The 121,717-nt window shown below is 38.6% G+C and overlaps 5 protein-coding genes and 3 long non-coding RNA genes across 9 annotated transcripts; 6 read left to right on the top strand and 2 right to left on the bottom strand.

Moving 5' to 3' along the window:
* Positions 1 to 36,683: 36,683 nt before the first annotated feature.
* Positions 36,684 to 38,919, bottom strand: LOC121749023. The gene is made up of 2 exons (XR_006039615.1): positions 38,784 to 38,919; positions 36,684 to 36,919 (listed from the first exon to the last, which is right to left on the bottom strand). It is a non-coding gene; the product is annotated as an uncharacterized LOC121749023 (long non-coding RNA).
* A 297-nt stretch (positions 38,920 to 39,216) lies between these two features.
* LOC121749022 lies at positions 39,217 to 39,718 on the top strand. The gene is made up of 2 exons (XR_006039614.1): positions 39,217 to 39,356; positions 39,429 to 39,718. It is a non-coding gene; the product is annotated as an uncharacterized LOC121749022 (long non-coding RNA).
* Positions 39,719 to 43,781: 4,063 nt separating this feature from the next.
* LOC121747037 (TGACG-sequence-specific DNA-binding protein TGA-2.1-like) lies at positions 43,782 to 56,628 on the top strand. 2 transcript variants are annotated; one of them, XM_042141018.1, is made up of 9 exons: positions 43,782 to 43,845; positions 54,258 to 54,712; positions 54,779 to 54,964; positions 55,062 to 55,127; positions 55,204 to 55,263; positions 55,387 to 55,516; positions 55,597 to 55,868; positions 55,943 to 56,191; positions 56,325 to 56,628. In XM_042141018.1, the coding sequence occupies exons 3-9, from the start codon at positions 54,818 to 54,820 to the stop codon at positions 56,469 to 56,471; spliced, it is 1,071 nt and encodes a 356-aa protein (XP_041996952.1). In that variant the 5' UTR covers positions 43,782 to 43,845; positions 54,258 to 54,712; positions 54,779 to 54,817; the 3' UTR covers positions 56,472 to 56,628. The 2 variants fall into 2 exon arrangements, with proteins under 2 accessions (XP_041996952.1, XP_041996953.1); XM_042141019.1 differs by lacking the exon at positions 43,782 to 43,845 and having other exon boundaries at positions 54,147 to 54,337; positions 54,663 to 54,712.
* Positions 56,629 to 65,248: 8,620 nt separating this feature from the next.
* LOC121749436 (serine/threonine-protein phosphatase 7 long form homolog) lies at positions 65,249 to 66,446 on the bottom strand. The gene is made up of 3 exons (XM_042144006.1): positions 65,617 to 66,446; positions 65,457 to 65,544; positions 65,249 to 65,395 (listed from the first exon to the last, which is right to left on the bottom strand). Exons 1-3 carry the CDS (start codon positions 66,444 to 66,446, stop codon positions 65,249 to 65,251), a joined length of 1,065 nt encoding a protein of 354 aa, XP_041999940.1.
* A 692-nt stretch (positions 66,447 to 67,138) lies between these two features.
* Positions 67,139 to 69,748, top strand: LOC121748214. The gene is made up of 2 exons (XR_006039410.1): positions 67,139 to 69,321; positions 69,410 to 69,748. It is a non-coding gene; the product is annotated as an uncharacterized LOC121748214 (long non-coding RNA).
* A 2,479-nt stretch (positions 69,749 to 72,227) lies between these two features.
* Positions 72,228 to 74,054, top strand: LOC121746757 (ATPase WRNIP1). The gene has a single exon (XM_042140686.1). It carries the CDS (start codon positions 72,282 to 72,284, stop codon positions 73,917 to 73,919), a length of 1,638 nt encoding a protein of 545 aa, XP_041996620.1. The 5' UTR covers positions 72,228 to 72,281; the 3' UTR covers positions 73,920 to 74,054.
* A 27,628-nt stretch (positions 74,055 to 101,682) lies between these two features.
* LOC121749435 lies at positions 101,683 to 102,147 on the top strand. The gene has a single exon (XM_042144005.1). It carries the CDS (start codon positions 101,683 to 101,685, stop codon positions 102,145 to 102,147), a length of 465 nt encoding a protein of 154 aa, XP_041999939.1.
* An 11,254-nt stretch (positions 102,148 to 113,401) lies between these two features.
* On the top strand, positions 113,402 to 120,874 carry LOC121749434 (transcription initiation factor TFIID subunit 11-like). The gene is made up of 2 exons (XM_042144004.1): positions 113,402 to 114,060; positions 120,748 to 120,874. The coding sequence occupies exons 1-2, from the start codon at positions 113,402 to 113,404 to the stop codon at positions 120,872 to 120,874; spliced, it is 786 nt and encodes a 261-aa protein (XP_041999938.1).
* The last annotated feature ends 843 nt before the right edge of the window (positions 120,875 to 121,717 follow it).

Raw genomic sequence — 121,717 nt, 5'->3', positions numbered from 1 at the left:
CAAGGAATCAAGGATTATCGTAAAAGGCTAACCACAGCCCTAGCACTTAGTAATTAGTAAAACAATAGCAGTTTCGAGGAGTGATCATTTTAATTATTATATGCAAAATTGGAACACCTTATTAGCCTTCTTTAGATTAACTTGATTTTATCTGGTGGCTCATATTATTTAGGTCATATGTGGCTACTGAGTGTCCAAGATATGAAGAATCCTTTGGATATGATAGCCTATAAGCTCGTAAAAGCTTATATATGTTCTTCTTCATTGAGGAAGGCTGCTTTAGGGATATGTATATATTTTTGGTCTACACAGAACCCTAAATCAAAATTCATTTGATCATAAGATGTTTGGGTCCAATTCCTTCCTACTCTTCATGAAAGAAGACACTAAAAATCATTGGTGACTTCTTAATGATTCACTAAATTCTCTAACATGTAAAATGAGTCTGCTCTGGTATAAACTCTATAGGTCAGGTTGCTTTTGTTCTTTTTCCTTCTTTTTCCTATCTTCGCGAACAGCAAGTTAATGAATTACTATTAACTTTGTTTTTATCATATGCATATGTAGATATGTTGTCTTCAATACAAAAAGATGGATTTTGAAGAATTTTGTGCATCAGAAATAAGCGTATATTAGTTGGAAGTAACCATGAGCTGGGAACAACATGCACACCTCGCTTATGATTTTTTTTTGAGAAGGATGGAAACATGGCCATTATGATAGAAGAAGTCGCATCAGTTTGCTTTCACCCTCCTTATCTCTCTCTGAGAAATGAAATTCCTGACATCCGTCTTTCTTCCTAACAGGAACTCGGGCTTAGTCCATCCACTCCTGTCCATGTAGTATTGAAGGATTGGATCAGGCACTGGGATGGGAAGCTCAGCTTCTTGGGGTTTCTTTGTCTTCTTTATGGAATGTCTTCACGATCATTTCCGAAGGCATGAATGACTGTGGAGCTGCACGCTTGCATCTGGCCGCGTCTAACAGATTTGGATGCTCTTCACAAGAATGTTTGGAGTGGACATAAAAGTTTTGTGTAGTAATATGTTTGGTGAGGTGGGAATGAGATGATAGTAGAGGTACTGTACAGATATGAGAGAGGAAGAGGTTTTGAGTTTGGTGGTAATGTAAGTGCAATGCTCAGAGATTCTCTTAGACCATCCATAGTACTGGACTATAAATTTCAGATGCCACGACAGCTTTTCAAAAGAAAATGAAAACTACTCTCTATCTCAACTCGTCGATGAAAATTCTTCATTTTCAGCTATGCCCAATTCGTCTCATCCACACCCAAATATTGATCTGATTGATTGTGGAGGTGGCATTAAATGCCCATGCGGTATGCGGCAATTCATTAGCACACTATCCTTCTTTCCATAGTAAAGGTTGGGTTCTTTAACAAATCTCTCTCTTTTCTTAAAAAGACTTGGAGAGTATACCTCCACAAAAGTAGAGTTTTCTTTTTATTTGGATTTGGGCTTTGAGTCTTTTTCTTCCCGAGGATAACGGCGGTCTATAATGAGGCTTCCGCCTTTTCGGGCGTATCGACCAAAGCGATTGTAAGCTTTGACACCCCAAACGATTTTAATCTACTCCTAAACGATTTTACTCTACTCCAAAGGTATAAGTCTAAACGATTTTACTCTACCCCATAGTATAATATACTCCCTCCACTTTTTAAAAATACCAACTATTTACATTTTGGGTCGTTCCTTAAAAATAAAAACTTTAGAATCATTCTATTTTGGGACATGGACCCACAATCCACTAACTATACTTTCACTACTTTTTCTCTTCCTCTCTCTTACTTTACCTTTTTTCCTCTATCTTACTTTACCAATTGTGTATTAAAACACATGTCATTTCAAATGTTTCTATTTTTGAATACGGAGGGAGTATTATTGTTGTTGCGATCAATATCCTCATTAATGATGCGTTATATGTGAAGAACATGATTTGATCGCGGTTGTTAACTGATTTCGATGAGAGATAATATTTCATCTCTTGCTATGTGAGCAATTGGAGATAACAACAAAAATTAAAAATAATTAAACAACTGAAATTGTACATAGAAATTAGAGCCAATCTAGATTTGGTTAATTCACATGTGATTTCAAAATATAAATTTGAATGGTTTTGGATTTTTCGATTTTGGTTAATAAGCTTCCTCTTGTGTGTTGGGTAATTGTTTTATGAAATGTTAAAACATTATTAGGATATTCTACCCATTAAAGATTTCAATATTTAAATAATATATAACATGTTTATCACCAAAGTGGTCTTGTCATATTGCATTTATTTATTGAAAATGATGAATGTTAATTGATTGATCATGATTATAGAGAGGCTATAAAAGACATAAGAGTTTGATTGATCAATTATTTTATCATCTATATACTGGGAGATCACCCAAAGGTGGATCATTGAATATAGTTAATAAATACGAAGAGGATTAATCATTTATTCATGTGTTATTTAGTATGTATACCCAAACGAAACATGCTTATCTGATGTGTTTATTTTGATTAATTGTTAAAGTATATATTTAGCATCGCTGAAAGTACATGTGCTTAAGTATTACCCAAAGGTTACTTAAATGCACGTTATTTAAAGTATTATTACTGTTTATGAATATGTGTTAAAGAACTCAAGCACGTATAGATAAGCATGTATAAATGTTGCAGCTTTATAAAATTTGTATGCATATGATAACTCTGTCGTTAAATTAATGGGCAAAATTATGGAAAATGGTCCGAACAGATCCGACTTATGCTGGGTGTAAAGATCTTGGACCATGTCATGCTAACGGAAGAGGAATCCTCAGCCACTATAGATGTCACTCTGTAACTAAAAATCTCAATGTGAGACTTGTGAGTGATCAAAAAGGTTGAGCCTTATAAGAATGACGATGACAGAAAATTTGAGGTCATCTTTGCCCATGAAAAAAAATGCAAGAGAATTCATTAAGAAAATATAAGAGTGTTCACTATTGGGTTTGGCTGATAAGTCAATTGTAGAAGCATAATGAATGGACTTACTACAAAGAAATTTGACCAGACTCAGCCGATTCATGATCATGTGACAAACATGTCTAACTTGACAGTAAAGTTAACGACTTTGAGAATGGAGGTTCATGAGCAATTGTCGGCCAAATTTATCATAAACTCCCTACATGTTGAATTTAGCCAGTTGCAGGTGACTTATAACACCATTAAAGATACATGGGACATTTAAAGAATTAAAGGCTATGTTAGTTTAAAAGGATGGGAGATTAAAGAAGATAAATAGTCAAATTGCGAATCTCATAGTTCTTGGAAATGTTGGCACCAGTAAAGAAAACCAAGTAACAAAGAGAAAAAGAAGGATTAATCTTTTCTGAAAGGTATGGAAAAGCAAATCCATATGGGAAAGAAGTGTTTCTTTCATAAGAAAATAGAACACTTCAGGAATGATTGTCCTAAAAGAAGGCTTGGTTCGATAAGAAAGTTAAACATTGCAGTTTTGTTTACTTTAAATTGAACTTTATAGAAGAGCCAAATAATACTTGGTGGTTAGTTTTTGGTGCAGCAATTCATATGTCTCATGTTAAACATGGATTCAGTTCTATCAAATCAAAAAAGGAGTTGAACAATATCTGTTCATGAAAAACATGATGAAAGCATTGAACAAAGGTATTAGGACTTATAGATTGATCTTAGACATCGGATGTCATGTAGTAGATCTTAAAGATTATCTATATATGCCTGAATGCGCTAGAGCTCTTGTTTCCGTAAGTAGATTGGATAACTTAAGTTTTAATAGCAAGATTGGACACTGTGGATCTACATTGTACTGAAATGATTACTATTATGGTATTGGTACATTATTTGATTCACCTAATTGATCAATCTTGATGTAAAGTTTCTGAATCCTTATTTAATATTGAGAGTCATGGCGTTAAACGTTTTTCATCAAGTAAAAGTTTGGCGTTCTTGTGGTATTAAAGATTAGGTCCTGTCTCCAAAGAAAGGATTATGAGGTTGGTAAAGTATGAAAGTCTTCCTCAAAATTAGAAATTAGTGTCCTAAATATGTGTATAGATTGCAATAAAGGAAATCAAACTAAACACATTATAAACAAATCAGCCACGAGAAGCCCTCAGCTTATTAAGTTAATATATACTGATATATGCGGTCAATCTGATACTCCTTCTTGGGTTGATAAGAATTATTTTATCATCTTTATTGACGATTACTCACATTATGGAATAAGTATCTATTGCATAAAAGATCCAAGCCAGCGAATTTCCTAAAGGTATTCACTGACGAGGTGGATGGCAGTTAGATAGAAAAGTTAAAGTTGTGAGATAGGATAGAGTTGTTGAGTTTTTATAATAGATATTATCCATGATCATTTGTAAAGTTTCTCGAAGTAGAGGCATTTGTGAACGGTATACGATGCTTAATACTCCGCTACATGATGCTGTAATGGAAAGGTGGAATCGTACTTCGCTACTGGATGATGTAGTGGAAAGGTAGAATCGTACATTAATGGAAATGGTTAGAAGTATGTTAAGTTGTTATACTTTACCCTTTTCATTGTGGATTTATGCTTTAAAGACTACAACGTATATGCCTAATTAGGTTCCCAGTAAGACAGTTCCTAAAACTCTTTTTAAACTGTGGACAGAAAGGAAACCTAGCTTAAGGCATATTCGTATTAGGGTTGGTCGAGCATAAATAATGTTATATATAACCCACATGAACATATTCTTGATTCAAGGATTGTCAGTGAATTGTTTTTATTGGCTATCCAGAAAAATCGAAGGGGTATACATTTTATTATGCTAACCATAGTACGAGAATAGTTTAAACGGGAAATGTGAGGTTCATAGAAAATGGTGAAAACTAGTGAGAGTGATAAAAGGTAGATGTTCATGAAGTCCACGATAAGGTTCATTCACATGTTGTTGCACCTAAGGCTGTTGTTCCTATTGTACCACAATCAAAAGACACAATAAAACAACATGATGATGTGTAAAACCCACTAACCGAAAATGAAGTACATGAACCTGTCGCAATTCTAGAAGAGAATAGTAAACCACAATAAATATTGAGGTGATCAGTAAGCCGTGAAAAGTATTTACTTATTCCAACGAGCCATGAAAAGTGACTATTCTTTAAGAATTATTTTGGCTTTGGTGGCTCATTATGATCACGAGCTTCACCAAATGGATGTAAAAACCACCTTTCTGAATGGAGAAATTGTAGAGAAAGTGTATATGGACCAACCTGAAGGATTCCTGACCACATAACAAGAAAAATTAGTATGTAAGTTGAGTAAGTCAATAAATGGACTAAAACAAGCTTCCTGGGAATGGTATTTAAAATTTTAATGATACCATTGTGTCATATGATTTTGTAGAGATCAATATTGATCGATGTATCTATGTAAAAATCAATGGGAGCAAGTTTATAAAGTGAGTCTTATATGTTGATGATATTTTGCTTGTTGCAAATGAAATAGGTATTTTACATGATCTTAACAAATAGTATCTCTCTATAAGGATTGCTCCAATTTAGAAGAGAGACAAGTTCGGTAAAATGAAATGTCATAAAAGTGAATCGGAGCATAAGGATTTTTTTGAAATGGAAATATGAGTGAGACATCTTATGTGATCAAAATAGAAATATTTTGAGTTAGATCAAAAGGATCGTTGAATTTGTCTCATAAATTTGAGAGATATAGAATGGAAAATTGCTCTATAAGGTTTGCTCCAATTCAGAAGGGAGACAATGTCCTAAAAGTGAATTGGAGCGTAAGGAAATGAAAAGAATTACATATGCATCGTTTGTTGAGAGTTTGAACTATGTTCAAACATGTAGGCAACCAAATATTACCTTTATTATTAGTATGTTAGGTCGATATCAAAGTAATCCCAGAATGGATCACTGGAAAGCTGCAAAGAAAGTCCTCAGAGCACATGTTTACATAAAGGGGATCCGATGACTTAGAAGTCATTGGATATTCAGATTCAGACTATGTCGAATGTGTCAATGGTAGAAAATTGATGTTTAGCTGTTTGTTCCTTTAAGTCGTGGGTGTTAGAATTTGTATACTAGAAATCACCTTTCGAGTGATTGAATACTGTAAAACTCTATATGATATTTTTCAAGGGAATGAAACAGATTATTTTTGTCATAATGTTGTTATGTTTTACATTTAATAGATATTTATTGCATATTTAAATGTATAAGCAACATAACAAAGTCTAAGTCTTTGTTTTAGTAGACCGGTTGTGGGCGTCGTCCACTTTAAGGTAACACGGTCAGTTCTGAATAAAGAAAAATAAGAATTTCACAACCTAGATAGGCCTAGGCTACCTATCGTGAATGGTTGCAATGTTAGTCCGCATATTTCTAAGTCTTACTGAAATAAGATGACATTGGTGTGGTATAGCACTGAATTGGATCTAACAGCAAGACGAGTCTTTATGCTATCTACTGAAAGACGAGGTCTTGATAATTAATTTCTTAATCAATGTACGTTAGCATTGAGCATACGGTATTGATTATGCACTACTTTGACTTACCAAATGGTGCGGGTTTATCGAAACCCAAGAATCCTGGTATATTGGGTAGTGGTGATTGATATCTAGCGGTGCTAGGATTGCTATTATATTGAATCATGCGCGAGGTGAGTCTCGTTTGATAACGTCCACAAGAGGAGCTCGAAACAAGGTTTTATTATTCGGAACCTAGCTAGTTGGAGTTTAATTACTCTATGAATAATAAATAAGCATTTTCTTGCTAAGTCCACTCTTGGAGTTAATAATATGTTAATTAATTAAGTCCATAGCAGACATTAATTAATTAATGGATGTTTCTATCTTAAGCACGGGAAATAGATGACTAACAAATGGAAACCCAGAATACTTGTAATTTCGGATTTGAATGGGCAGTGTAATATTACTTATGTAGTGGCTGCTCGTAATATTCCAATATAAGCTTATATTAAATTGTGGGTTCAATTTAATTAGTAAGAAGCTAATTGGGGGAGGTCATATCCAAATTCTTCCATAGATCTCTGACTGGGCTCAATATGTGACTTATTATAAATAGGAGAATAAAAGAGACAGAAAAAAAAAACATTATTTTCCACAAAATTTTCGTCCAGCTCCTATCCATCATAGGGGACGATTTTTGCTCTCTCCGTGAGCAGTTTCCGTCTTCTTTATATGAGTCCTAAGTATTCTGGTGAGATCAGCCCATACTGATATCAGATTACAGTCCGGAAACCAGTCAGAAGATCTGTGGTTTAGTACTCAAGATCTTTACGTGGAGAAGACGTGAGCCATCTTCGATTCTTCAGTGAATCAACGAGGTAAATTGGCTAACTCCGCAGCAAGCATGTTTTAGGGATTATTTGTGCTAAAGCATGTTTAAATTCAAGTTATGAGCATGATACATGTGAAAATTACGCGAATAGAATTTATCTAAATAATCTTCTAAATAGATCAGAATTTTATGTGATCCGATAGAACGCACGCTTCCGCTGCCAACCCCAATAGTGGGAGCAATATTATTGAAAAGTGGAAAATAGTTTGTCATTGCTATTTCCATTATGAAAGTTGAATTTTGGCATGCCTTGAGGCCAAAGCTCATGAAAAGTGATTGCGAAATTTAATATCGGGACTTGGAATTGTTAACATTATAGATAAGCCGCTAAGGTTTTATTGTGATAATTTCACAGAAATCTTCTTCCAAAGAAAAGATAATTACTTAAAAGGTGTTAAACACATAAAGTTAAATACTTGTCGGTAAATGAAGAAGTACAGAAACATAAAGTGTCCATTGAGCATATAAGGACAAATATAATTAGAGTGGATCCGTTAAATGAAGGATTATCACCCAAAATGTTTACTGGGCATGAAAAGCATTTGGGTATTAAGGAGGAAACCTTGCTATATGAATTATATTGTGCTCATAAGGTGTAAGACACTTGGAATTCAATTAAAGTTGTGTTTTCGTTTATTAAATATGTTATCGTTATACTCCCTCCGTCCCAAGATATTTGACTCACTTCTTTTTCGCACTCGTTTTGGAAAAATAATATAAAATAGTTGAAGTGGAGAAAAAGTAAAATAAGAGAAAGAACTATGTAGAGAAGACTCTCATCTACATAATTCTCTCTCTTACTCTACTCTCTCTCCACTCTAACTATTTTACATTATTTTTTCAAAACGAGTGCGAAAAATAAGCGAGTCAAATATCTTCGGACGGAGGGAGTAGTATGTATACATTATGGTTTTGGATAACATATGATATATTGAGAATAAAGGATCATCTCAATGAAAAGACAATATATAAAATTAGAATTGGTTTGTGATACATGGAAGAGATCATGTCGCTTAATGATATGTGACCGCCATGATTCGATCAGTTCTAATTTTATTATGGTATTTAAAGGATTTATGAACTTGATGCACATTATGGTAATTAAACCATCAAGGCGACACAAAGGTCAAGTGAGAGAATGTAAGAGAATATTTATATTCTTATGTGACTTATGTGTCTATCGGTGTAATTATAAAGATTAAGTTCATATTAAAAGTTAAGAATTCTAATATAAAAGATGATACCGCAATGGATCGGTTTCAATTAAAGAATTAGAATTCGGGTGTATTGATGACCTTCTTCTCTTACCTCTAATTATGAACGTGTAAATATATAAATGTGTATACGAAAGTATTCATGTATACATATGTATGGATTATACACGTAAATATATATATGCGTATATATGTGCGACCGTGCATATGAAATGCATTAGCATTTCATGTGCATATATATATGTGTGTGGATGTATTCATTTCCTTTTTGTATCTTTTGTTCTATTGTTCTTTTTAATCTCAGCGCCACGATTTTATCATCCAACGGTTAGATTGATGCCACATGTCATTTAATAATGCAGATTTTCAGTTGAATAATGCACACCGACTAATAATGCACCATTATAGTGTAATAATACAGATTTCAGTTGAATAATGCACACCGCCTAATAATGCATCATTATAATGTAATAATGCAGATCATCACAACCATCCAATTCAAGGATCCAAGGGCTGTGATCTGATTGAAGCTTGGACTGAAAAGCTGCGAAGGACCTTAACACACCCCTGTGTGTGTGACAGTGCATATGAAATGCATTAGCACTTAATGTGCATATATGTGACTTATGGAATTGATATACTGTTAAGAGCACAATTTTCTTAACGAAGAAATCCTGTCGATTACACTCGCAACACACACCAATCCGGCGCCCTGAGGCTTGGGGTCGGCGGCTCAAACTCGCGACTGGCGCGGAGAGATTCCTCCATCGGCAGTGTTTAGGTTTTTAGGAGTATTGCACAAGTAATGTGGGCAAAATAATTCTTCATTAATTGCGTACGGAATTAACGAGAAGCCCTTTTTATAATAATAAAACCCTAGGGTTGGTTCGACCTAATCCTAAACATCGGGAAAGAACCAACAAAGAAAACCCGACGGAGCTTATAAATGCTCGACACAATAATTGTTCGAAATAAAGAAAGTAAAAAACAATAAAATAAATAACTAAAATCAAAAGACTAAAATCCAGAACTCTTTCAGGCATTCTGTCGTGCAGCTGGTCCGCTATTTGGAGACGAACTCTTGGTAGCGTTCCGGCTGTTTGATTTCCTTTCTTGGTCTCAACTTCCTCCCCGTGACCTCCTTGGTGACTTCCTCTGCCCGTTTCTCCAACTCTCCAATTAGTGACGACTCTTCCTCACTTTGTGTTGACGACGAAGACGAAGTCGGAGATGATTCAGCCATGTCTCCATTTGTAGTCTCCTCCGTTACCCGTGATTCTGTTGAGGTCGTAACAACTCCCCCGTCCTTAGAAACTTCCTTGTCCTCAAGGGATAGGGTAGGATACCGTTTCAACATTTCCGCCAACAGCTCCCAAGACGGACAGTCTGATCTATCTGACCACTGCACTAGGACATGCTCCACTGCTGCTCCCTGATGCCATAATATTTTCGAATCCAGTATAGCAACTGGGTGGACTACGGGTCTATTGCCAACGAACGTCTCTGGGAGGGGGACGACCGGGTCGTCCTTCACGAAGGCGTGCAGGAGACTAACGTGGAATACATCGTGAATGCGACTCCCCTCTGGAAACTGTAGTTTGTACGCAACAGAACCTATTCTCTTCACCACCTCGAAAGGACCGTAAAAACGCTTAGCGAGCTTAGCGAAGATGGGCTTCGCGACGGAATGTTGGCGATACGGCTGCAATTTCAACCACACGAAATCACAAACCTCAAATTCAACGTGACGCTGATGCCTATTAGCTGACGCAGTCATCCGCTGCTGTGCGCGTGACAGATTCTCTCGCAATTCGACCAGCAGCTCTCCCCGCTGCTTGATCAATTCTGTGACGCTAGGTGGCGTTTTGCCGACGGCACAGACTCCACCAACAACGGTGGCTCCCGTCCATATAATGCCCTAAAAGGGGAGGTGCCGAGGGCTCCGTGGTGGTAGCAATTGAGAGCCAGTTCGGCCCATGGGAGGAAATTCGACCAAGTAGATGGCTGGTCTCAAGTTAATGCTCGTAGATATTGCTCCAAGCCATTGTTACGAATCTCGGTTTGGCCGTCCGATTGAGGATGATAAGCCGTAGTAAAGTTCAGTTTAGTCCCGCTTAGACGTAGTATCTCTTCCCAAATCGCGTTAAGAAACACCGAGTCCCAGTCTGAAACTAATGTCTTTGGAAAGCAGTGGTGGCGAACAACAGTGTTAACAAATAGATGAGCCACCCGTAAGGCGTCAGATCGGATGGGAATGGGAGCGAAGTGAGCATACTTGGAGAGTCTATAGATCACCACCATAATAGTGGTGTACCCGCGTGACTGTGGGAGGCCCGTGATAAAGTCCATTGAGACATCGTCCCATACTTGCGAAGGTACAGGCAAAGGCTGCAGAAGGCCTGCAGGCTTTTGCGTCGAGTATTTGGTAGACTGCCACACAACACATGCATCAACAAAGTCCCGGACTTCCTTCCTCATCTTAGGCCAATAGAATCCCGTCGCCAATAGACGGAAGGTCCGGTCATGACCCGGGTGACCCGCCATGGGCGTGCTATGATGTTCCTCCAGCAACAACCGCTTCAATTTGGACGTGTGGCTGACCAAGATTCTCATGTAAAAATATATTAGCCCGTCCGCGAAGGAGAAATGAGCAGGCGCCTCCCCGGAGTCAATTTGCGCTGTGAGATCCACTAATTCTGGCTGAATTGCCGTTTCCTGCCGCAAAGCATCCAATTACGTAGGGATCGGATGGGCGACAGCGGTTAAACACGCTGCGTTAGCCACCCGTGCAGCCTGTTCCGCTGCCAGATCATCTGCTGGGTCCTGAACCTGTTGCGGCGAGTCAGTCTCTTCCCGTCGAGACAGCGCATCCGCTGCTCAATTTAACGCCCCCTTTTTGTATTCGATGTGGAAACTGTATCCCATCAGCTTCCGGACATATAATTGTTGGTGCGTTGTTTGGACAACCTGTTGCAGCAGCTCCTTTAAACTCTTCTGGTCGCTTCGAATTACAAATTCCCAGCCCAATAGATACTGCCTCCATTTCTGCACAGCCTCAATGATCGCGTAGAGCTCCTTATGGCAAGTCGAGGCGATTCTGCGACGCGGGCCCAACTTGCGTCTGAAGTAGGAAATTGGGTGACCCTCTTGAATCAATACCACCCCAATCCCCATGTCCGAGGCATCCGTTTCGACATAGAAAGTCTTGGTGAAATCCGGGAGACGTAACACTGGGGTCGACGTCATTGCCGATTTTAAAGCTTGGAATGCGTCGGTCGCTGCCTGTGTCCACACAAAAGCATCTTTCTTAAGTAGTTCCGTTAGCGGCACCGCAATCATGGCATAGTTTACGACAAATCGTTTGTAGTACCCTGTTAGGCCCAAGAATCCCCGGAGTTGTTTCACATTCCGTGGGTGTGGCCAAGCTGTCATTGCCTCTATTTTACGGGGGTCCGCCTTCAACGTGCCGTCTGCAATCAAGTGTCCCAGATACTCAACAGTAGTGCAGCAAAACGAACACTTAGACAATTTGGCATAAAATTGATTAGCGCTAAGGAGCGATAGTACCTCTGACAAATGTTCGCAGTGGGAACTCAGCGTGGGGCTGTATACCAAGATGTCATCGAAAAAAACAATGACACAACGTCGCAGGAGAGGCCTCGACTTACCATAAGGAGCTCTACGCGATCGTTGAGGCTGTGCAGAAATGGAGGCAGTATCTATTGGGTCGGGAATTTGAAATTCGAAGCGACCAGAAGAGTTTAAAGGAGCTGCTGCAACAGGTTGTCCAAACAATGGACCAACAATTATATGTCAGGAAGCTGATGGGATACAGTTTCCGCATCGAATCACTTTGTGTTAACGATGAAGACGGAGTCGGAGACGATTCAGCCATGTCTCCATTTGTAGTCTCCTCCATTACCCGTGATTTTGTTGAGGTCGTAACATATACACATATGGTAGTGTGCATGTATGTGACGGTGGAATTGTGAGATTGCTAATTAGTTTGTAAACTAATTACAATTCGCAACCGACTGTTAGTTGAAATCGGTTGCCGTGCATGTGAGTGGTGGTTATTCATGGATAATGTAAAATGATTATTTATTAATCTAAGTTATTCCATTAAATACCAATCGTCATATTAGAAACGGTTGTGGCATGGCACGTTGTATGCGAAGCGACACAATCTTTCATAAAGGGACGTTCAATACCTATATATCTGTGTTCTGTCATGTATGAAAACACACCAACAATAATAGCTACATGCACATATAAGAGTCTCGGTATATATACACATATATAGTATATAAAGTATTTTGATTCTTTATTCATCAAAAGAATTATCAAAGGCTTGAGGTCAAAGAGGAGATAAAATCAATTAGAGAATCCGGTCAAAGAAAGGACTAACATCAATTGGTAGATTTCAACCTTTACATCAAAATGAAGAAAGCATGGATGAAGGCTGGTGATTTTATCTCCACTTATAGTACAAATGTTATGGTTGAATTAATTCAAATCTAGACATAGATTTCATTATCGAAACCATTAAAGCATTGAGATATGTCTTACATTGAATACTTGAACCTGTAGAAATTGGTATAAAGGTTCATTCTTCATTGATCGATTATTCACAGAGGCTATACAACTCATATATAAGCTACAACTATGCAAAAGAAGGTAAACCTAATTTTACATTAATGCATTCTATATTAGGTAATTATTCTCCCATATCAATTACATATAATGTGCCTGATTTCTTTCCTACACTCCCCCTCAAGTTAAGTAACGGGATTCTCGATACTCAACTTGCTCAATACGTCCCTAAACGATTTTGAGTTCACAGCTTTCGTCAGAATATCCGCCAATTGGTCTTCAGACTTGACATATGGCAGATCCACCACTTTAGCTTCAATGTTCTCCTTGATGAAGTGTCTGTCTACTTCCACATGTTTGGTTCGATCAAGCTGGACCGGATTTTCAGATATACTAATTGCTACCTTGTTATCACAGAATAGTCTGCATGGATGTCTCGGGCGTAGGTCTAACTCTGTCATAAGCTTCCTTAGCCACAATATCTCTGTCAGCCCACTTTTGATTCCTCGGAATTCTGCCTCTGCACTAGATAGTGCTACCACTTTCTGTTTCTTACTTCTCCACGTCACAAGATTTCCTCCAACGAAGGTAAAATAACCTGCAGTTGATCGTCTATCGTTTGGGTTGCCAGCCCAATCAGCATCAGTGAAACCATGAACTTCCATGTGACCATGTTTCTTAAACATAATTCCATGTTCGGTCGTTCCCTTCAAGTATCGAACTATTCGCAGCACGGCCTCCCAATGTTCTTCCTGAGGTGCATGCATGAATTGGCTTACTACTCCCACTGCATAGGCTATGTCCGGCCTCGTGTGGGATAGATAGATCAGTTTTCCGACTAATCTCTGATATCTCCCCCTATCGGTCTGTCTTGCTCCTTCCTTTAATTGTAGCCCATGATTCTGAATTATGGGGGTTTATGCTGGCTTACAGTCTATCATCCCAATTTCTGCCAATAGGTCTAGTATGTACTTCCTTTGGTTTATGAAGATTCCCTGTCTCGACCGTAGTACCTCTATTCCCAGAAAGTACTTGAGTAACCCCAAATCCTTTATCTCAAATTCTTTGAACAAGTTCCTTCTCAACTCGCCAATTTCCTCTTCATCATCCCCTGTGATGATCATGTCGTCTACGTATATGATCAGACACGTGATCTTCCCATTCTTCTTCTTGAGAAACAGAGTGTGATCTGAATTGCTCTGCTTGTACCCATATTTCTTCATTACTTCTGTGAACCTTCCAAACCATGCCCGTGGGGATTGTTTCAATCCGTAAAGTGTCTTCTTCAATTGACAGACTTCACCATTCTGAAAATCTTGAGTGAACCCAGGAGGGAGTTCCATAAAGACAGGCTTCGGTAATTCCCCATGGAGAAATGCATTAGTTACATCGAACTGATGAAGTGGCCAGTCTCTGTTGGCGGCAATGGAGAACAACACTCGTACAGTGTTGATTTTGGCTACTGGGGAGAATGTTTCAGCATAATCCACACCATACGTCTGAGTATATCCCTTCGCCACAAGTCGAGCTTTGTATCTGTCTATCGTGTCGTCCGGCCTTCTCTTGATTGTGAATACCCATCTACACCCAACAGTTTTAATCCCTTCAGGTAGTTTGCTCTTTACCCACGTGTTATTCTTCATCAAAGCCCTCATCTCGGTAAGCATGGCTTCCCTCCATTTTTTATGTTTCATTGCTTCTTCGGCCGTTTGTGGGATCTCTTCCTCTTCATACAATGCAGCCGCAAAAGCCTTTGCCATTTTAGACAGATTTCCTTGTATGAAGTTCGCTACTCCATATCGGTTTTTCTTTCCTATCTTCTCAGGGGAGTATCTCTTTGGCGGTATCCCCCTTGTACTTCGTTGTGGGAGTATATACCGTCCAGTATCTCCATCGATGCCATTTTCCTCTACTTGAGGCTCTGTTTCAACTGGGTTAGCCAAAAACGGTTTTGAAGACTGTTCTGAGTCAGGTATTACCTCGGATATCGTCGGAGGAGGGTCTTGAGGCAGTGGTTGAGTCGGCTCTTGTGGTGAGACTTGCCCGGCGGTAATGACAACTGGTTCTGTTGGATCCTCAATCGAAGAGCTTGACAATGGCACAACCCAACTTAGATAGTCACTAGTACTACCTGGATCACTCTCCCCCTGGCTACTAAGGTGGGTTCGGTAGAAGAATTCGGTTTCCAATAAGTTACAGTTCATAGTAGTGATGATCTTTTTGGCGTGGGGATCAAAACATCGGTACCCTTTCTGATTCAACCCATATCCTACGAAGACACATTTGGTTGCACACGAGGACAGTTTAGTTCGCTCATGTTTCGGGATGTGAACATAGACAGTACAACCAAAGATCTTTGGTGAAAGGTTTAAATGGTCGGGAATTTTGGCAAGTTTGGACAAGGTATCAAGAGGTGTTTTCATTCGAAGAATTTTCGTGGGGAGTCTGTTCATGATATAGATAGAAGTAGCAACTGCTTCAGGCCAGAAGGAAGTTGGGACTTTGGAGTCAATCATCAAGGCTCGGGTCATTTCTAGGATTGTTCGGTTCTTTCTCTCGGCTACCCCATTCGGTTCGGGTGTATATGGACAAGTGGTCTGGTGGATAACACCTTTTTCTGTGCAAAATTGGGCCATGGTAGTGTTCACAAATTCCCTCCCGTTATCGGACCGAAGGGTTTTAATCGTAGTGTGGAACTGTGTTTGGATAAGCTTAAAAAAGGAGGCAAACCTACTAAATACTTCAGACTTATGTTTTAGAAAATAGACCCATGTCATTCTAGTGCAATCGTCAATAAATATCACAAAATACTTAAAACCGTTTCCACCCACAATCGGGGCTGGGCCCCACACATCAGAATGCACTAAGGAAAACAAAGAATTCATTCGAGTATTCGTAGGTTTAAAAGATTGTCTATGGCTCTTGGCCAAAACACATGTTGCACAAGAAAAATCAACAGGAATTGAAAGTTTCGGAAAAAGTAGTTTAAAATAACCCGGGGAGGGGTGGCCTAGTCTTCGGTGCCAAAGCCAAGTTTCTTGTTTCGTGGATCCGTGAGCCAGCATCGCACTACCATGTTGAGCTATCTCGTCCACGTAGTAGAGTCCTTGCTTCTCAGTGCCACGCCCAAGAATCCTCCTCGTCTGAATATCCTACAAGATACAAAAATCAGGGTGCATCAGGAGCGTGCAGTTCAATTCCTTTGTGACATGACTAATAGACATGAGTCTCTGAGATAAAGTGGGAACATAAAGACAGTTCTTAAGACGAAGAGTGGGAGATATTTCAATAGTTCCAGACCCTACAGCTGTGATCAATTCCCCATTAGCAGTTCTAATATAAGATTTATCAACTTCACAACTTAGATCAATAAAATCATCTTTCTCTGGAGTCATAGTATCGGTTGCTCCACAGTCAAAAATCCACCCCTTCGTATGTGTATCAGTCATATTACCAACATGAAATGCAGCGGAAATGTTTTCAAGTGGTGAGAACGGATTTTTTGAAAAATAGTCACACAAAATTGGGGCTGATTTCTGATTTCCAAAGCTATAGGGGCCAATATGATATTTTGGATTGCAGTTGGGGTCAAATCTGGATTTATAGGGATCAGGGGGTTCAATTTCAAAATTTTGGGGCTTATTCTGTAAATACCGAGACTTATGTGGGGGACAATATAATTTAGGCAAAAGCTAGGGTTTGGTTTTAAACCCCTTTACCTCCATTCCATCCGTCGTTCTTCCCATCTGACCCATCCATCGTCTCCGTGCGTCCGGCAAAATTGCCGGCCCCCCGCACGTTGCCGCCGCCGGGTTGAGCTCCTGAGTTCACGGTCGGTCCTTGTCCACCATTTCCCCCATGATTGTTGGTCCCGATTTGCTCGGTGCTCCTTCCTCGTTTACGTCGACGGCCAATTTAGCCTGAGATTGGGGTGTTCTTGCTCTCTGTCGTTCTTCCCACCATACTGGGTACCCCAACCTCTTAAAGCACGTCTCGTACGTGTGTTTTTGCTTGCCACAATGCGAGCACCAGAGTTTGGATGTGTCTTGCCGATTCCCCGGTCGGCCGATAGCTGCGGGGCGCGGTGGTCCGTGTCGCGGAGATGAGCGTTGGCTCTGGGCGCCAAATCCCCTTCCGATACCCCCAGATGATGTATCTCCGGCATAATTGCCGATGGCGTCGGTGGGAGAAGGCGATGCCGGTGGCATGATGTTCCGTCGAGCCGCCTTCGTCTTCACCCATCCGTATGCTGCCTCGACTGATGGGTAAGGGTTCTCTTTGAGTATTTCTCGCCCGGTCAGAAACTTGAACAGCCTCTTCTCATTTGCGTGTGTTCTGTATTGGCTCATGCCCTTGTCGCAACATGTAACGGGTTGCTTTTGGCAGCGGTCTATGTTAATCCACAGACCATTGATTCTTCGGTAATACGTCTCCAAATCTAGATCCCCTTGTCTAATTGCGATTGCTTTCTCCTCTAGATCATAGATGAGATACTTATCTGCTTTGTTTTCAAATGTGATGGCGAGGCTGTCCTAAAGCGCTTTGGCCGTTAGGTGGTGGGCGAAGTCAACAATTATTTCATTCTCGATGTTGTCAACGATCCACAAGAATACCACCAAGTCGTCTTCCTCCCAATCGTCATAACCCTTGCTCCCGGGTTCTGGGGGTTCGTTCCTGATATGTGAATAGGCTCCTCGGCCTCCGATCTTGACTTTCATAAGTCTTGACCATAATGGATAGTTCGTTCCATTAAGTTTGAATGCCACGATGACATTCTTGTTATTCTTCAGTTTCGTCGCTGGTTCTGGATCTGGTTTGTTGTCTTCTGTACCTGACATTTTTCTGTGTTGTAGGTTGGGTATTTTTTGGATCGTTTAGGCTTGAAAAAAGGTCGGGATTAGTATATTCGGGCTATGATGAGAATTTTCTGAGCCTAAGAGCTTCTTCCTGCTCTGGTACCATTTAGAAATTGGTATAAAGGTTCATTCTTCATTGATCGATTATTCACAGAGGCTATACAACTCATATATAGGCTACAACCATGCAAAAGAAGGTAAACCTAATTTTACATTAATGCATTCTATCTTATGTAATTATTCTCCCATATCAATTACATATAATGTGCCTGATTTCTTTCCTACAGAACCATCATTGATATTAAGACAATGGAGGTTACAAGAGGTGGTGAGCCAAAAGGCTCCCCGTGATCTCACGCCTAAATACCAACGGTCCCCAACATTAGTTAAAATCCTATAAGCTCCATGAATACAAGAAACATATGCATGCATGCAGGGGCGGACGCATAATTTTTTGTTTGTAGGGGCTTTGCTATGTATATAGCATTGTCAACGAAAAATAGTCTTGTTTGTGAACGAGATCAAGTTTAAATGTATATCGGTAAGTTACACAGAATACGAGAAATAGTCAGTAAGTATAAGAAAAAAGGAGAAAAATTGGTGAACAAGTTTCCATAAATATACAAATGACACTAATTTTAATGGACATACCAAAATAAAAAATTAGACAAATTTTCGTAAACAGATAGAACATTTTTTGTGACAAAAATGTATATTAATAAAAATATAGAAAAAAAATATTTTTACATAATTAAATTGAAAAGAAAAAAGAGAAAAATTAACTTATAGTTTAAAGTCACTATAAAAATGAATTTTGAGTTTTACTTGAATTATTTGCAAAGGAAAAGGAAAAGGAAAAAGTTAAAGCGGAGAAGAAAATTTAGAATTTATTGAATTCATTAATGGGAAACTAAGTTATTAGATTAAAGTATAGTTAAAACTCCTTAATAAAAACAAATGTTTGACCGTAACACTCCTTAGCACTGCAATTTACTTAATCTGTAGCCAATAAATTAACTGACATTTTTAAAGAAGCACATCATTTGGACACATTAATAATATTAATTGTTTTTGTATTACTAACTTTTTTTTAGAAGTCATCTTCTTCCTCAATCCATCTCGGTACAACCATTCATAATTTCATCCTTCTGCACCTTTTTATTTCTTGATTGTTCAACCTCTTTTACCATACAACGTATAATGATTTAGTCTTAAACAACAGTTTGATAAGGGCTAAACCCATAAGCTAAGAATTTTTGAAAATTTTAGCAATAGAAAAACCCTAAAAGAAAAAATTGGGTGAAGGCTTAAGCCTTCCCCTCCTTGAACGTGTGTCTGCCTCTGCATGCATGCACTCTTTGCACAGTTCTTAAGATTAATTGAAGATTTAACTTAGGTTTTTAAACCATTCATAGTCAATTTCATTAGACATACCGACGGGCTAATGAACTCAATGCCTTAAACTATTCCTACTTTATATATACTGTTGGTGGATATGATACTGGAATTACAAGAGATAAACAATATCGGGCGTAATACAACTCAAGAAGGAAGAACTAAAACTTAAAATTACAATGAAATCGAAACTGTAAACTGGAAATAAAACTTAGCCGAGTCGAGGAGGCCTCTTTCCGCAAGACGAGATACGCCCCGGTAGTGCTCTCGGTTTGGCGTGTCGTCCCCAAAGATAAAACGGCTACGTCTTTGGTGAAGCAGCACCGCAATCAACAGAGCTCCGGCGAACTGGAAAAGGAGAGGGCAGAGCTTCGGGAAGAAAGACAATGCAGAGAGAGTATGATGCTTGTGAGTATGTTCGTATGATGTTCTGTTCTACTAATGCAAGGAATGACTAGCCTATTTATAGGCTTGGTCCACTGCGGGGGTCAACTCAGCCTTGATGGCTGTCATCATGGCTGATCATGGTGGGCCTGTAACCGCCGGCCGCTACGAGTTTGAAAGCTGGAGTGGTCGACGTTGAATCTAGACGCTGTAGATGCCCTAGTTCAACCGTCACATATGGACTTCGTGACTTGATCAAGACACGGATCAAGCCATCGCTCAAGGCGCAGCAGGCCGAGTTGATCAGGCTGCTGATCAAGGCGCAACATGTCGAGTTGATCAGGCTGCTGCCCAAAACTGAGGTGGTCCAAAACGTTAAGTCTGGGTCCAGGGACAAGCCCAAGAACCAAGCCCAAAGACCACCCAAAGACCAAGATCCAAGTCCAAGTCCAAGTCCAAGTCCAAATCCAAGACCAAGACCAAGGGCAAGGGCACGGGCACGGCTCGGCGCGCGTGTGCGCGCCTGTGGGCTCTTTCACCCATCTTAGTCCACGATAATTACTAAGTGTAGTAAGTCACTTAATAAATACACATTTAAAGATGTGTCTCATCTCCTATGTGGGATAATTAACACTAGTTAATTACTCCCTACACTTTCAACTCATAGCTTTATCAAAAGCTACAATATGACCAACTTTTATCCACTATTTCTCACTCACCGGGAATCCGATTTGAGAAAGTGAATATACTACGGTCATCTACGCGGAACGTAGATCAACGCTATATCATTTAATTTCCAAAAATTAAATTTCTCGTCACATTTATTATTGGTCAAACTTCGTTGACCGGACATCTTAAATTCAAGATTCCAATAATCCCCCACATGAGTGGAAATAGCCAAATGCATATGCATACAGACACAAGCTCAACCCTCACGAGGTATATAAGCATAAGGATAGGTAGTTTTTGGCTTTGAACCCTTCATAGTCGACACCATCGGATACACAGACGGCTTAGTAGCGCGATGATTTGAACTAATCGCCCACGGCGTACACCGAGACAATGGTGTTAACGCTTAAACACCTCAACCTCATCCGTTCTCACGTTTTGTTTGCTTTGCGGCCTTGGACACCACTTTGGATTCATAAGTGTGTTATTCGAAGCGACCTCACTTCACACTTATATAGGTGATTCCTAATCGAGTATCTTGCCCTACTCGGTCTCCTTGAGAACTCAATCTACTCGAGATCCTTAAGAGTCATTAAAAGTCATAGACTTAGCCTCACCACTAGGCAAGTTTACCTACACTCTATTGCTCTCTATGGAATAGATATAGTTGAGTGTTTCTCATGAACTCTCATAGCTTAGTTGTCCCTTTGAACCAAGTTCTTGGGATCTCCAGTCATCATGGTTGGGTTACCACTATGACAATTCTTTAGTTTGTGGATTTCAAACTCATTCCCTCTAGCAACTTATTCATTTGATCACGGTTTAACCCTTTGGTTAGCGGATCCGCTAGATTATCTATTGACTTCACATAGTCAATTGTAATCACCCCTGTTGTGATCAAATGTCTCACGGTGTTATGTCGTCGACGTATATGTCAAGACTTACCTTTATAGAAGCCATTGTTTGCCCTTCCAATAGTCGCTTGGCTATCGCAGTGGACCAGCACTGGTGTCACTTGAAGGGGTTGGCAGCGAAAGCGTGCATGTTCTAATGGATCACATAATTTGATCTATTTAGCATATTATCTAGACAAAATCTATTCGCGTAATTATCACATGTATCATGCTCATAACTTGAATTAAAACATGCTTTAGCATATAAAATCCCTAAAACATGCTTACTACGGAATTAGCCAATTTACCTCGTTGATTCAATCAAGAATTGATGATGGCTTGCTTCGTCTCCTCGTGAAGATCTTCAGTACTCGACCTCGGATCTTCTGACTGGTGTCCCGGATTGTATACTGATATTTGTGTGGGCAAATCTCACCAGAATACTAGGACTCGAATAATGAAGACAGAACTCAGCTCACGGAAGAAGTAATTTTTGAACTCTCTCTCTTTAGAGAGGGGGGACGAAAATTGGGAGCAATAATAATTGTTATTTCTGTCTCCTTTATTCTCCTATTTATATTAAGTCACATATTGGGCCCAGTCAGGGATCTAAGGAAGAATTTGGACATGGCCTCACCCAATTAGCTTTTTACTAATTAAATTGAACCCACAATTTAATATAAGCTTATATTGGAATATTACAAGCAGCCACTACAGAAGTAATATTGCACTGCCTTTCCAAATCCGAAATTACAAGTATTCCGCGTTTCCTTTTATTTGTTTAATTCATTTCCCGCGCTTAAGATAGAAACATCCATTAATTAATTAATGTCTGCTATGGACTTGATTAATTAACATATTTTATTCTCCAAGAGTGAACTTAGCAAGAAACTCTTATTTATTATTCATAGAGTAATTAAACTCCAACTAGCTAGGTTCCAAATAATAAAACCTTGTTTCGAGCTCCTCTTGTGGATGTTATCAAACGAGACTCTTCTCGCGCACGATTCAACATAATAGCAATCCTAGCACCGCTAGATAATGATCACCACTACCCAATATACCTGGATCGTTGGGTGACGAAAAACCCGCACGTTTGGTAAGTCAAAGTAGTAGATACTCAATATCGTATGCTCAATGCTAACGTACATTGATTAAGAAATTAATTATCAAGACCTCGTCTTTCAGTAGATAGCATAAAGACTCGTCTTGCTGTTAGATCCATTCAGTGCTATACCACACCAACGTCATCATATTTCAATAAGGCTTAGAAATAATCGGACTGACATTGCAACCTTTCACGATAGGTAGTCTAGGTCTATCTGGGTTGTGAAATTCTTATTTTTCTTTGTTCAGAACTGATTGCGTACCTTAAATTGAGCGCAGCCCACAACCGGTCTACTAGAACAAAGACTTAGACTTATGTTATGTTCGCTTACACATTTAAATATGCAATAAACATCCATTAAATGTAAAACATAACAACATTATGACAAAAATAATCTGTTGCATTCATTGGAAAATAATTACTAGAGTTTTACAGTATTCAATCACTCGAAAGGTGATTTCTAGTATACCAACCCTAACAGCACTGGCTTAGACCAACATGGAATATCTTCAAGGAAGTTCTTAAGCCACTCGGCTTCCTCACCAGGCTCATTTAAGGCAATGAACTCCGATTACATTGTTGATCGGGCTATACATGTCTGTTTTGTGGATTTCCACGATACAACACCACCCATAATAATAAAGACGTATCCACTTGTTGAAAGTGAGTCTCTATTGTCGGATATCCAATTTGCATCACAGTACCCTTCTGTCACGACCGCCCTTACTAAGGACAGTGAAGACGGGGAAAACGTGACGTGGGGAGGGACTAAGGAGCGGGGAAGAAAAGGGGAAAACAATGAAAGGCAACATCTTAAACAAAGCTTCAAAAGAAAAGTTTTAATCTATTAAACAATTAAGCAACATGTTAATATCTCATGGTAATTAATGTCATAAAGTAGTGTAGAGCAAAACGAAAGACATTATTAAGAACGATTCGAAACAAGGCAGCGAAATAAAGGTGTCTAGAGAGTCATAGGGAGACGCCTATGTATGAAGACACGACGCATCCGAAATTTCTTAAGGCTCGACTCAACATCCGCTGCAACATCCCGCTCAACCTGCACATAGGGAATACACATGCAGGGCTGAGTACTTAATATACTCAGTGGACACACACCAAAATATTTGATAAAAGTTATGTCACCCATACCATAGTGAACTCGAGTTTTTACATTTAGAAAAGAATATCATCGAGTATCACAAAACATTTTCGTAGACTGACCAGTCAAAACAATCTCCCCACTTTCGCCACAATCAATCAATCACATCCTCTTACCATAGTGCGACGAAAGTGTGGCCACACTATTCGCCCACGAGACCGGCCGACTAGCAAGGACGGCTCACGATCCCCTCTGTGTACACAGCTGAGACCCGAATTCATTTCACACATAGCCCTATAGCCTAACGGAGTAAACTCAGACGAACTAGGCATCAAGCAACAATCTCAACATAGCCCTATAGCCTAACGGAGCAAGCTCAAACGAACTAGGCATCAGGCAACAATCTCAACATCAAAACATTCATGGCATGACATAACACTTTAAACCACCCTTATAACACCGCACATACACATACTTTCTCATGCAAACATCCTTCCCAACCGATTAATTTTTAGATCTACGATTTCTACACTCACTATATGCATGAGGGGATCAAGAAACATGGATTCAATGGTAATAAGGAGAAAGATGAATCAAAGTATACCTTTCTCATGAAAAACAATCAGTAGGAATGACGAATGATGAGATTCTTCGATGAATCTTGAATTTCCAACTCCACAATGATGCAAGAACAAGGAATTGGTGAAGGATTGGTGGAGAAGGAGAGGAAGAGAGAGACGTGTGGTATGGAGAGAAGAGGGAGGCGAAAATATGAGGGCTAGGGTTAGGGTTCTTTTAATTTATAGTCTATGATAAATCCCACAATAAAGCAATTAAAATTGTGGAAGAATAAAATAGAGGTCAATGAATAAATCCCACCATTAAAAGGTAAATATGCGTGTAGTATGTGGGGGAGTAATTTTTTAAAATTGCTATTTAATTAGCATAGATATTTAGTTGGTATTTACTTGGAGAAAAAGATACTCACAAAATAGGTAAAAAGATATTGAGTATCTCATAAATAAGGTAACAAAATAATTCAAGCATCTCCAAGTGGGGAAATAAAAAGAGGTGTGTATAGTGGGAAAAATCAAGGAAAAATACTTAGATCCTCAAATCAAATAGGAATAGGATTTAAATTTGGTAATTTCTTGTAGGAAAAGACTCCACAAAAAAGGTAAAAATAAATTAATCCCATAAGTAATTGAAAGGCATATGGGCGAAAATTATGGGGTTTTAGGGAAAGAAAGAATCAAATCCTAATTAAAATAGGATATGAAGAGATTTAGCAAGATATGGTAAGATTTAATTGGATTTTAATTCAAGGAAAGAGATAAACAAGATACCAATTAAATCTACAAAATAATTATTTCTCCTAATTAATAGGAGATTTCAAAAATTTCAAGGGATGGCCAAGGGGTCGAAAATCATGTAGAATAGCATAGGGATAATTTGGTTTGGATTTAATTTGGATAAATATCCCAAAGTAATTATATAAATCCAAGAAAGAAAGTATTATTTTCAATAAATAGGAGGGCCGAAAATTTCAAATAAAATGGCTAGAATGATTATGCATTATCCCATTTAAGTTGATTCACACATTGGAAGCTTAATCACATTAACTCACATAACTCACAACAACTAATTTCACATAATTAACTCAAACAGATATAGACTCAATTTCCACAAAAGAAACTCTCATTCAACATCCATATTAATTAAAATAAAATAAGCCATCAAATAAAAATAATAATTAAAAAAAGTCACAATTTTTCGGGGTGCTGCATTCTTTCCCTCTTATCAGAAATTTCGTCCCGAAATTTGGTCGTCTCACAAAAACAACTCGGGGTACTTTTCTTTCATCCTATCTTCTAACTCCCACGTGGCTTCCTATGTTCGCATGCTTATGTCGTAGTACTTTCACACTTTCTCACACATAGCACACATTTACAACATCATGTCACTCATGCTCATGTTCCAACATAATCGTATCATCACATTAGCATATTCACACATAACTTCCATACACATGCATACTCTTGCCAATACACCCTTATCATATCATCATCAATTCCATATTCTTTCAATAACTTAAAACATACCTCACTTTCTTGTGGTTGAGCGTGATGCCTCAGATGTTGAGCCTTCATGACATTTTTAGTCTAAGGGTACTAATCTAGACTTAATCTGAAAGAAGACTCTCGGACCAGAGCGAAAGAACGAAGCTCTGATACCACTTTGTCACGACCGCCCTTACTAAGGATAGTGAAGACGGGGAAAACGTGACGAGGGGAGGGTCTAAGGAGCGGGGAAGAAAAGGGGAAAACAATGAAAGACAACATCTTAAACAAAGCTTCAAAAGAAAAGTTTTAATCGATTAAACAATTAAGCAACGGGTTAATATCTCAAGGTAATTAATGTCATAAAGTAGTGTAGAGCAAAACGAAAGACATTATCAAGAACGATTCGAAACAAGGCAGCGGAATAAAGGTGTCTAGAGAGTCATAGGGAGACGCCTATGTATGAAGACACGACGCATCCGGAATTTCTTAAGGCTCGACTCAACATCCGCCGCAACATCCCGCTCAACCTGCACATAGGGAAAACACATGCAGGGCTGAGTACTTGATATACTCAGTGGACACACGCCAAAATATTTGATAAAAGTTATGTCACTCATACCATAGTGAACTCAAGTTTTTACATTTAGAAAAGAATATCATCGAGTATCACAAAACATTTTCGTAGACTGGCCAGTCAAAACAATCTCCCCACTTTCGCCACAATCAATCAATCACATCCTCTTACCATAGTGCGACGAAAGTGTGGTCACACTATTCGCCCACGAGACCGGCCGACTAGCAAGGACGGCTCACGATCCCCTCTGTGTACACAGCTGAGATCCGAATTCGTTTCACACATAGCCCTATAGCCTAACGGAGTAAACTCAGACGAACTAGGCATCAGGCAACAATCTCAACATAGCCCTATAGCCTAACGGAGCAAGCTCAAACGAACTAGGCATCAGGCAACAATCTCAACATCAAAACAATCATGGCATGACATAACACTTTAAACCACCCTTGTAACACCGTATCATACTTTTGAAAGCGTAAAAGTGTTTAGTAAAAGAAAGCTCACCTCGATTGCTTACAAACACGGTTCACAACTTTATTGAAATCATTGCTCTCCGTACCCACGTACGCACAACAACCCTTATCAACATCATAACCACATAATATAACACAATCAGTTGTTTATCAACACATTACTCATGCATGCCCTATCGTTCCTTTCATCGTTTTCTCATATTGCCCATCCCAACGTTCACCATCATAAACGATGCGAACCCTTTGGCATACATCAACGTGCAACGCATAATCACATCATAGGATAAGTTCTTACTCACACATGTATCATGTATTTCATTCAAAACTTGCCAACAAGACTATTTCAATCAAGACATGAATCTGGCAGAACAACGCAGTCGTTTTGTAAAAATCATTAAAAAATCCATCCGATATCATTTGAAGCTAAAATTTGGTCACCACACAGTAGACACATCAAGGTTCATCCAGTTAAAAATCCACACCAAAATCACATCTTTAGATCGGTCAATACAAAAACGAAACTCACTAGAAAAGAATACAAATTCTGACAGGACTGCGTAGTTCAATTGAAAAATTCGTTAAAAATTCTTCTTTCGTCAAAAGAGGCTGAAATTTTGACACAACACAGAAAACACGTAAAAATTTTACTCAGTTAAAATTTCGTGCCAAAATAAGATCGTTTGGTCGGCCAAACACTCGTCGGAACCTACTGTCCGAACACCACAGTTTTCATGCTCAACATTTACAAACTAGGGTTTGTCTATCATTCATCCACACATACATATTCATGCTTTCAACACATATTCCCGCTTCAAAAACGACATCATGTTCTCCTATTTACACATAGCATTCACCAATGAATCATCCACAAACTCACACACACACATACATACACGCACATACACATACTTTCTCATGCAAACATCCTTCCCAACCGATTAATTTTTAGATCTATAATTTCTACACTCACTATATGCATGAGGGGATCAAGAAACATGGATTCAATGGTAAGAAGGAGAAAGATGAATCAAAGTATACCTTTCTCTTGAAAAACAATCGGTAGGAATGACGAATGATGAGATTCTTCGATGAATCTTGAATTTCCTACTCCCAATGATGCAAGAACAAGGAGTTGGTGAAGGATTGGTGGAGAAGGAGAGGAAGAGAGAGACGTGTGGTATGGAGAGAAGAGGGAGGCGAAAATATGAGGGCTAGGGTTAGGGTTCTTTTAATTTATAGTCTAGGATAAATCTCACAATAAAGCAATTAAAATTGTGGAAGAATAAAATAGAGGTCAATGAATAAATCACACCATTAAAAGGAAAATAGGCGTGTAGTATGTGGGGGAGTAATTTTTGAAAATTGCTATTTAATGAGCATAGATATTTATTTGGTATTTACTTGGAGAGAAAGATACTCACAAAATAGGTAAAAAGATATTGAGTATCTCTTAAATAAGGTAACAAAATAATTCAAGCATCTCCAAGTGGGGAAATAAAAAGGGGCGTGTATAATGGGAAAAATCAAGGAAAAATACTTAAATCTTCAAATCAAATAGGAATAGGATTTAAATTTGGTAATTTCTTGTAGGAAAAGACTCCCACAAAAAAGGTAAAAATAAATTAATCCCACAAGTAATTGAAAGGCAAATGGGTGAAAATTATGAGGTTTTAGGGAAAGAAAGAATCAAATCCTAATTAAAATAGGATATGGAGAGATTTTGCAAGATATGGTAAGATTTAATTGGATTTTAATTCAATGAAAGAGATAAAAAAGATACCAGTTAAATCTACAAAAATAATTACTTCTCCTAATTAATAGGAGATTTCAAAAATATCAAGGGATGGCGAAGGGGTCGAAAATCATGTAGAATAGCATAGGGATAATTTGGTTTGGATTTAATTTTGATAAATATCCCAAAGCAATTAATTAAATCCAAGAAAGAAAGTATTATTTCCAATAAATAGGAGGGCCGAAAATTTCAAATAAACTGGCTAGAATGATTATGCATTATCCCATTTAAGTTAATTCACACATTGGAAGCTTAATCACATTAACTCACATAACTTACAACAACTAATTTCACATAATTAACTCAAACACATAGAGACTCAATTTCCACAAAAGAAATTCTCATTCAATATCCATATTAATTAAAATAAATTAAGCCATCAAATAAAAATAATAATAAAAAAGTGTCACAATTTTCTGGGGTGCTACACCTTCAAGTACCGGGGGTATCTCGAGAAGTGTAGCCCATGATTTTGAGTATGTTTTAAATATCTCAAAACCTTCACAAGAGCTCTCCAATGCTCTTTGCTTGGGTTGCTCGTGTAACGACTCAACTTGTTCACGGCACAAGCAATGTCAGGTCGAGTGCAATTAGTCAACTACATAATGCAGCCGATGAGCCGTGCATATTCTTCTTGTGCAACGGGCTCGCCTTTGTTCTTGCTCAAGTGAACGTCGAGTTCAATTGGAGTCTTAACCGGCGTGCCATCATAGGCTTTGAATTTATTCAATATCTTCTCAACATAATATGATTGTGTTAAGATGATTCCATCAGACATTCTTAGAATCTTCATTCCAAGAATTACATCGGCTAGACCCATGTCTTTCATGTCAAATTTTCTCTTTAACATGGCCTTTGTATCGTTAATTACTTGAGTGTTGCTACCCAAAATTAACATATCATCAACGTATGGACACACTATAACGTGGCTGTTATTAGTGGTCTTGATGTAGACACATTTGTCTCACTCGTTGATATTAAACTCATTTGATAACATCACATTATCAAACTTCAAGTGCCATTGCAATGGCGCTTGTTTCAATCCATATAGAGACTTTACGAGCTTGCATACCTTTTTCTCTTGTCCAGGTACTACAAACCCTTCGGGTTGCTCCATATACATTTCATCTTCTAGTTCACCATTTAGAAACGCGGTCTTTACATCCATTTGATGAATCTCAAGATTGTGCAATGCAGCAATAGATGTAATCCTTGTTACAGGTGAATAGGTATCGAAGAAGTCATGTCCTTCCTTTTGTTTAAAACAGTTTACTACTAGTCGGGCTTTATACTTATCCACTGTTCCATCGGCCTTAAATTTCCTTTTACATACCCATTTGCAACCTAGAGGTTTCGCACCTTCAGGTAGATCTACCAGCACCCAAGTGTGGTTTAGCAAAATTGAATCAATTTTGTTTTGAACAGCTTCTCTCCAATGTAGCCCGTCTGGGCTATCGAAGGCTACTTTTATAGATGTCGGTTCTTCATCTAACATAAAAGCAATGTAGTCAGGACCAAATGTTTTTTGGTGTTCTGACCCTACTACCACGTCTTAGTACTGTATCCTTTGGATTGGGCATTGCACGCTTGCGCGATTCAGGTTACTCTTCCGCTGATTTAGAACTAGTGGTTTCATCCTCAATTCTTATTTCAGAATTGGATGCTACGTTTTCCTTCCTTTTACAAGGAAATGTATTTTCAAGAAATACCGCGTTTCTTGACTCAATTGTTGTTCCCCAGGTCACAGTTGGTATTTCAGACTTGTGGACAACAAATCAATATGCACTACTGTTAAGTGCATATCCAATAAAGATATAATCAACTGTTTTAGGTCCAATTGTAACTTCTTTGGGCGGAGGAACCATCACTTTGTCAAACACCCTTACACTTTGAGGTATTTGTAGGATGACTTCCTTCCCTTCCACAACTCATAAAGAGTAACATCCTTGCCTTTGAGAGGGATTTTATTCAAGATATAGTTGGCTGTCAAAACAGCTTCCCCCCACATGTTATGTGGTAATCCTGAAGTCAGAAGCAGTGCATTCATCATCTCTTTTAGAGTTCGATTCTTGCGTTCTGCAACACCATTAGATTGTGGTGAATATGGTGCAGTCGTTTGATAGATTATACCACTTGCGTTGCATAATTCCTCAAACGGGGCTACATATTCGCCTCTTTTATCGCTTCGAATCGTTTTGATTTTACAACCAAGTTGATTTTCAACTTCGTTCTTATAATTTTTGAACGCTTCTATTGCTTCATCTTTACTTCTTAGAAGATAAATGTAGCAATACCTTGTGCAATCATTTATGAAAGTGATAGAGTACTTTTTACCATCTCTAGTTTGCACCATCTTTAAATCACATACGTCCGTGTGAATTAATTCAAGGGGTTTTGTGCTTCGTTCAACCGAGTGAAACGGCAACTTAGTCATTTTTGCTTCAAGACAAATTTCACATTTATCTTGGGTATCCACTTCATTAGCCTTTAGAAAATCTAAATTCACTAATCTTTTAATGGCTTTTGAATTTATATGTCCCAATCTACAATGCCACAAGTTTGAATACTCAATCAAGCAAGAGGAAGTAGACGCATTGTTATTGATAGCCAAAGGCTTGGGACCATGGCGCGTAGCCACACTAAGCTTGAAAAGCCCATCGGTTACATAACCTTTTCCGAGGGATTTTCCAAACTTATACAAAACAAACCTATTGGATTCAAATACAAGTTTAAAACCCTTATTAACTAGTATAGATCTAGACACTAGGTTCTTGCGGATGTCCGGCACATGCATCACATCCTTCAAGGTGATCGAGATGCCAGACGTCATCTTGAGGATCACATCTCATGTTCCTTTCACTTCGGATGATGCTTGATTCCCCATGTTGATCTTCCTCCCATCAACAGGACTGTAAGTTGAAAACATACTCCTATCGGCACAAACATGAGCAGTTGCTCCAGTGTCGATGTACCAGCCTCCCTTGTTTTCAATCAAGTTGGCCTCTTCAGTGACCACAGCAATGAGGTCGTTTTCATCCCAGTCTTTGAACTTCTTTTCAACGACGTGGGATGTCGGCTTCTTCTTCTTGCTACGGCAGTCTTTGGTAAAGTGGCCAGTTTTTCCACACTTGAAGCATTCGCCTTCAAATTTCTTTGCAGGCTGCTTTCCTTTCCCTTTATCTTTTTTACTTGGACGAGGGCGTTTGTTGGAGGGACCGCCCCGCTCCAGCAGATTGGCTTTGGCTTCAAGTGGGTTAAAGCCCTTAGCATTTTGGTCGCTTTTGCGCACATCAGCCTCAATGCGCAATTTCACGATCAAGTCTTCAAGGGCCATATGCTTTCTCTTGTATTTGAGATAGCTCTTGAAGTCCTTCCAACTAGGAGGAAGCTTGTCAATGATCGAGCACCTTAAGAATTTGTCGGGCAAGGTCATCCCTTCAGCCACTAGTGCGTGGATGATCATTTGGAGCTCTTGAACTTGCTCCATGATGGGTCGAGAGTCGACCATCTTGTAGTCCATAAATTTGGATGCTACACCTTGTTCAGTACCTGCAGCATTATATATGTTGTACTTCCTTTCTAGGCTTTCCCACATCTCTTTTGATGTGGTTACAACGAAGTATACATTGTACAAACTATCATCTAAAGCACTTAGAATGGAATTTTTACAAAGATAATCTCCTTTTCTCCAAGCTTCATAGTCCGCCATAACTTCGAGCCTAGTCTCTTGATCGCTTGGCGCGGGCGGCTCGTTTTCCGTGAGGAAGTTGGCGACGCCTAATGTTGTCAAGTAGAACAACATCTTTTGGTACCACCTTTTGAAGTCAGATCCTCCAAACTTTGGTGGCTTCTCGTCAGGTGGCATCATTCTTGGTGCCAAAGGTGCCGTACTTGGTCCATGGAAGGAACCAATTCCGTTGCCCCCTAAGGAGCCAACAACGTGGTTGGGCATAGAGCCCCCACCATTCATGTTGGGCATAGAGCCCGCCATGGTCGTACCAGCCCCAAAGAAACTAGCACCCGCATGAGACCCGAAGGCCCCAGCATTCGTGTGAGACCCGAAGGCCCCAGCAATCGATCCATTAAAGGATCCGAATGAACCACTAAAAGTGGAACCAACCGATTCACTCGAGGTGGATCCACCAGTGGGCCCAAGGGGGTTAACAAACTCCCAAGGGGTTGTTGATGAAGATGGATAGCGCCCAGGAGTGGGCATCATCGTTTGAATCGACGATGTGTTGACCGGTGCAGTGGTCGACATGGTGGATGGAGATGCGGCGGCGGTGAAGGCAGCGACGGTGTTGAATTCAGTCGACATCTCCAGCAAAGGTATTAAGTTTCGATAGTGATTAATTTCAGTTAAGGTCTGAATCCTTCAACGGCAAGTATAACTCGTCTTGCGATTGTAGGTGAAATGATACTGGAATTACAAGAGATAAACAATACCAGGCGACTACAACCCAAGAAGGAAGAACTAAAACTGAAAATTACAATGAAATCGAAACTGTAAACTGGAAATAAAACTTAGCCGAGTCGAGGAGGCCTCTTTCTGCAAGACGAGATACGCCCCGGTAGTGCTCTCGGTTTGGCGTGTCGTCCCCAAAGATAAAACGGCTACGTCTTTGGTGAAGCGGCACCGCAATCAACAGAGCTCCGGCGAACTGGAAGAGGAGAGGGCAGAGCTTCGGGAAGAAAGACAATGCAGAGAGAGTATGATGCTTGTGAGTATGTCCGTATGATGTTCTGTTCTACTAATGCAAGGAATGACTCGCCTATTTATAGGCTTGGTCCACTACGGGGTCAACTCAGCCTTGATGGCTGTCATCATGGCTCATCATGGCGGGCCTGTAACCGCCGACCGTTACAAGTTTGAAAGCTGAAGTGGTCGACGTTGAATCTAGACGTTGTACATGCCCTAGTTCAACCGTCACATATGGACTTCGTGACTTGATCAAGACACTGATCAAGCCATCGCTCAAGGCGCAGCAAGCCGAGTTGATCAGGCTGCTGCCCAAAACTGAGGTGGTCCAAAACATTAAGTCTGGGTCCAGGGACAAGACCAAGACCAAGACCAAGACCAAGACCAAGGGCTAGGGCAAGGGCACGGCTCGGCTCGGCTCGGCGCGCGTGTTGGCTCTTTCACCCATCTTAGTCAACGATAATTACTAAGTGTAGTAAGTCACTTAATAAATACACATTTAAAGATGTGTCTCATCTCCTATGTGGGATAATTAACTCTAGTTAATTTACTCCCTACATTTTCAACTAATAGCTTTATCAAAAGCTACAATGTGACCAACTTTTATCCACTATTTCTCACTCACCGGGAATCGGATTTGAGAAAGTGAATATACTACGGTCATCTACGCGGAACGTAGATCGACGCTATATCATTTAATTTCCAAAAATTAAATGTCTCGTCACATTTATTATTGGTCAAACTTTGTTGACCAGACATCTTAAATTCAAGATTCCAACATATACGTAATCAATAGCATCAAAATGCCCGCAGGGGCGTAGCGCAGTTAGCAACGGAGGGACAGATCTTGGTGCAATCAATAGCATCAAAATAATATTTTCTCAACTCTATCCGCTCTTACAACCATTTAATTTCACAATTTTCTTTATTTCGTCACTTAATATAAAAATACTTCTTTGAATTCTTCTACTATATTGCATTCACGTAGGCGTGGCAGATCCCATGTCAATTTTGATGTCTTCAATAATAAATGTGACAATAATGAGCCTTTAATGGAATGTAATAATAACCTTTGACTTCTTTAATTCTCTTGTTTCTCTGCTTTGACATAGATTGGTCAATTACACCTCCGCCCTTTTCATTAAACAAAAACGAAGAAATTTGAATAAGTAATTCACTTTCGGAATATTTTCAAATCATTAAATAAAACATGAATAATATACTAGTATATGTGGCACCTTAAATATAAATATATGTAAAAATAGTGTTTGATTGCAATGATACAATACAATATGATGTACACTTGATAAATCCAACATGACCAAAGTATTTTTGATTTAATATGTTAAATGCTTTGACACAATTTTCTTTGCACATGTATGATTATATGAAGTCCTTTTGTCCATAGGTCCGCAGTTTAATTTATTACAAATTTATATAATTTGTCAAATTAGTTAGATGTTAGACAAGCAAATCATGCAAAACTCTTGAAAATTTAATATTTTAAAGTAGATAAAGTGCTCTTTAAATATAAATGATTATGGATTATAATTAAACTACTGCATTTTTAAAACAAAGGACAAGATGGTCATCTTCTATATGAAAAAAAATGAGAAATAATTATTGTGTGTCAACGTTCTTGATAGGCGGCGGGGAAAGGGCAAATCGATCTTAATTATTGTTCCATTAAAAGCCAAATATCTAAAATTGGCAACAAGCCCCAACTACATCTTTAAATTTCAATACTACCCACAAAGTCTCTTTTCTTATATTTACTTACGAAAAAATTGTTTTTTTTTGTGTATTTCTCATACTATGATGAATAAATAATTGGAACTAGGACAGACTTTGTTAAGGATGTGATTGGCAACCTGGAATCGAGAGCTTCAAAAGTTCAGATATTCTATAGTTTCCTTTTCTCCTACAAACTATACGCGACACACATAAAACGTACTTACACTACACTCACACACAAATGCACTCTTCTAAATTTATTTTTTATCTCCTCTTTCATTGTTTTTTCTCCTTTTTTCTTTTCCCTTTTCAAATTTATGTTTAAATGTACATTTTTGTAATCTTTCATTTTCTTTAAATTAATACTATGATTGTTTTAATTTAATTTTTTAATTTTAAATCTTTATTAATTGCTTAATTTTATTAAATAAAAAAGAACTGAATTAGAACATTATAAATTTTAAATTTAATCGTAATAAAATTATAATTACAATATCATTATAAATTTATTATACCAAACAAACTTTTAATAAAAGTTGGGAATCCGAATAATTGAATTCAAAGACATTACTCCATCTGTCCCTGAGAAGTATGAACATTCGGTTTGATACGAGTTTTAATGCATAATTGATAAAGTAAGAGAGAAAAATAGATAGAAAAAGTTTTTAAAGTATTGTTAGTGGAGGATGAGTCTTATCTCATTAGAGAAAAAAGAATTTACAAAACAAGAATGTTCATACTTTTCAGGGACGAATTAGAAAGGAAAAAGCTCATACTTTTCAGCGACGGATGGAGTGTTATTTTACAATAGTATTTGGCAGTGTCGTCACATTAATCAAAAAATGACGCAAAAAAACAAAATCAAAAGTCATAATTCCAAAAGGAGTCAAATATTAAATTTTATCGGTTAGTTAAAATTTTATTAGGCTTTTGGTTCAAAATAAAATTTGTACACGGAGCATTTCTAATGTGAAAATACAGTGTTAAATTTTGATATGAAATTAATTTTTGAAGAATATATCACTATGTTATAGGCTTTTTTTTACAAGATAGAGCGGAGCTAGGAAGAATTACTACAGTCTATCCAGGTTGAACATATTCAATTCTCAAATAATTGCTTAATAACAAGTTTCGTATCCCAACCAGCGGCTCATCATGCAAATACAAACCTATATCCCGACTCGATGACTGGTTTTCAACTGAATTAACCTAATGATATACGTAATTCCTATCACACATACTCCAAATATTTCGAACGAGACTTAAACAACTTCCATCTTTTCTATTCGAGTTGATCATAAAGACCACAACTTGATTGTTACTTTTGACTTTAATACTTTATATGTCGTTGTCCCAAGCAAGATGGAACACTAATAAATTCTATAGCTAGCGTAGGTGGTTTACTTGTGTCTCATGTGGTAGTGTCTACTGTTAATTTCTTCCTAAGACCATTATTTTGTCTTTTTTTTTTATCATCTTAAGCCTCATTTGGTTGTCTTTTTCCTATATTATTTTTTGCTTTCTTCTATTTTATTATATAAAATATTCTATTGTTTCGTTACTTATTTTAACACTAGATTGGGCCTCGCACTGTCAAATTTTTGGCTTCGTCACCCTATTTGGCCCATAACTTGGCCACAATTACCGATCCATGACCTAAACTTGATATATTCCATTTACTGCCCCTGTCACGACCACAACTCCCTAGTCAAAGAAAGTGTAGCTATTTCGCGACTAAACTTACTAAATAGTCTCAACTCATCATAAATGGATAACCAATTCAAGAGAAACATTGTCTAAATGTGGAAAGGGTACAACCATACTGAATCGGAGTGATTTCTGGGACATAGTCCTTACTAAGACAAAATTCTAGTTTCTTTTCAGCGGAAGAGTACCAAGACGATGTGATATGTATGAAGACATACTACATCAGCTACCTCACTTCTTAATTTATTTTCTTTCCCAACACCTCCTCCGCTTCGACAACGATCAACCTGCGCATTAAGAAAAAACAATATGCATGGCTGAGTACTTGGTATACTCAGTGGGCTTATGCCGAAAACATTTCTCTTTTAGTTGTCAGCCAAACTTGAGTGAACACGGGGTTTTTCTGAAAACAAGTCTCGGTCACTAAAACTGTTATTTCTTTCTGAAATAGACTACAGTCATAAAACTTTTCATGAAATACCATATCTGATCTGTGTGAACCGGGAATGTGGCTACATTCCACGACGGTCACTGGACCAGCCAACGCTGGAGCTAGCTCACGGTCCCTATGTGTACACTAGTCTGAGTAGGGTTTGCGGCCCTACTGGAACCCGAATTCGATTTAACTGGTTGGGCATAGCCAACATATAGGTAATCATAAATCAAAACTGGGCATGACAACTCATTCAAAATATTCATGTTTTCACATAAAACACATTTCTGAAAGAAAAGAAGCCCGCCTCATTTGTTCAAACTCTTTCAAACGGGTGCTTCTTGACATGAGATTACTCGTCGTGCGACGATGTTCCTTTATAACAAATAATATACTAAAATTAGGCTTTAATTAATTATTTATCTTGCATGTATGCATGCCTAAGCTTGTGCTTATTATTTCTTTCGTGCCTTCTAATTTAGAAGTCTTAAATCTTTAATTAAATCAACGATTTAATTTATTCGAAGTCTTGCCGAATTTCTCGGGTATAATAAATTCCCGGATTAGTTTCTTAAGTATTTTGAAATACTTTCTGTGACTAATGGAATTTCTCATCTATTTATTTACTGGGTACTAGTTCTACACGGCTTAATAGCTTTCTTTTCTTCCGTGGCTTAGGGATTAAATTTCACAGTCTCAAATTTATTTAGGGCAGTGGCCCAAAAGAAATTTATCTGTAGTGGCCCGCTTCCATTTTAAAAGGAGGCCTACTTCAATTTTTAAAAGAATGGCCCAAATCAGTTTTAAAACACCAATGGCCCAACTGAATTTAAGGAGAGATCCCTCTCATCGGCTCCTTCCCTCTTTTTCCCAAATTCCATCTCTCAAATCCCTAATCTCCCCCAGCTACACAGTCGACAACCCTTCCTCTCCCGACCGGCGGTTCATCATCCGTGGTGGGTTTCTCTTTCCTCTTCTCAGCCTTTCTCCACTCCCTTTGTCGTTTGAGACCAATTCCTAACTTGAAATGGATCACGATCAGTGAAAAGGAAGCGGCATCCGCCTATTGGCACTCTCTTCCCACCGCGTCCCGGTTCGCGGCGTTGCCGCTGGCCGTTTTCTTCGGTCACTCCACGGTGACTCGGGGTCGTCGACCCTGCCTCTCTCGTCGTCTTAGCTCGAAGTTAGCGAGCTGCTGTTGCCTCTCTCTCGCGGTGGCGAAATCGCCTCAGGCGCTGTTCGCGCCGTTCCGCTTCTGGCTGGGCAAAGACACCGCTCTTCGTTGCTGCTCACGCCCCTGTCGAGCCCCTTCACCTGACGAAGTCGCCTCCAGGGGATAGTCGTCAAATGTAACAGGCAAACCTCACGGTCTAAGCTAAGTTCTTCTTTTATTACTTAGCTTAATCGGTTTGAAATTCCGGCAGTAAAGCGTGATTTGAGTATTGACTATGATTGATGATCAAGCTTTGATCTTGTGAAATTCTGCCTACTGGAACAAGTTTAAGTTGCTTGTTTCTGATTTTGAACTAAGAGCAGCTTATGATTTTTTTGGATTCCTAACTTGATGTGCCTCTTTTGAGTATTTATTTGTGAGGTGTAATGATGCTCTCTTGGTCTAACATACTGTGATTTCCTATCATGCTGTGTTTCTACATGTTAACGTGATTCATGATTAAGTTGGAGATAAGGAGAAAGGGAGGGGGGGGGGTGGAGATTACCTTCATGCGTTGCTCTGTTTTCTTGTCTCTAATTCAGCCCCTCTCTCACTCCTTAGCTCACCGATTTGAATGGTTTGTGGTGATGAATGAGGGTAAAATCGAGGGTGCTCTGTATTTATAGAGGTGTATTAGTGAAAGATACAATGGTTGTTAGTCACTGCCAGAGAAAAGGGGTCCTAGGCTGCCCTTTCATTGGCTGACTCTCCCTGCGAAATGCAGGCTCGTACTCGTGCATCATGCTCTGATAGATAACTGAAATTGGTGCTTTATTCTGGTGTCCTATTGCTGTACATTTTAACCGCAATTGGCTCTATGTGGGCTGGTTCTTTGAGGGCAGCACCGAGGTGTACTCGTGGATTAAATGTTGTTGCTCCCTCAATTGTACCCCACTGCAGAGATCCCTCCCCTCTTCTTTATTTTGCAGCACCTTTAACTGATTTACAGGCGTATAATACTGCCTGATGAGCTGCCAAAAGTAGTCTTGCATGTGCAGTTGCTGGGGGGGGGGGGGGTCCAGAGCCGGCTGATCTTGTTTCTTCAGTTCAGGAAATTTTCCCATTTTTTTTTTTAAAGGTATGCTTTCCTCTTTCCCTTTTGTAGGGTGCTAATCCGTCTTTTATCCCATGAATTGCGTGTACTTGGCAGGGCACAAGGGAGGCTCATTTTCCTCTGGCTGCCGTCTCTACTTCGGCCCATCGGTCGTCGACAATCGTGCCGTGAAACGAGGCTAAGGAGAAGGGGTCGAGCTTAGATATTCTAATCTGTAATAGAGTAGTATTTTCCTCTTTTCTTTCTCGATATGTATGTAATGTCTCTTATAGCTAATGTATTTCTTTTCTTTTATTTTCATTGTGAAGCATTTGTAAACTTAGACTTAGCTTGAAACTTGTGTACTCCGTTTACTTAAGAAATCAACGAATAATCTTTCTTTCTCATTCTTTAAAGTTCTAGTGTTTATTTCATAAATCTCGAGAATTTAGATCTCGGCTATTACAGCCCCATCATTTGAGTTTCCAGCTACCTGGTGCTAGAGGGGACCAACTAACCAACTTGCTCTGAAACTTTGGTCTTGGCTTTGCGTGTAGCAGAATTGTGCATGGATCGTGCCCAAGCCCTACTCTAGATTATCGTGCTATCCACCGACCATGTCTCACCCCCAAACACTTTAGCATTTATGTTTATTTCAACCATTTATGTTTCTTTGAGGCATCATGTTGATTTTGCTAATTAGTTCGAATGACAAAATTAAAATAGTTGAGATTGTAAATAGTGAATAAATGTATAGTAGGAGTATTGAATATGTGAGTTGTATATGAGTAATTTTTTATAAGAGTGAACTATTCCTGAATGTAGCTAGGGATCAGACCACCTTGGTGCACTAATTACCAGTACCTCTTTGTATTGTATTACACCGCGATTACAGAGATGGTCAATATCTGAGATTATTGACCGAATACAAAAGGAGAAAGCAAAAGATACAAGGTACTAGAAACATGCTACAAGTAAGAGCAAGCACTAGTCTAGAATCACCACCGACCCAGACTCCAAGCCGCTCATAAGTTGACACCACCTGCACACTTAATACACTAATCAGTAACATTGGAATAAATCCCGAAGGATCTAAACTAAAGAAGTAAAGGAAAAGAGAAATCAGAGATTTGGAATATGGCTTAGGTCACATCAGTGACTGCATCGGGCCAAGGACCTCCCCAAATCTCAACCGGTTGTCACAAGAAGAGCACCGTTGGACATCAGAGCCCAGAAACCCTAGATCCCACCGACTACTGCCAACTCCGTCTTCTCAACACACGGAAACCGCCACAAAATCTCTCACGAAGAACACTAGAACACAAAACACTCACGGATCTCTCAAACCACTGACAAGATCTCCTCCGGCTTAGCAAATCCAACCGTTCAGTCAGATCCAACACTGGACTTTGCAAAGCAACCGAAGGAGTTGCTTCTGCTAAAGTTCCCACCGGTCAAAACTCATAGAGAACCAAAGAAAGGCCGAAGAAGGTGATTAGAACAAGAGAGAGATTGATTGAGTGAGACAGAATGAGGCATTGTGTGGGTGGATGAGCTTAGAGCATCTCCAGTGGGCGGATGTCCCACTCGGACATCCACTAGGACATCCCGAAAACACCTCCTGCCACGTCACTAGGACTTCCCATCCCACTGCCACGTCACTAGGACATCCCCTGCACAATCCGCCCTTCCCATCGCCCTTCCCGCAATAAAAAAATCACAAATTCACAAATAAAACAATTTACGTTTACGGAAATAAAATTTCAACACGAATACGAACGGGAAAAATTATCAACTTCATTAAAAAAACATACATGATTTGAAAAAAAAAATTACATAGTAATAAAAAAAAAGTAATAACATCAACGTCAACCCCTCCGCGTCCAAACCTCTTCGATAATATCGTTCTGAAGTCGAACATGGGCATCTGCTTGCCGCATGTCGGCAATGCACGCATCCGCTCGACATCTCCATGAGTTACCCCCATATTCACATTCGCGGTGGCCACGCCGTGACTTGGACCTGCACCCGTATCATCTTCATTGGTCCACTGAGTCAGTTCCGCACCTTCATTTTCAACAATCATGTTGTGCATTATGATACATGCGTACATGACATCGCCGATGTTGGGAATATACCACTGCCGTGCAGGACCCTTGACTACCGCCCATCGACTCTGGAGCACACCAAATGTCCGCTCCACATCCTTGCGCGCTGCTTCCTGACGGCTCACAAAGTATGACTTCTTTTGCCCGAGCGGATGCTTGATTGTCTTCACAAAGACGGGCCAGTTTGGGTATATCCCATCCGCCAAATAGTATCCCATATTGTGCTGGTTGCCGTTGGCGACGAAACTGATGGCGGGACCAATGCCATTGCACTGAACATTGAACAGGGGCGATGACTGGAGAACGTTGATGTCGTTGTTCGACCCGGCGACTCCGAAATAAGCATGCCATATCCACAGCAGGTAGTCAGCTACAACTTCAAGGATCATCGTGGGATGCTTGGCTTTGAAGCCGGTAGTGTATATCCCCTTCCAGGCGACGGAGCAGTTCTTCCACTCCCAATGCATACAATCTATGCTGCCCAACATCCCAGGGAACCTGTGCACCGACCCATGCATATCTATCAGACTCTGGCAGTCTTCGGGGCTCGGACTCTGAAGATACCGCTCACCGAATATCGCTCTCACGCCCGCGCAAAAATTCTACAGACACTCGACGGCTGTCGACTCGCCAATGTGGAGGTACTCGTCGAACATGTCGGCCGCGCCTCCGTACGCCAGTTGTCTGATTGCGACAGTGCACTTCTGCAAGGGCGTGAGTCCGGGTTTGCCAGCTGCATCCTCCCTGATCCTAAAATACATGTATCTTCTATCTAAAGCACCCACGATGTGCAGAAACAGCGGACGATGCATCCTAAAGCGTCGCCGGAATAAGGCTTCCCCAAAACGCGGTTGAGGAGCGAAGTAGTCTGCATACAACCGAATATGTGCAGCAATGTGGTCACGGGGTACTGTAGTTCGACGATGGATCGGCCGAGGTACCGCAGCCTGCTGCCGCCGCTGCGCCCTCTGCTGTAGCAGCCTATCTATCGCACCTTCCACAGCGACCTCCAATTCATTCTCACTATCACTGTCACTAGACATTCTAGATAGACTTGAAATTAGAGATGTAGAGAGAGAAACTTGTTAACACAAGTGGTGCGAATGAAATGAAGTTCAACGAGCCGTATATATAGAGTTTAAAAAAAATATTTACCGGACGTCCGACCCACTCCACAATGGCGGACGTCCGCCCGCCCGTCGCCCGCACGTCCGAGGACACCCGACGTCCTCACGGGACGTCCGTATCCGACCTTCGACGCTCGACCTGGTCGCCCGTCGCGGACGTCCGACCGGACGTCCGCCATTGGAGATGCTCTTATCCCCTCACACAACTAGCACAAATAAAATCCGGCTCTCAATCATGATCCGAGTGGACTGACACATGGCACCCATCCGTGAGCTCTAGTAAGTGAATGGGTGAGTGGGCTCGCATAAATGACATTGGTCTACTCACTGACATTGGGCTCAGATAAAATAATCGGGCCGAATGACTTGGTCCACATTATCCAACACTGAATAAAAGAAGTCCATGAACATCGCATTTTATACATGTCAGATGCTTTTCTAATTTATTTTTTTTTTCTATTTTTTGGATTAAAATTCTCACATTCTAAAGCACATTTTGATACTTTTCCATATTCCAAATAAACAACATACTCCTTTCTTGGACGGTATGAGAATTTATGCAGCTTTCTTTTGTATGTTAAGTAGAAGGAATAAAGTAATAGAAATGGAATAAAGTAATAGAGATGGAATAAAGTAGAGATAAAATGTTTCTATTTTTAGTAATAAGTCATTTTAGTTAGAACAAACTAAAAAGGAAAGTGATTCATCTTCGATGGGACGGGGGATGGAGGGAGTAATTAAATATATAAAAATATATGTAGTAAAAATCATCATAAGTGTTTGTAATACAAAATCAAAATTGTGTATCTTATTAGTAATAAAATCAAGATTATGTACACGTTATTATGTCTCCCACTCCAATAAAATACTAGTAACATCAATTAGTACTAGTAATAATTGATTGAACAAAACTCAAAATTTAAACAGCATGGAAAAGGTTTATTGATCATTTATATAATTCACTCTTTTCATAAGAGTGCAGCGTTGCAATATTATTAATGAAGTTACTGAATTAAGTTGAAGACGATAAACTTGATAATAATAAGCGTATGTGTACTCGATTATAAATACAGAAAACTTGAGGACCATAAAGAGTATGAATTTAGAAAGTATGAAAAGGCATTAAAAATAAGTGGAAGGCTTTGAAAAGTGGAAAATATGCTTCCGATGAAAATGACGCCTAGCTTGGAATGATCTGAATGTCACGTCTCTCATTAAACAACCACAACTGTGCCCTGGATTTTTGTGCTCCTACAGAAATTTCTAGAAACTAATCCATTTACTTAAAACTGAACAATTGTAAGTTTCAGCATCAAGATTCTGGTTTTCGCGAGCTTTGACTAAATATACGCATGAAAAGGGTTTATGTGGTATTGTGATTTATTGAAAAAGAATTGGTTTTTCCTGCTGGGGTTTGAGGTCAGTTTTGATAGGAATTAAACTGGCGCTTTCATTTGTGGTCTAAAACTAGATTTGGGTGTGTTTTTTTTCTTACCTCTCTTGTTACTAGTATGAGTTTTTAAGGTGGTGATGGTGATTTATGGGTAGCACAACCATCAAATTTAGTGCAGAGGATAACAGAGCAGGGATGCCCAGCTTCATTTCTCAGACTCCTGCTGCCAATCCCATGTATTCCCCCTCTCTCTATCCCTCTGTTTTTTTATTATATTGTGGCTTGATGGGGTGCGTACTAAACAAGCCCGACAGCAATGACGGCCCATCAGCCCAAAGCCCAAGGAAGAGTATGAGTTCGGCATTACCAAAGAGTTCGGCCTCAGCCTACAGCTCGGTAAAAGCCGACCAATCAAGCTCTGCGAGTTCGGCATTACCAAAGAGTTCGGCCTCAGCCTACAGCTCGGTAAAAGCCAACCAAGCTCTACTCTCAGATCGGCAACCAAAGCAGTTCGGTCTCAGTTTTCGACCGAACAAGGAGTTAGTGGACCCATGCAGGATTTCCACAACTTCCAACACACCCACTACCACGTGGCGTCAACTCAGGCCACGATCTTAGGCCATGACCTACACGACCTCCACGACCTAGAGTGATGATGTAAGCCACGATCTTAGTTCAATGTATAAATAGAACTTAGATCTGATAGAAAGGGGTTAGAAGCTCTCTAGAGAAAAATACCATATAGCAAGTCTGTGTTGTAAGCTGTAATTCCAGATCAAGCAATACAAACCTGCCCCCATTTCTCCCCGTGGACGTAGATTTACCTCAGTAAATCGAACCACGTAAAATTCTCTGTGTCGTGATCTGTATTTTCCTGCATTTACTAACATCAGAAATTCGCGGACTCATCACTGGCGCCGTCTGTGGGAAACAGAGAACCAAATTTGTGATAAAGCGAATTTTTGACCATTTTTTCAACCCAAAAAATGCATACCAGATCGCAGAGTACCCGTATTCCTGCCCGTGAGAACCAGGAGGAAGCCAATCCACCCCATAGGTCTGGAAAACAGCCTAGGGATAAATCCACCACCAGTTCTCATGGCGGAGGAACAAGCCGCTCCAAAAGCCGTCACACCGAGTCTTCCCAGCAGCCCGATTTGAACGAGGCTGTCAAGCTGTTTTTGGCTGAAAAGCAGGAGGAATTCTTAACCTTCCTGCAGAGAAGCCAAAAACAGCCGGAGGCGAAAACGGCGGATTCTCCCTCTCCCTCCATACGAGACAGTCACTACCGCAGTAGTGTCATGTCTTCCAGAAGAAAGAATCCTCGGTACCGGAATCACAGGAGAACTCCATCTCCTCCATACCGAAGAAATGTCGGGTTCGCCATGTACGGAGCATTGAGGACTCCGTTCTCGGACGATATTACCCGAACTTCCCTACCACAGAACTACCGAACTCCGTCGATAACCTATGACGGACTCGTGGATCCTCATGATTTCTTGGGACGCTATCAATATAACATGGCGAACCAGGGTCTCAACGAGGTCCACATGTGCAAGCTGTTTCCCGAACTGCTTATCGGGAACGCAAGAAGGTGGTTCGATAGCCTCCCCCAAGGCAGCATTAGATCCTACCGAGATCTAATGGATGCTTTCCACAGGAGGTTCTTTCAGAAAGCGGAAGCCCGGATTACTTCGGCTCAGCTGCTTTCTATACGTCAAGGTCGCGACGAAAAGATCAGCGACTTCCTGACGAGATTCCATAAGGAATGCCTACAAGTAGATAATCTCAATGATCTACTTGTCATTTCGGCATTCCAAAATGGAATCCTGCCCGGAGCTCTCTACAGAAAGCTCGTGGAATGCAGTCCGCAAACAGCTCAAGAGATGTGGGACATTGCGGACAAGTTTTCTCGTGCCGATGAGGCAGACCGTCGAAAACGGTCTTTAGACAGCTCATCTAGAGAAGACAAAAAGAAGCCCGATCATAGCGATCAGAGGCTTCCTCGCCGAACACCTTCCCCACCAAAGGAGAGATAGCGGTCATCCGAGGTGATCGAAAAAAGAGCAAGTGTGTTCGCAGATTGCGCTTAAAAGTGCCGAGCAATCAGTTCGGCACCATCAAGCATAGCAATCACAGCAGCCGGAGTCAGAGGCAGGCGGAATGACCGAAGTCACACCGGAGCCGAACTCGATGGTGTACGGCACTGAAGCCGTGATTCCGGTTTAGATTGGCATACCCAGTCCCCGAACTCAATTTCTCCTCAGAAATGAATGGTGACGGACTGAGAGCCGAACTAGATCTTGCCGAAGAAAGAAGAGAATTGGCCTGCATAAAAGCAGCCAAGTACAAGGAGCAAGTAGCCCGGTATTACAGCCAAAGGGTGAAGAAGCTGCAATTTCAAGTGGGAGATCTCGTCTTGAGAAACAACGAAGTAAGCCGAGCAGAAAAGCTGGGCGAACTCGAACCCACATGGGAAGGTCCATATCGGGTGTCAGAAGTCCTCGGCAAAGGGTCTTACAAATTGACTCACGTGTCAAGAGCACAAGTACCCCGAACATGGTACGTTTCCAACCTCAAAAAGCTCCATTTGTAAGAGACAGTCCGGTCAATGTGCTTTCTTTGGTTTGCTTGGTCTTTATTTGTCTATATGCGTTTTGTCTGTCTATGTGCGTGTCGTCTCTTACAAATGTTACTGAGGTATCTTGTTCTTCGAAGGCTGATCCCCTTCTTAGAACATAAACAAGCCAAAGATTGTGTGTCAAAGCTTCTAAAGAGGATACAAGACCACAATTCAGCTTAAACAAGCAGTTCGTCCGAAACGAGCTGCAACAAGCCAACGATTGTGCGTCAAAGCTTCTAAAGAGGATACAAGACCACAATTCAGCTTAAACAAGCAGTTCGTCCGAAACGAGCTGCAACAAGCCAACGATTGTGCGTCAAAGCTTCTAAAGAGGATACAAGACCACAATTCAGCTTAAACAAGCAGTTCGTCCGAAACGAGCTGCAACAAGCCAAAGATTGTGTGTCAAAGCTTCTAAAGAGGATACAAGACCACAATTCTGCTTAAAAATCAAGCACTTCGTCTGAAACGAACTGCAACAAAAGTCCGATTCTCGCGATAAAACTTGCCTGAATTAGGACAAGGGAAAGTCCAATCCATGCGATAAAACTCGCCGAATTAGGACGACCAAGTTCGGTCAAAGCAGTTTACCTCATAAGACCGAGGACGACCATGTCTAGTCAAAGAGGTTTACTGCATAAGACCACTTCGGTTAACTGGGAAAGTCCGATCCACGCGATAAAACTCGCCGAATTAGGACAAGGGAAAGTTCGATCCCGGCGACAAAAATCGCCAAATTAGAACACAGACCAAAGACGAGTCCGGTCAAAAGATGTTTATTTCATCAGACCAAAGACGAGTCCGGTCAAAGATGTTTATTTCATCAGACCAAAGACGAGTCCGGTCAAAGATGTTTATTTCATCAGACCAAAGACGAGTCCGGTCAAAGATGTTTATTTCATCAGACTAAAGACGAGTCCGGTCAAAGATGTTTATTTCATCAGACCAAAGACGAGTCCGGTCAAAGATGTTTATTTCATCAGACCGAAGACGAGTCCGGTCAAAGATGTTTATTTCATCAGACCAAAGACGAGTCCGGTCAAAGATGTTTATTTCATCAGACCAAAGACGAGTCCGGTCAAAGATGTTTATTTCATCAGACCAAAGACAAGTCCGGTCAAAGAAGTTTACTTCATAAGACCGAGGACAAGTACGATGAAATTTTTCGCTAAGCTGTAAATACAGAGTGTTAGAAGCGAAAACAAAATTTCATTTTTCAAATCTTGTTCGGCACACAACTCCGCTACCCTACGAGATGGCGTTACGCTATTACAAAGGACTATTCTACTGTCCAGGGTTGCTAAAGTTGAGCCATCTATTCACAAAATCCTCGTGAAGCTGAGTTCGGGCGTTCCAGGCAGCCGCAGAATAAGCAGGTCGACGAGATGCTCTAATCGACCTGCCACCTCTTCTCTGAGCCCGGGAAGCCCTAGCACCTCGGCGGCGAAGAGTCTCTTCACGAAGCATTTGCCGATCTTGCTCACTCATAACCACAGCTCCTCTGCGAACTTCAGTCCGTCCTCGACTTGACGTCTCCGGTTGTCCCTGAGTTCGTTGCTGACTTGGAGTAGGGTTTTGAGCAAGTGAATCAGAGGTTTGAGCTGGAGTACTAGCATCTGTTGGCGGGAAATGCCGGAGGAATCTCTCAATTGAGGGACGCCGGGCAAGAACTATGTCGTACCGAGAGGCCCAGCGCCGCAATGATGTCACGACTTGTTGGCAAGCCGAGCTCTCCAGCGCATTGTTCCTCCGGAGTACATTATATTCCTCCCACAGTTCGTCAACTCGACTCTGAACATCTGATATGGTCATTCCCCCGCGCACACGGATGTAATCCTCGTACGCAGTCCTCTCAGCAATGGCCGTATTCAGCTCGGCCTCCAGATCTTTCTTATCGGACTCTAAGTCCTTGATATCGGCATCCAGCTTCACTAAACGAGCCAGAAGCTCGTCATTCTTCGTCTGATCGGCTATAGCTCTTCTCTCAGCTTCGTCCAAAGCCGAAGAGTACAGCCGTTTCCAGTGAAGTATCTCCATCTCCTTGGGTACAAAGCAGCTATATTAGTTCGGCAGCTGTACCGAGCAGATAGTAAAATACAACAGGAATAAAGGCGAGTACGAAAAGCTATACGAAGACAAGTGTAGAGAATTTTTCATTCACAAGGAAAATTTTTTACACTAGGGCTTCAAGGCCATTTTACAAGGAAGAAACTAGACTAAGAGAAGGGAGACGAAATCATACTCCGCCAGCTTCGTCTCCGGCTCCTCGGTCTGGTACAGCTTCTTTCTCCTGGGCTACCTCAGCCTCAGCCTCGCCTCCTGCCGGCCTCGCCTCCGCCTCCTGATCGGCTTCCTTCTCCGGATGCCCGGCCTGATCGACTTCGGCCTCCCGCTCCAGCGGCTCGGCCTCACCCTCTCCGTGGTAAGTCGAAGCGGGTGAAACGGGTCCCACGGAGGCAAAGATAGCCTCCAGGTTCTCGTCCCGATCAGCTCGACAACTCCGGACTCGGTCTGCAGAAAGCAGGACCGAAGATGAAGCGAGCTCCTCAAGGAGCGGCAGATTCTGAAGCCGAGCTGCTATCTCTCGGCTGTACAGAGGCAGCACGACGTCGGCCCCCTGCTCGCCCTTATCGGCAATTAGCCTTACCAGACTACCGACAAAGGCCGAGAACTGGCTGCTCAAAAAGAGTTTCTCCGTGTAAACACGGAGACCCTCTCCTTGGGCAACCACGGCGGCAGCATCACTCCGTTTCGTCTGCTCTCGCTGGATGACGAGCTGGTTTTTGGCAAACTGAGCTTCATCCTGGGCCGAAATCCTAGCAGCTCTGGCTTTCTCAAAGTTTGCCTCAGCCTGCTCGGCCCGGTGACAAGTAGCCGCCAATTTCCTCTGCATCTCAGCATAGTCGTTGGACGCTTTGGAGAGTTCGACTGCGACGAGCTTGGAGAGCATATCGTTCCTCTGAAAATGGATAAGGAAAAAAGTCAACAGAGGGCACCAAAAATACAGGACAGAAGCCAAGCCAAAGAATCAAGAAGACAATTCACCTCGGCGAAGTCCGTGGGCCATAAAAATGGCTCACAGATATGCTCCGAAGGAGGCGCCAAGACCACGTCTTTCTCTGGCGCTCTCGGGGGGTTCTGGGTCTTCCCCTTCCTACTTGCCGAAATCGACTCCGGCTTCTTTGGACCCGAAGAGGTCTTTTGCCTCTTCGGATTCTTCTCGGCATCAGGCGCCGAGCTGGTAGCCTTCTCTCTCTCCGGCTCCTTGGACTCCGAAGATTTTCGGGTAGCCTTGTTCAGCATGTACACTGCCAAAAAGCAAGAAAGCAAGGTTAGTTTTCTTCGTTAAAGCAGTAGAGCATAAAGATAAAGAGAAATCCTCACCCTCGGCCTCTTCGTCCGAAGACGAGATGTCGAACACGACGTCGCCCTTGACGAGCTCAGACTCCGTGTATTGTTTCCTAACTATGGGAATCTTGTTGAGCTCGCCATCGAGCTCGTCCAACGGTTCAGGCCGAGGATGACGGATAACGGACTTCGGCCCTCTCCAGGGAAAACTAGGAGCCGCAGTCCTATTATAAAAAAAGAAGCGATTTTGCCATTTCGGCCATTTGGTTTTACAAAAGGCCCTAAAAGGCTGTAAAGGGACCAAGTAAAACCAAGATCCCTTCCTTTTAAACTGGAAAAAATTAAGGATTGCCCTCAGAGACAGATCCTTATCTAGCCTACGCAGTTCGGCAGCAAAAGCCGATAAGTGCCTCCAAGAGTTCGGAGTCACCTGACCTAAAGGGAGTTGAAAAAAATCTAGCAACTCTACAAAGGCAAGGGGAAGGGGGAAACGAAGCCCGCATTCTAAGCTGGCTTCGTAGACGGTGGCGTAACCTTCCGGCGGCGAGTCCGCCCTATAAAGGTCGTCGGGAATCGCAACCTTCCCCCCAGGAAAAGAGTATTTTTCGTGAAGGGATATCACAGTATCCTTACTCAAGATACTGTGAAAATACTCTACGGTCTTCTCCCCGGATTCTTTCCGGCTAGAAGACCCCTTACCCCCTTCACCACCGCTACCAGACTCAGACGAAGAAGAAGCAGACATGGTCCTTACTCTTTGCAAAATCTGAGGAAATTTTTGAAAGCGGAAGAAAATCTTTTTCGCAAAGGAGATAGAGTGCAGAAGAAGCAGTCGCAAAAGTGCTTCAATGATGAAGAAGGGAGGTATTTATCAGATTCGGCGAAGATTTCAAAATCGTCGCACCGTTTCGAATCCCACCTTTTCAGGATTCAACGGCCGGATTTTACTGTCGCATTTAATGCAGCCACATGCAAGGCACGTCCCCTGACGTCAGCCTCCCCCGTACCTTTATCCAGAATGCCGAAGTGACTCGCTTCGCCGAAGTGATTCACTTCGTCTTTCGGGGGGGGTAGTGATGGGGTGCGTACTAAACAAGCCCGACAGCAATGACGGCCCATCAGCCCAAAGCCCAAGGAAGAGTATGAGTTCGGCATTACCAAAGAGTTCGGCCTCAGCCTACAGCTCGGTAAAAGCCGACCAATCAAGCTCTGCGAGTTCGGCATTACCAAAGAGTTCGGCCTCAGCCTACAGCTCGGTAAAAGCCAACCAAGCTCTACTCTCAGATCGGCAACCAAAGCAGTTCGGTCTCAGTTTTCGACCGAACAAGGAGTTAGTGGACCCATGCAGGATTTCCACAACTTCCAACACACCCACTACCACGTGGCGTCAACTCAGGCCACGATCTTAGGCCATGACCTACACGACCTCCACGACCTAGAGTGATGATGTAAGCCACGATCTTAGTTCAATGTATAAATAGAACTTAGATCTGATAGAAAGGGGTTAGAAGCTCTCTAGAGAAAAATACCATATAGCAAGTCTGTGTTGTAAGCTGTAATTCCAGATCAAGCAATACAAACCTGCCCCCATTTCTCCCCGTGGACGTAGATTTACCTCAGTAAATCGAACCACGTAAAATTCTCTGTGTCGTGATCTGTATTTTCCTGCATTTACTAACATCAGAAATTCGCGGACTCATCATGGCTATTGGTGGTGGTCTCACATCTTCTGTTTTTATGTTAGAAAACATCTACCACTTTATAGTTAGGAACTTACAAAAGGAGAGCTGATTGATTGTTTACATTAGTTAGGATGAAAAAGGAACAAAATGAAAATGTTTTGTACTTGATTGCTAGTTATTGTGATACAGATAAATTGATAGCAGTAAAGGCTGACGAACAATAATATAAACTAGAAAGAAGCTCAAAGATTTAAAGAACAGAAACTGACACCATTAGAATTAATCGAACAAAAGAAACACAAGAAAATAATCCTCACAAGGAGGGCAATCCTCACGCAGTGAGGCCACGGTAAAACCGCCCAGAATATTGATCTCTCCAAAGATGATTTTATCGTTGTGGAGACTTATATTTATAGGCTTACCAGTGAGAAAATATAGCAACAAATCTAAGCCTAATTTAAATAATAATAAATCCTAACAAACTTAATTTAAATAATAATAATAAATCCTAACTAAACTTAACTAAGTATGCATATCCTGCGATATGCATATCTGTATCAATTGCCTCACTCTCGAAACAACCTTGCCCTCAAGGTTGAGCTCAAAATTGAAACCAATTACTTTGTTCGGTGGAGGCTCCCATTCATGCTGCTGGACAGGAGGTGCAAAGCTGAAACCAAGGAATGTACCCATAAACAAGAAGAAACAGATACATGAGTGTGCCCTGCTCTGCAGCAGCCGCATGAACTGTATGTCACCGCAAAGGAAAGAAGGGAGCCTGAAACTGTGGAATATCAACGCTCGATTGTGCCAGAAATAATTTCTGTTGCAGCAGGGGCAGTAGCATAGGGGCGGACAACAACTTAGGAGTTGTCGCAAACTGTGGTTGTGGTTGTGGTGGAGGGCTGGAGTGCAACAGAGAAGTTGGTTCAACAACAGAAGGTAGAACCACACGTAACAGAACGTCCTGAAGATGAGGTTGTGGTGGTGGTGGTGCAGGCGGCAGTGCGGCGAATGGCAACTCATCAAGTGGATTTGTTGACGCCATAGCTGCCAAGGGAAATGAGCTGGAAACAATAGCTGACTTTGTTGCTGTGTGTAGGTCAGCAGAGTTCTGTTTGGCACTGTTGGGTGGGCTGGCGTGTAGAGTATTCTCCTGCTTGGTAGTTGTAGGCGGGCTAGAGGATAGCAGTGGTGCTGTCACCATTGCTGGTGTAGGCAGTCTGATATGAGATGGTAGAGTTATACAAAATGGAGGTGGAATGGGATGTTGTTCTGGCAAGGGCAAGGGCAGTGGCAGTGGGGTGCTATTGTATGTCGTGGTATCGAGATCAGGGTGGTTTGTTGAAGTGTTAATAGCTGGTAACTCCTGTAGGGCTGTTGTAGGTGGGAAGAGGAAGAGGACATCAATGGTGTTGTCACGGTGGGTAGGGAGGGTAGGATAGCTGCGGTACTATCATTGGATGTGGGTGTGATTTTTGGTTGGATTTTGGCAACACAAACAACAGCATCTCCAAAGCGTCGCAACAACTCTTGCGTGAATTTGTCCCAAGACAACGAAGAACAACGCATAAGGAGCAATTTTAGCCATGGTATTGCTGGACCAGATATGCCGTTGATGGCTACGTCGACACGTCTATCCAATGGGGTTTTGTTGATGAGGAAATATTGGTTTGCCCGCGCAAGCCACGCGAGAGCCTCGGATCCATCTAACGTTGGAAAGGTCATCACTAGTGAAGCCTGAGAAGCTCGAAACTCCAACAAGAATTTCTCCATCTTTGCTATAGCCTTCTCCAATCCAACCACATAAAGTGTGGCTTCTGTCCGAGATTTGACCATTGTTCACCGCACCAAATTGATAGGAGTAAAGGCCGATAAACAAGAATATAAACTAGAAAGAAGCTCAAAGATTTAAAGAACAGAAACTGACACCATTAGAATTAATCGAACAAAAGAAACACAAGAAAATAATCCTCACAAGGAGGTCACGGTAAAACCGCCCAGAATATTAATCTCTGCAAAGAGCATTTTATCCTAATTTAAATAGTAACCTAATCCTAATTTAAATAATAATAAATCATAACAAACTTAATTTAAATAATAATAATAATAAATCCTAACTAAACTTAAGCATATCCTGCGATATGCATATATCTGTATCATATGGCTTGACTATATTGGAATTCTTTTGGAATCACCAAGTTGTAGTTGTATTAATGTAGTCATCATTGGAGTTGGTTCAATCTAAGTTAAGTTTTTGCATTTCAACAAGTGCTCTCTTATCTTCACTAGTGTGGTTGGACTTGGATGTTCCCTTTCTTGCTATTAGTTCAAACTATATCTCATTCAGTGCATGTAATTGAGCAGTAAATTTCAAGGGGGTGAAGTTGATAAGATTAGACAGGAAATTGGTGATTAGCTATTGGTTTGGATCTGCAAATGAGGCCAATTTCCACCTCCTTGGCCTCTCCATTCAAATGGTAGATTAATCTGCACCTTAGGATTCCGGAAGACAAAAAAGTTAGTGTTGTTTTACTACACTCACTATCCTCGGAGAGGACCATCGTGCAATAAAGAATCCTTCTCTCTTCGAGGGTTATAAAAATATGTAATGCCACTTTTCGGTAGCTTAAGTGAAACTAAAATATTTTTTACTGCACCGCAGTGGTACAGGATCCAGTGCAACTCAATCCCCACACGTTCCAAATTTTGGTATTGAAGATCCTGCTAATAATGTTGGCCGAAGTAAGTCTCCTAACTTTTTTCGGTGGTATAGACCTTACATTTCTTTATCCTCATTCATCAAGCTTCTACCACATCTAATCTGTTGGACCATATATGCTCTCAAGAAAATAAGCTAGTTTGTGGATTCTTATAATGATTTTCAAGCATTTTAGATGCTTGCCCATGGATAAGCTAGTTCCAAATAACCTTAGTTTTAGCCTTTGAAGAGAAGAGATGAGGGAGTCGATCAAATCAGCAGATACTTAACTCTCGACCAAGCACTTCTAACCATTGTTTAAAATGGTATGTGGTGATATTGCACCTCTCTGATGTATACCTACTCCAGGTCCTGTATTTAACCAAAGTATCGATCTCCAGTCCGGTGCATTCAATAAGGTAATCATCACTTCATTTGGGATTCGTATCACATCTCCCAGTTTCTGATATCTATTTGCTGTACAGACGTATGCCTCGGCCAACACAAAATTTTCAGCAGCTCTAATGTGCTCTCAACCAGTTGAATTGCAGCCAAATCTATTCTCTACTTCCAGTGGCCAACATGAAAACTGGGGAGAATCCAACATGGCAGAATCCAGTTCCCGGATGGACACTTCAACTGATTTGGACCCAGATGACAAAAACCACAAGGTTCTTTCTATCCCTTCTTCCTATCTTTGGCATTCTATGAGTCCAGCAAAATAGTTTGTCTCTGGCTGTAAATTACAAGTTTCTCCCCCCTCTGCAGTTTGATGCTCAATCCGCTGGTGTTGGGGTTTCAGATTCCAGTGACAAATCAAAAGAAAAAACCTCGGTTGTGCCTTTAGTACTAGTCGTCAAGTCCTCGTCTTTTTCTAAAGATTCCTTTTTTCTGATGTGACGGTATGCAGACATTGCGAAGGCTCGCCCAAAATCGTGAAGCTGCCAGGAAAAGCAGACTGAGAAAGAAAGTAGGTTTTCTCGTAACTGCTGAAGCTCGACTCCTGCTGTTGGTTCTGTTAAGAAATCTTGATTTTGATTGTTAGCACTTTAATTACTGGAGATAGCCCTTACTGGTTTCGTTTACTATCCAGGCCTATGTACAGCAGCTAGAAAACAGCAGGCTGAAGTTAACTCAACTTGAGCAGGAACTACAACGTGCACGTCAGCAAGGTGTCTTCATTTCGAACTCGGGAGATCAGTCCCATGTGAGGAGTGCCAACGGTTCGATTTTTGCTACTGCATAGCCTTCATTACTTTACTTTGCACGTTGATTCTTGACTTCGATTATTTACATGGTGTAGGGGAGTTGGCTTTTGACGCCGAGTACGCACGGTGGACGGAAGAACAGAACAAACTAATCAATGAGTTGAGAACAGCGGTCAATTCGCATGCAAGTGACCCTGAACTTCGTACTCTCGTGGATAATGTGACGGCACATTTCAACGACGTTTTCAGGCTGAAGACTAATGCATCCAAGGCTGATGTATTCCACATCTTATCAGGAATGTGGAAAACACCTGCGGAGAGGTGTTTCATGTGGCTAGGTGGCTTCCGCCCCTCAGAGCTTCTCAAGGTGCGTCCCCTAGTTATAGGTCGCTCCTTTCTTGGCTTCTCCGTTGCTTATGGCATACGGTGATACGTGTGCAGCTTCTTGCGAACCAGCTGGAGCCGCTCACAGAGCAGCAGTTGACGGGGATCTACAATCTGCGGGAATCCTCTCAGCAAGCGGAGGATGCCCTATCACAGGGTATGGACGCATTGCAACAATCACTAGCTGAGACGCTAGCCAATGGCACTTCAGGGCCCGAAGGCTCGTCTGGAAATGTCGCCAATTATATGGGCCAGATGGCGATGGCGATGGGGAAGTTGGGAACTCTCGATGGCTTCCTTCGGCAGGTGATTAATCTTTTTTGCAGTAACTTTTGAGCCGAGTTGTATTCACACGCGTGCGAAGTTAAAATCCGATGAAATTGTTTTTTTGACATATCTCGAAGGTTGGTTGATTTGATAACACCTTTTTGTTGTCTAGGCCGACAACCTACGAGAACAAACTCTGCAACAGATGCACCGAGTACTGACCACCAGACAATCAGCTCGAGGGCTGCTCTTGATACATGACTACTTCTCGAGGCTCCGAGCTCTTAGCTCTCTTTGGTTAGCTAGGCCGCGCGAATGAGGTATGGTTCAATATGGAATAACATGGCCACATGTTGTAAAATATGGTGTGTTTTATTATGCTTGCTGTTGTCAAAGGGTAGAGATAGCAATAATGTTATTATGGTTGCTTGTATTTTCATTACAATTTACTCAGATAAATGTAAAGTCATTCTACATTTTTGGATTTAGAATTCAAATCCTATTATAGGCGAGTTCCTTTAGATACATGAAAAAGTTCTCCCACTTTTATTTATTAAGTGAGAAAAGTTACTTTTATATACAAGAAAAATTATTTTATACTCACTTATATATTGATAGTAACAATATTAAATTTTATTGATAATAAAATTACTTTTTGATAGAAATCCATGGGTTCCATCTTAAAACCAATTGGTGATAGGAGGAGGGGTCCATGAGATTTATATACTAGTTTCAGTTTTCTCTTGACACCGATGTGAGACAGTTATATGTTATATTCTTAGTTTCAATTGCCAACACCTTCCCTCAAACACTTCAAGGTGAACCTTGGAGGGGTTGGACTTTTCTCTAATCAATTGGACAATCGGCCCAATTTTTTTTTTCGATCGGTTGGACCACTTGGCCCAAATTTTTAAGTCCAGATATACTGCTGGGTCAGTCATTTTTTCGGTTTCGGCCCAGATATACTGCTGGATCAGTTAAATTTGACCCACAGTCGGCGACCCGCTCCGTTCAGCTACTCCATTTTGTTCGGGCGTGTAGGCACAAGAGGTTTGGTGGAGTAAGCCTTTTTCCCTAAAGAAATCAGTCATAGTACTGTTCACAAATTCCCTCCCATTATCGGATCTGAGTGTTTTGATTGTGGTGAGGAATTGTGTCTGGATCATTTTAAAGAAATGGATAAACCTATCAACTACTTCAGATTTATGTTTCAAGAAATATATCTATGTCATTCTTGTGCAATCATCAATAAAAATCACGAAATAACGAAAGCCATTCCCCCCAATAATAGGTGCAGGTCCCCACACATCAGCATGCACTAAAGAAAACATTGAATTCATACGGGTGTTTGTAAGTTTAAAGGACTGTCTGTGGCTCTTAGCCAAAACACAAGTTTCACAACAAAAATCAGAAGGAATAGAAAGTTTTGGAAAAAGTAACTTAAAGTAACCAGGAGAGGGGTGTCCTAGTCTTCGGTGCCATAGCCAAGTCTCTTTGTCTCGTGGATCCATGAGCCAGCATTGCAGTACCAGTTTGAGCTATCTCGTCCACGTAGTAGAGTCCTTGGTTCTCAGTGCCACGCCCAATAATCCTCCTCGTCTAAATATCCTGTAAAATGCAGAAATTGGGTTGCATCAGAAGTGTACAATCCAATTCTCTCGTAACATGGCTAATAGACAACAGTCTTTGTGATAAGGTCGGGACATATAAGCAATTCGAAAGTTTTAGAGTGGGGGATATTTCGACGGTGCCCGACCCTTCTACTGGGAACAAATCTCCACTTGCAGTTCTAATATATGATTTCGTGATTCCACCCAGGCTGTTAAAATCAGTTTTAAATGGAGTCATAGTATCAGTAGCCCCACAGTAAAAAATCCATCCCCTATTAGTACTCTCAATCCCGTTTTGAACGTGAAATGCAGCGGAAAAATGGTCTAGTGGTGCAAAGGGGTTTTTTGACTCAAATATACTTAGTCTAGGGGTCAATTTACGGTTTTCAGGAGTCTGGGGTTCAGATTCTAATTTGTGGAAGTCTGGGGGTCGGATATTCATAACATGGGGTATCATTTGGTATTTAAGCAATTCTGGGGACTCAATTGAAAAACATGAATTAGGGCTCGGTTGAAAACCAAGCCCTATACCTCTTTCACCGTTTATTCCTCTTTGGGAGTGTTCTCCCGTCTCGGCTCCTCCGGTCACCATCTCCGTTCTCTCGGCCAAATTTCCGGCACCCCGCACGCTGCCCCCACTGGGATTCCGTTCCCCGCTAGTTGACCCTCTGTTTCCGGTCGCGATTTGATGCGGCTGCGTCTGTCCTGCTCCATCAGCGACGGCGAGCTTTGCCATCGCCTTCTGCCTTTCTTCCCACCACTCAGGGTATCCTATCCTCTGAAAGCATGTTTCCCGAGTGTGCTTTTGCTTCCCGCAATGGGAACACCACAGTTTGGATGTGGCGGGGCGATTTCTCGGTCGGTTGGTAGCGGCGGAGCGCTGAGGTGGTCCGCTTCGGTGCGGCGGACGACTGTTCTGGGCGGCGAGACCCAACCCGATTTCCCCAAGTGATGAGTTCCCGGTGTTATCGCCGGTGGTGTCTACGGTGGGCAGAGGCGATGCCGGTGGCATGATTTGACGTCGAGCCGCCTCCGTCTTCACCCACCCGTAGGCCGATTCAAGTGATGGGTAGGGATCCTCCTTGAGGATATCCCGTTTGATCGAGTCATATTCTCGATTGAGTCCGGTCAGAAATTTTATCAGTCTCTTTTCATTCGAATGTGCTCTGTATTGATTAACTCCTTTGTCGCAGCACGTAATGGGCTGCTTCTGACATCGATCGATGTTGATCCACAGCCCTTGGATCCGTCGGTAGTATGTTTCCAAGTCGAGGTTCCCCTGTTTTAACTCGATTGCCTTTTCTTCCAGGTCGTAAATCAGGTACTTGTCCGCCTTGTTCTCGAATGTTACCGCGAGACTGTCCCAGAGTGCCTTTGATGTCTGGTGATGAGCGAAATCAGCGATGATTTCGTTCTCGATGTTGTCGACGATCCAGGAAAACACCACCAGATCGTCTTCTTCCCAGTCGTCGTATCCTTTGCTCCCCGGTGCGGGGGGTTCATTTTTGATGTGCGAATAGGCTCCTCGGCCTCCGATCTTGACTTTCATTAGTCTTGACCATAGTGGGTAATTCTTTCCGTCGAGTTTGAATGCCACGACAATGTTCTTGCTATCTTTCAGTTTTGCGGGCCGTTCTGGATCATTTTTTGTATCGTCTGTCATGATTTCTATTGATCTTTGCTGGTTGGTTTTGATAGGAGTTTGGTTTTCTGGCTTGATCTATGCCGTTTGGTCGGGATTGGTATTTGGGCGGAGATGAGCTTTTTTTCCTGAGCCCTAATCGGATTCAAGAACCTGCTCTTGATGCCATGATAGAAATTCATGGGTTCCATCTTAAAACCAATTGGTGATAGGAGGAGGGGCCCATGAGATTTATATACTAGTTTCAGTTTTCTCTTGACACCGATGTGAGACAGTTATATGTTATATTCTTAGTTTCAATTGCTAACACTTTTATCTGTAAAGTCATTCACAGTAGTGTAGAAGAGAGAGATTGTAGGGTTTTACTTTTCCGGCCGGTTTCCTCCGCCAGACTTTTGAAAAGTGTTATGTTTATAAGTAGAGTATTGAGTTTTGGTCATTGAATGGATGAATGAGTTTGCTCCAGATTTGTGCAGTGGCGGATCCGAAGCCAGAAGATGATGTTAATGGAGAGAGAATAGAGTGAAAAAGTAAAGATGATGTTGATAACCCAAAAGGAAATTGTTTCATTTTTAATGGGACAATTCAAATATCACGAGTGACTAGTGTTGTGTTGGATGCAGACTCCATCAAAAACATATATATAGTGCATCTGTACAAACAACATAATGTCATACACATTTTTCCTTGCTTCAGTTGTAGAACTCATTTCTTTGAATATACTCGTCATATATTCCCAACTCAACTGTCATGGTCTTTCTTCGAGCTTCTCACCAATAGTCGGTTGTCCTTGAATTCGTACGTTCTTGGTCGTGGTATCGTCTCGCACGTCTTGGAGGTATTCTGTGCAGGACAATGTGTAAACTTTCCATTTCCCAAATCCCAAAGAAAGATATCGTGACCACTTTATTTTGATTGAAGGTTGCTACTATTATAATCTCAAGAGCAAAATTAATGTGGAACATGTGATTGTCAATAACAAGAAACACCATCATAAATTTATCGTAGGAATAATAAACGTGTCATCATACCATACCTATTACACGAACCTCAGATACCTAACACGCCCCAATGAAAGCTAAAACACTTAATAAGGAAAAACTATAAATGTTTGGTAAAAATGAAATATAGTGCGTGAACAAAATCTTGTGCTTTAATATTCAGTAATAAAGACCTTTTAAGTTCCACAAAATCTCACAATGACCAATAAAACCTTTGAAATTCACCAATCTTGGAGTCTCTAAAACCGTATCGAATCTACCACTTTAACCTAGTGTTGGGTTGGGACTTGGAAGAATAAAATTAATACAACTTCCATACAAAAATACAGTTATTCCCAATACTATAAAATTGGGTCTAGGTAAGAGCATCTTCAAAGAGAGAAGGTATATAGAAAATGTATATACTATATCATGTATTTACCTTTTAAAAAATGAAATATACCCTTCTAAAAAAGTTACATTTTCTAAAGGAAAAATGTATATAGAAAGGTAAATTATTTTTTAAGAATAAAATAATAGTATAAAATGCATTAAAAATATAAAGTGTTACCTTCTCAAATACTTTCTCCCTTGGAGAATGATTTTTCATAAAAAAAAGCAAATATGGTAGTTAGAAGATTTTGATGGGGAGATAAAGATACTTCTTCAAAATGAGAATAGGTATAATACCTTCTCAAATACATTTCTCATTGGAAAATGATTTTTCATGAAAAAAAGGTAAATACGATAGTTATATTAGTTTCCCTCTCCATTTACCTCTCAACTTGGAGATGCTCTAAGAAAGTTAGTAGTACATCACCTTAGAGCATTATTGCATTAGCAATGGGGAGCCGATCAACCGAGCTCATGATCGGCCCCTCATCGGCCCCTCATAGTGGAAGAGGGGCAGATCATCGGCCCTCCCCGAAACACCCCAAATGGTCGTTGTATCGGTCTAGGTCGATCTTATCGGGCCTTTGATCGGCCTTCCATCGTGAAGATATGGTTGATCATCAGCCCTATCATCGAATTTTTCTTAAAAAAAATTAATTTAACCATGTGTAAATGCATTCATACACCATTCTTTATATTTACCCCTCTTCAAAATGGATTCCGGCAACTCTACGCAGAATTTCGGCGATGGAAGCCCATACACGGGCGGAACCCAAATTCACCCCATATTTTTTTAAATGTAGAATTTTTTTTTAATGAAGTATGTTTTTTATAATTTATGTTTTTTGAATTTATTCTTATTTATCACATTTTATTTGATACCAATAATTAAAATTTAAATATACAAATATTGATGATGTGGAAATGAAAAATGAGATAGGCCTTTGGAATAGGTCCTTCCATTGTCAGGAAATAAGCCCTTAATAATAAGTGGGGTAAAATGCTGACCTGATAAAAAATAAATAAATAAAGATCCTTAGAAGGGCCCTTCCATTGCTAATCTCTCACAAAAGCATTTCATTCATGTCACGACTACGACTCCCTAGTGCTAGTGAGCGTAGTTATTTCGCAACTCAATTAAACTCATTAATCATAAACTAATCATAAAAGGAATACTTAACTAAAAAATAGTCTTTGAAGGCGAATGGGTATAGCCAAGTCAAAAACAGAGTATTTAGGCCGACTACATTGTTTTACTAGAGCAATACTTAAATATGAGCAGAAGGTTCCAAGACAAAATAACATGTATGGAGACATGTTATTTTAACTACTTAACTACTTATTCATAAGTCCTTTCCAACACCTTCAGCACCTCGATCACCTTCAACCTGCACGTTAGAAAAATAAACATGCAGGGCTGAGTATTTGGTATACCCAGTGGACTAGTGCCAAAAACAATTCTTATTTAATTGTCAGCCATAGTTGAGTGAACACAGGGTTTTTATTTGAAATAAGGCCCGAGTCACTAAATTCTTTTTCATTTCATGAATTTGATTGCGCAATCACAAAACCATAATACCATATCTGAACTTATGTGAACCGGGAATGTGGCCACATTCCAGGACGGTCACTAGACCGGCCAACTCGAAAGCTAGCACACAGTCCCCATATGTTTACACTAGTCCGAGTAGGGTTTGCTGCCCTATTGGGACCCGAATTCGATTTAACATGTTTGGCGTAGCCAAGTAGATAGGTAATCATAAAAATAAAACGTGGCATGACAACTCGTTAAATATATTCACGTTTTCCACATAAAATCACGTTTTGAAATAAAAGCCCACCTCGTTTGCTTAATCTCTTAAACGGAAGTCCTTTGACTTGGTCTTACTTGACGTGCGGCGACGCCCCTTTATAAACAGTAAGTATACTTAAATTAGGCTTAAGTAACTATTTATTTAGCGTGTATGCATTCCTAAGCGTGTGATCATTTTTTTTATTTTCCTTTCCTAAATCCATAAAATCCTTAATTATTATTTAAATCAAGTGATTTAATTTACTTGAGAATTTGCCGAATTATTCGAGCATTAGTTAAATTCCGGAAATTTTATCTTTATTGCCGTGAACTTAAATAACAGCTACCCATCATTTAATTTGGCAAAACATTAGGAGAGTCTACAATTTAATTCGATGTTTTATTTGGTAGCTTATTCTATGATTTATTTTATTATTAGTCCATTCTCAAATTTAATTCTCTTGGTTAAATATAAAATGGGATTCCATTAGTAAGGTCTCATTTAAATTAATTGTTGGCTAAATTCTATAATGGTCAACTTGTGTGATGTCCCAAAGAATTGAAAGTCAATGATTCAAGAGTTAATATTAGTGGCCCAATCGAAATAAATTAACTGGCCCGAAGGGAATTATAAATCAGGCCCTAATTAACTTAATATAATGGCCCAAATTAATTTAAATAGTAGTGGCCACATTTCATTTTTTAAAGAAAAGGCCCAATTCAAAATTAAAAGAGAAAGGCGTCGGCCTACCCCCCTCATTTCATGGCCAAATTCCACGAAAGTACCTCTGGGGAGTTAGTATCCGTTGTTTGTACCCGAAAAAAAAAATTCCAGGGAGGGGAAAGACGCGAGAAGCTCGCGCGTGTATCAATATTAAACACGCGTTTCGTTCATGCGTGTTTCAATTAAACACGCAATTTGCTCATGCGTGTCTTAATTTATACACGCGAATTGCTCACGCGTGTTTCACTTGATACACGCGAATTGCTCACGCGTGTTTCACTTGAATATTCTTATACGTCGGCATGTCTCCCTTGGATACAAAATCAGTCCAGAACGCGAAAACCATTGGAGGCTGCTTCTGCCTTCGTCGCCCCATTCTTCCGACCCAGCAAAAATCGAACCTTAATCCACATTTAGCTGCTCTCATTCCAATTTGAAGTATTGTTAGGTAACTTTCTACCCTTAGTTTCGATTATTATTGGTATATTTTTAGTTGGGTATAAGATTTAGGGTTCATGGTTTGAAATTTTTTTGTTGAATTTGGTTGAATTTAGAGTATATGATGTTTTGTCGTACTTATTTTGCAGGTTTGATGGTGTTTGTGAGTTTATATTGGGATGAGAAAATTATTCAGCTCCCAGGTTTGGGTGTTGCTTATGATTCCCCTCGTGCAAAATCATTTATTATATTGAATGAAAAGATATCTTATTATCAGGTAGTTTCAATGATATGTGAAAAAATTGGAATTGATTTGGATTCACATACGATTGATTTAACATGGAGGCATCCTGTGGTTTTTAGTGGAGTGGTGAATTATATAGCTACACCAGTGAATGATAATGTGTTCGAGTATATGTTTGCTGAATATCCACGTCAAATTGAACTTTTTATTGAATATACTCATGTGACTACTGCGTTGCAATTTGAACCACCTATCACTCAGCGTGATGTTGGAACGTCTAGGAGAGATGATTATCATAGTTTTGATGTTGGGACATCTAGGAGGGATGAAGAATATCATAGCACTGAATTCAACACATTTGGGAGGGAGGTTGATGAACAACTAGATGTACCAAATGTGACATGTGATGGTTATGATGGTTCAGATGGTTCTGATAATTGTGATGGTTCTGATAATTGTGATGATTCAGATGGTTCTGATAATTGTGATGGTTTAGATGGTTCTAATAATTGTGCTGGTTTAGATGGTTCTGATTGTGATGGTTCCGATGGTTCTCAACCAAGTGATCTTGATTATAGTGCAGAATCATGTGAAGATTCTACAGACGACGAGACACTTGAAATGATGGTTGAGAATTATGTACAACCAGCTGTTCGTGGGGAGCAACCTGTTCCCGACTATGTGCCTGAAGGGTTACCCTTTTTTCGATCATTACCATGTGAAGACAGCCGAGGTTACGTTTCAGAAGACCATGGAGTGAGTGAAGAAGATATGTGGTATTGGGATGAGGATAATCCGAGACATATAGATGTGGGAACGAAATTTGATAGCAAATTGCAGTTGAAAACTGTTGTGACATTATGGCATGTGGGAACAGGTCGGATGTATGAGGTTATGGATAGTAAATCAAGAAGATGGCATGCAGTTTGTAGGGACCCATTTGGTCCGAAAAGAAAAGGCAAGGACCTTGGCCAACGATTATTGGTATGAACCTGAATGGACGTTGGAATGTTCACCAGCACGGCTACTTCCTCGTTCACGTGGGCGATACAACAGAAGCATGATACACAACCAAATGGATGAGCGCGAAGAAGATGCTCCAAGAGCTCCTCCTCGATGCCGCCTTTGTGGAGAGACCGGACACAAAAGAAGAAAGTGCACTGTAGGACGTGTTGTGTAGTCATATTATATTTGAAAATCGTGATTGAGGCTTGAATTTTATTATGTGTTTGAACCATGTTTAAGACTGAAATGACATTCTTAAGTAATATTGTTAGAAAAAAAATTGTCTAACAACACGCTCAGGCTCATGTGCTTCGACAATAGCCCAACAAACCATGTACGTCACAGATCTCCAACTGTTGTTCATCTCGAGGCAGGAGTCTGGCAATTGACGGTCCACATAGGGCATCCAAATAAACTACAATAACAAGTTTACATTAAAATTACACAAATATATATCAAAACATTATTCATTTTACCTGGCTATTTTGGAGTATTGATAACTGTTCACTATAATGTCGAACAGAATGTTTGGGGGCTCTGTTTATCATATATGAGCCAGTCCACCTACAATAAGAAAAGTTGCCAATTTAATATGTTGTCATTAAATACACAAAAGACAAGAAACAACAAACTTACATTAATGCACATGGAGTGTTGTTTGTATGTATACGTGTCATCACAAAATCCGGTCTCAAAGTGGGCATTCTTTCCCACACCCACAGCTGTAGGAGCACTGTCGGACCTCCAATGTCTGTCCTTTTGCCCATGGACGCCTCACAAAGATTATGGTATAATGTAGCAAGTGCAGCACTCGCCCAACTAATCAGAGAGGCAGCCTCTACATCTCGAAGTTGGGTCAACCACATGAGAGGTATCTTACACCCTGAGCCGTCGGGTAATATCAACCCTCCCAATAGCACAAGCACAATCATACGTGCCCGTTGAATGTAGGCTTCGTCTTCCAGGCCATCTTGTAACGGTTCAATCATCATCCTATGTATTAGAGCCGAGGCCAAGATACCGTTTTCCTTCATCTCGCTTTGAACGGGATAAAAGCCCAACAGTTCTTCACATAAACTCCTCCACCCAGAGTCACAATAACCACTTCCTGTAAAGGGTACTCCATCTACACGTAGAGCCCATAATATTTGCACGTCCTGCAATGTAATAGTAGTTTCCCCTACAGGAAGATGGAATGTATGTGTCTCTGGCCTCCAACGTTCGACCAAAGCTGTGATCAAAGAATGATCTACATCTAGAGCCTTCCCGCAGTAAAAAACACTACCGAAACCAAATCTGCATACATAATCAATCACTCGTCTGTGATGATTATCTATTTCCCAAAAATGGCCCTCAAAGCGCCGAATATTGAAAGGAGTTGTTTCCTCGCCTGCCCACGCCTTGCGAGATATATGACTGTGCTGATAATGCAATACTGAAGGATCTTCTGGTCCATATCGCGACATCCTAATATTCACAATTCAACACAACACCAAACATTCGAAACCAATTTCAATAATTCAACAAAAATTTGCCACCAATTTCAATAATTCACAAATTCATCATAATTAAACACAACATTCATCACAAATTCATCCCAATACCAAGCATTCGAAACCAATTTCAATAATTCAACAAAAAATTGCCACCAATTTCAATAATTCACAAATTCATCACAATTAATTCATCCCAACACCAAAAATTCGACACCAATTTCAATAATTCAACAAAAATTCGACACCAATTTCAATAATTCAACAAATTCATCACAATTCAACCAAAAAATCGAAATCATGAACCCTAATCTATAACCAACAAAAACTGAAATTAAGGGTAAAAACTTACCTAACAACACTTAAAAGAGGAATGAGAGCAGCTAGGTGTTGGATTAACTCCGATTTTCGTCGGGTGGAGGCTGATTTCGCCGATTTTCGCGGGGGATCGCTGGAGTGAAGAAAGAGGGCTTCTGCCTCGTATTCTCATTCAAGGCAAACACGCGAAAGGGAGTAGCGTGTTTAAATGAAACACGCGAGAGGGAGTCGCGTGTTTAAATGAAACACGCGAGAGGCTATTGCGTCTTTCCCATGATGGGAAATGTTTTTTTTCCGAGTACAAATGGCGGATAACTTTCCCCATAACGTCCATTTGTGGAATTTAGCCCTCATTTCATCCCCCTTTTCCAAAAATTCCCAAACGAAAGCCCTAGCTCCCTCTCCCTCCTTCTCGGTGATGACAACGATTCACCACCGTCGTTCACCGCCGTCGTTCACCAACAGCTCCCTCTTTACCTCCCTCCGTTCCTCCCCCTCTCGTCGCTTTCACTTCTGAACCGATCGGATACATCCTTTCATTGAGGGAAATTGAACCCTAGGTAGACATCGAACGAGCGCCGTCGCCTTTCCCCTTCTTCCTCTGCTAGTCGATCGCTGGCCGTCGTTCACCGCCGTCCCCAGCCGGCGCCGCGGCTGTGAAGCCGTCTGCCTCGCCGTCCCGGTGCCATCGGAGCAGAAAAGAGGGGCGTCGCCTCTCGGGGAGACCGCCGTCGAGCTTGACCGCGGTCGGCCGTGCTGCCGTCGTCACGCACCCGGCACGCCTCTGACCTCGCAGGTCTTCCTCAGCACATGCCGGCGCATGCCCCAGCTGCCTCACGGCAGCTTTCGTACTCCGTCGTCCATCGATCTCGCTCAAGCTAAGTTTCCTAATCATTTATCGTTTGGTGTAGAATTTCCTTATCTCTAAGTTATGCAATTTTTAGGAAATCTAGGTTGTAGATTCAGTAGGAAAAGTTCGACCATTTGAGTTCGATTGAAGTGATTCTACTATACGCCTACATTCCAGTTATGATTTAGGATGCCCTCAACAAAATTTAGGCAGTGGCTTGTGAGGATAGTGTCGTATGGTGTTGCTACTGTTTTACTTGCTCATCTAGTGTTATTATCATGCTTAAGCTCTGAAACGATGGGGTCTTTGCATGCTTGTGATTTACATGATGCTATGAGCTATATGAGCCTGAATTTTGGTTGTTGGATGAGTTACCTGCTGAAATCTGCGGTTGGTTTGAACACAGCTCCTAGATGTGTGAGAGAGGGTTCTCGTTGGTGTGGAGAGGGTCCTTAAATAGGCAAAGTGTGTGCTTATGAGGGGTTTAAATGGGGGCTGATTCATTGTTCTCCTGCACTGTACATCTCTTGTCCTTGGCCCCCGGTGCAGCTTTCTATTGAGAACGTTTTGGTGTTAATACTGAAATACCGCTCTTACCGTATCGAAAAAATACCAAAAATACCGGATTTTCGGTATACCGCAATTTTCGGTAAGGTATCATACCTTACCGATTTATTTCGGTACGGTAACGGTATGAATTTTCATATACCGAGGTATACTGGGGTGTACCGAAAATACGGTATATACCGTAATTTTAAGTATATACCGAAAATATGGTATATACCGTAATTTTAAGTATATACTGATATCAATATATGCCAAATTATATCAAGTAAATTCATACTTTTACCAAACAAATAAATATTTACATGTAGAAATCAAATCTTGCCTCATTATAGTTGTCGGGTAATCATGTAAATATAAAATCAAATAAACTCAATTAGGAAAACTTGATATCGTTGAATCAATTAGTTTAAAACAAATATAAGATTTTAGTTAAATTAGTTCCAAACAAATATCGTTGAACGTTATGTGATTGCGTGGAGTTTAATTGTTGCAGTTTTTTTATTGAATATGTTTGAGTTTGATTAAATTTCATGTTTTCTAAGTATTTTAGAAATTTTATTTTCATTTGTGTTTGTATTTAGAATTATTTACAAAATAATGATATTTTGGTATGTCGTATTGTAGTCCGATATATCGTAAAACTCTGGTATACCGCAAAAGTACGGTATACCGAATTTAGATATGACATACTGAAAATAAGGTATGGCATCGATATTGAAATTTGTCATACCGAAAATAAGGTATACCGATGTTCGATATACCGAAAATTTTGGTAAGGTAAAGGTATGATTTTTTTTCATATCGAATTTTCGGTAAGGTATACAGTATGATGGTTTCGGTAAGGTATGATACCTTACCGAAAATTGGAGTACTTAGGTACTTGCTAATTAATTCCATCTTGTTCCCACCTGAAATACCTAGTACTTGGCTAATAATGAGGCTTGTTTGTTGTGGCAGGTGCACAAGAAGGGGCAGAGGTATGATTTGTCGGTTGTTGCAGCTGGAGAGGCTGCCTTGTTTGTCTCGTGGCAGCCTTTGCCAGGCTAGGGAGTGCAGGAGTTGCAGGGCTGACCTTGCCCTCTTTAGGCAAGGCTCATCCTCATTATTGAGAAGGTAGTGCTTGTTCTTAACTTCTAAGTATAGGTGGCTGATTGCCTTAGCATCTTAAGTGTTTTTTGCTTGTTTTGTTTGTGTTCTGCAGGGGCAAGGGAACTGACCACCCTCGGCTGATCCGGGCCCAACAGTCCATCAAAAATCATGCCGAAATCCGGGCCTAACAGAGAGGCCCGAAGTTGGCGTTCCTAGCGTTGTAATAGGATAGGGTCCTTTTTTTGTTTTGCTCTTCTCCTTTTCTTTCTCGAACAAGTGTAGCTGAACGTTTTAGTTAGGGAAAAATTCACGTTGTTTTCACCTCGACATTCTTGTGTATTATTTTCCTCTATTTTTATTATTATATATTTTTGTAAGCTAAGACATAGCTCGGAATCTAATACGTTGTATTTTATTTAATTAAGGAATAAACGAACGCATATTCATTCTATTTCGAACCTTGCTTGTTCCTTTCAATTCCAGGTCTATGTTAGTCATTAATCGTGCAAAAACGCACATAGAGATTGTATAATTATGGTACTTAAAGTAATTATTGTATAATTATCATTACAATTCCTGATTAGATAAAATAGTTGACTGCAAATGATAAACAATAAATAAAAATGAATTATTAGTAGTACTTCCTCTGTCTCAAAAGAATATGCGCTTTGGGTTAAGCACGAGTTTTAATGCAAAATTAATAAAGTAATAGAGATATAGAGAGAAAAGAGTAATTAAAAAAATTTCTAAACGGATTAAGAATGAATGAGTGTATATTCTTGTGAAACAAATGAGTATTAGAGCATCCACAATAGCGTCTAGCGCACCGCTTAGCCGAGCGTCGGCGCTAGGCGATCTATTGCAACTGCCTAACGGTTTCCGGATTAAAAAACCGCCTAGCGCTCGGTGGTTCCGTGGCGCTAGGTGGTGCGCTGGGCGATCCGCTCTGCCCTATTGCAGTGTCCGGATCGCCTAGCGCGAATTTTTTTTTTCCGAAACACTATATATACACGCCTTGCACGTCATTTTCATTCGCACCACTTGTTTTAACGAGTACTCTCTCTATCTAAATTTCTATACAAGATCAACAACGGTAAATGGATCTCAACAACGAGCCTACTTCAGGGAGTAGCGGGTCTCAAGCTCAAACTCCCCCGGTCCCCGTGGGAAGTGGATGGAGTCAGATGCCACCATACTACAACATGTACCAGTGGCAGCAGATGATGTCCGGGATGCCAACCGGGGGGAGTCCGCCGGGGGGTTTCAGGCGATGCCGGGGTGGGCACCCGGGATGCAGATGATGCCCGGGGGGGTACAGGCAACGTAGGGGACGCCGGGGGGGGGGGGGGGTACCGGCGCCGGGGGGACGCCGGGGGACGTCTATCGCCCCAGTTTCGATTTTTCGACTGGTTCGTCGCACACATCGAACCCAACGGAGGCGCAACCGTTGCCCCAATTTGACACTTTCTCCTTCGATGAATTGGGGTTAGATCTTCTCGGTGTTCCGGATGCTCCCGTTCAAACGGGGGGCGCAGGGCGGGGTCGTGGCGCCCCAAAGAAGAAAAACAAGGGGAAGAGGGTCGGCGAGTCCTCGCAGCCGGGTGAGGACGACAGCTCGGTACGGAGGAGGTGGACGGACGCGGAGAACGTCGCGCTGGCCAAGGCGTGGGTGAGTGTTTGCAACGATCCTCTCGTTTCGAACAACCAGAGGATCGTCAACTTGTGGGGCAAGATAGCAGCAGCCTACCAGAGGTTTTGCGATGCACCGGGGAGGAATGCCGGAAGGGGTGGGACCGAATCAGGGCTGCGGTCTCCTGATTTTCGGGCTTGTACACCAACGCCCTCCGCATGATTAACAGTGGCCAAACGGAGGAAGACTGCAGGAGGATAGCGGAGAAAGCCTTCCCCCTGAAGGGGGTGTATAAGGACTTCACCTACTGGAACTGCTATCTTGTGCTGAACGACTCTGAGAAGTTCCGAGTAGGTGTCGACGCTGGCTGGCCGAAGAAGCAACGACTGAACTATACCGGTGATTTCAGCGGCAGCAGCGGTGGTTCCCACGACCTCCCCGAGACGGCCCAGGAGGTCCCGACCCCTCGTTCGTTCGCTCATCGAACTCGCCCAGTTGGGCACAAGCGGGCTCAACGGGAGGCGAGAGGGGGTCGCCGGGGGTTCCCAGGAGGTCCAGTCGGCATCCCCCCTTGGCCAATCCACAGCGGATCTCAAATTCTTCGCGCGTCAACAAACGCCGCTCAGATGGTCAAGACGATGGCCGAATGGCGGGCGGCGGTGGACCCCGTGGAGAAGAGTTTGCTTCAAACATTGCTCCTGAGCATGCAGGAGGATTTGGAGGCGGCATGGAGGGAAGCCGCCGGGAGTAGAGGCGGCGGCGGCGACGGAGGCGATGGTGGCGACGGAGGCGGAGGCGATGGTGCCGACAACGACGGAGGAGACGACGACGGAGCAGAGGAGTGAATTATTGTACTTTTTTGTTAATTATTGTAATTTTTTTAAATTATTGTACTTTTTAAAATTTTAATAGTATTATTAATGTTTCTCGTATATGTCTCGTAAATTAAATTCCGTATATTGTGTGATTGTTAATTATTTTATTTTTATATAATTGTTATTAGTGATGTGACTATTGATGTGGCTGGGCTATTTTATGATGTGGCTAGACTATTGTTGGGCTATTTATGATGAGGCAGGTGGATTTTTAGTGTTGATGATGTGCCAGAAGGAGTTTGTGGCTAGGCTATAACTGGGCTATTGCTGGGCTATTCATATTGTGGATGCTCTTATAAGTAATTTAATTTTTTAATTACTTCAATTACACTCGACAATTTTACCAAATGAGGCTTCCACCACGTTCAAGAATATAATCCAATGCTGTCAATTATCATAATGAAGACGAACAATTTTCCAAAAACATCAAAAGTCACCGAAAAGAGCGGGAAAATTAGGGTACATATCATTCCATTAAGATGGAAAATAATTATCACCACTTTCTTCAACTAAAAAAAATGGAGGCGGATGCAGCACTTGAGCAGCTCCTAGGCATGGGCTTCGCCGCTGACTCCGCCGCCCATGCCCTCTCCTCCTGCGGCGGCGATATCCACAAAGCCACCGATTTCCTCCTCAACAACAACCACCCCCACCTTCCTCAAGCCCCACCACCACCTCTCGATTCCACCCTTCCCAATATCCAGCCCAAAATCAACCGATTCTTCAATCTCAATCCTAATCCCAATCCCAAAACAGATCTCAAAAACCCCCAAAAAACCCTAATTGACAAAATCCAACACTCCCCAGATTTGATCCACCGCCAAAAGCGACCCAGATCCCCGGAAATTCAACCAGAACCGCCGCGCGCGCCACTGTCCGAGCGGATGCGGCCGCGCTCGCTCGACGAGGTGCTGGGCCAGGACCACCTCCTCTCCGCCGATTCCCTCCTCCGCTCCGCCGCCGCCCGCGGCCGCCTCCCCTCCGTCATCCTCTGGGGCCCTCCTGGCACCGGCAAGACCTCCATCGCCCGCGCCCTTGTCTCCTCCTGCCCCCCTTCCGCCTCCTACCGCTTCGTCTCCCTCTCCGCCGTCACCGCCGGCGTCAAAGAGGTCCGCGACGCCGTCGACTCAGCCCGCCGCCGCAGCGCCAAAAGAACCCTCCTTTTCCTCGACGAAGTCCACCGCTTCAACAAAGCTCAGCAAGACTCCTTCCTCCCCGTCATCGAAGACGGCAGCATCGTCTTCGTCGGCGCCACCACTGAAAACCCCTCTTTCCACCTCATCACGCCGCTGCTCTCTCGCTGCCGAGTCCTCACCCTCAGCCCCCTCCAGCCCCCCCATCTCTCCACCCTCATCAAACAAGCATCAATTGATTCACAAAGAGGAATCCTAGCTACTATCAATGCCACCACCGTCGAAATCGAAGATTCCGCAGTCGAATTCCTCTCTCTAAACTGCGATGGCGACGCCCGCGTTGCCCTCAACGCACTCGAGGCCGCCGCCACCACGGCGGCCGCCCGAGCACCTGCACTGGACCGCCGCCTTTACGTCGCCTGCGGTGACGTAAAGGAAGCCCTCCAGTGCAAGCACCTCGCCTACGACCGCGCGGGCGAGGAGCACTACAACCTCATCTCCGCGCTCCACAAGTCGATGCGTGGGGGCGACGCCGACGCGGCCATCTACTGGCTCGCGCGGATGCTTGAGGGCGGTGAGGAGCCGCTCTACGTCGCGCGGCGCCTCATCCGGTTTGCGTCGGAGGACGTCGGCCTTGCGGACTCGCACGCTCTGGGGCATGCCGTGGCATGCCACCAGGCGTGCCATTTTATCGGGATGCCCGAGTGCGGCGTCGTGCTGGCGCACTGCGCTGCGTACCTTGCGCTCGCGCCGAAGTCGGTGGCCGTCTACCGCGCGTTCGGAGCAGCGCAGAAGGCGGTGAGGGAGTCCGCGGGGCAGAACGAGAGGGTGCCGATTCATCTGAGGAACGCGCCGACGAAGCTGATGAAGGAGCTCGGGTACGGCGAGGGGTATGCTTATCCACCCGACGATCCCGACGGGGCGGCGTCTCAGACGTACCTCCCATCATTGCTCCAAGGTTGCAAATTCCTTGAGTGGCCGTAGATCCTCTGTTTTTGCTTTATGTTGAAATGTAGAGCAATATTTTGTACTCCACTTAGTAAAGATTAAAACATTTGGAAAAATGTACTTCTCCTTTTAAGATATGCAAGTAGTAAGAGAGCTCTTACTTAACGAGCATCAAATGATAGCAAGGGGGAAATGCTAAGTAATTAAATATACCAAAAATTCAAGATGATTTATGTACCCTCTTTTCGCAATTAAATTAGAGTAGCTATGATATATGAAGGAGAAACAGCCAATCTCCTTTGGTTTTCCTATTAGCTTAGGTAAATCTTTTCCAATAATTACTACTCCACATGATTTGGTGGCTATGTACAAGTTGAGGTGATCAAGAACGGCCGGCGACCTTCAAGTCCCTGCCTCGGAGTACAATGAACAAACCAGCAATGTGGATTCTCGGACGTGAAGCTGGAGAAGGTGCCACATTTTCCTGAAGCATGCCAGACCTTGCGACAGTTTGGATACTTACTTGGATCGGCACTGTGAAGCATACCCATGCACGAAGCTGTCTTCCCCATCCAAATCATACATGTATCCTTGTGAGTCCTCCAACCCCACCACTACTTCTTCTATATCTCATTTTGGTTTGGAGGGTCTCCAGCATGTAATTCAACCAAGTCAGCCATCTGATATTTTAGCTTCCATTTTCAAGTATCTCAACAATTCCAACAACTCTCTTAGTTCTTTAGTTTGGACTTTGGCCTCCACCATGTTTATGCTTCTACAATAAGTGAATAACTGTCTGGCTGGAGACACTTTATAATAAAAAATGAAGTAAGAATATGCCTATACTGCTATACAGTTATAGTAATTTTTCTCTAATTAAGATTTCCATGCACCTGAAATTGGAAATTTTCCTTACGTAACCAGGTGTACGATCACGGCCATAACTAATTTTCAACATTGACAAATTAAAATTAATTTAAATTTTATAAATCCTTATTGAAAAATAATACCACTGATATAACACTTTTTTATTTTAGTTTGTTACATATGACAAAATGTGACGTTTCTTCTTTTCAAATTTTTTTTCTCTCACACTAAATATAAAAATTAATTCTCTCTTTTCACTCAACACAAAAAAATATCTCCTAAAATTATGTGTCTACCTTGTGACGAAATGAGTATATTTTAACAAGATTTAACTAAATAAAATTTAATTAACAAGTTTTAAGATTGAGCTTTCGAATCTTAACATAATGAGCATAGCGTTGACTTAGAACTTTGAAAATCTTTATTAAAGATATAGAAAATTTGAAATCTTTACACTCTTAGATCATACTACTATGATGAAATAGAATAAGGAATGAATGGAATGAAGATGAGAATTGATTGATGATTCCTTTCCATTTTCTTACTTAGTAGTGAAAAGGAATATAAAAGGAATGAAATTGTTATTTATTGGTTGATCTTGGTGACTACAAAAATTAATCATACCGAATTTTCATTACACCGAATATTGTTATTTATTGTTGATTTCATTCTTATTCTTGGTGACTATAAAAATTTATGATATTGAATTTTTGGTATACCGAAAATTTGGTATGGTATCGGTATGGACCCACCCATATAGATATATTGTAGACAGGATTGTGAATGCCCAAAGCCTCGCGGGTTAGTGAGAATTTGGCTGCGTTTTGTCCAAAACATCCATTCCCAGAAAAGACACCTTAATTTACATAAAAATTAGAGTAAAGGCCAAAATTGGTCCTGAACATATGCCAATTTTATCATTTTGGTCATAAACTTTATCTTTTGAATTTTTTGGTCCTGGACATTTCAAATCGGATCACAATTGGTCCTCCGTCAACAATTCCGTTAATATTTAACGGTCAACGATTTTAATCACAATTTTGACCAACTTAAACAATTTTTAATTATTTAATCATCAAAATTATTTTTTTAATAAAATCATAAATTATTTATTAGAAATAATTAAATAATTATTAAATAATTAAATTGTTTATTCCAACTTAAACAATTTTTAAATAACAAAATTATTTATGATTTTATTTAAAAAAATAATTTTGATGATTAAATAATTAAAAATTATTTAAGTTGGTCAAAATTGTGTTTATCATAAAAAAATCATAAATTATTTATTACAACTTAAACAATTTTTAAATAATTAAATTATTTATGATTTTATTTAAAAATAATAATTTTGATGATTAAATACTTAAAATTTGTTTAAGTTGGTCAAAATTGTGTTTATCATCAAAAAATCGTAAATTATTTATTACAACTTAAACAATTTTTAAATAATCAAATTATTTATGATTTTATTTAAAAAAATATTTTTGATGATTAAATAATTAAAAATTGTTTAAGTTGGTCAAAATTGTGATTAAAATCGTTGACCGTTAAATATTAACGGAATTGTTAACGGAGGACCAATTGTGATCCGATTTGAAATGTCCATGACCAAAAAATTCAAAAGATAATGTTTATGACCAAAATGATAAAATGTGCATATGTTCAGGACCAATTTTTGCATTTACTCTAAAAATTAACATAATTTATCTACTCAATTGTTTCATTTCTCCCTACCCAATACTAATAACATCAAATATATATTTCGAATAGTGCATATGAATAGTTCCTTATCATTTTTTAATCTAAACAAATCAACTAAGTAACTATTATGCTCATTAATTTGTTAACACTTAAAACGTAACAATAAACTAGGGGTGTGCATTCGGGTTTCGGTTCGGTTTTTTGTCAAAACCGAACCAAAACCGAAAAAATAAATTTAGTTCAAAATCCAAACCGAACCGAACCCGAAAAACCGAAAAACCGAAACCGAAACCGAAAAACCAAAAACCGAACTTAAAAAACCGAAAAACCCGAAAAAATAAATATAATATTAATATATATATGTGTGTAATTTATTTTATTTTATATATACTAATAGAATATTTATATATAATATAAAATTAATAATACATATAATATAGTAGAATTTATTAAAATAATATACTATATATTATATATAATATAATATATTAAATTAATAGAATATATATATAATTCGGTTATTCGGTTTTTTTCTTCGCCCGAACCGAACCGAACCGAACCGAAAAACCGAAATTTTTGCATTTTCAAAACCGAACCGAACCGAAAAACCGAAATAACCGAACCGAATTTCAAAATTTCGGTTTGGTTCGGTTCGGATATTCGGTTTTCGGTTTTTTTCTCACCCCTACAATAAACATTAGATAAGTTTTACTAAGCAATTAAGTTGTTCTCAATTAATTTAAGACGTAATTAATGTAGTTTAATCAAAATCAAGGATAAATTGATTCTAAATTCAATTTTCTAATCTTGGAAAAGAAATCATATCTTTGCTAAAATGGATCAATGTTGTATTGGAAACGATATATTGGTAACAGTTGTACATATGCAAAGGAGAATGAGACGGTTGGTATATTCTATATAAATATATACGTACTAAAAGGAAAGAATGTTTTTGGGATCACATCATACTAAAATATGAAATTATTAACAATAAATAGCTCGAAATAAAAGAAGGGAAATGCAGAATATTACAGCATACATATGTTGTTTAATATTTGAAAAATGTAATTATTCATGCATGAGAAAGACAAATAATTATAAATTTATACGATATTTGATTATAGATGAGTAATTATAAAATAGAAGCTTATTGAAAATGTGAAATAAACATAGGTGTTTAACATATAAGGAAAGTATAAATATTTAATAGTATATGTTTGAGGGAAAGACGAACACAAACACAAATACAAAGATGAATACACATGAAGACAAAGACGAACACAATCCCAAGAAAAGATGTTTCACACTCAATCCTACTAACCAACCACCCAAAAAGAAATATTTGGATTTGGAATTGGAGGGACTTCAGTTGTATCACAATACCTTAATTCTTGAACTCAAACAATATGGAATGATTTTGCAACAAATGACCAGCAAAGAGTTGTCCCCATCAGGTTTGTCCTTCTCTCACTTCTTCTTTATTTTTAACCATGGTTGTAGTTTCAATAATTTTTTATTCTCAATCGATAAAATCCAAACTATTTCAACTTTTCATTTTTTACATTGGCAGAGAAGAAGCCTAACAAAGAAAAGGAAATTCTCACCGAAGAAGATCCAATTCCAATTTATTGTAAACAACAATGGTAACGCCACCACTATCAAAATTAATCTTGCTATGTTTTTTATCAAAAGAACAAATTACTCCTACTTACATTGTTTCTGATTATTAATTGTCAATTTTATTACTCCTATTATATTTATTTTGTCCAATTAATTTATATAGTGATGAAACGGAGCATGACAAGGAACCTAGTCTCCAAACATTAGATGCTGGGATTTTCAGCAAAGAAGACATAAATATTTTTCAAGATGTTCAAGAGCCGGAAGCTATGGACATATCAATTGATTGTGATTGTGTTGAAGAGAAGACTGAAAATCAATTGGGGTAAGCAATTATAAATTCCATGTTTCTTTTATGGCATAATAAAAGTATTGATCTTCCTAATTCTAGTGGCATGAAGGATGTTCTTCCATCAATTGGTGATAAACTTAAGGAGAACGGGTAAGTAAAATAATAGTACTCCATCCGTCAGCTATTATTAGGGACATTTACTATTTTAGTGTGTCGGCCATTAGGAATCCAAGTTCACTTTTACTATGGATAGACCTCACTTTTCACTGGTGATAAAGTAAAAGGAGGATGGGTGCATATAACTATTTTATGTCATTTTGAAGGAATCTTCCTAATAATGGTGGCATAGAGGATGTTCTTACACAGGAAGTACCAATTGGTGAGAAAGTTGAGGATGATAGGTGAGTATTACAATTGTATAAGCTAGTCTTTCTTAAGCTTGTTATGGCACAATGTTCCAATTAATGTTTATGTCATTTTTCAAGAAATCCTCCTAATTCTTGTGCCATGGAGGTTGTTCTACCACCACAAGTACCAAATGGTGAAAAAATTGAGAATGATAGGTAAGTATAACATGCTATCCTTATTTTATTAAGTAAAGTCAAGCATATTTTGGTGTTGATCAACCTTATTGGATCAATGAAGCACAAAGAAGAAAAAGAAAAGAATATCAGCCCAAGTAAAAAATCAACATCTTGTCACAGAAGTATTGGAAAAGGGAGACCCTAACGGAAAGAAAGTTTGCAAAGGGGCAATGGTAAGTGCAGATTTATGTAGTTTTAATTTTATGTAATATAAGTATATAATTAAGTTGGATTTATGTATCTATGTGTAGGTTATAGTTCATATAGCTATGAAGGTCAAGGATAGTGATGAGCTGCTATTTAAGCCACGGGCGTTTCAATGGAAGTTAGGTAGATAATCATTTGTTTTTCTTCTTCTTTGGATTAAATTATAAACAAAGATGTGATGCTCATGGATGTATCTATCATGTTTAATTAGATAATAGGAGATTCATCCCGGGGCTACTTATTGGTATAATAGGTATGTACTATCAATACCGAGAATGGATAAATTTAATTTAATGTTACTAATCTTTATATATATACATATACATATATTTTTTAATTTAGGGATGCGTGTTGGTGACAAGAGAAGGTTTACTATTCCTCCATCTCTAGGGTATAAATTTTCGTGTACTTAGATGAAGGTTGTATAATTTCATATACTCCTACTTATCAAGATCATTTTTTTATATTTAATTTGATGCAGTTATGGCGAGAAAGGTTGTGAGGCTGGAGTACCACCCAATTCATGGCTTGTGTACGAGGTTAAGCTGCTTGCTCATAGGCGTGCAAACCTATGACTATAGTCACTTCAACAAAAAAATTGGATAAGGACATTTCTTAATACTATTATGTCATTATCTTTAGTGTCCCAATTAAAATTAGGGCCACAAATAGAAGCGTCCTAAAAAAGTAAAAGATTGACATAATTTGTTCTTTTGCATCCTATATTATGGTTATTTTTAAAATTTTCCAAACGCTAGTAATTGCGTTTCAATTTTTGTATCCCTAAAAGATAAGTTTTTTATAGCTATTGTTGCTATACTTTTTTCCTTTCATTATTATTGATTTATGGCAATTTCCCATTGTTTGTTAATATTAGACAGTATTACATGATCATTAGACGCTTATATTGCATAACTTTTGTTGCAGTAATTTGTTTCCCCATTCATGTTATTAAATGCAAAATGACTTTTGTCTCTTAGAGCATCAGCAATGGCGCCCGTCCCGGCAGAATTTCGACCGGCGTGCTGAAATTCTGCAGCGGAAGTCTGCCATTGTGCATGGTATGCACGGATACGGAATTCCGCCGAGGACACAGCAGTTCCGCGGCGTTACGCGGAATTCCGTTGCGACGACGGGCGTGCGGACGTCCGCCATTGCGTTGACTCCCACGGACGTCAGCCATTGCGTTGACTCCCACGGACGTCAGTGCGGAATTCCCGTTTATTGCATTAATTTTTTTTAATTGTGGGAAGTCCTTGGGGATGTCCGCCACTGTGCAGTGGGAAATCCTTATGACGTGGCATTGCAGTGGGAAGTCCGTATGATGTGACAGGAGGTGTTTTAGGAAATTCCGCGCCACTTCTGATACTCTTAGTGAGACCCAATTCGAAAAAATTTTACTTTCAATTTGGGTTGGGGTGAAAATATTCAAATTACTTCTTCCGTTAATATTACTCCGTATTATGTATCTTAATTTTCCATTTTAGTTCATTCTATTAATTATCCCACTTCATTTTTACAATGTTTAATAGTGAACTCCACGTTCCACTAACTTAAAACTCGTGCCAAATTAAAATGAAACACCGTTAGGATACGGAGTATTAATTTGCATAATTAATATATAGGCAGCATAGGCTTTATTATGGGTTCAATTTTCATTTAATTTGATTGTATGCTCACCTATAAATAGTTCATGCTCCATCCGTCCCATTCTAAGTGACACATTTTTCTTCTTGAGACGTCACACTTTAAATGACTATTTCTAAAAACGGCAATATCACTATGTCTACTTTTTCCCTCTTTCTTATTTTATTGTCTACATTTAACTCACAAAACAACACTATATAAAATTCCATGCGGAAAAGGAAATGCTCCACTTAAAATGGGACGAAGGGAGTATTTTTTTTATAATCCAAAAATCTCAAGCCACCAAGTAGTGGTGAGGACTGAGGTAGAATATAGAACAACAACAGGCAAAAATAGACCCATAAGGATGTCAATGTAGCCCGTAACCCGTGGGCTGACCCGAATAGCCCGCCAAATTTATAGGGTTAGGGTTGGAAATTTCTAACCCGATAAAATCAAAACCCGATTAGCCCGCCCCCGATTAACCCGCAACCCATTAGGGCCATACCCGAAAACCCGAAGGGCTGGCCCGAAAACCCGATAAAGTCTCTATTATTCTATTTTTTTACTCCTAATTCGACATTTTATTGATTAATTTTAACTAAAAAAATAACTTTCAATTTTATATTAAATATACAAATTATATATTGAATTTTTATTAATATAATAATTGATAAATAAATTAAAAACTTCAAATTCACCATAAAAATATTTAAATTTCTAAAACATGCATTAAAATTCTCTGAAATATCTCAAATATTAGTATTTGATCATGTTTATGATTGAGTTTAAGCATATATCTCAAATATATCATAATTAAATGTTTTACATTGTATGAATATTAGTAATTTTAATAATTATTTATTGGATTGATCGCATGTTAATATTATCGGTAGCAACCCGATTAACCCGATGGGCTAGCCCGAAACCCGAGCTTTTAGGGTTAGGGCTGAGCTTTTATAACCCGAAAGAAATCAAAACCAGATTAGCATGCATCCGATTGACCCGCAACTCGAGTAGGGTTGACCCGAAACCTGACGGGCCGGCCCGATTGACATCCCTAATAAAACAGAACTAACTGAAGAAATCACGCAACTAGCCATCAATATAGTTCATATTTCAAGCTAGGGGTGAGCAAAAAAAACGAAAACCGATTATCCGAACCGAACCAAACCGAAAATTTGAAATTCTGTTCGGTTTTTTCAGTTTTTCGATTCGGTTTGGTTCGGAGGAAAAAAAAAACCGAAAAACCGAATTTTATTTTAATATATATATATATATATATATATATATATATTATACTATATATACTTAAAAAAGACTATAACCCTAATTTCTCACCTTTAGCTTTCCGCCTCCTTTCCAAAACCTCTCCAAAAATTGAAATCTAGATTCTCCATCTCTTCTCCACCTCTTCTCCCATCTCTTCTCCACCTCGTCACCTCGCCTCCATCTATTCTCTACCCCGTCGCCTCCATCTCTTCTCCACCCCGTCTCCTCCATCCTCCAGCCGTGCTCCAGAGTCTAGCCCGTCGCCTCCGGTCTCCATGTCGGTGCCCCTCCACCCACGTCTTCAACTTCACGCCCTCACTGGTAACATCCGCCATCCGGCCATCCACGCAAGCAACGCGACTCCAGATCTGGCATCTATCCCTAGATGCTAAATCTCTCCGGCTCTAGCTTAGCAGAATGCTATGTAAATGAAATATATTATGGAAATTTAAGAATTTTGTTATCGAAATGTGTACTCATTTTGTTGAAATTGTGGTAAATTATTGTTGATGAGTTTACTATTTACCCATTTTGATTAGATTAGTTAATAATGAAATTTAAATTTTTTGTATTTCAAATTTTGGTTGTTCTTGGTGGATGATAATCAGTATTATCTAATTTTAGCTTTTTTAGGTTTTTTAAAATCTTATAGAATTTCGGTTTTTCGGTTTTATTCGGTATTTGTAGTTCGATTTTTCGGTTTTCGGTTCGGTTTTAATTTTTAATAAAATTTGGTTTTTCGGTTCGGTTCGATTTTGGCAAAAAACCGAACCGAAATCCGAATGTTCACCCCTATTTAAAGCATGTATGAAAATATAAATATGCATCGATAAAAGAAACAATTTTGAAGTGTCGGTTTCTAATTTGAATAGTAGTTGAATAGTAGTTTGAGGGGAAAAACAATTTTGAAGTGTCAGTTTCTAATTTGTCAGTAAATTTATTCTTTTGTTCTTTGCCGCGGGCTTTCACTTGAATAATGTTTATCTGTCTTGGATAGGTTTTAATTTGAATTTCTAATTTGTTTGACTCTGTATAATATAAAATCTCTATATTTTATAAAACAGAGTAAATATTGACTATGAACATGTAAAATATTAAATAAATGAATTAAGAATATATATGATATTTTTTGATAGATAATCACCGTAATGTTTAGAAATTTTAAGCATTTAGTGAATTTAGTATTTTGAAAAGAAAAGAATTAAATATATATTTGAAATTCCTAAAATTGAAAATAATTTCAATTAGTATTAATATATCATATATCATATTTAAATATGTTGCATATTATATCGAATTGAACCAATAACTCTTTAAAAAAATATATAAAAATACCTATATATCTTTACAATATTAAATAAACGAGTTAAGGTCCAAAAAAATTAGATATTTAAAGAAATTTAAATATTTAAAAGTAAATAATAAAAATCAAAACTATAAACTCATTTGGATTGAGCTAAGAATTTTAATATTTTATAACAAAAAATATAAAATGATTACTATATATTTTTAAAATATAAAATAGATGAGTTAAGAACATGTAATTATTTTTTTTGATACTGTAACGTTCCAAAAATTAAGAATTTTAAATAAATTAAAATTTTGAAATGTAAAGAATTAAAATCGAATCCGCAAACCCAATTAGTATGCTTACCATATAGTACAACATTTTAATTTGTTAAATAAAACTATAGTGAATGAACACAAACTCTAATATTTTATAAAGAAAAAGTGAAAATATTAATTATACTCCCTACTTTCTACAGTAGTAGAGTCATTTCATTTTCTGCACTCATTTTAAAAAAACGATAATAAATAGTTAACGTGAATAAAAAATAATTCATTTTTTTTCTTACTTTTTCTTCACTTTAACGATTTATTATCATTTTCTCAAAACTAGTGCAGAAAATGCAATGATTCTACTACTATGGAACGAAGGGAGTATATCTTTAGAATATTAAATACATGAGTTAAGAAAATGTAATTATTTTTTATTGAGATTCGATGTAATATTTCAAAAATTAAAAGTTTTGAAAGTAAATAATCAAAATTATGAAATTCTTAAAAGAAAAGCTGTAAACATAATTAGTAATAATATATCATATATCAATTTTAAATTATTGCATAAATAGTAGTGGAGCCAAGAAATAATATGTATAACGAAAAAAATAGATAATATTAACTACATATGTTTAAAATGTAAATAGATGAATTAGAAACATATTATTTGTCACGACCTGATCCTTGTTAAGGATAATAAGAATGGGTAATTCGCGACTAATAGGGGGATTAAAGAAGCGGGGTAGAAGGGGGTGAAAATCAAGGAAGAACTGGAAGGAATAATTGTCAAATAAATACTGCAATTGAGGAACCGAATATTTGGTTATATGTTCTCAAAAATAGAATCAGTCACCATAATAACTAAATCAGAGTTCGAAGGTGAGACTTTGAAATTCTCACTTAACGAAATTACAGCGGAAATAGGTCCCTACTAAATGACTTCGTGTATGAAGACACGAATCGTCGAGAAATCCACATGCTTATTTAATAGCATCAACTCCGATCAATTCTCCACCCTCTTGACGTTCAATCTGCACATTTATAAATACATGCAGGGCTGAGTACAGGGGTACTCAGTGGACACATGCCGAAAACAAAACATACATATATATAAGTTGTCACCCATCAATAGTATCACACGAGGTTTTTCTTAAAAAGGCCCGAGCATACTAAATTCTTTTGCGAGTTTAAAAGTTGACTGCAGTCTAAGTTCTTGATGTATCCTACCATGTCTGAGAATCTCGTGTGCCGTGAAGGTGGCCACCTTCAACGAACACCCTCGCCGGCCAACCTCCCTAGGATGGCTCACGGCTCTCGTGCACATTATTCCGGACAGGATTTGCGGTCCTATTGGGAACCGAATTCGTCACTAAATTTTGGCATCGCCAAACTCTCGGCATATAGCCCTAGCAGGCAGGTCTCGAAAACAAACATTTTTTTTGGCATGACAACAACTTTAAAATAAATCACATCTCCATTTTGAGAAAAATGATATTTCATAACTTCAAAAGTATTTGCTTTATATCCATACTATAGTGCTGGATATTAAAAGAAAGCCCACCTGATATGCTTATCTCCAATTAACAAATCCTCGTTTGGCTTCACTTGCCCCTTGAATATTTTCTCATTTAGAAACAAATAGCGTAACATGCTAATTAGTACTTGAACTATCTTTCTGAAAAGAATGCATGCATCCTATAGGATAGCGTCTATCTCTTAGTCTCGGCTTTTATAGGATTTTTCCTAAATCCTAACTCGGCTTTACTGTACTGCAGCATTTAATTATTTTCTTTACTCACTGAAGAAATTATATTTTCTCTTAAATAATTAATAAAATATGGATTTATAAAATCCCTTCTTAAATTCCTTCTTCTTCGGATTTTTCTTAAGGCCGCCCATGGTGTCGCGAGGCGACGCCGGTCAGCTTTCGCGTCTCCCGTCCTCAATATCTTCTGTTTCCGGACTTAGTAAATTATTTGGGAATTTATTTATTTATGATCAACATTCAAGCTTAATTTTTTAATTTAATTCTCCACCAACAATTATTAAAAGTTCTCGGCCCAATCCAACAATTAAACCTTCTAGGCACAATCTAGTTATTTAAAGTGGTCCAATTAGATTGTCTCAATATACTCCTTGTCGGTCAACTCTCTCTCTTTCCCCTTTCCACTTGCAAAAAAAATCAAATCAAATCCCTAGAGTTTGAAGGAGCAGCAGTGCTCGTCCCTCTCCTCGCCCCATCTCGTCGCCGGCTCCGGCGAAACAGTCGCCCGTCTCCCGGCGGAAATCGCCGACTCCTCCGGCGTCTTTCTCCCTTCTCTTTTCTGTTTTAACAACCAAAAGGAATATCCTGAATTTGATGGTGGAGGGCAGCGGCGTCTCTGGCGAATTCACGCCATCTCCGGCGAAATCGCCTCTCCTCTGCGTCGCCGGTTCCGCCCCTCCGTCGATCCCTCTGACCTACGGCGAGAACGCCGCGGCCTCGACGGGATTCACGGAAATTCCGCCATCGTCTTCTTTGCGCCGCGGTTGGCAGCGTCTCCGCCGCCTTGCGTCGCCTCGTGCTCCGGCAGCGTCGCTTTGCCGCCGTCGCCATCTACCGTTCTGTTACGATCCGAGCTCGTGATTTCGCAATGTTAATCGTAACTTTACAACAAACTAACAAACAATGCACCAGCACTCAATGACGCAGCTAAATGATCGAGCTAGGACAACTAAGAGGAATTATATTGATCAATGAGTAAGATTTGCGATTACAATAGGAAGTAAAAGATAAATGCATTAGATCCACGATCTAAGCATGAACACAAACAACAACAATATCAACGATAATCGGAAATGAACGCGCATCCTCTTTTTATACTAAGCTCGCTTCCTCTCGCTTCTTTGCCACGACACATCCATCTAGCATGAGTATCACGTGCTTAATATGACAGCTGGACAAGTTAGTTAGCTGGTTTAACCGACTCCAACGAACTCCGCAACTAAGCTCACTCTTTACGTTGCATGCGTCTATTTACGCATGAATGATAATGCATGCAACAATACCTCCCTCTTTAAGGTTCCTTGTCCGCAAGGAACCAAGGAAAACGTTCCTGAATCACATCAGCAAATTCCCATGAAGCATCGGCAGGAGATTTGTCTTTCCAATGGATCAACCATTTAGTCACAGCATGATTATGGCGCTTGGCCATTTTTTAATCCAATATAGCTTGTGGTACAGCATCAACAATGTGAGAAATACTGGGTAAATCAGTGGTTGGTCCGTTTGGTGGGGCTGCTGGCTTTAGAAGAGAAACATGGAATACATCATGAATGGTAGCCGATGAAGGAAGGTTTAGCTTGTAAGCAACTTTCCCCACTCTGTCTAAAATATGATAAGGACCAAAGAATTTGGCCTCAAACTTGTGGTGCCTCCCTCTGATAGATCTCTGTCTGTAATCTTGGAGCTTAAGCCATACCCAATCACCAATTAGAAACTCCTTATCATGCCTATGTCGATCAGCTTGTCTCCTCATGCGTGCGGCAGCTTTATGGATATTTCTTTTAAGCACAGATATCATATCTTCTCTATCTCTTAAAGCTAGGTCCACAACTTCAACATCTGAATCCCCAGGCAAGTATGGGACATGAAGAGGAGGTGGAAAACCATATATGGCCTCTAATGGGGTCATTTGTATGCTGGAATGATATGTAGTGTTGTACCAATATTCAGCAAGTCCAAGCCATAGAATCCAAGAGTGTGGCTTCTCTCCCATAGCACACCTTAGATAGCATTGTAAGCAACGGTTTACCACTTCAGATTGTCCATCTGTCTCAGGGTGGTAGGCCGTGGAATAAAGCAAATCAACTCCCAACAATGACATAAATTCCTTCCAGAATGAGCTCACAAAAATAGCACCTCTATCACTCACAATTTTTGCAGGCATGCCATGCAGTTTAAAAACTGAATCCAAGAACACCTCAGCAACTTTCTTGGCTGTAAAAGGGTGAGATAATGCCATAAAGTGAGCATACTTACTGAGTCTATCCACCACCACAATATAGTATCTTTCCCTTGTGAAATAGGCAAAACTTCAATGAAGTCCATAGTAATATCAGAGAATATGGCAGCCGGCATACGTAAAGGTTGAAGTAAACCAGCGGGTGAAGTGTTACCTGGTTTATAGCATTGACAAGTAACACAAACCCTCACAAACTTCTTGACATCCTTCCTCATTTTAGGCCAATAACATAAAGCAGAGATCCTCTTATATGTAGCCAACACACCAGAATATCCGGCCATAGCAGATTCATGAAATAGAGATAGGATTTGGGCCTTTAAAGATAAGTCATTGCCAACTACTAGTTTACATTTCCTCCGCAACTCTCTATTGTTCCAGCTAATTTTAGGATGAGAGGCAAGATTTTGTTGTTTAGCACTGATTATAATCTGAATCTGAGGGTCATTCTTCCAAGAATCTTTGATTTTTGTAATGAGTTCCAGAGGAATCATAAAGGAAGTTAGAGCAAACACCATAGCTTCAGGAACTCTTGATAATGCATCTGCCACTGTATTTTCACTTCCTTTTTTGTATCTTATCTCATAATCGAAATGCATAAGCTTAGTCATCCAAGCTTGTTGAGTTGGAGTTGTTAACTTCTGCTCTATCAAGTACTTCAAGCTTTGATGATCAGTTAAGATAACAAACTTCCTACACTGCAAGTAATGATACCATTTCTTGACTGCCATCAAAATAGCCAATAGCTCCTTCTCATAAACTGATAAACTCTGATGTCGTGGAGATAAAGCTTTACTAATGAAGGCTATAGGGTGCTTCTCTTGCATAAGTACAGCCCCTATCCCTACTCCCGAAGCATCTGTTTCTACAACAAAATCTTTAGAAAAATCAGGTAAAGCAAGTACAGGAGCAGTTATCATAGCAATCTTTAGTTTTTCAAATGCTTCTTGAGCCTGCTCAGTCCATTTGAAGGTAATATCCTTGGTTATCTCAATTAAGGGTCTGGCTATAACTCCATAATTATACACAAAATGCCTATAGTACCCAGTGAGGCCCAAAAAGCTTCTAACCTGTTTAATGGTTTTAGGCTTCGGCCAATTTTTAACAGCTTCAACCTTCCCTTCATATGTTGACACTCCTTCCTCTGAGATTACATGTCCCAAGTACTCCACCTTTTTACAACCAAATGTGCATTTAGATCTTTTAGCCAAAAGCTTATTTTCCTTCATCAGAGTCATCACAATTTTGAGATGCAACTCATGCTCCTCTTTGCTTCGGCTGTAGATAAGTATATCATCAAAGAAAACCAGAATAAACTTCCTCAAATTATCTCTGAAAACCGTATTCATCAGATTTTGAAACGTGGCTGGAGCATTGGTTAATCCAAATGGCATCACTAAAAATTCATAGTGGCCTGAATGAGTTTTAAAAGCTGTTTTGTGGATATCTTCTGGCCGCATTCTCACTTGCCAATAACCTGATCTCAGATCGATTTTTGAGAACTAAATAGCTCCACCTAACTCATCCAAAAGTTCTTCTATAATTGGTATTGGATACTTGTCTTTCACTGTAATTGTATTCAAGGCTCTATAATCCACACACATCCTCCATGAAGAATCCTTCTTCTTAACCAAAATAATAGGACTAGCAAAAGAGCTTTCACTATGCCTTATAACTCCAGATTTCAGCATGTCAGCAATCATTGCTTCAATCACATCCTTTTGTTTTGCTGCATATTTATAGGGCCTCATGTTTACTGCATTAGATCATTCCTTTAAGATTATCTTGTGATCTTGCTCTCTTTGTGGAGGTAAGGCCACAGGTTCCTCAAAGACTTCCTCATTATCCAGCAATATGGAGCTAATATTTGGCCAAATTTCTTCTGCACTAACTCCATAACAGCAACTAATGTCACCCTCCACTGAAGGCATCCATTGACTAACCTTTCTCTCTTCCTCATCCACTTCTTGCTGATTATAAACGTGTAAGCAATGAAGTTGATCAGCCTTTGGAGATCACAATTCACCTTGCAGCTTTATTTTAACACCAGCAAGTTCAAAGTGCATACTCAAATTGTTGAAATTCCATGTAATTTCCCCCAATGTAGATAGCCATGCACCTCCCAATATTAAATCATAAGTTTCCAGATCAATCAAGTAAACTTCAGCCTGAAATTGAGCTCCTTGCATCTCCCATTCTAAGCTACTACATTTTTGATTGCATTGCAATAGCTGCCCATTGGCAACTTCCACAGCTTTAGAATTCACTGCAATAAGATGACATTTAATCTTCTTAGCTACTTTGATACTCAAGAAATTGTGAGTGCTGCCTGTGTCAATCAGAATTTTCAAGGCCTTTTTCTGACAATTCCCTCTAATTCTCATCACTTGTGGTCCATCCTTTCCCCAAACCGCATGGAGAGACAACTGAAGATATGTTTTTCCCTCTTCTTCTGCTTCCTCTTCCTTCTCTTCTTGCTCTTCACATTCTGATGCTCCACTTAGTTCTATCAGCTGTATAACATAAGATTTCCTCTTGGAACATTGATGATTTGGAGTAAATTTTTCAGTGCACCAAAAACATTCCTTTTTTGCTCTCTTCTCATCTAATTCTTTTGGTGATAGGTTGGTGCTAGCTCTAACACCTCCAAAACGATTAGGTTCCTTATTGACCCCATTCTAGTTGTTTCCATTAGCCACTGGTTTGTTAGTGGATGTTACTGCCATAGGTTTATTACTGGAATAATAGCTGCTGTTGGTAGAAACATTATTCAGCACTCCTTTTGGCTTAATTCCTAAGGCTTTCACCGTTAGATCTTGTAGTTTAGCTAATGAATATGCTTCAGCTAATCCTTTAGGTCTAAACATTCTAACCGGCATTTGTAATTCATCAATAAGTCCAGATAGAAAGAAACTAAACGCCTGATCTTCTCTAATGCCAGCTCTTGGATACAATTCATCAAAAGTATCCGTATATGATTGCAACGTACCTCTTTGTTTGAGATTTCTCAGATCTGCTAGTGGATCCTCGTAGGCTTGAGCTCCAAAGCGAGCTGCTAAGCACGAGATGTAATATCCCCAATCCACATACGCTTCCTCACCATGTAAACTCAAAAATCCTCTGTGCCATTGGAGAGCCTTTCCTTCTAAGTGAATTGCTGCTACTCTCACTCTCTCTTCATCCTTCATCGTCCATCCTTCGAATCCATCACCATCGAACTTAGGGAATTCATATCGAGTAGATCTTCCCCAATCTGTTCTTCCTTCACTACTTCCTTCACCGCTCTCCATCGCAGCCTTAGTTCTTTGATTTTGTAAGTTGATCGCAGCAATCGATTGCGTCAACTCCATGATTTTGGCTCCTTGTTCTTGTATAACTTGCTCTCGCATCTCATTCAATTTCTGCTCCATCATCTCCATCAATTTCTTCTCCATTTCAGCGCCTCGCGTTACAATTCCGCTATCCGAAGATCGATTGCTCTGGATACCACTTGTTACGATCCGAGCTCGTGATTTCCCAATGTTGATAGTAACTTTACAACAAACTAACAAACAATGCACCAGCACTCAATGACGCTGCTAAATGATCGAGCTAGGACAACTAAGAGGAATTATATTGATCAATGAGTAAGATTTGCGATTACAATAGGAAGTAAACGATAAATGCATTAGATCCACGATCTAAGCATGAACACAAACAACAACAATATCAACGATAACCGGAAATGAACGCGCGTCCTCTTTTTATACTAAGCTCGCTTCCTCTCGCTTCTTTGCCATGTCACATATATCTAGCATGAGTATCACGTGCTTAATATGACAGCTGTACAAGTTAGTTAGCTGGTTTAACCGACTCCAACGAACTCCGCAACTAAGCTCACTCTTTACGTTGCATGCGTCTATTTACGCATGAATGATAATGCATGCAACACGTTCTCGGCTCGCCTCGCCGACTCCCTCTCGTCCTAAGCTAAGTCTCCTCCTCCCTTTCCCTCTGTTCGTTCTATTTTGAACTAAGGCAGCAGCTTGCTATTGCTTTGCTATATCAAATCCTTGCTCCTATGATTTTCATGCTTTGTTGGGAAGTTGGGCAGTAGCTATGTTGAGGAATAATGCTTCAAAGATGAAGTCTCGGTGTAGCTTATTGTGTCTATTTGAGTCCTTACTTATTGTTGCTATGAGATGAGATTCCTATGGAAAATTCTAAGTTCTTGGCTACTACTTGTTCTATATGATGCAAGAATGGTGTTGTTGGGGTTACCTTAGCTTGATGAAACCTTGGATTGCCTAATTCGCTGCCGCTCCTCACTCCGTCGCGCTCCTTTCTCTATGAAGATTTGGCAGAATGTGGGTGTAGAGTGGGAGGGAAGGTGGCTGTATTTATAGATCAATTCCCTTGGCTCTTTGTGGCAGATTCTTTGGAAGTTGTTCTTCCTATTCTGGGCTACAATTTCCATCTCCTTTTGAGCTTTATGAATATCTTGATCATACTAGATTAGTGTAAGCTTTGGGGGCTGCCCCTCTTGGCTGTTTTCTTAACCTTGGGCGATGGAAATGGTAGAATGGTTGTCTAATTGGGGTTGCATAGGGAGCTTGTCTCACTGTGTCCATTTGTTTACTTTCTCTATTTGATGAAACTTGAGAAGATGACAAAAGGAGCTGATCTTAGCTCTATTTTGCAGCCTAATTGCTGACTCATACAGTTCTACTATTCCTCATTTCCTAATTGAGCTTGTGCCTCCTTTCCCTTTATTTGTAAGTTCCAACTTGACCCCTTTTTGGTGTATTCTTTGTAGGTATGTGGCTGTCCCAATACTGGAGTCTTGTGGAGGGGATTTTCGAGAAGTGGAGAAGATAAGAGAAGAGGATTTGCTCACATGATTATTTTGTCTTAATTCTTTCCTTGGCTAATCCTTTATTCTAGGTTGGAGATAGACAAAATTGTATTCCCATTTTCATGTAATACTAGGCATTGGAGCATGTACTACTTGCATTTACTTTCTCCAAGAATTTTTTTAATAGAAGTCTATGCTTTACTTTATTCTTTGAAATATAAATTCCTTGCACTAAATTTTCTTCCAACGAACATACTTACATTATTCCAAAATTGAAAACACAACTAGGTTTCACAATCATCTCATTCAAAAAAAAATTAAAATTACTCTAATAAATCCGGTTTATCTCTAAAGGAAGGATCGAAATTTTCGGGGCGTCACATTATTATTTTTCTTATCGATGTTCAATTGTAACGTTTCAGAAATTAAGAATAAGAGTTATTAAAATTTTGGAAAGTAGTAAATAATTAAGATAAAAAATTTATAATTCTTAAAAACAATACTATAAACTAAATTACTATTAATATATAATATTTCAAATTTTAATTTGTTGCATGTTACGATGAATAAAGCTAAAAACTAAATATTATATATAAAAATTATTAATTATTTGTCTTAAAACGTTAAATAGATCGGTGAAGAACACATGTGTTTTTTTTATTGAGGTTCAATCTAACATTCCAAAAATTAAGAATTTAAATAAATTTAAAATTTGAAAAGTAAAGAATTAAAAAATTTTCAAATCAAAACTGTAAACTTAATTTGTATTCTTATACCTATCATATACTCAAATTTTAATTTGTTGCATATTACAATGAAATTGAATTAAGAACTCTAATATTTTATAAATGAGTAAGAACATGTGAATATTTTTATGATCGAGATTCAACATAGCGTTCCAAATATTATAAATTTAAAACATTAAAATTTTGGAAAGTAAGAATTAAAATTGAAATATGAAATTGTAAAAATCAAACCGTACACTGCATTAGTATTAATACACCACATATAAAATTTTAATTTGTTGCATGTTATAGTGAATTGAGCTGAGAACTGTATTTTATAAAGAAAAACATAAAATATAATACACTTATCTTTAAAATATTAAACAGTAGTTGAGACTTAAGAACGTGTGCTATTTTTTTTACTGAGCTTTGACTTTAACATCCAAATGTTAAGAACTTAAAGAAAATAAAAAAAAAATTAAAAATATAACAGTCTTAAAATCAGAATCTTAAACTTATTTAGTAATAATTATTATATATTAGATTTAAATTTATAGCATTTTATAGTAATTGAGGTAAAAACACTAATATTTTATAAAGAATCTTATGAATAAAAAGTGACAAAAATATAAGCTTATCAATATTTAAAATTAAAATTTAATTATAAAGTAATTTTTTTTGGCCATATGTTATAATATAATTATTTATATTTTACTAAAAGTAGATAAAAAAATAATAATTTAACTATATATTTTTTATTAATTTATTTAAATTAAAATTTATAAAGACTAGTTTGTTAATAAAAATATATCATTATTTTATTAGATAAATAAATGTACATTATATAAAGCTAATAAAATTATACTCCAGCATTTAAAATTTAAATGATATTCTTAAATAAATGCAATAAAAGGATAAAATATAAAAAAAGATTGTCATCATAAATATATGGATTTCAAGGTAAAATAAAGTACATAATTAGAGCAATGTCCTTAAATAGGCGTATTTAAATGTACGGTAAAGGTAATAAAGTATTTAAACAAAACATGAATTGAAATAAAAATACAAAATAATGCATAGTTACTGTTTGAACTCCATTATGGCATTTCCATAATATCAAAAACTCATTTTTCTTTGGTCACGGGTTCAAACCCCGCCACTCACTGTGAGACTTTCGGCCTTAATCCGTATGCTCGGTCGAGCAGGATTAGTCGGATTCCGTCGGGTTCGATACACATGTGGTTAAAAAAAAACTCATGTTCTTTAAAATAATAATATACCCAGTTTTATTTCAATTAGATCCAAGTAAAAATAAGATTACGAGAAATCTTGTCAATTTGACTTACACACTTTCGGTTCGTATTAAAGTCAAATGTGGTGGTCACCTATTCATGGAAGATTAATTCAATATATTAAGCTAGTATCTTTGGTTCGTTATAAATGGAGTTTGTTTGAAGAATAAGAAAGATTGGTAATATTTGTGGTCATTATACCAATTCCATAATCAATAATTTTCGGTCATTCCAAATTCTTGTCATTATACCTAGAAGCAACATCAGCAATTAATATGTATACAATGATTCAATTTACTAAAGTAGGAAACAAAATCATATATTTTCCATAATGGATCAATATTGTATTGGAAACGATTGGTATGGTAATTTATATATATATAGGTTTGTGATCAACATATAACTAATATTAAGTTATAAAGTGTATAATTAGAGAACAAATATCAGCAACACATCTTAATGGAACAAATATTATTTATTTTAATAATATAAAATAGGCCAAGGGTATTTTTGGAAATTACAATATGAAAATATAAAATAGGATCATGAACATCTTCGGATCCTCCACCTCCTGCTACGTCACCACCGGCGCCTTCTCCAGATCCGCCGTCAACCACAATGCCGGCTGCAAAACCGCCCTCTCCAACGTCGTCATGGCCGTGACGGTGATGGTCACGCTCCTCTTCCTCATGCCGCTCTTCCAATACACCCCTAACCTCGTGCTCGGGGCCATCATCATCACCGCCGTCGTCGGCCGGTGATGGTCACGCTCCTCCTATTGGGTATTATGTGACTGCTTGTGTACATGGGTGAATAGGTGAATGTCATATTCCTTTGTGCATTATTTGATTGCCTTTATACATTATTTATCTATTTTTATACATTATTTCTCAAGTATTATGCATTATTTGACTGCTTGTGTATATGAATCTAGTTCGTGCAATGTAATATTCTGTTGTGCATTATCTGATTGTTTCTGTACATTATATAGTAAGTATTATACATTATTTATCAAGTATTATACATTCAATATTTCTGTGTGCATTATTTTATTGAATCTGTATATTATGTAGCTAGTCATTTACATTATTTGTCAAGTATTGAGCATTATGTGATTGCTTGTCTACATGAGTGAATAGGTGAATGCATTAGTCATGTGTGCATTTTTTGATTGAATCTGTACATTATGTAGCTAGAAGTTTACATTATTTATCAAGTATTAGACATTATTTGACTGCTTGTGTACTTGGGTGAATAGCTGAATGCAATATTCTTGTGTGCATTATTTTATTGAATCTGTACATTATTTAGCTAATAGTTTACATTATTTATCATGTATTGGGTATTATGTGACTGTACATTATTTAGCTAATAGTTTACATTATTTATCATGTATTGGGTATTATGTGACTGCTTGTGTACTTGGGTGAATAGGTGAATGTCATATTCCTTTGTGCATTATTTGAATGCCTCTATACATTACTTATCTATTTTTATACATTATTTCTCAAGTATTATGCATTATTTGACTGCTTGTGTATATGAATCTAGTTGGTGCAATGTAATATTCCGTTGTGCAATATCTGATTGATTTTGTACATTATTTAGCAAGTATTATACATCGACCATCAAGTATTATACATTCAATCATGTTCTGATGTTGTACGTTGGACAGCAGAGAAGCAGCTTAGATTGGACATCGACGAAGCGGTCGATGATGTATTTCCAGTTGGAATTGCCCAGAAATTCCGGGAGAGATTAGCAGAGGTCGGGACAAGTACAGCTCAGGAAGAGCCTGAGTATACGAAACCAAGGGGGGGGAAGGTCGACCATCTATACAACCTCAGATATGGCCACTGGTGGGGAAGTGCTGAGCAAACTAAACTGCTGTATTCAATCTTAACAAAAACATATCAGGACAAATTATACATTACAGTACATACATTGTACATCACTGATTAGATAGATTACATTTTACAGTATTATTTGTACATTACATTTATCGATTAATACTACCCTAGTCGAGATGATAAATAAACCCCAGAGGAAGGACTGATACTCGTGGACTTTAGTTACGACTGCGTTGCTTAAACCATACTACACCCTAGCCCCAAGGATTGATAAACCCTTGGGGAATAATTGAAACGTGCCCCAAACAAGCAACCAGTGCCAATCTTAAACTATTCATGAAATTGTATAACATAAACAAACAAAACGGTTCAGAAAACATATACATTGCAGTTCACAAATCGTCCATTATATAGTCAATAACATGCATTACCTAGTACAATTTGGTGCATTATATGTATCGGCTTAAACTACTACCCTAGCGACGCTGATAACTAAACCATAGAAGAAGGACTGATAATAAATAAGAGTTTCTTGCTAAGTCCACTCTTGGAGAATAAAATATGTTAATTAATTAAGTCCATAGCAGACAATAATTAATTAATGGATGTTTCTATCTTAAGCACGAGAAATAAATTGAACGCGAATAAAGGAAACCCGGAATGCTTGTAATTTCGAATTTGGAAAGGCAATGCAATATAACTTCTGTAGTGGCTGCTTGTAATATTCCAATATAAGCTTATATTAAATTGTGGGTTCAATTTAATTAGTAAAAAGCTAATTGGGTGAGGCCTGATCCAAATTCTTCCTTAGATCCCTGACTGGGCCCAATATGTGACTTATATAAATAGGAGAATAAAGGAGACAGAATACACACCTTTTTCCACTCACAAATTTTCGTCCACTCCTTTGAGAGAGAGAAATTGAAAATTGCCTTCCTCCGTGAGCTGAGTTCTGACTTCGTTATTCAAATCCTAATACGTTGGTGAGATTTGCCCACACAAATATCGGCGTATAGTCCGGGACACCAGTCAGAAGATCTGAGGTCTTGTATTGAAGATATTCACGTGGAGACGGAGCGAGCCATCATCGATTCTTGATTGAATCAACGAGGTAAATTGGCTAATTCGTGCGAACCTCGTGCGATGAGATAACGATGGAGGATTATTTTAATGATTATTTGATTATTTTATTAAAAGATATCATTAAATTATTATTATTTAATGGAAATAAAATCTTTTTGGAAGATTTGTTTAGATTTTAGGAATATTTTTATTATTATCTATATCTATGGAAATAAATAATGATTATTTTATTCCTAGATGATATGGATGAGAATAATTTAATAGTTTCCTAAAATTTATGTATCTAAGATCCTAATAAGGATATATATGTATGAATACATTAAATAATAAAATATCTTCCTAATCTTAAACAATGAAATAATTTGAATTTATTTTTCATGTCTTATTAAGGATTAAATAATTTGTTTATTTTAGATATACCTTATTGTAGACATGAATAAGAATAAAATTCTAGATCAACAATTTCCTACACGAAGATAACAACATTAATCTAAAGATTTAATTATCCAGTAGATTAAATACCAACAGAATTTAATTAAGCCTTAAACTGCCTCAAGGCTAAGGATAATTAAAGTAAAACCATAACCCAAAATATCTAAGCTATAATTATGAACTCAACGTTTGTATATGGTCTCCATCAATTGGTCTGCAATTTATGAAGCGTTTTTCTAATATTATCGCCACCTGCTCTGTGGGGACAATAATCCTAAGAAAATAGCAAGTTCATGAGGGCGGACTTCTCAAATATAAATAGTATGAACTAGAATGTAGTTTCCAATATTATCGTCACCTGCTCTGTGGGGACAATAATCTTAAGAAACTGCGAGATTCAGAAGTTCACACAGGATTTATGAGATAGCTTGATCTTGTTAGCAGCACATGAGCATTGTTATGGGAGTGTGTTGTAGAAATGAGACTCTGTAATGCTAAAGAGATGGTCTTGCTTAGGAAACATTAGGCGGCCATGCCACTCTTTGGTCTCTGGACTATTCGTCGAGGTTGTGACCAGTAAAATTGTAAGATTTTAATGCGTATTGACTTCCTCTGGAGGGTACAAAATTTTAATTTTACAGTTGTAAGATTTTGAAAAGTTTTATGGTTAATCTAATCAAACTTCTTACATAAGTTTATGACAATAGTAAAATACTCTGTTTTGCAGTGCAAATCAAATCGTCAATATGTCGTTTAATCCTCTTTCCGCAATTCTCAAAGAAAATAAACTCGAGGGCCAAAATTACATAGAATGGAAACAAAATTTGGACATCGTTCTCATAGCAGTTGAGTACATCTTTGTGCTCACCACCCCGCGACCTCCAGTGCCGCTGGCTAACGCTACGGCAGGAGTCAGAGATGCACACAGACGGTGGCATAAGGCGAATGAGATGGCTAAGATTATGCAGAATCTCAAAAATCTCAAAAATCTTTGGTACTCAAGCATCAGCATTCAGCCATGGAAACAGCCGCCGAGATTATGCAGAATCTCAAAAATCTTTTTGGTACTCAGAATCGAACGGCTAAATCTCAAGCCTTTCGGAGTATCATGTCGAAGACAATGAAGGAAGGCTCATCTGTGAGGGATCACGTCCACGAGATGATGGGCCACCTCAACCAAATTGAGGTCTTGGGAGGGACCATCGATCCCGAGCCCCAGGTGACTATCATCCTTCAAAGTCTTCCCCCTAGCTTCCAACAGTTCAAGCTCAACTTCAAGATGAACAAAAGGAATTACACCTTGGCAGAGCTGTTGACTGAACTTCAGTCGGCAGAGGACCTTATGGTCCAGGCTAAGGCGGCCATGATGATTTCGGCGCCTCGTTCCTCTGGCTTAAAGCCTAGCAAAGGAAAAAGGCAGGCACCGAACTCAAGACCGGCCAAGATAGCTAAGGGAAAGAAGAAGAAGAAGAAGAAGAAGAAGAAGAGGGCTAACAAGAAGCCCACGGGGAAGTGTTTCAAGTGTGGAGAGAAAGGGCATTGGAAGCCAGACTGTCCTAAACAGGGCAAGGCTACAGGTATGCACCAAGCTCTAGTAGTCGAGTCTTGTTTGACTTCGACATCAATCTGCACTTGGGTTATTGACACAGGAGCCACTGATCATATTTGTTTTGATCCTGACTTAATGCAGGTGACAAGACGGCTACATGATCGCGAGATCGAAGTCCAGCTTGGCGACGCTACCAAAAGTGGCAGCCGTTGCAGTGGGAGACATTTATTTGCGTTTTAGGGGTTATCATATGATCACGGCTATATATATATATATATATATATATATATAGAGTTGTGATCATATAATAACCCTCAAATCACGTAATAACCCTATAACCAAATCTGGACCACACATATTTTCTAATCTTGTGGTTCAGATTCAAACTTAGATTTACTTCATAAAAAAAAGCGCGGGGGTAAATATGTCATTTCCCTCATTTAATTTCTGAATTTCGCCAAATATCACGTAAAATGATAAAATGATATATGTTAGTTTTATTGCATAGAATGATAGTTTTGTCGGATAGAATGATACTCTGAGTTGATAAAATGATAATATGTCATTTCCCTCATTTAATTTCTGAATTTCGCCAAATATCACGTAAAATGATAAAATGATATATGTTAGGTTTATTGCATAGAATGATAGTTTTGCCGGATAGAATGATACTTTGAGTTGATAAAATGATACTTTTGACTGACTGATAAAATGATAAAATGATACTCCCTCCGTCCCATTAAATATGCAACATTTGCTTTTCGGCACAAGATTTTATGTAGTGTTGTTTTGTGAGTTAATGAAGAGAGAGTAAAGTAAGAGAGAAGAAAAAGTAGAGAGAGTATTGTTTCCATTTTTAGAAACATTTCATTTTTAATGGGACAGACCAAAAAGAAAAACGTTTCATTTCTAATGGGACAGAGGGAGTATATGTTAGGTTTATTGCATAGAATGATAGTTTTTCCGGATAGAATGATACTCTGAGTTGATAAAATGATACTTTTAGCTTATAAATGTTAGGTTTAGTGCATAAAATGATAGTTTTGCCGGATAGAATGTTACTTTCAGCTGATAGAATGATAGTTTTGCCGGGTAGAATGATACTTTCAGCCGATAGAATGATAGGTATTTTTGGTGTATAAAATAACATTTTTGTTTAATAAAATGATACTTTTACCTGATAAAATGATAATCTAAGCGGATATAATGACAGTAACCTTATAAAAATGATACTCTGAGTTTATAAAATGATACGTTTACTGCTTTATGATAAAATGATAGGTTTATTGCATAGAATGATAGTTTTGCCGGATAGAATGATACTCTGATTTGACTGACTGATAAAATGATAGAATGATAAAATAATATATGTTAGGTTTATTGCATATAATGATAGTTTTTCCGGATAGAATGATACTCTGAGTTGATAATATGATACTTTTAGCTTATAAATGTTAGGTTTACTGCATAAAATAATAGTTTTGCCGGATAGAATGATAGTTTTGCCGGGTAGAATGATACTTTCAGCCGATAGAATGATAGGTATTTTTGGTGTATAAAATGACATTTTTGTTTAATAAAATGGTACTTTTACCTGATAAAATGATAATCTAAGCGGATAAAATGACAGTAACCTTATAAAAATGATACTCTGAGTTGATAAAATGATATGTTTACTGCTTTGTGATAAAATGATAGGTTTATTTCATAGAATGATAGTTTTGCCGGATTGAATGATACTATGAGTTGATAAAATGATACTTTTGACTGACTGATAAAATGATAAAATGATATATGTTAGGTTTATTGCATAGAATGATACTCTGAGTTGATAGAATGATACTTTTGACTGACTGATAAAATGATAAAATGAGCGAAATTCAGAAATTAAATGAGCGAAATTTGGATACGTAAATTTTATCATGAGCGAAATGACATATTTACCCCCGCGCTTTTTTTTATGAAGTAAATCTAAGTTTGAATCTAGACCACGTGATTTTAAAAATGTGTGGTCCAGATTTAGTTATAGGGTTATTACGGAAATTGGGGTTATCATTATAATGCACCCATATATATATATATATATATATATATATATATATATATATATATGAGAAAAATTAGTTCCATCCATCACTAATTTACTTCACAATAACAAGTATATATATATATATATATATATATATATATATATATGAGAAAAATTAGTTCTATCCATCACTAATTTACTTCACAATAACAAGGAGGGGGTATAATGGTCATTGCACAGAAAAAATTAGGTTACGTAAATTTTCTTCATCCATGGCGGAAAGAAGAGAGCAAGAGAAGCAGCTCGCCCCGGCCATCCCCGCCAACTCCAAGCTCAACCCTTTTCCACCGAAATTCATATTACACCGCCACCACCGGTGCCTCAAGTGTTGCGGCTGCTCCGCCGCGCTTCTCCTAATCCTAGCCGTCACAACACTCATCCTCATGCTCACGATCTTCCACGTGAAGCATCCATTGCTCGAGATCATCTTGGTCAAAATCGACGGCCTCAATTTGCTATCCAGCAACAACCCGACGCTGGTGGCCGACGTCTCGATCAAGAACCCCAATGCGGCGTCGTTCAAGTTCCACGAGGCGGCCACAGAGGTGTACTACGACTGCGCGCTCGTGGGAGAGGGTAGGGCGGCGCCGGGGGAGGCGGGGCACGGAGGGTGGATGTTTTGGTTGGTTTGTTGGCTGAGAGATTGGTGGGGGTGTCGAGATTTGAGAGTGATTTAGGGTGAGGGATTCCTACTATTTTTTATTTTAATCTACAATATTTTCTTGTAATGTGACTTATACAACCGAATGTTCCGGCTGTATACACCAAGTATTTCGTGGTTATAGTAATGTTTCTTTGATTTTTTGTTATAGTTATGTATTTTGTTAACATCAGTGAAGTAAAAACATGGTTAGAGTGATGTTTCATTGAGTTTTTGCTATAGTGATATATTTAGTTAACATTAGTGAAGTAAAAACATGGTTAGAGTGATGTGTTCCAGGGTTAGAGTGATGCTTCTTTAATTTTTTGCTATAGTGATGTATTTTGTTAACATCAGTGAAGTAAAAACATGGTTATAACCTGGTTAGAGTGATGTGTTCCACGGTTAGAGTGATGTTTCTTTGATTTTTTGCTACAGTGATGTATTTTGTTAACATCAGTGAAGTAAAAACATGGTTAGAGTGATGTGTTCCACGGTTAGAGTAATGTTTCTTTGAGTTTTTGCTATAGTGATGTATTTTGTTAACATCAGTGAAGTAAAAACATGGTCAGAGTGATGTGTTCCACTGTTAGAGTGATGTTTCTTTGAGTTTTGGCTATAGTGATGTATTTTGTTAACATCAGTGAAGTAAAAACATGGTTATAGTGATGTGTTACAGGGTTAGAGTGATGTTTCTTTGAGTTTTTGCTATAGTGATGTATTTTGTTAACATCAGTAAAGTAAAAACATGGTTATAGTGATGTGTTCCAGGGTTAGAATGATGTTTCTTTGAGTTTTTGCTATAGTGATGTATTTTGTTAACATTAGTGAAGTAAAAACATGGTTATAGTGATGTGTTACAGGGTTAGAATGATGTTTCTTTGAGTTTTTGCTATAGTGATGTATTTTGTAAACATCAGTGAAGTAAAAACATGGTTATAGTGATGTGTTTCAGGGTAATGAATTGGAAGGTATCGAAATCCATTTGTCTTTGCTGAATAATTAAGCTAGTTTTTGCCCGATTCCTCTGAATTTGTCCCATTTTTTTTTGTTTCATCGTCATAATCTTGCGAATCTGCAATTCAAAAGTGCTTAACAACGGCTAACGCCAATTCGCCATTTTTTTTCGTGCTGACCTCAAATATATGGTTTTTATGCCGATTTTTCTCGATTTCGCAGTATTGTAAAATACTGAAATGCATATACTTCATTCGTAGATCTGGTTGAGGTGAGTAGAAAATAATCTGAAGCCATTTTATGTTCGATGTGAGTATTTCTCTGTATTTTTTTGTGCTGTTCATCGCCATCCCCCGTCGTTGCGCCCAGGCAGTGCCCGCCCTCATCGACGCCGTCAGCCTGCCGACCAATCCTAAGTTCACTTACGCACTCTTGAATCAAACCAATCTTCCCGATAATTGAATCGAGACTATGGACATTCTTAAGCAGGAATTGCTGAAGAAACGGCAGAGTCTGGAGCAAGACGTCGGCGGAAAGAAGTTTTTCAAGCGTTCCGAAATCGAGCAGAAACGACTCTAGCGGCTGCGCGAGGAGGAGAAGCGGGAATCCGAAGCCAAAGCCCTCCTCAAGAAGCAACTGCAACAAGATCACCAGAGTAAGGATACGAAATCTTCCTCATCAGACCCAATTTCGAACACCAACACCTACAAATCCAAGCCCTCTTCGTCCAAATCCCTAGTCGAGGAGCAGAACATCCACAATCTCAATCTGGAAGGAAATGAATCGCGTATGAGCTTATGAATTTCATATTGTGATTTCCAAAAAACCCCTGGCCTATTTTACGTTATTAAAATAAATAAAATTTATTGCATTTATTAGTGTAGCTGAGATTTATTCTCTAGTTATACACTTAAAATTAGTTATACCTTGATCACTTATCTCTATCTCTCTCTAATATGTGTGTGTGTGTGTGGGAGTATTAAGGTCCTATTGCCCCCTTAGTGTTAAGTTCCAACTTAATATCAACAATTGGATTAAGATGTTGGACGGTAATGATGAGGCTTTAATATAGGGAACCGTTTTACATTATTAGTTGTAGTCTGTACATTATAGGGTTATAAATTTAAAAATACAATGAATCACACACGTAATTAAGCGGGATTTTGAGTGACCTTCCAAATACTCTCTCTCTCTCTCTCTCTCTCTCTCTCTCTCTCTCTCTCTCACTCACTCACTCCAACCGCATCCCTCTTCAACCCAAAATCCTCAATCGTCTCCCCTCATTCCCAACCATTCCTAAACCCTAGCTTCGATTTCCGCCGTCAAATCCACGTTCCACCGCCATTTCGGAGTTGAAGCCTCAATCCCTTAGCGCGCGACGGTCTTTTTCCATTCGACAAGAAGGTAGGTTTTAAAAGTTCCAATTTTTCATGAATAGACACTTTGAATTGATGAATTTCACCATCGTTCGGTTGATTTTTCACGATTATTCACAAACGTTCAGTTCATATATCTATAAATCCTGAAACCGGGCTCATTTTTGTTAGGGTTTTGTCCATTGTTGAATTTTGTAGTTAATTACCGGAATACAATTGTGTAATTGTCGATTTTGTAAATTAAATCTTATTATGTTTGATTGTTGGTTTATCTGACAGAACATCAATGACGAAAAGAGGCAGACCCTTCAAAAGCCAACCTACCCAGACTGCAGGTGAGCAATCTATCACATTTGCCCTTTGTATTCATCGAGAAGTTGGTCATTATTGTAGTATGTGGTGTATATGATGATTTTGTTATAATCTGGAACGATTGCTTCCCCTGAATTTGTGCATTATTTGTTTGTTGTGGTACATTATTGACCAATTTCTTGCATTTGCCATTTTGTATTCATCGAGAAATTGTTCATTATTGTAACCGTGGAGGATATGATGATGTTGTTTTAATCTAAATCGATTGGTTCCCTTGAATTTGTGCATTATTTGCTTGATGTTGTACATTATTGATCAATCTCTTACATTTGCCATTTGTATTCATCGAGAACTTGTACATTATAGTAGGCATTGGTGTATACGCAGTGGTGTATAAGTTTTTGGTTTAAGCTTCATCTATTAGTTCCCCTGAATTTGTGCATTATTTGTTTGTTGTTGTACATTATTAAGCAATCTATTGAATTTATCGTTTGTATAAATGGAATAGTTGTACACTACTGTAAGCAGTGTTGTCCATTATGTGTTTGTGATATGCTGTATCAATTGATTTCAAAGAAATATTGGAATTAAGTGGATGTTTTATTGATCTGTGCATTATTTGCTTATTTTTGTACATTATTTAGCAAGAAGTCTTCATCACAGTAGATTAGAGTGATACATTACTGTGTCCTATTTTGGACAAGTCGTTTAGAAATCCATTGGCTAGGGTATAGTAGTCACTATTGTATTCTTACACATATTAGGTTACATTATTTAGGTTAATTGCTACCTTATTTGCTACTAATGTATTATATTATATGTGATAACATATTCATTAATTGATGTTGCGTGTACAATATTATGTTATATAGCACTCTAAAATATTGAAACCGTCTTTTACACAACATCAAAGCTACCAAGGGTAAACTACGAAGAGATGTTGGATGATGTTGTTTCGATAGCAATTGCGCAGCGTTTCCGGCAGAGAATGGCAGAACAAAAAGAGGGCCCAGTAGATCAAAGAAAGGGAACCTCTATTTTAGGAGGGTTCAATTGATTATTTGGTCGCTCACCATTTGTTGTAATTGTATGGTTGTTGTTTTTTTATGTGTCATTAATTCTTCATTTAGTTACATTATTAACAGATTAGTATACATTAATTGCTTGATTTTGTGCATTATGCATGTCAAAGAATGTATATACTACATTAGATTAATGTGATACAATATTGATGGTTCCGCTTGTGAGTGGGTACTTCAACCTAGCCCATGGATTGCTAAACCCAAAGGGAAAAAATTTAATTTCCTTTTAACATTATTCTCTTCAATCTGTACATTATTTACTAATCCGTGCACATTATTAAATACTATTGGTACATTATTTACTGTACCAAATCTTAAACGCATTAAAAAATAAAATTTAATTCATGTGGTGGTGCTATAACCTAGCCCCATGGGTTGCTAAACCCAAGGGGAATGATTCAAACTCTCTGCCCTTTGTAATGGTTCCGATTGTGAGTAGGTACTACAACCTAGCCCCATGGATTGTTAAACCCAAAGGGAAAGAATTCAATTTCCTTTCAACATTATTCTCTTCAATCTGTACATTATTTACTGATCCGTGCACATTATTAGATACTATTGGTACATTATTTACTGTACCAAATCTTAAATGCATTAAAAAATGAAATTTAATCCATGTGGTGGTGCTATAACCTAGCTCCATGGGTTGGGGATGATTCAAACTCTCTGCCCTTTGTAATGGTTCCATTTGTGAGTGGGTACTACAACCTATCCATGGATTGCTGAACCCAAAGGGCATGAATTCAAGTTCCTTTCAACATTATTCTTTTCAATCTGTACATTATTCACCGATCAATGCACATTATTAGATACTATTGGTACATTATTTACTATAACAAATCTTAAACGCATTAAAAATGAAATTTAATTCATGTGGTGGTGTTATAACCTAGCCCCATGGGTTGCTAAACCCAAGGGGAATGATTCAAACTCTCTGCCATTTGTAATGGTTCCGTTTGTGAGTGGGTACTACAACCTATCCCCATGGATTGTTGAACCCAAAGGGCATGAATTCAAGTTACTTTCAACATTATTTTCTTCAATCTGTACATTATTCACTGATCAATGCACATTATTAGATACTATTGGTACATTATTTACTGTAACAAAACAGTGAATGTCAAAAATTTACAAGATGTAACTCAGGAAAAGAAAACACGAAAAACTGTAAATGTTAGATGATTTCATGAAAATAAAACGACAATCGATGAAAAATAAATCTGAATACAAAGATGAACCCATCACAAACAAATACAGAAAACCATAGATGTCAATTACACGACTAATACAATAACTTTCTACCAAAATTGGTGAATAATCAATTAAGTAACTGAATGTATAACCTTCTTCCATTGTTAACATGAATGAAACGAGAATGAGTGAAATCTCGAAAAATGGAGATAATAATGAAAAAACAGCAGACGTGTTGAATGGAAAAGAGGATTCGCGACGACAATCAAACACTGCAGATGTCTTCAATGAAAAAGAGGTTTTGCAAGAGCTCTTTCTATTTTTGTTCTAAGCCGCTAATAGAATTCCATTTTAATGAAGGGCTTTAGTTTTATTCCGACTCAGGGAGTGACGCATAACCATCATGCGTCTTTATTAATAAAACGCATGACCATCATGCGTCTTTACGTAATGACGCATGACCATTATGCGTTTTTAAAGACGCATAACCCTTATGCGTCATTACGTAATGACGCATAAGGGTTATGCGTCTTTACGTAATGACTATATACACTATCTTCTTTTGTTAGTTTACACTATAATTTGTGAACAGCTGATTATGAATGATTTTGAGGTGTCATGTTACACTCAATCTGAACATCAAGACACAAAAACTCCATCCGATGCAAAGCGCCAAGAGCAGTATATATGTTTATTTCAGTCACACATCAAAGGTTTCTTACCTAAAAACTCTAAACCTGAACTAACATGTCATGAACATCCAAGAATGAAATATTTATACATGAATGGACTAGAATTAGCAGATTCAAGTACTGTTAAGAATCATCCGATGTGCTGACTCAACTGAAAACATATCTCAATTGACAATGCCTATATTTGCCTACAAAACCATCTACGGCTGAAAAGAATAAAATTTTAGCCACTTGTTATTTACATATTCATAAGAATAAAATTTTAGCCACTTGTTATTTACATATTCATAAGAAAACGACCTTTTATGTTAGTGCAACATGACACCTCAAAATCATTCATAATCACTGTTCACAAATTATAGTGTATATTCATAAGAAAACGACCTTTTATGTTAGTGCAACATGACACCTCAAAATCATTCACAATCACTGTTCACAAATTATAGTGTAAACTTACAAAAGAAGATAGTGTATGAAGTCATTACGTAAAGACGCATAACCTTATGCGTCATTACGTAATGACGCATAAGGGTTATGCGTCTTTAAAAACGCATAATGGTTGTGCGTCATTACTTAAAGACGCATGATTGTTATGCGTTTTATTAATAAAGACGCATGATGGTTATGCGTCATAAAACTAAAGCCCTTCATTAAAATGGAATTCTATTAGCATGCAAGAACAAAAATAGAATTTTTCCGGTTTTGCAATGATAATTCAGAGATATAATCTCTCAACAAATTGTTATGGGACGAGAAAATAAAATTGCAGACGTATTCAATGTAAAAGACTGATAATTCTGGTAGAGAATGATTAACATTGGCGTGTAATAGGGATGTAATCTTCCAACGTATTTTGGCTGATGATTGAGAGAGGAAATCATGGAAACTGCCATAATTGAATCTTAATCCTATAACAAAAATGACATTTTCCTATTAATTTAATAATTTTAATAATCAAAATCAACTTGATTTTTGGCCATCGGATTTTCTAATCGTGGGGCTAGGATTAAAAAGGAAGAATGAACCATATTTACAAAAAGAATATGATTACATCCCTATATTTATATATATATATATATATATATATATATATATATATATATATATATATATAGAGTTGTGATCAATGTCGAACCAATCTTAAAGACCGAACTAGAGATCAAATTAGGGTCATCCATTTTCTTAATCTTGTGGTTAGGATTAATTTACCATTATTTCATTATTTTATCCCAAAAAACTTGTTGAAGGGTATTTTGGGAAATCAATTCATTTACAAACATAAAATACATGTTTCCTCAATTTATATCTCAATTCTTCGATCGCCGCTCTTTCATTCAATCTTCATCGATCTCCTTCTCGCAATCTCCTTCATCTTCATCGATCTCCATCTCGCAATCTCCTTCAATCTTCATTAATCTCCATCGCCGGAAAATTGTGTTGCCTCAATTCATGATAGTCGGACAATTGCCTCAATCGCGATCTACCTCAATCGTGATCTGCCTCAATCGCGATCTGCCTCAGTTTTCATAATCTTCGTAATCTCATCCATGGAGAATTCCACACTTGAAATTCATCAACATATCGATGGAGTAGGAACGACACCGACAAATTCTGCGGTGGATGAGAAGCTTCGATCTCGATTTGCCGTCGGAGGATTTGCCTCAGGCGGTGGAGTAGTACGACGGCGGCAGCATCAACGGTGGGATTTGATGAAATGCTGGAGCTTTTATTTAAAATACTAATTTAGTTTTTTCAATTCTGAATTCTAGCCAAATTGAATGTTATTTTGATACCTGTAAGTTTTGAGCTTGAATTATGGAATCCTAGCCAATTTTAGCCAATTCTGATTTTTGAATCCTAGCCAATTATAGTCAGTTCTTAATTTGATATATGTTTTTAACATTGATGAAGTGTTTTAACATTGATGAACAATCTCTTGTTGAACCTTGTTGGTGGATATTTTTTCAATTTTTTTCATGTCTGTTGTATTAACAAATCTATAATGAAGTAACAGTTTGGCTGAATGAAGTAATCCGCAGGTTGAATGAAGTAACGTGAACTTAACTGTCTTGTATACATAAGTTTGTGTATAGCTTTAGTTAATATGAACCAAATATCTAGTTGAATGAAGTAATAACATGTTCAATGAACAAATGCCGGTTAATATGAAATGATAATATAAAGTATATTGTATGCATAAGTACGTGATCAATTGTACTTATGATGAATTAAATTACCTTTATAGATGTAGAAATAACATGGATAAATTTCTGGTTTAATGATAATTTTTGTTGTTATTGTTGTGGTGAATGAGGCTAGGCAGAAATGATTTGCAAGCAGATTTTTACGAAGTCACTCATCTTATTGATGGCAATATTGATCAAATACGCACATTTAAATATAACATTGCTGAATGAAAAAGAAGTACTTTGTGATGAACAATCTCTTGTTGAACCTTATTGATGAATATTTTTTCAATTTCATGCTGGTAGTATAAACAAATCAATAATGAAGTAACAGTTTGGCTAAATGAAGTAATCCGCAAGTTGAATGAAGTATCTTGAACTCAATTGTGTTGTATGCATAAGTTTGCGTAAAGCTTTAGTTAATATGAACCAAATATCTAGTTGAATGAAGTAATAACATGTTTGAATGAACTTAATTCCGGTTAATATGAAATGATAATCTGAAGTGTTTTGTATGCATAAGTACTTGATTAATTGTACTTATAATGAACTAAATTACCTTTATAAATGAAGTAATAGCATGGACAAATGAACTTAAATTCTGGTTGAATGATGATTCTTGTTGTTGTGGTGGTGGTGGATATGCAGATTTTTACGATGTCGCATGGCTTATTGAGGGCAACTCATTTGATGGTTCATGAATTTTTCCGATTTTTTTTTGGATACCTGATATGTGTTTAACATTGAAAAGGTATTTTAACCAATGTGATGAACAATCTCTTGTTGAACCTTGTTGATGAATATTTTTTCGATTTCATGCCGGTAGTATAAACAAATCGATAATGAAGTAACAGTTTGGCTGAATGAAGTATCTTGAACTCAATTGTGTTGTATGCATAAGTTTGCGTAAAGCTTTAGTTAATATGAACTAAATATCTAGTTGAATGAAGTAATAACATGTTTGAATGAACTTAATTCCAGTTAATATGAAATGATAATCTGAAGTGTATTGTATGCATAAGTACTTGATTAATTGTACTTATAATGAACTAAATTACCTTTATAAATGAAGTAATAGCATGGACAAATGAACTTAAATTCTAGTTGAATGATGATTCTTGTTGTAGTGGTGGATATGCAGATTTTTACGATGTCTCATGGCTTATTGTAGTAGTTTATTATATCATTGTAGTAGTTTATTATTCATTACAGTAGTTTACTACTGTGCGTGAATAAAATCGTTTGAATTTTCTCCAAAATAGTCAACTATTTCCACTGTAGGAGAAAGTTGGTAAACCACACCATCCTCACTATATAAACCCCATAACCAAATACAAACTCTCCATTTTGAAAAAAGGAAAAAAAAAACAAACTTGTCCAATATAAGAAATCATCCAAATTTGACACACCAACCCATCTCAATGGGTTGAGCCGTGATTCTGGGCACCGCCCATTTGTTAGGGCGTGGGGACGGGCCATCTAGTGATTGCACAAATGTCCTCATCAGCATGTCACCATGTCTCAACTACATCTTCCGAAACTCATCATCCCTCTCCTCCGATTTGATTTTTCACCCCGTTGTGAGTTAGAGGATTTTCCCCTGTGTTATCTTCACCTATATATAAGAAACACATAACAACAATTCAACATTTGAAACATAGTTTATATCATCATTAAAATAGTTTGTAACATTATCATTAGGTTCTTTAGTTCATTACAAGTATACTTCCCAGCTAAATATACATACAAAATATGTCAGTTTATATTACTTCATTTCATGTGGTTATTTCTTCATCGAATAAGTTATTTAGCTCATTCAATGTAATTATAAAGCAAAATATGCATACAAAACATGTCAGTTTATATTACTTCATTTCATTAGGTTATTACTTCATCAAATTGGTTAGTTAGTTCATTCAATCTTATTTCCTAGCAAAATATGCATACAAAACACGTTAGTTTATATTACTTCATTTCATGAGGTTATTACTTCATCAAATAGGTTAGTTAATTCATTCAACTGTTATTTCTTCACAAAATATGCATATAACACAGTTAATAAAATTCATACAACACAGTTAACTTCATCTCATGAATTAGGACTAGGTCATAAATATATTTTTACCTTCTGGCATAGGGATTTGGCTTGCAGTACTGAACATCAAACGAACTTTTCTTGTGTTTTGATTTATCCACCGGCTGTGATTTAGCTACTGACCTACGAGTATATTTGACACCTACGTTGACCTTCCTCCGCTTTGCTTCATGAAATAATTGGACGAAAATCAGAAACCAAATTACAAACAGATGTAGTAAATTAGAATTTCAAAAACAATAAAGCTTCAAAATAGTGTATTATTTGAGGCAGACATTCTGCCAGAACGCAATCACCGTCGTTCACCTCCATCGACGATTTTCTTGTGTCAACCATTAAAATCGGCGGCTGAAGTATTGTGCTTTGAAATCTGAATTATGAAGCAATGTTTCCAAATTATAAAGTAATAAATCACATTTAGAAGATGCATATCATTTTATGCCACATAATTCAAATGAGTCCAGAAATGAACCAGAAGCACACATTAACCAAATAAATTCGAAAAAATGAAAAATCAAACACTAAATTAATAGCCTCATGAAATGAAGTAATAACCTCTTGAAATGAAGTAATATCCTCATGAAATGAACTAAATCGATAATTTTTGTAGTCACACTTTTTGATATATTTCTCTTAAATATCAGAGAAGTACTGTGAAGTAATCTATCCTAAAGTAATCGATTTATGCAACAATCAAATGTTGAAGTAATCTCTCCTAAAGAAAAATCAAAGAAAAAATCAAATGTGTATTACCTGAACCAGACGTACGGCCAGAACGTAATAGGCGTCCTTCACCTTCAGTCGACGATTTGCGTGTGTCAACCATTTCGAATTGACACTGATTTCAGGTTAGGCTGAAGAGATGTCGATCTCGGCAGATGGAGATTTCTGAATCAACTGATGGAGATGTTGAATCGGGGATGATTGTCGTCGATTTCAGTTGAAGTCGGCCGGAGATGATCGATGGATATGCTGAATCGACCGATGGAGATGCTGAATCGGGGATGGTTGTCACCGATTTCAGTTGAATCGGTCAGAGATGATCGATGAAGATGAAGAATCCTTGATTTTTCAGAGAGGTTTTCGGTGAGGTTTTGAGAGAAGAAGAGGCGGGCGGGGTATGAGAATGAGTGAAATTTTTGTGATCTACGAATTCTAACTTTTACCCTACTTATAAAATGACTTACATACCCCCCGTGTTGAAGTAATTTGTGTATGTAATGAACTACTAAAATTTTTACTACATCATCTCATCTCATCCACTAAAAACTAGATCTAATGGCCTTAATTTGGTCTCTAGTTCGGTCTTTAAGACTAGATTTGTGAATAATGGGACTCTCTCTCTATATATATATATATATGCAAAAGAAGGAGAAAACTAGTACCGTGTGTCCAAAAACATGGATGAAGCCCCTAAAAAATTCCCAATCTCAATGATTTCATCATCAGAAGAGTCTTCGGATTTGGAGTGGGAAGATGAGTTAATGGTTGTGGATTCGTACGAAGGCGACAGCGATGGAGACGACAAGGATGATGGAAGTAGTAAGAATAGGAGGAAGGTTGAGAGTCCAGCAAAAACAAATCAAGATGACAAGGACAAGGACAAGGACAAGGACGTTGGAAGTAGTAAGAAGAGGAGGGAGATTGAGAGTCTTGCAAAACAAAATCAAGATGATAAGGACAAGGATGTTGGAAGTAGTAAGAAGAGGAAGATTGTGAGTCCAGCAAAAACAAATCAAGATGACAAGGATGTTAGAAGTAGTAAAAAGAGGAGGAAGATTGTGAGTCTAGCAAAAAAAAATCAAGATGACAAGGAAAAGGATGTTGGAAGTAGTAGTAAGAAGATTTTAAGTCAAGCAAAAACAAATCAAGATGATAAGGACAAGGACAAGGATGATGGAAGTAGTAGTAAGATGATTGTAAGTCCAGCAAATCCAGACGGCTATCCTCGGTTGGCGTCGTTTCTAAGACAGAACCATATGGAAGAAGCGCTTCAACGGAATTGGACAGTGATTGGGAATGAGAATGCGTCAAAGCTACAACAACAATGGATGCCGCGGTTAAGTTGGATCTCATACAAGATATTTTGGATGTTATTAACCCCCAAGCTAATTTGTTTCTTTCTGATTTTTATTAACAACCTGCTTCATGAATTTAATCTACTTATCATCCTTGTTTTAGTATTTAGTAGTGAGAATTTGATTAACAAATTGTCAAAAGGTGAATAATTTTGATGATATTGTAGCATTGGTCATGACTCAACTCAAAGGTGTGTTTGATTTTATGAAAGTTCTGTATTTGATCAACTGTGTGGTATGCAGATTAGTATTTATCATCGTTGCATTCAAACAGCTAAAAGGATTCCTTGAGATAGTTCATATCACAAGACATGACAAGAAGGCCTTTGCAGCAATTTCGGTTTACTGATGAATTCTTCTTACCTTCTCCTCTCTCTCTCTATCTTCTTGTTTTCTCTGTATTTCTTTTTATACCAATTTAGCATATTAGTGCCCAACTTTCGAAATTTCAAATGCAAGTGTGCAACTATATAATTCGATAGCATGCAAATGAATTTTACACAACATCGAGGCGCAATTGCTTGCATATTCATTTTGAGGAAATTTCTAAATTTTGACTATGTAAATTTATCGGAATCAAACACTAAACTAAAACTCATATTAACTACTCCTCCTCCGTCCCTTAAATTTTGTCACAGTTTGATCAAGCATGAATTTTAAGAAATGTAATGAAAAGTGGGTTGAAAAAGTTTGTAGGTAGACATGCAGAAACCGAACCGGCCCGGCGGTTAACCGCCGGTTCGGGCCCGCCGGTTCATGAACCGGAACTGGAACCGGCGGTTTGAACCATCCGGAGGGTTGCCGGTTAACATGGGCCGGTTCAGGGTCGGCGAATTGTGAACCGTGAACCGGCGGTTCGGCGGTTTGAACCGCCGGTTCAACCGAATTTTAAAAAAAAATTATTTATAAAAATTGATTTTTATATTTAAAATCAATTTTTACAAACAAATGAATACAAGAAATTCGTAATAGCACATATTATTTGATGGGCTTGCGAATTTATGAAACCATTCTTAGTTGTTTCTCTTTTATAGAAACATCCTTTAATGTTTTATGTTCCACTTTCGATGTGGGACAAAATCATTCTTGGTTGTTTCTATTTTATAGAGACATCCTTGAATGTTTTATGTTCCACTTTCGATGTGGGACAAACTCATTCTTGGTTGTTTCTATTTTATAGAGACATCCTTGAATGTTTTATGTTCCACTTTCGATGTGGGACAAAATATGTTGAAGTACTTTCTTTTATAACTACATGTTTAGAGCATTCATTCATCTTTTTCCAATGTGAGATACAAAACTTTCTTTTGTCTTCTACTTTTCTTCATGTTTTGTATGATATATATAAACAAAATTATTATTCAAATATATTCTTGATTGATAAAAATAAAGAATTATTGAGAAATATGATTTGTATATAGAAAATATTTATTTGTATAATAATTATTGTTAGGTTTATACAATTTGTATAAGAATTATTCTTTCAATGTGTATAATATTATTTATTAGTTAACATATACATAAATTTATAAACATAAGCAAATCATTAATGATAAATAACTAATGAATAATAGTTTATGTAATAATATTTGTTATTATTACATAAACTATTATGTCCTATTAAGTATTGATATTTTTTTAAGTATTGATAATAATATTGGACATAATAGTTTATGTCCAATATTATTGATGTATTTATAAACTATTATGTCCAATATTATTCTATAATAAATTTATGTATTTATGATCAAAGCAAATTATTTTATTTCATTAGTTATTTATGTATATATTTATAAAATATCAATACTTAATATTGGACATAATAGTTTATGTAATAATAACAAATATTATTACATAAACTATTATTCATTAGTTATTTATCATTAATGATTTGCTTATGTTTATAAATTTATGTATATGTTAACTAATAAATAATATTATACACATTAAAAAATAATTCTTATACAAATTGTATAAACCTAACCATAATTATTATACAAATAAATATTTTCTATATACAAATCATATTTCTCAATAATTCATTATTTTTAACAATCAAGAATATATTTGAATAATAATTTTGTTTATATATATCATACAAAACATGAAGAAAAATAGAAGACAAAAGAAAGTTTTGTATCCCACATTGGAAAAAGATGAATGAATGCTCTAAACATGTAGTTATAAAAGAAAATACTTCAACATATTTTGTCCTACATCAAAAGTGAAACATAAAACATTCAAGGAAGTCTCTATAAAAGAGAAACATCCAAGAATGATTTTGTCCCACATCGAAAGTGGAACATAAAACATTCAAGGATGTCTTTATAAAAAAAACAACCAAGAATGATTTTGTCTCACATCGAAAGTGGAACATAAAACATTCAAGGATGTTTCTATAAAAGAGAAACAACCAAGAATGATTATGTCCCACATCGAAAGTGGAACATAAAACATTCAAGGATGTCTCTATAAAAGTGAAACAACCAAGAATGATTTTGTCCCACATCGAAAGTGGAACATAAAACATTCAAGGATGTCTCTATAAAAGAGAAACAACCAAGAATGAGTTTGTCCCACATCGAAAGTGGAACATAAAACATTCAAGGATGTCTCTATAAAAGAGAAACAACCAAGAATGAGTTTGTCCCACATCGAAAGTGGAACATAAAACATTCAAGGATGTCTCTATAAAAGAGAAACAACCAAGAATGGTTTCTTAAATTCGCAAGCCCATCAAATATATATGGGCTATTACGAATTTCTTGTATTCATTTGTTTGTAAAAATTAATTTTAAATATAAAAATCAATTTTTATAAATAAAAAATATTTTTTTTAATTTCGGTTGAACCGCCGGTTCATGAACCGGAACCGGCGGTTCAGGCAAAAAACCGGCGGTTTTGAACCGCCTGGTGAACCGGCATTTTTTTGAACCGGAACCGGAACCGCCGGGAGGTAGGCGGGCCGGTTCAGGTTCAAGCATTTCCTGAACCGTGAACCGCCGGTTCATGAACCGGAACCGGCGGTTCGTGACCCTTGTGCATGCCTATTTGTAGGTAGTGGGTCCTACTTTTAAAGTATTAGTTTTATACTCCCTCTGTCCCACCACAAGTGATCAACTTTCCGTTTTGAGTTGTTCCACCACAAGTGATCAATTTCATTTTTAACTAAAAATAAAACTTCACCCATCTCTTATTGTATTACCTCTCTCTTACTTTATTCTCTCTTACTTTTTTCCCTCTCATATTTTACTCTCTCTACTTTAAACATATATCATTTTCTTAATTCTCATGTCCAAAAGAAATCCATCACTTGTAGTGGGACGGAGGGAGTAATAAAATGTGAATGGAATGAGTTAGTGTAATGTAGGGTCCATTACAAAAAATGATAAAAAGTGAAATGTGACAAAATTTGTGGGACTGACGGAAATGGAAAAATGTGACAAATTTTCAGGGACGGATGGAGTAGTATCGAGCACAAGATCAAGTTTTTGCAGATGTTTGAGACATGCAACACTTCCTTCAGAGTTATTGGTATGTCGGACGACACCTTGACAATCGCATCTGGCATCCCCAATGCCGACTACCTTAGATAGCTTTCTCCCCTCAATAGTTTTGTAGGAGATAAACTTGCTCCTATCGGCGCACACGTGAGTAGTAGCGCCGATGTCAATCTACCAACCATCTTTGTTCTTGATGTTAGACGTCAGTAACCACGACAGCTAAGTCTCCTTCGTCATGCTTGATGAAGTTTTTCTCAAAAATTTTCCACATCATTATTAATGTGTCTACAACATAATACATAATGTACAAATTATAAGCTAAAACATTTAGAACAACATTTTTACATAAGTAGCCCCCAATTGTGTCAACTATCGTATACATCTCGGACGATGATGTTTGTCTCTTGTGCACTTGGCGCATGCGGCTAACTTTTTAGAAAATTGACGACGCTTAATGTTGTTGAGTATACAATATCTCTTGTGCCACTTCTTGAAGTTGGTTCCACCAAACTTTGACAACTCTTTAGAAGGTGGCTTCATTCTCGGTACCATAGACGTCAATCTCTCCCCCGCATGGGAGTCAATCGTGTTGACCCGGAAGGCATCAACTCTTGTGTTGATCCGTAAGTTCTAACACTCAATCCAATAGGGGATTTTATGGCACCACTAAAAGCGGAACCATCAATTCTCCTGTTGATCTCGAAGCCTCAACACTTGATCAATCGAAGGATCTCATGGAACCACTTAAAGGGGAACTATAAATTCCCATGTTGGCCCCGAAGGCCCCAATACCCGCATTGACCCTAAAAGCCTCAACATTTGATCCATTGAAGGATCCAAACCACTAAAAGTAGAACCATTGGTGCCACTCAAAGTGGATCCACCATTCAACCGATACAGGTTAGTTAATGTTCATAATGTTATTGAAGCAACATTGTTGGAGTCAGTATGGACGGATCCACAACCATATAGTGGGGCATTTGTCCTTCCTCAAAAATTTGCATCTATACTAATATTTCTTCAAATTAGAATATATATTTGAATTCCTTCTTAAATGCCCTTCTCACCTCTTCAAATTATTTGCTTATGTATATTTTTGCCACTTCTGAGTTCAATTTCTGGCTCTGCCCCTAGGAGTGAGGGATGGTGGTGATGATGCTTGATTCTGTCATCATATCCAAACCAATGTATTACTTTCAAAAGTTATTAGATTCAATTCAGCATTTTTTCAATCTCCTTCTTCAGGTAGAAAGTACACTATCATGGACCAAGTTCGCACCAAAGGAACCCAAAAGAAATTGAAGGAAGATTACAATTGTAATAACTGCAGAGAAACAACAACAGTAAAAACTATAAATAGTAAAAATAAACTGAGTCGAAGAGTCTTATTTCTGCAAGACGAGATACGCTACGATAGTGGCCTCGAATCTGACATTCCGTCCCCAAAGATAAAACGACTTCAACTCTGGTGTAGTAGTACCACTAACCACAGAGTTTCAGCCACTAGATAATGACGAGGGCAAAGCTTTGACAAACTAAGAACGCAGAGAGAGAGAGAGAGGAGATTACATGAGTATGTCTCCCTATTTATAGGCCAAGCCTATTACAAGTGGAGTTAATGGAATCAATGCAGGTCAATGCCGAGTCAACTTTGCCATTAATGCTGGATTGTAACGGGTGGGCATTAGCAACGTTACAATCATGGAGCGCGAATCTAGACGGATGTATCTAGATACCTCTCATGCCGTTGTTCGTTCTATAGATGTATTTGGACAACCCGACCAATATGCACACATAGACAGTAGCATGTCAAACCACATATGCTTATTTGCCATGTGGTTTATCAACATGTTCAATGTGAAATTAATTAATTAATTAATATCTTAACTCCATATTATTGTGATATACTTTAATCCAGTATTTTTCACTTATCGGGCATCGGTTTAGAAAAAAATGAAGATACCACGATCATCTACTTGATCGGAATGTAGATCGATCTTATATTACTTAATTTTGCAAAATCAAATATTTAGTCATGTGTGCGGCCCGGTCAAACTGATATGACCGGCTAGATTCCAACAGGAATAATTTAACACGTTTTTAATTAATCGAGCTTATCTCAACCTAATGACCTAGGGGATACTTATCTATTAAGATTAACTGTAACCGATTAGTCAGGTATGACTTGGTTATAATTAGCAAAGTGTTGGAAACCATTGATGTTTCTCAGCTTGTTATTCCACTTTTAGTCGGATTAAGTGAAGAGTAGTTTATAATAAAAACTAGATTAAAAGTTTGGCTCTATTTTTACTGTTTAATGGATCTGAAAACAAAATTGCGAGATTTATAGATCTTGAAGCACTACTCGCATCAACTGGTGCAATTGGTATGGGATTTAATGATCATCATTTTTTCGAATCATTGAATAAATGCTGTTTCCAGGCTTTGCTAGTAATATATTGTGATGACATTAATTAGGAATACGATACCAATGGCGTCAGTGACGAAGCTAGGATTTTTAACCTGGGGCCTAAGTCTAAAATATATTTTGGTGTTTTTGTTGCCGGGAGCAACTGCAATATGGGGAGCAGCAGGATGCGAGAATTATAGATGCTTATGAATTATACACTTAGTGTATGTCAATCGAAATAGTCAAGTTGTCGAAAGAGGGGACAATGTCGAGAAAACAACAATGATAGAAACCAAATATACATATAATAACACATACTCCCTCATTCCCATTAGAAAAAAACATTTGTTTTTCGGCACATGATTTAATGTAGTGTTATTTTGTGAGTTAACGATGAGAGAATAAAGATAGAAAGATGAAAAAAGTAGAGATGATGTTGCACTTAAGGAAATGTACACTTTTAATGGGATAACTTAAAAACAAAACGTTTAATATTTAATTGGGAAGAGGGAGAGAGTATTTATTTTCTAAAATAATCAGTTTCAATTTTTACTTACTCGAAAATGATGTTGGTAATGATGGTGGATTTTACTTACCTCCCGTTATAGTCATTTCCTTGACAATTTTGTAGTTTGGGGCTATAACTAATTGATCATGGAAGTCCCAAGCTTTATTTAATCATTAGGATGTGATACAATTTGATCATCACCTTCTTGCAAGTTTCTGTATTGTATTTTTGTATTTCCTCTTTGCAGATGGACTATATATGAAGAAAGCATGAATGAGATCATGGAATTGCAGGAGATTAATGGTTTAATGATGCTTTTGAATGCATCAAATCCTAGCATGCCTGATCTTATCTCAGATGAATTTGAGGATTAATAGACAACTAAAACGTCAAGTGCACGATGTGAAAGAGATGAGAAGAATGGTTGACTGGAGAGGTCTCACCATTGGGCAATATTGAACAGACGTCGGAAAGAGGGAGCATGCCTTATTCTCCATATTTTGCGTTATGCGAGCTAAAACTATCTACGTGGCTCCTAAATATGAGTAAAAACTGTCTAGATTGGCTCCTTGACACGAGTTAAAACCGTTAACAAAAAATTGAAGAGCTCCTTGACACGAGTTAAAACTGTCAATAGAAAATGAAGAACTCCTTGAAAGAACCTAAAATTTCAATGATGAAAAATAAAGAAGCTCCTTGAAACGAGTCTAAACTTTCAATGATGAAAAAATAACTCCTTGGTACGAGTCTAAACTATTAAGGATGAATTGAAGAAGCTCCATGATACGAGCATAAACTGTCAATGAAAATTAAATGACTACTATAAGTATGAGTACAAACTATTTATCAAAATGAAGATCATGCAAGTTAATTGTCGAAAAACTAGATACTCAACTTGAGGGGAGTGTTGGAATGGAGAAATCATTTAATTGGAGAAAAAGAAATAAAAAAATGAAGTTATGGCAAGAATAACAGAGGAAATCAACTAAAGATTATGAAAAATCAAATCAAGAAGATACTCTTGGAGTTAGAATATATATTTTTCATGTATAGCTAGAATTGGAGCCTATAAAAATTTGTGTAACCTTTGAGAGAATTCATTCAAGTCTAATACAATATAATTCATAAAGCTTTTATTGTCTTTTATTTTCCACATTTTACTTTTCAACATTGGTTCTACTACTCCTTCCGTCCCGGGCTACTCGCTCATTTCCTTT

This window comes from Salvia splendens, chromosome 9, assembly GCF_004379255.2.
Source record: "Salvia splendens isolate huo1 chromosome 9, SspV2, whole genome shotgun sequence".
NCBI classification, from domain to species: Eukaryota; Viridiplantae; Streptophyta; class Magnoliopsida; order Lamiales; family Lamiaceae; genus Salvia; species Salvia splendens.
The sequence above is the reverse complement of the archived record's forward strand: the minus strand, read 5'-3'. Positions and strand labels throughout refer to the sequence as shown.

What these genes read in the sequence shown, in the direction of transcription:
- LOC121746757 (XM_042140686.1), top strand. Translation starts at nt 72,282, where the DNA reads ATGGAAAATAATTATCACCACTTTCTTCAACTAAAAAAAATGGAGGCG.
- LOC121749436 (XM_042144006.1), bottom strand. Translation starts at nt 66,446, where the DNA reads ATGTCGCGATATGGACCAGAAGATCCTTCAGTATTGCATTATCAGCAC. An exon ending in AACACTCCATGTGCATTAAT is followed by an intron (nt 65,545 to 65,616) that starts GTAAGTTTGTTG and finishes TTCTTATTGTAG; the next exon opens with GTGGACTGGCTCATATATGA. An exon ending in CAATACTCCAAAATAGCCAG is followed by an intron (nt 65,396 to 65,456) that starts GTAAAATGAATA and finishes TTGTTATTGTAG; the next exon opens with TTTATTTGGATGCCCTATGT.
- LOC121749434 (XM_042144004.1), top strand. Translation starts at nt 113,402, where the DNA reads ATGGATGAAGCCCCTAAAAAATTCCCAATCTCAATGATTTCATCATCA. An exon ending in CAACAACAATGGATGCCGCG is followed by an intron (nt 114,061 to 120,747) that starts GTTAAGTTGGAT and finishes TCCTCTTTGCAG; the next exon opens with ATGGACTATATATGAAGAAA.
- LOC121749435 (XM_042144005.1), top strand. Translation starts at nt 101,683, where the DNA reads ATGGCGGAAAGAAGAGAGCAAGAGAAGCAGCTCGCCCCGGCCATCCCC.
- LOC121747037 (XM_042141018.1), top strand. Translation starts at nt 54,818, where the DNA reads ATGTGCTCTCAACCAGTTGAATTGCAGCCAAATCTATTCTCTACTTCC. An exon ending in AAAGCAGACTGAGAAAGAAA is followed by an intron (nt 55,264 to 55,386) that starts GTAGGTTTTCTC and finishes TTTACTATCCAG; the next exon opens with GCCTATGTACAGCAGCTAGA. An exon ending in GCCCCTCAGAGCTTCTCAAG is followed by an intron (nt 55,869 to 55,942) that starts GTGCGTCCCCTA and finishes ATACGTGTGCAG; the next exon opens with CTTCTTGCGAACCAGCTGGA.